The sequence below is a fragment of the Ochlerotatus camptorhynchus genome, unplaced genomic scaffold (genome assembly GCF_037179485.1).
Source record: "Ochlerotatus camptorhynchus isolate MF236.1 unplaced genomic scaffold, CSIRO-AGI_Acam_v1.1 ptg000242l, whole genome shotgun sequence".
Lineage (NCBI taxonomy): Eukaryota > Metazoa > Arthropoda > Insecta > Diptera > Culicidae > Ochlerotatus > Ochlerotatus camptorhynchus.
The window spans coordinates 53,040-197,218 of NW_027040732.1; the positions used below are offsets into that span (position 1 = coordinate 53,040).

The 144,179-nt window shown below is 39.2% G+C and overlaps 1 protein-coding gene and 1 pseudogene across 1 annotated transcript; both read right to left on the reverse strand.

Annotated features, from left to right (window-relative positions):
• Positions 1-3,275: 3,275 nt before the first annotated feature.
• LOC135704499 (SOX domain-containing protein dichaete-like) lies at positions 3,276-112,593 on the reverse strand. Its single transcript, XM_065225984.1, has 4 exons — positions 111,876-112,593; positions 24,913-25,300; positions 3,933-4,081; positions 3,276-3,295 (listed from the first exon to the last, which is right to left on the reverse strand). Exons 2-4 carry the CDS (start codon positions 25,182-25,184, stop codon positions 3,276-3,278), a joined length of 441 nt encoding a protein of 146 aa, XP_065082056.1. The 5' UTR covers positions 25,185-25,300; positions 111,876-112,593.
• Positions 112,594-126,169: 13,576 nt separating this feature from the next.
• On the reverse strand, positions 126,170-127,222 carry LOC135704500 (uncharacterized; annotated as a pseudogene).
• Between the last annotated feature and the right edge of the window lie 16,957 nt (positions 127,223-144,179).

Genomic DNA, 144,179 nt, shown 5'->3' on the forward strand with positions numbered 1-144,179 from the left:
GAAAGTTCAACAACGCAAGCAGGTCAGGGGCATCAGTTTCAACATTCAACAGCTTAGCAATAAGCAACGATTGCTGTACTTTCCGTCGTTGTTTGTTGTCACTCCACGGCTAGTTTCTCAGTGTCAGACGAATGAACCGTTTCTGAACCCGTTCGATCCTTAGGCACCACGTGAAATGGTGAGGATGTCAAACGACGGACACATTTTCCAAAATTGGATGGACAAGTGCACAGTACAATGACTTCCAGCAATGTGGATCCGAAAAATACTTCGCAACTTTGGAAATAAAGCCCAACTGTCGCGTTGATTTCGATATGATCGCTGAACGGTGTAAATCAAAAGTCATTTTTGTGTCTAGTAGATCAGTCAAACTGGTAACTCTGGTAAGAGTCGCTAGTAGTCAGTTTGTTTCTCTGGCACCAATCGGCAAACAAAGTCAGCGAGTTTTGCAGAAGCCAACAATCTTCTTGTGTGCGCACCACAATGTACAGCTTTAATCATCTGCATAGACCAGTTTGAATCCTTCACCCAGAACCAAAGCAGCATCGTTGAAGAACAGAATAAACAGCAACGGTCCGAGATTACTTCCTTGTGGAACTCCAGACTTGTTTGAAAACGGCGAAGATACACAACCCTCAACCTTCACTCGAAGTACACACTCTGTAAGGTAGGATTCCAACCAAAAACCCAATTGCAGAGAAACTCCAAGACGAGATAACTTGTGTAGCAGTATGTTATGATCAATTTTATCGAAAGCCGCCTTCAGGTCGGTATAAATTACATCGAGGTCGGTAAGTTGTTTAGTGGGGAGAGCGAGACCCTGAAGGAGGAAGTGAAGGGAACATTGAAGACGTTGGTAGATCAACTTTAGGTGGGGAGATTCGTGATGGAGCTGAAATCACAGCCAAAGGAGGTTAAGTGAAATTGTAAGATGTTGATTGGTCAGTTGTTGGGCTTGAAGGTGAGCTCCTGAAAGTCAGCATTGGAATTAGTTGAAGGATAGGTTTAGCTCTCAGACACGACCCTGGTAACCCAGCGCTTGAAATAGAATTTTCATATGCTTGGCGGAGAAGAAGTCCCGGTAGTAGTAGTTTTATCAGTGGTCTTTTACCATGTTTGATTCCGTAACGTTTCACCACTTCGTTGATCAGCCAACCGACATTCACTTCCTTGATTCGTTCTTCATCGTAACTGATATCGATAAATTCGCCTTCGATGATCACTCGGACCATGTTCGGAGGTAGAATCTTCACCGGTATTTGCTTTCCTACCATCTACATCGCCCCAGCTTTTACAGGTGTTCTCTGGTCTGCACTGTTTTTCGCCAGAGACATCATACTTCTCTCCATATTAAACCCCACCTCCACCAGGGATGTCTGATTTCGGTTAAAACTCCCACTAGAACGCTAGCGACGCATCTTTGACTGAGAAACTCTTCCCGGAAGCGTTCATCAGAATCTGAAGAGCATTTTCGACCAGTTTTCTCTGATGATGCACGATAGCTTCTTCTACCTACCATCGTCACCTGTGGTTCATCCAAGTCCTCATCATGCTCCAATCCAGTAGAAGTTATTGTCCTATCGGAAAATGGAAATGCCACCCCCGGATAATGTTCTCGCTTGATGCTTTGATTCGGTAGCGGAGGCCGTTGCTTATAAGGTTCAGTGTAGTCCTACGTGTAGCAACGAACCAAGAGTCACGACAGTGAGGATCTGGGATACGATTCCACTGCTTCTTGTTTTGGTTCTTCAAAACAAAACATGTGAACTGTCAAATTAACCAGTTTGCCAAACATACCATTGTTCAAACAAAAACTTCAGTCTGATGACACTCTCGGCACTGCCGGCACAGCTGCGGCACACTGAGAAAACAAATAATTTTCGGCGATCACCTGTGAGCTCAAATAAACGAACTCGTTGACCACCTCGACTTCGTCACCTTAAATCTGAACTCGGGGTGGAAGGCGACGATCCCCTGCCGTAATGCGTCTTTAATTTCTCTGCTGGAAGCATTTTTGACGAACACCAGTGAGCCCACATACACGAACTCACACGAACTTGACCACCTCAATTTCGACACCGTCAACCTTAACTAGATGTAGGAGGCTAACATGGTCTTCTCTAGAACCTCTTCCTCTCATGTATTTCGTCTTCAAGGCGTTGATGGCAAGTCCAATCCGTCTAGCATTAACCTTCAGTCTGATGTACGTTTCCGCCATCGTCCCAAAGTTCCGTGCCATAATGTCGATGTCATCAACGAAGCCAAGAAGCTGGATGGACTTGCTGAAGATCGTGCCACTCGTGTCTATCCCAGCTCTTGTGATCTGGAAATAGCAGACACGAAAGTCCATCACCTTGCCGTAACCACGTTCGATATTCAAAGGGACTCGAGAGTGTCGCCGATACTCGAACAACGCACATCACTCGATCCACCGTCGCCTTGACCAATCGCGTCAGTTTATTGGACCAGTGGCCAGAAGTGACGCTCGACTCGACTTACATAATAAGGCATGGCAAGATCAAGAAAACAAAGTTTCCATGCAAGGCTGCATTAAGCAACATTTATTTCAACATTCATGAGTGGGTAAAATCTGCCAATATCAAGTTCTTCACTTGCCTCTCTTGACGTCCTTCAAAATATCCTGAAAGTGCATCTTGATCCGATCCCAACGTTCGGTCACAACCTTCTGCGCCGTCGCTAGTTCTTCAAACTCTTTGGCCAGCTTCTCGATGGTTTCCGATGGTGCATCCGATGGTTCCTGTATGGTCACTTCATCTCCGGTAGCTTCAGAAGTGGCAGTAACCTCTGCCAATTCAACTTTGGAACAGATGGTAGGAAATTTCGTCATCTCAAGATGTTCATACCGTTGACGGCAGTCTTCTTTCTGGCCGGAACATCCCGGGCAAGCCAGCTCGGTTTTACACCAATCCTTGATACACTGCTCGTGGAAGCGACCGTTGCAGGGGGTCTCCAGAATCATGTTGTTCGCCGCAGACAGGATCCGATCGCAAATGTCACACAGGGAAGCCATTTTGCTTTATGGGTGTTGACGAGGTGACGGTTTGCTTGAAAATGGTTGCAATCGATTGATGGTTGGAAAAATAGCCTGCCAAGTTCAAAACTTTCGATGATTTTCAAATGTTGGCTGCTGTTTTATGATTGAAGCATGTGCATGACCGTCAACTTTAATCCCAGCGATAGAATCCGACAGCTAAACATCGAATAAATCACGCCTCTATCGATTTTCGTCCCCCGAGTTTTACCGCTGCTGAGCCTTAAATTCGATTGTTATTCCCTGTCGAACGCATAAATTTTACAAACTCCCGCAAACAACAACAGTCGAACGAACAACTTTTGCCTCTGCATTGTAACCAACATATATTTACATCGTCATCATCAATGTTGTATGTTTTCACCTTCCGAATGGATTATGTACATTCAATTTTTTGTCGTCATCATTACCATTCCATGCTGTCGGCATTGGTCCTTGGGACCGTCCGACCGTCGTCGCCGTCGTTGTCGTTGTCGTCGTTGGGTGTATTGAAATGACAGCCCATTGTGTGAACCAAACAAATAATTGAACCATTCGGGTGGTGGGCGAAATCGAGAGTGAACGAACTCATCCCACCCCATTCCAGAGAAAATTGACGAGGGAAAATCCAATTCTTTTCATATCGGGGAATCGAATTTTCCCGATTTTCCTCGGTGCTTGAAAAAAAGTTAAATCGGGACGTAAGCACCGGGATAAAAATGCAAAATTTTACCTTTTCGTAATTCTTTTCCCGGAGCCCAACGACCGACAATGGATTAGAAGCCAAATCGAAGAAAAATATTGTAACCAAATCCCATTGTGGTGCGAAGGAGGAATACAAAATCGATTCTTCAACAGGTTCTTAAAGGGGAAAACGGTGAGTGAGTGAGTGGGTACTTACCGAGCCGTTTCGAGATCTCCGAGTTGTGCATTTTTGGGTTGTCCTGGGCGATCTTCCGTCGCTGCAGCCGGGACCACACCATGAAGGCATTCATCGGACGTTTGATGTGCTCTTCGGCGGGTTTCTTCATCATCGTCTGCCCCAGCAGGCTGTAATAATAGGGAGAACTTTGGACTGTTAGTTGAAGCTGCCGGTTCTTCGGTGGGCTGGATGCGAAGGGGTGGTAGATATGGATTTTTTCAATGTATGGCAATATTTTCGCAAATTTTGAGTGAAACGCAAAGTAGTAAATTTAGTATTCTCTTTAATATGGCGATTTTTTTTAACAATGAACCAAATCAGCTGAATTTGTGCACATAACATAAGTGGAACTCGATCATCAAAAATCGACCCCATTTCAGTGATTTCAAGTGGTATAGTAGGACATCGATCTGTCAAATTGGTTATGCCAGCTGTAAATTGAGTAAGAAGATCAAGGGGGTAGTCAATTAAAATATTTCCAATGTGGTTTATAATTCGATATCTTCTTAGGACTCGTGAACTCATGTCTTTGTATTGCCATAATAATTTACGTTCTTTATTTTTAATTTTATAGCTTAATTTAAAATTTTAAATTATCATTTACATAAAAAAGAAGACGTATTAAATGATGACTTGCCACCTAAAAAACGTAATTTAAAGCTGCCATGGGTTAACTGCTTTCAATTAAATTTTAAAAGCGATGCGTATTGCTTTTCTGTACAATTATTACCAAAAATTTGAGAAACTCCAAGCGAGTACTTGTTTATTTCTTTAAATTTGCATGGGTAATTTTTTTTCAATTTTCTTTTTTCTATGATAAATTTAGATAATAAATGTATGACCAACTTTTTTAATCATTAACATTTTTTGTTGGAACCAATTGCATCAAACTTTCATTTCATTTCATAATGTATGAGGGAAAAAAAGAACGCCCAAATTTGGAATTTGATGCATACAGTTTAAAGCAACATCATTTTGCAACAAGTGTCCTGGTTCATATATAAGTATTCAGCAAATCTTAAGAAGCTGTCAAAGTTCTACCGCCAGTATAAAAAAGAGCTGAATATTGAAAAAAAAAAAATCATAGTGTGCCTTGAGAAATTGAAGTATATTTGCTGGCGATTCTTTGAAGCCTTGTTCATTTGATAGCTGTAGCGTAACTTCTTCTTCTATGTATTAAAACGTCAAACAGACATATGCTGTGTTTTGAGCTAACCTTGCATCTTTTCATTCACAAGAATTTTGCAAGAAGGATGCCAAATTAAATCGAGCGCTTATCGATACCTGTAATACCCAAGGTTTCAAGCCTCTCTATGTTTCTCAATAGCGTAAAATTGAATGTTTCTGCTCAAATCCCAACACAAAGAACTAGTGACTGGTTAAAAATGCGCTTGATTGATGAATCTACGCGAAACTGCACCAGTGCATGCGACACCTAGGTTTGAAATCCAAAACCACAAAAGTGATGATGTACTAAAAAATATTCCATACGATTTGACAGCTAGCAAAACGTCATTATCATTTTCACATAATTTCCATCTGCTGGCCGACCGTAACGTAGATTCATCAATTGACTTCTGACCGACTTGAAAACACGCGTTAATAAATCCTATGATAGGCCCCCTGTGCCCCAGAGCTAGTGTAAAAAAGAATGGCCGCATTACCTTGACAGTTAGCTTTTTCGGTCACTCTGTAATAGGGTGACCATATTAAAAACTTGAAAAAGAAGACATTTCATTTGAGGTTTGGAGATTAAGGCGGACAATGATTCCCTTTGTTAACATTAAAGGAGGACAATGAGTTTTTATCAAACGTTTTAATAACATGTGCGCTATCACAAAGTTCATGATTTGCAAAGGTTCAATTGAGATTGTTCATAACTTGTAGTTGTTACCAATTCAATTCATCTTCTCGTTATACTTCTGAAAATGCATCAAACTAGCCTTCATAATTCATTTTTGATACTTGGAAATGATTTAATCTAGCTGATTTGCATGAAAACCACAGCTTTACAGCCTTAAAACCATCCCAAATTTAATCATGTTCAAAAATCAGGATACATGTCATCGCTGATTGAAACCAACATGAAACATCTAAGCAACCTGTTAATTTTACCATTGATTCAGCATAGGACTCTAATGTCGTTTTCGTTTTTGCTACACTACACCGGTGTAGTGTAAGCAGCAATAAGCTGGAGTCATTGAAAGCTCATCATCATTTGTTTGTAAACAAAGGTGCAACCGATAGCTACACCCTGAATTTTTAGGTGTTCGCCGATAGCATGTAGCACCGGTGTAGCGAAAACGACATGACCCATGGAACAATTTGGGTTTTATGAGGGTTCTGAAGACCATTATTTAAACTTGTAGAATGCTATAAAACCACGATAAAACTTGCAATGCTACTTGCGAAGGCCGCTGCCATAGTGGGAGCGAAGAGGCGCGCATAACGTTCTATGCAAAAGAATTCCTTTTATTGATATTATTCCTTACATTCGATTTCACGATTCGCGTGCCTCTTCGCTCTCAGTATGGTAGCGGTCTAAACAAAAAATACCTAAAATCCCATAGAACCAGAACGCCAACGTCGAACACATGTTGGATTCAATCTGTGTGGCTGTGTTGCATTTGGTGAATTATAACTTAAATTTCACAGATGGAAAATTTTCAAATAAACCTGCTATTGTACCAGACTTATTTATTTTTTTTTCCTTTGGTTTGTTTTTTCCGTCGATCTTGTTTTCCGTGCTGAGCACCAATGCTACCGACGTGCCAGGAAGGCAGCTCCCACACCTGGACCCTACCTATCGACCCATCAACTCATGAACCGGGGACCAACGGCTTTACTTCCCCTCCGAAGGAAGGCGTGATCAGAGATGTTATGCCTCAGAACATCCCGGCGGCGCCGACTGGGATTGAGCCCAGGCCTGCTGGAGTGAGAGGTAATTACGCTTACCACTACACCATCGGCGCCGTTGAGACTTATTTCTTTCAGACCAGGAATAAATTTGAACAAACACCTCGAAAATCATATGATCAACAACAGAGAGATTTTCCAACATTATAATTTCTTTTCGAAATGTCAAATTTATGTAAAAATTCAGAAAAATGGAACACAACTAAGACTATTTTCATTTGATGAATTTTCACTGACGCTTCGAAAATAAATTGCAAAGTTCGAAAATCCCTATGTTGTTGATCGTCCGATTTTCGAGAAATTGTTTGTTGGTTTGTCTGAAATATGTCTGGTAGAATAGCAGGATAATTTGAAAATTTTCCATCTGTCAAATATAAGTTAAAATTCACCAAATGGATCGCAGCCTAAATGTAGGGAGTTGACAACTGTAGTATACTCCTAGTCCCACCATCGAATAACATTTGCTAGATAAGATGAGGTTGCGACGTAATTAACCAAATAAGGTCTGCCAACAACGCTCTTTGAAAACAATATTATGAATATGTTACTGGAAAAAAAAATGCCAGAAGGACATTTTCGGGCAAGAGGAGGATGAAGAAAAATTATTGAAAAAGGAGGACATGTCCTCCTTTAGGATACCATATGGTAACCCTACTCTGTAACCCTTTACTCCTATGGTAAAATCACATAAGCAAACGTCACTCTGTGCGAGAAACTTGTCAGACATTACCTTACTCTTTCACTCCAGTAAAAAATCTCATAAGATCCTGTTAATCTTTGCATGAAGAAACGGTGGCTCGCTGGTACCATGGTGGAGTGAAGGGATAAGACAAAATCCGCTAGCCTTCGGAATTTTACCATAGAGATTGCTGACGTTTATCGTACGCACACAACGTCACGTATAGGTATACGCAAAATGTTTTCATCAGAAAAAAAAAACTTCATAGCGGAAATTTTTCCCGATGAAAACAAATCACTGACACAATCACACTTTAGCAATATCTATAGGAGTAAAGAGCTAGAAAGCCACCGTCAACCAATGACGTTTATATAAGGTCTGGGCCAAAGGGCTTATTGGTGTTAGTGAAATGTGCAAATGGTTAGTGGTGTTCGTATTATATTGCAATGTTTATCTTTTTACACGAAACAGCTGTTGGCAGTGACGTATTTCTATCTGTTCTCAGTATGTTGGCAGTGACGTATATCTATCTGTTCGCAGATGTTCAGCAATGTTTACAACATTTTTGCTTCTAACACCAGCAAGCTGCCTGTTGGCCCAGCCCTTATATAAATGTCATTGACCGTCAACGGCAATACTTACACGTTATTTCAAAACTACTCCAATTTGGGTAGAATCCTCCCGGATCGGTCACAACTGAACCTATTCAAAAATGGATAAACTATGTTGGAAATGACAAGCTGACACATGAGCAACATTGGCATGGATCCAACCGACGTTGTTCAATTGTTAACCTGTCACTCCCAACATAGTTTACCCATTTTTTGATAGATTCAGTTTTGACCGATCAGGGTGGATTTTACTCACATTTGGGTAGTTTTAAAATAGCGTGTACTGAGCATGTAACCAAATATCTGATTTTCTTTCATAAGGACCAAAGTCACAGACTTTTCCACGAATTTCTTGAGAATGAAAACTCGCTCAAGTAAGCCACCACAATGTTTGTGTATTGAGAAAGTCCCCATAGCTGATAGAATTGCTGGGTTACATGGATTGACTTTGAATCACAAGATATTTACGAAAGAAGCCATTGCTTACGTTTCCGACATTGGCCCAGACTCAGTGTCGAATCACGAAAATTTAATTTTGACAGGTCGATGTCCAACTATACCAGTTATACCACAGAGGAAACATAAAAAAGGGGTCAACTTTTAGTCAGCAGTTTTGCATGAAGTTCCACATATGTTATGTGATTTGTGTCCATTTACATTAATTACTATATTATAGCATAGAGCACATCGCTTCCATAAAATGTTAATAAATGTTCATGTTGAACACGGACCGTCTTCCGGTCTTCGACAAAGTTTTTGAGCATATAATTTCCTATTATGGTATTGGGTTTGGTGATATTTGAGACGTTTGCAACGGCACCTAGCGACAAAAATTTAAAAATCGTTTTTCTTTATACTTTTTAAACTTCAACTCGAAAAACGATTTGGCTCAAAATTCGAATAAAGCCAATAAATTGCCCAGAAAAAAAAGTAATGTAAGTGGCGTTAAGGGAGGATCATGCTTTAAAGGGTTGCCACACTATGAAATTGCTCTAACTTTTTAACCGTTGGGTAGAATTTAATGAAAATTTGGGTGGATTTAGTTCATAGTGCATTATTTACATCCTGCAAGTTTTAAAGTCCTGTGATCAAAACTCGCGGAAATGGAGTCGAAAGAACAGCTCGTGCGTGATAAAATCTTGCGCATTCATCACGAGAACAAGGATCTCTCGCATCGTTCCATCGCTAAAACGTTGGGAATCGCGAATTCCACGGTGTCGCGAGTGATTAAGCGGTTCGAGGAACGGTTGACCACCGATCGGAAGCCAAGAAGTGAAAGAAAAAGTATTCCGTACAACAGCAAAAATCTCAACCGCGTAGTTGGGGCCTTCAACCGAAATCCGAACGCCTCCGTTAGGGATGTGGCTAAGAAGCTGCACCTAAGCCGAAGTTTTGTCCAGAAGGCCAAAACTAAGGCTGGGCTTCGAACGTTCAAGGTACAAAAGGCCCCTAATCGCGACGAGAAGCAGAACAAGTCCGCCAAAACTCGTGCCAGGAAGTTGTACCTCAACATGCTGACGAAAGTTGAATGCTGCATCATGGACGACGAAACATATGTGAAGGCCGACTTCAAACAGATCCCCGGCAACCTGTTTTTCACGGCCAAGGATAAGTTCAGCGTTCCGGAGCATGTCCGCACTCAGAAGATGTCCAAATTTGCGAAGAAATTCCTGGTTTGGCAAGCCATCTGCACGTGCGAGAAGCGGAGTGCACCTTTCGTGACCCAGGACACGATGAACGGACAGGTGTACATAAAAGAGTGCCTCCAGAAGCGACTGCTTCCTCTCCTGAAGGCCCACAACGTCCCAACAATCTTCTGGCCGGATTTGGCCTCATGCCACTACTCCAAGGACGTGCTGAAGTGGTATGCGGACAATAAGGTCAATTTCGTGCCGAAAATGTTCAACCCTCCCAACACTCCGGAGCTCCGCCCCATCGAGAAGTACTGGGCGATTATGAAGCAGCACCTTCTTAAACGACCTAAGGTAGTGAAGACAGTCGAGGAACTGAAGAAAGTATGGGTTTACATGCAAAAAACGGTTGATTCAAAGGGTGTGCAGAATCTTATGGCCGGGGTTAAGGCCAAGGTGCGGGAATTTGCGTATGGACTGTAAATAAAATACGAGTAAAATGGTAAAATGAAGTTTAATAGTTATTTCTCAATCCCTGAAAATTTGATGGCAATCGGATGAAAACTCGAATTTTGCGAATCAATTTTGTGTGTGGCAATTTCATCGTGGACACCCTTAAGCCACCTTAATGGCGTCTGAAGTTAAAAAACGATGCGATTATTTTTGTATAAAAATCAAATTTAATAAAATAAATCTCAACGTATTTCAGTACAATAACCATAGATTTGTTTATACAGTCAACTCATTCAAGTTGAAAGTTAAAGTATGATGGATCTATAGAATAAAAATTTTTATGAGCATCTATAATTTCAAAAATAAAACCGAATTGCTCCATTTACTGTAACTTATTTAACGGTTTATTTACTCACACGTATTCGATAAAAAAGAAGGTTCAAGGATCCATTTATGGAAGTTCTAAGTAGTAAATTTATAATATTAAGCCAATAAACTCGAAACACACAATAGGGCTGCCAACACTTGAGTTTTAATTTGTCTGGATATCAAAGGTTCTGGCTATTTATGGATCCGATACTATTGCCCTGAGGGTGTCCGGTCATTAGGCCGAATGGTCATTAGGCTGAATGGTCATTAGGCTGAATGGTCAGTAGGCCGAATGGTCAGTAGGCCAAATGGTCATTAGCTTAGACTTAAATAAATTTTGGCAAGCTTCCTTACACAGTAGTTATATTTTTAAGATTTTAAACACTTCGATATATATTCTGACAATTCAGCCGTTTCATAATTAAGAAAGTTTCTCCATGTCCTGAATATTTTAAAATAAACTACCTGAATGTTCAAGATTTTCCTTAATCTTGGATCATAAAATTTTCCAAACAATAAATCTCAAAATTCATGAATTTATTAAATTTACAGAACCTGGATCTTGATTCTTTCTTTTTGTCCAATATCTAAAAAAATAATAAATCTATATTCGAATCATCCTGATACCCTTGAAAATCGTTACAGGATTTCTTCAGTATTTTCTGAAGAATTTACTTGAATCATCTCAGAATACCCTCAGAGATCAACTTAGACCTCTTTCTGGTATTTTATTATTATTGTCTCCATAATTCTCTTGAAAATCCAAGCAAGGCCATGCTGGAAGTGGCTGGGTTTGATTACCGGGCTGGTCTAGAAATTGTTTTGACTTCTCTGGGTATAGAGAGTGATTGTACTCAATTATACTAAGTCAAAGGTGGTACAGGCATCGAAAGCTATGAATTAATAACTGTGTAAGTGCTCCTCGAACACTAAGTTGCGAGCACGCAATAATCTAATATGCGATAAGCAATAAGTTTGAATTACGAAGAAGAAGAAAAAGAAGCAGACTCATGAACATAATCTGCAGAACACTTTTTGAATTCAATCTGAAATTCTCATCACATTATTAATAATTTATGCAGTATTACCTAGGAAATCTCTGGAAATTTCTCCGGAAAATTCATTTGTAGTTCTCTTCAGCATTCAATTTGTATTCTCCAGAAATTCCTATAGGTTTGTCTAGGAATTCCATTTTAGTTTTGCTCCGGTCATCCCTACATTCTTTGAAATGCTCCTCACAATTTCCTTGGAAATCTACTTTAAAATCTGAGAAAAATGTCACCGTTGGAATCATCCTCAGAGTCCGAATTCGATTCCCATTGAATTTTCCAAGGAATTACCACAGACAAACAGACGTAACTCTTCATTGTGTATCTTCGTTCATGCATTTAACGGTTGATTTGAATATTATCAGTTCCGTGAACTACTCGCCACAGCGCTGGCATCGGATCACTTTGACGTTTCTATATATTCTATAGAACTTTTATGCAATATTGTTTACGAGTTAGCGAGCAAGCTTGTTTTCCGCGAGAAGCCAGAGAGATGTCGTTACTGAGGTTATATGTTTTGAGATACTATGTTTTCAAGAAGAAGTTTTTCAAAGAGTTACGTCTGTTTGTCTGTGGAATTACCTTGAAATGTCCCTCAGTAAGAAACCCTAATAAAAAATAACCATAAACGAACGATAACCCAAATCATTGAACTATTCCACAAATGGTTTGGATGATACCCAGAACACGTCGTTAAGCAAATTAACCATACAATTTTTATTAGGGAATCCTTTGGGATCATTCTCAGAATTTTCAATGAATTAATTTCAGAATTGTCATTGAATTTAACTTCTTTCCTTGAAATCCTACTTACTTTGAAAGATTCCTAACAATTCGCTTGCAGTGAAGTAACAAATTTGTATCGTTGTATTGAACCCTAGTATTTTTCTATTAATGTTTACCCGTTCATTAGTACTACCCATTCAAGTAAAAATAAATTTCATGAAAGCTTTGGATGTCCATACATTTTCAGAGCATGCTGTCAGCTTGTATGCTATCTTAGACATCCACCGTTTGTAGATGCCACATTATTTTTGACACGGCAGTTAAGATACCAATTTTAAAATTCAAAAGCATTGCGTCGTAGAGAATTCAATAGATTTTGGCTAAGGCCTGTACTCGAAAAAAATGCACCAGACAAAAGTGTTCGCCAAACTATTATTTTAAGTCGGATTTTCTTGACACTTTCAGGGAATGAACTAGGGGAATTTACGTATTCTCGGCAACCTAAGCAGCGTCCTTTTTTTCTATAGCCCTTTTTCTCTAAGGAACGCACACATATGCAGTATTGGTTTGTTTACAATCAATTGCTACCAGCTGCTCTAACAATTTCAGTCGAAAGAATTGTCAAAAACTGTTTTGAAACGCTTTTACAAAGCTCCAATCTTCTCTAGTGAGAGCGAGTATTGTCGGCAACCAGTTTTTATTCGGCAACCGTTCCATTTGAACTGCATGTAAATCTGCTGTTCTATTATCGGCAACTCGGAATCAGCTACAATTTGTAGTGCGTGTGTTTCATTTCAAGAAAACCTTGCTAGATTGCTTTTTTTCAGTGGTAAAAATATAGTCAAATTGAAGCTGAAAGCATAAAGAATCGTTTGCATGCATTCAGCGAAGTGTTTTCGTAAGAAAATCCAGTGAAAATAGTGTTTCAATTTGGGTTGCCGAAAATAGTCTGGCATGCCGAAGCCGTCATTTCCCCTAATACATATGGATTATGTTTCGGCATAATTACTTTATTCAATTTACTTTCCATCGCTGAAAGCCCACACCTTTCCCTTAAGACCCCTCATTACATTTTGTGCAATGGTGGAGCCGACCTTTTTGATCACTTTCATCCATTCTTTCTTCAACTCCAGCTCGTTCTTAAACACCTTGGACGATTTTCGAACTTTGGCCTTCAAGATGGCCCAACATCTTTCCACCGGACGAATCTCTGGTGAATTTGGGGGGTTGGTGGTTTTTGGTACAAAAACAACGTTATTGTCTCTGTACCAATCCAACGTCGATCGCGCGTAATGGCATGATGCCAGGTCCGGCCAAAATAATGTCTCGTCTCCGTGGGACCACAGGAAGGGCAACAGACGCTTCTGAAGGCACTGGGTGCGGTAAATTTCGCTGTTGATGGTACCCATTGTGATGTACGGTTTACTCAGTTTACCGCATTGGCATATGGCCTGCCAGAGCAAGTATTTTTTGGCGAATTTGTCCACTTTCTTCTTCCTTATGTCTTTCGGAACATCAAACCGTGATTTGACAACGTAGAACTCCAGCCCCGGTATCTGCTTTGCGTCTGCCATAACCACACACATCGGTTTCGTTAACCACTTTCGATACAGCTTCCTTGCGCGGGATTTGGCCGCCGTGTTTTGTTGATCACGCCGGTTCGGTGACTTCCGGACCTCGTTTCATGGTTTGCTGAACGAACCAGGCGTTCCGCCTTCAGAGCCGCATCGCGAATCGAAAGGTTCGGATTACGCTTGAAATAATCCAACACCTTCCGGGCCTTCACAGGGTCAGCTGTCTTCGATTTTCTTCCACTTCCAGCCCACCGCTCTGTCGTCTGAGACTTCTTAAACGATTTTACCACCCGAGACACAGTTGTATGGGTGATTCCCAGTTGTCTTCCGATCCATCTCATGGTCGCAGTCGGATTTTCCATGACGTTTGCGCGCCGTTCTGTTCTCCGGCGATTTTCTACTTGTCTCGATGACATCTCAATAACCACTGAACCGATTGTTATGAAATTTTGACCATGTAAACAATTCACTCCACACTAGTTATACCCAGATTTTCATCAATTTTTACCCACGGATAAAAAAGTTTCACACGGATAAAAATGGTGCATTTTTTTCGAGTACACGCCTTATTGTGCTTGACACCTTGTACGGCTTCGTTTATTCTCTCGAATCTGCCAATAGGAAGAAATTACGCAGTAGTTTCTAGGCACAACCCAAGCTACTTCGCGTCTATCGAATCATTTGAGTGGAGTGCTTTGAAGTTGTCAGAAGTTGTTAAATGCTGATTCAAGTTAAAGACAATAGATTTAAATTAACTGCGCAACATCTAAACTCGAAGTAAGTTCGGGCGGTTTAGTGAATTTGATTTAAATCCATTTAAATAATTTTCCACAGTTTTTTTTTTCAATTTGTCGAGTGCAGGATCATATTTTGATCAAAATAGAATATTGAATATATATTGTGAAATTTGTGAAATTGGAAATTCAGGCAAGCCTGATTAGTTAGTAGTAAATTGGTGAGCAAATTATGTAAGATTTCCCCGTTAACAGGCCCTCCTTTCCCAGACAATGCGGGCGGCTTATATCGGCTTGTATTGGCTTGTGCTAGAATCGGCAAATATCGTCGAAACTGGAGTGGACTGTTTAAAGCAACTAGGACATCCACCGTCTTATGCTGGCTGTTGGTCAGACGGCAATTACGCCCACTGTTACTGCTACTGCGTATTTTTTCGTAGCACAACCGTTCGGCCACGACGCATTACCACTGCTACTGCGCAATTGGTAGCCTTTGTTAGATCGACTCATCTCGCCAAGTCGTGCGGCGTGAGCTGCGTACCGCTACTACAGCTCATTACTCCACTACGCTTGGGGACGCCTATACCGCTTATTTGCCCACGTGCGAGTCATCTTGGCGCGTAAGCTTGCGGTACTAGAACGTCACGGGACATCCGACGAGGGACCGAACCAGGTCAGATCTGTCCGAAAACTGCTCACATTTGTTTGATTTGATATCGAATGGCTATGCTAACACACATGAACTCGAAACGTGACGTCACAGTAGGAAACTGTTGCCTTAATTCAATAAATTTATATTTCCTTTGATTTTTTAATTAATAAATTGCTTACTCGATAAATTTAAGTTTAGTATATTCGGGTTTCATCCAATTGAATCAAATTCAATAAAAATTACTTCTAGTTGAGACTAGTTACTCCACACATCTTTTGCGTCACGTTATTTGAATTTGTTTATATTTGTTAAATTGGTTTGGGCTTAAATAACTATTGCGTATTTCCCCTTGGTTGATTTGAAAGAATTATTTCATTTTCGCAGTTTGAATTGGTTTTCTTGAATTTGAGTATACTAATCTGCCATGAAAAGGGAAGTTTCTTGCCGGGTAATTAAGAACGAGTTGACGGTCCATCTTTGGAAGACGGCTCTTAAGCCGTCAGCTTAGCGTAACACGGAGAACGTTATTAATCCAATAGATTTCTGATTGCAAATTATTTGGCATTCAAGTCAGAAGCCTCCTGTAATTCTTTTGCTAGTTCCTTTGAAGTTTACGTGGAATTACTTTCAGATTTAATTGTAATCCTCCGTTCAGCATACTCCAGAAGTATTCTCCGAAAATTCATATGGAATCATGCTCCGCATTATTTTTCTCCCTGAAACTTCTTGTTATTATCCACAGAATTCCTTCTTCGAATATGCTTGGAGCAGTGTTGGAAAAATATCAAAAAATCAAATCTCACCAATTCCCAAGATCACGCTTGATTTTGGTAGACAAAAATCAACAAATAAACATCTGCGGTTGATTTTGCAAGCTCTGATATCGCCGCTCGGAATATCAAGCTAAAAAAAACTCACCAACTGCAAATCTCAGCAAACTGTGGTGAGATTGAGTTTAATGATTTTTGCTTTACACCCGAATGGAACCGAAACTTCCATAACGGCTGGCAGCAGTCTCTTTGTGTCTGCCATCGGTGAAGATTAAAAAGAGATAGCAAACTATACGTTCTCTTTTTAAGAAAACGATGTGGAACATGATTTCATTTGTGTCGAGTCAGTTCTCAGCTTGATTTTTGCGCGTTGTGAATAGTCTCGCAATATCAAAGGAGCTTGTAAAATCAATATCAAGCATGATATTTTGTTCCAATACCACGCGTGATATTGAGAGCGTATGAGAGCGGAAAAATAATTGTTCCCAGAACTTCCTGGGAAATTATCATCCATTTTTATGAGTATTGGAAGTTATGTTAAGGTCCTTGATCTCGATGTTTGGAAAATACATAAGAAATAGGTCCTTGAGCAATTCTTCAAGTATCCTAATTTTACGTAAGGACTGTTCAAGTTATAAAACGGACACACCCTTTCAGTCCCAACTTTTTAATTTGACTACTTAGCTCAATGCTTTCGTGGGCTAGCATTAGGCTCTACTTATAAGCAATTTAGGAAAAATAATAAACAACCTATTTGAAGCAGTATGTAATTTTTATAAAATTTTAAATCACATGTGCTTTAAAATGATGCAATTTTTATACTCTTGGCAAAATAGCTTGAACACCACGATATATTTTGCAATTCTGTCAAGCCAGGTGTTTTTTGAAAGACAATACACACCAAGTTAAATATAAATTAATTTCGTTGAATAAAGTGTACGTACGATTACAATAATATCTCAAAAATTCTGATTCTTCCTAATACCGTAGGTTGAAACTATTCAGTGACAGTTTTCATTTAATTTGAATTTAATATACAAATTTGAAATGCAACATAAATGTCGTTCTGGCTTTTGACTTATAACTAATGATCTGACAAATGTAAAGGATTCAATTTTGTAAGTAATGGCTTCTAGCGAAAAAGGTTGTGAAAAAATGTTTGTGGAACATTTTCCAGTTTCCTTTTTTCGCAGTTTACAGTTCATGTGAAACGAAATCGATCAGTTTACACCTCCGGTGAAGTGAAAATCTGACAGATACGCTCTTCCGAAACGTCAACTTTGCGCTTAGCTGCTGCTCTTTTCGCGAGCGCTGCATGCGCGAAAAAAAAAAGTTAGGGGAAAAAGATGCGATCCACAACATTAGATTTCGCTGGATCGTATCTGTTTACAGTTCAAAGCGAAGAGAAATATTTGCTAATTGCGTTTTCCACGCAGGTGAAAAATGTAGTATTTTTTATGAGATTTTCGCTTCGCTTCGATCTCTATACAGGCCTTAAGTGTTTAAAGAGGATTCCATAGCTGTGATAATATTTCTCCATGAACATTTCAAATGGTCCTATCTGCTTCGATCGATTCTCTTCATCGACTTTTTCTTGTAATAATAACTGCTATGCAAACAGATTTCACGCTAAATTTACCACATATTTTGATAAAGGAGGTTCTTATCTAGTGTCCAAAACTGAGTTACTGAGTTATTAACGAAAGAGAAAGTCGATGAAGAGAAGCGATCAATGCAGATAGAACCTTTTGAAATGTTTATCACCGATCATGAATATTGCACGCCACGCTCTCAAGCGTATACATATTAGCATTGGGCGATCTTGAGGCAAGAATTGATCTTAGTGAATCGATTCATTTTTTTTTGAATCGATTCACCGATTTAATCAATCATCAAAATGGCACAAAAATGTTTCCAATATAATGGATCATAGGAAAGTTGGTGCAGATTAACGGCAAGTTCAGTCTAAAGTTGATATTACGTTACATAAGCTATCTTGTTATGACATTTCACTTATAATAGCCATTTAATGTGATTTTTTTTTTTTTTTTTCCTTTGGTTTGTTTTTACGTCGATCTTGTTTTCCGTGCTGAGCACCAATGCTACCGACGTGCCAGGAAGGCAGCTCCCACACCTGGACCCTACCTATCGACCCATCAACTCATGAACCGGGGACCAACGGCTTTACTTCCCATCCGAAGGAAGGCGTGATCAGAGATGTTATGCCTCAGAACATCCCGGCGGCGCCGACTGGGATTGAACCCAGGCCTGCTGGGGTGAGAGGTAATCACGCTTACCACTACACCACCGGCACCGTTCATTTAATGTGATGATTGATATAATTTAAAAATAATTTGATGGGGGCGACCCCGGTGAAGGGGTTAACATCCATACCTCTCACGAGTTCAAATCTCACCCCCGGACAAGTCACGAATGACCCAAGTGTGTTAAAGTGACCAAGGTGACCAAGGTTGCTGATCCTCACAGCGAAGCAAAATTCGTTATATATTCCTCTCGCTGTTGCTGAAGTAGTGCTGCAGTAGAGCGGCTCTCTTTTCGTGCACGAGAATATATCTCCCACGAATGATGTTAAATAATTCGGTTTTGCGCTTCTTTTACATTCTCTCGTCGTCCGCTGAGTTACGGCTTTAGGCAAAACAACAATCGTCACTCATCCGCTTGTTCGCTGCTGGACGAGTCTAGCGGGGTCCATTCAATTCGATTACTTTTCGTTTCTGGGTAATCTTCACAAAGTATGCAAGATTCCACTCGCCACGAGCGTTCACGGCGATGCAATGTACTGAGCTGGACGCTCGAGTGGTAGCTTGACGCTGCGCTGGAGTGAATCGTTTTTATCATTCAGCAATCGCACTACTGTGGGTACAGATCAGGTGTATGCGCGAGAACATAAGTACGTCATTAGCCTTTTCTCCTACAGTTCCGGTTTCAAAACATTGGGTGCCGTTGACCAACATCTATAACGCGTTTGGCAAAATTAAATATGCGGTTACAATGTGTAGTATTTAATGAAAGGTGTTGGTTCATTACCTAAATTGGTAACAGCGTGACACTAAACAGTCGGTAACGTCGGTAACGTTATAACATGTTATAGCACTATCTTGATGGTGGTTTCTGTGTTCCAATTATTTGACAACCGTTATAACATGTTATAACTGCTCAGTCTGCACAGCGCTTTAAAGGCAGTACGTGAAACACATTTTGATGCGTTTAATTTTGAAAAAATCGTAAGCATAACCGCATGTGGTCGAAAGTGTAGAAGAGATCTTCCAACGAACTCACTATGGTGATTTCTGCTAAACTGTATGTATAGGACAGGAGTTATGAACTGCGAAGTCACATATACCGGTTACAGAAATGACCAGCATTTGTCAACCTCTGCACGCATCGGTAAATTTTTTTAAATTGGTAAATCATTTTAATTTTAGCCGTAATTCCACATTTTTCACATGCCTTTCTCTCTGTGCAATAAGCCCACTGAAAAGAGCATGGGTTTCAAATATATTCTAAAATATTTTCAGAAACGGAGCCAGGTTCATTACTGCATTACTAATCCAGGGAAATTTGGCAGTGCATTTGCAATGTAAATTGTTCTCTGAATGTACATGGAGAGTAAATAAATAAAATGTCTTAGGTAACAAGCTTCACAAAATAAGAAATTGAGGGGGGATCCCATAGTGAGATTCATGACTCTCGAACTAAAGTCACAAATTAAAATCTCACAAAATTACGATTGATCCAAGACTGTTAAATTGACTATAATAAAATAAAAAGTGAGTTCTTTTCACAGGTTCTATATCCATTTGTCGATAAAAAAAAAATCAATTAGCTTGATTCGCTTTCACGATGGATGTACAAAACAGTATCTTCCTGTTTTTGGTAACGCATAATTTTCGATTTTTTACTTTTTAGAAAATTCATCCTATGTTAAATTTTCATTCTGATTTCACTAGACCATTCTTTGTGGATCCTCTCTACTTGGAATTTTATGATAAATTGCCCAGAAAGTACCAGCACAAATATGAGAAAAAATTTAGATTATGAGGTGTTACCAAAAACGGAAAGGCACTGCACTGTATTGCTACACGGTGTATAACTTAAAAAAAAATCAGCGTTAGGAATTAACCTGGTAGACTCACCATCAATAGGAATACTTGACGTGCAAGCCAAGTCCAACATATGGGAATCTGTGGTGTCTGGGCTGAAATGTCTCCGAATTTATGCAAACATTACCGCATATATGCAAATCATTACTTGACCGTACCGAACATGGTTAAAAATTGTTTATAATCCCTACTAAACTTCAACTGAAATGGTTATGGAACTTTACATGAACGTTTGTGTGATAAAGTTTTAACCTTATATATTATGGTTTTTTGGAAGTGAACCTTACAAATAATGGGTTGTTAAGAACCAGTTCTATTAGAAGGTTTTGTATTATCGGTCAACTTAACGCGGAATATATCGCGAATTGGGTTCTTTAAGGGTATTGAGGTAAATGCATATTCGTAATCTGCATTAGAAATGGAACCCAAAGCCAAAATTTCATCAATTTTGGTACACTGGAACTATTATAAATAAGAACGATTACATTTGCAAAAATCACCTTATTAGCGCCCCTGGGTGTCACTTTGTATGGGTGCGATCTTTCAGTTTGTCAGTTTAGTGTCAGTTTGCTGTCAGTTTGCTTTAAATCTTGATTTAAAAATCGAGATGAAAGTGTGTGGGTTCGAAAAAAATATAGCTGTGCTCAAAAAACGAAGCTCTTTCAGATAATATATAAAAACCGATATATTTTTCAAAATTAAAGAACCCAATTGGTAATCGCTAATTTACAGACAACCAATTTGCGATATATTCTACATAAAGTTGATCAATATTAAAAAACCATCCATGGACCTTACTGACTACCATAAACATTACCATTAAAGTTCTTAAACCGCACACACTTAAATTTTTTCGCCGAGATTCCAACAGCTGAGTAGTTCTGCAATTTATTTTGCTGAGATTCAGTAAAACAATTGCCGAGACTCAGCTAACAAATAACTATTTGCAGAAATATCAGCTAACAAACAGACATTTTGCAGAGATATCAGCAAAAGTAAATGCCAAGGTAATCGGCTGTTGGAGATTTTACCGAGCTAGATTAAGTTTGTAAGTAAAAAGGTTCTAATATAGTCCTCTCTCCGAAAATGTATGGAGAAAACAACTGTTTAGAATGGTAATGGTTCTTAACAACCCATTATTTGTAAGGGTCACTTCCAAAAAAACCATAAAACATAAGGTTCAAACTTTATCACATTACTGGCGACAACGCTCTGATGAGACAACGAAACCTTACCCTCAAGCTCCTCCCCTGATCCTATCCTTCGACAATGTACCCCTCTAACCTCGAGTAAGCGAGTATTTGGCCCAACTCCTACTAGACATGGAATTAAGTGAATTTTGTTACAAACAAAGAACAATGAACTATCGGCTCCGTAAAGCTAACGTGATTGAGCCTACCAAATAAACGAACTAGTTAAAAAAAAAACTTTATCACACAAACATTCATGTAAAGTTTCATAACCATTTCAGTTAAAGTTTGGCAGGGATTATAAACAATTTTAAACCATTTTCGGTAAGGTAGGATAGGAAAAAAGCAAGAAAAATTTGGAAAATCCATAGTCAGAGTGATGAAAATTTGTCAAATGATTTTTGTCATGAAGAACTTCTTACCTTTCAATGGTGAAAATTTCAAAGTTGTGTTTTTGACTGGCCATTAGTTTTTCGGTAATCCTCGCGATAATCACTAAAAAACTTCATCAACTTTTAGGCAAATTACCTTCTGCCAAAATTGTGCGGATGCAATTTGCCGCATTATTTCAACGCCTCTGTGAATTAACGGAGGCAGAGTATTCCGGGAGATTTTCAGACCGCACGCCTTCCACAGGGGCTCCAAAAGCAAATTGGAACCATCCCATTATAGATACCTTATGGGAAGGTTGTGCTTTGTTACCATTTGCAACGTACCCAGGAACACATCACCCCTAGTGGTGTCCGGCGTCACTTATCTTCCTTTTGAAATTTACATGATTCGTCTTGCTCATATCGGCAACTCGTAGTACTCGCCGCGAGTATTATAGCGAATTCGTTTATTATTCAGTTCCAACCTGGATCGGGTATCAAGATTGGGTCTGCTTGTGTTCTGACAAACGTCAGTTTGCTCGTTTGTTTTTAAAACCTAGCTCAGGTTGAGGTTCGCACTGACAAAAAGTTCGGTTTCGCACTGGGTTGGAACTGGTACCAACCCCGATAATAAACGAATTCGCTATTAAACTGACTCGTCGTGAACGTTCATTGAGGCCTGCACTCTTATCCGATCACACCAGTTCGTAAATAACGATGAGAATAGAACGAGAATGAATGGAAGGCAGCACGAATAAGGGAGAACAGCCCATAATGCACCCCTGGGGTAAAATGCCCACTTATAGAAAAACAGCGATAACTTTTCCTCAGATGCATTTTCCGGGTAACGGATTGTGTTTGTTTTCAACTAGAGGTTTCACAATTGATTCTTGATCATAAAATCATATTTTGACCTACTGATTCCCTTAGAAAATAGCATTTTGTGCAAAATATGATACAGTTGTTAAAATCGTCGACTTCAAATTAAGCTTTTAACAGCATATATCGCAAAAAATTGAACTAATTCACTTTTCGTATATTTTTTTAAATGTTTTACTTAATGAATCACAGCTTAACACTCTATTGCGACCTTATTTCTGATGTAACATAAAGGAATAATCATCAGGCGTCAGATCACCATGAATCAGGCGTTTTGCCCCGCTATCATATTGGAACCAATTTATAAAATACCTTGAAAATCATGAAAATGCATCGTTCTATAGTTCTAAATCACTTGATCTTCGCAGAAAACATGGTAATGAACCAAACACCATTACTTTCTTCTTGATTTTAGCTTCCATACGCCAGCAATTGACGATTTTGCTTAAACGGTGCGTTTTGCACCATCCTACCCTACTCTTCGCACACAAGTCACTCACGGAGACTCACGTTAATGGCACCGTTCGGTTCGTTCAGAATGTAAGCTTTGCTTCCGTTATTCCAAACGCGTTCGGAGACGGTAAGCGCTTTTGAGTCGTACGATGCGAGTATCAGTAACCTTGTGTGTCACTATAGGAAATCATCATCGTTGCAAATATAAAGAAATTAAACATAACCCTTTGCTTCAGTACCGCCAACCTCCATGTCCATGGGGAGGGTGCAGAACTTTGGGTAAATTAGTGTACGAAAACCATTGAATCTACGCAAAGTTCTGCACAAATACTTGTGCAATTCACAAACGGTAGAGAAATCTATAGTACTGAATATTTCACTTTTCGGTATTGTCGATTTGTTGTTCTGGCAACTCTGTTTAAAACTTTCAGCATAAATGATACGAGTGGATTTGTCTAAAACTAACAGACATTATATATATTTTCCGTGTAAAAAGCTTTCCCGCTACCGCCAGGCGTCGCTACTGTTCGTGAAAGTAGGAAGAACTGGTTTTCTACACGAGAACCACTTCTTTTCTTTGACCAACACCAAAGCTTACGTCCCTTATACAGGTTCGTTTGAAAGATAAAGTATTAGGATCAACACCCAAAATTCTGTAGGGGAAATTACGTATTCTCGTCAATCTAAGCAGCGTCCGCCCTTCTATTAGCATTTCGTCAGCATTTGACGTGTTTCTTTGCTTAGATTTATCTGCTGCTTTCTTATCTATCCGTTCTTATTGACAGAATTGTTCAAAACTGTTTGAAAACGTGTTTCCAACTTCTCAGGTTAGTGTGACTATTGTCGACAGCCTCGTTTTCTTCGGCAACATCGTTTTCTTCGGCAGTCTTTCCATTTGTACTGCGTGTTAACCAGCTCCTCTATTAACAGCAACTCGAAATAAGCCGCATTTTGTTGTTAATTTATTTTATTTAAAGAAAAATATGGCATAACGGTATTGTTAAGTCGTAAAACTGTAATCCAATTAAAACTGAAAGATTAAGGAATCGTGTGAATACATTCAGCGAAGTTTTTTATGGGAAAATACAGTGAAATTAACGTTTACATTTTGGTTGCCGAAGCCAACATTTACCCTGATTAAATTAAATTATGAAGTAGTAAAATAAGGGTGTCTCAACGACTGGTCAAATGTATTCATACCAATTAAAAAGTACGAATAATGCATTACAATAATCACTAATGATTTTAAACATCCTCAACAAAGAAATCCTAAACAACACGGGTCTGAGGAAAAGCAGCAAGAGCAAAGTCGATCGTTTGACTTGATACTGATCAGTTCCTAACTTGATAACCATTTAAAAGCCTATTCCGAACAGTACAAAATATTGGCTCCATCAAGCAATTGCAATCAAATAATGAGAAAGTAACGAACAAGTTCTCATGTTTGCTCTGGAGAAAAGGCGCCAAATTGTGAGTGATGTGGAGAGAATGTAAACAAAGGCAAGAAAATTAATACTTTTCAAATAAAATAACTTGAAAATTGAAAGTGATCGACTTAGCATCACACAGATAATGGAAATTATTGAACCCCCTATTTTCACACCCTGACCCCATTTTTTAAAAATGTGTTTAAGGATGAAGTCTTCAAAGCCATTATTCCAGACATATTATGTCCCTGTGACGTGATGAGGAGTGCTTTGAATTTGCTCAAAATATGCCATTTTTATCCATAGTCCACACTCCCAATCCCAAGACGCATATTGAGGAATTCAACTCACCCATTCCCGTTCGCGTTCCCATTGAGCAGCCCGCCGACGTTCTGGTGCAGGTTGGCAGCGGCGGCCACCGCCGCCTGGGCCGTCGTCGATCCGCCCTGGGAACCGTGCAGCGCATTGACAGATGCCGCCGAATGCAAATTCTGGGTGTGCAGATTAAGCGAGTTGAGCGCGGCGTGTGATGATTGATTCGAGAGGTTCTGCGACGTCGGTATCGACAGTGGATGCGACAGCGATAAGCCCGGTATCGACAGTGACGGTATCCGATCCATCATTTTGCTCGCTTCCTATATTGGGTAGGTTGGTATGTAGCTCGGTGGGCTTCGGAATTCGAATTCACGATTCGAGCCGCCAGGCGAACAGAACGGAACAGACGGTGGTTTTGGGTTTTCTGAAATGAAGCAAAGAAAGCAAGAATGAGAGAAAGGGCATTTTTCACATTGGATTTGAACTCAATTGTACGGAACAGCTGGATTGATAGATTTTTAAGACCCGTCCGGTGCCGAGAACGGTGGGCATGTGAGGGGGAAAATAGAATCGCCTCCGACAGTGGCCACAAAATGAGCAATTATACCGAACAGCATGGCGATACAAAACGTTGATTATCTCGACGGCTACTCCTGCTGCTGTTGATGATCTATTGCGCGTTTGCCTGGTGGCTTTTGATTTGCACCGAAAATGGGGTTTTAAATTGTTCCCGACGGGGAGTCTTTCATACTCGTTGCTACTTGTGTTTCGGCTGGGTTCTGTGATTCGATGAGGTGAGTTTTGCGTTTAGTGAATGTGGACGGTCATTGGAATAGGCTATTGTCAATATTATGAACTTGGATAGAATAGAGAAATTCTCGGCTGTTTACTGAGAAAAAAAAAACTTTTCATTTAAACCGCATGTAGAGTTTGACTTATTTAAGGTTCATTCAGCTCATCGCTTGGTCATCAAAGTATTGAATAAGGAAGTTTGTGACGACGGACGTCATCGAAATGAACAGGTTTCAATCCTAAATATATCATAATGCTATCAATTCTACTGATTCAATCGGCTGGCTAACAATGCCATAGATTTCCACCCACGTGCCTTCCAAGTACCGGATACATTCCTTACAGCTTCCCGTGGTGGCTTTAGAATCGCCGCCGGTCCCGTCGGTCGCAATCGTGTAGACACTCCAGTCAGGTGAATCAATCGAAAAGTCCCTCATCCACCGACCAGTAGAACCTGTGATGTGTGATGTTGGAATGATAATTTCCAAATCTTCACAGGCGGTCCCCTTCTGATTGCTTTTCATTGCGGATGCCGCGTCGGTGGCTGGCAAGGGGTGATCACTTCAAAAACACATTGGAAGATGATTATGCACTAGCTCTGTGACAGGAAAAGATTTGCTTAAACATTTCAGGCAGCCCTAAGTTCGACCGATTCGGTTACCATAGTAGCATCATCTTAATAATAAACGGGACGCGCACCCCCAAAAACATGACGCTCGGTCAAACAGCGACAAAACAAAGCAGAAGATCACAGCTTCCCGACATACAACCAGTCTCCCTGCTGCTCGTCGTCGCACCGCGCCTTCACCGAGCCGGAAAGTAGCAGTTTTGATTTGAATATTTTTCGGAAAACAAAAGCCGCATACGACCGAAAATCACAACCAACCGGCATCGGAGCATTTGCTGCTGAATTTGTGATCCTCGCCTCCTCCTCCCTCCTCTTTGCTTTTTGACGATCTCCGTCAGCGGGGGGTACCGAAATTAGGAACCGAATTTATCATTCGCTGATTATAAATTCATAAGAATTCTCTCCGCGTCCCTCGTTCGGCTCCGGCTGAAAACTATTCATAATAAGAGCCATTCCGGGGGCGCGAAACTGATCAATCGACGAATGTGCTTCAGGATGCTACAAGCAGTGGCGAGGAGTGGGGTCATAATCCTACTGTTTTTTTTTTTTCGTTTCTTAAAGGTGAGAAAGAAGCAAAATCATTTTATATGCAGATGAGGCAGTTAAAAATTGGTTTTCCAACACATTTTTATTGTCTTCTGGAATTTCTGTAATTAAACGAGGAATTATGGAAAATAGCAACTGCGAGAGCTTTTTAAGGAGAAAAGAATACGACAACGCCCGGAAGCCGTGCAGAAGAAATTTGAATGATTTATGGAGTTGGATAGGAAATTGGCAATTTTATGGAGAAGGTTTGCATGGAGGATTGGGAAAATTGACCGAATTTCTGTCTGATGAAAGTTCATGTCTTCGCAATGATTTTTCTAGCGCTATATTTTTTTATATGATAGGTTTAACAGAGGAGTTTGGTTAAGGAGATGATTATCCCGATTCGTGACTTCCTCAAAATTGACCTTTGCTCGCTTTCTACTCTCTACACAGGGTCCGCAAATTATCCGTACAGACTTTGACAAGCATGCCTTTATACAACCAAACGGATTAAACTAAGCATCCCAAGTAACATTTTAAGTTTTATAAAATACTACAAAGCAACTATAAAACAACATTCATAAAACTCTGGTCAAGGCTATTTTGTCATTAATGCATCCACCAAAACCTCATTAAGACTAGAATATGTCTAGTTGGCCCACCCTGGAGAAGGTTCTGAAGGGTGTATTCTCGAGGCTCTTCAATGTTGATTTATTGCAAAAGGTTGTATTACGAACGCATTGAGAACCATTTGAAACCTACAACAAAAGCTATGTAGCAACAATAAAAACCATTTCCGAGCCATTTCTCCTAACCTAAATCCACTAGGAAAGCATTAATCAAGATAGAAATGGATTTATGAATCCGATCTTTCAAAATAATTAAAATAGAAATTGATGGTATAAAAATCTTGTTGAATATTTAAATTTATTACAATAGTTCTCATTAAGTGGCCTGGTTTTAAGAAAAAAATACGTCCGCCATCGTAAAACGTCGATTTGACTAATTCTTTTACGTTGAAAAATAAAAAATATTCTTCAGATCGAGGTAGGCGGAGATTTTTTTTATAAACAAGCAAACTAATTGTAACATGGCGGAGGCATAAAAGTTGATTTTCATGGGTCATTTGTGAAAAAGTTGATTTGCTTTCAAGAAATTCTTAACTAATTCATAAGGTTTTAATATGACTTTTATGAAGAAAACTTGCAGGCTGAATTGTATTTATCTAAAGCCATTTTGCTTGATCCTAACCCGTTCAGATTTATGGCAGCATTTATGGAGGCAAAGTTGCCTGTAAAAAGTTAAACGTCGAAGTTTGTTTATATTTCGATAATAAGTTGCGCTGTGCGATCCAAGGTTTTTCCAGGCAGTTTTCTCCCAATGGATTGGGAGCAGTTACTCAGATAGTTTGCGATACTGTTTTGCAACATTTCGCATTTCGAACCGAAAAAGATCCCCTTCTTCCGGATGTTTACAGAAGTGCACCATCCAACGATGCAGGGTGTACGCTTGAATGAAATGTTCAAAGAGTTGATTCTTTCGCCGAATTAAATCGCTGCTATGGATCGGAAACCAGCTAATCTCCGCTAACTAACAGTTTCAGTGGTTTGCTGTCGGTTGTTATTTCGATTGTCATCTATTCGCAAGATCTGAAGAAGGCAGGTATCTAGTCTAGTCTAGTCTAGTCTACACATACACAGCAAGTACTTGAAAGAATCCTGGAAAATGATAGAAATACATTTATCATTTTTCTTGTCATTATTAATGCCTGCTGCACATCAACGATGTGAAACAAACAATAAAGCGGCCAGGCCTACTGTGTAGCGTTTAGTTAATTTTTGTGGAAGTGAATGTTTACCATGTCTACTTAATAAGTATAGACAGTGGTTAACATTTAATCCACAGGTAATCAAAGAGCGGGGACATACCGTACCAACCGCTCCGTATGCAGGATTTGAAAATAGGCTATATAAATCGTTGGGAGTGACAGAGCTAAGAAAGTTAATGTACACTCCTTGGTTTTCCGATCTCCTGGGATGGAACACAGGTATTTACCCCTTGTTTTCGAGCGTACAGTCCTCCCTCCGTACAACCGTGGACGGCACCGCCAACCCACTGTCATCCCTCAATCGATCCAGCCGACCTCAGTCGAAGGACAACAGAGAGCGGTGTGCGGACGTAACCTATACGGAGGGAATGCTGTATTCGCCTAGGTTATGCGCCCTTGCTCGCTACCATTTTCTTCTAGCGGTTGGGACCTGAGCACTAACTCTTGTCCTAGCCCTATATGGCATATGGTTATAGCGCCATTACTCGCTTTCTGAAAAGAGAAGAATGGAAGGGAAGGAGAGGAAAAGGACTTGGGAAAAGGAAATGCGGAATTCCTTTCCTCATTAGTATTTGTATCGTCAACTTTTATGAAAACTATATAAATCATTTTTCCTTGGTCAGAGGTATTATTACGACATTTGAATAAGATTGTCTTATCATTTGTTATTCAAAATTTAATGTTATAATGATCAACATAGCTTTGGATTATCCAATATAAATCGGTAACACTGTCCTGCAACCGATGATTTTTCTAATCCGAAAACTAAAAGTTACGAAAAAGCACTGATGCCTTCATTAAGTTCCACTTTCACGCGACGTTCAATGGTTAAACAAGTAAACAAGTTATTAAAATGAAATCACGTTCCCGAAAGCCGTCAACAATGTATCTTAAACCGGATCAAGCGTGCGCCCTATTTTTCTAAACATTCCGACGCGTTCCGCCTGAAACTAAAGAATAAAATAATTGGCCACGTGTCTGGAATAATATCAACTTAAAGAACCTGAACTCAAATGAAAAATCTATTCTTTATTTACTTTATAATACGAAAATTGATCACAGAGCTCATTTGTATCGCATAGGTATTGCTGGCAAGATCTGAAGAAGGCAGGTATGTTTTTCAACTTTCGACAATGTTTTATGAATTCGAGGGCCCGCTCACTTTACTCTTCACCGCCAGATGGTCAGTCGTTGATGATGTGCTGGTTCTTCTAAAGAAGTAAATTTTGCTGAAATCGACTTGAATTTTTCATCCTTCTTCATCTATCCTTCGATATTTCCTTGTCATAAACTTGGCTTTTATTAACTATGAGGAACCATCTTCTAAGCTCAATTTGTAAACAGTAATTGGGGAGTTTATGATGCACTTTAAAAAGCGTAAAAAGTAACAATAAATGCTTTTTGTTCTAATGCAAAACCTAATGGTTTTACGGTTGCTTTTATAATGATAGAACACGTTTATAAAGTATTTTATCAAGACATTAATAAACAATTGCTAATGACATTTATGCTTGAATTACAGAGCAATTTTAAGGAGGGATTGAGAACTGTTTTAAATTTATTTTTAAAACAAGACAGTTTTTTACTTTTTTGCCAGACTATAAAAGGTTTTTAAAACAGCAAAAAGCTGAATCACTAAGCAGGAATGTTTTACACTTTGAAATGCTGTATTTATACTAAATGGTTTGTTCATTGCCTTTAGAAAACCATTATAAATCAGAGTGCATGCCAAATGATTGCTGAATTGTTACTTGGGATACCTCCTACGATGGAAATATAATATTGGTTTAAAATACTTAAAAATACTTAAGAATATTTACAGCGGATTTACAAAATATTTAATCGATATAAGGTCTAAAGTTAAAAGTGGGATGCTCCTAGTTTCTTTCCAAACCTTTAGAAGAGATGCTTTCAAATGTTCCGGTGATTTATGCGGGGTTCTGCACGCTCTTGACACCAAGATGGACCATACCAAAAAGCAGCGTCTGATTTTATCGTTTACCATCACAAGCAAGGAGTAGCGCTTCAACCCAGTGTAGATGAATTGCGTTTGTTTTGATTATCCAACCCAAAATTGTCAAAATCAGAAGCGATCATCAAAAGCAAAATAATCAAATTCATTTTGAATAATTTTGAATATTGTCGACCCCAGAACCTATAGCCTAAATATTATCATCAATTCAGCATGAGGTAATAATTAGCCATCGATGTGCATGTAAAAACCAACACGACACGTTCTGGAGCGCAATATTTGTGACAAATAAAAATAATCATTTTTGCATTTGATCCTCAAAATCATCCCCAACAAAATGAAGACGAATATAAATATTGACAACACAGAGGCGATAATGAACATCCAGCCACTTCGGTACTCAGAGGTTGCCTTGATCAAGAGAATGCTGTTCTGTCAAGATTCAAATTCATGCAGGTAGTTGGTCTTTCTGTTAAGGTTGTCTTCATTTTCGGCTAAGTTGAGTTTAGAAGAAATGATTTTTATCAGCACTGCAATATAGTCCATTGGGTTCAAATCCGGTGAGTTGGAAGGCCATTCCTTTTTCGTCAAAAAGCTCGGAAAAGGCGTTTGCCGAAACTAATAGTCTTTTTTGCCCCATCAGCCGGTGCCCAGTCTTGTTGAAAAATCCAATCGTTCTTGCCGAAATGCTGTGATGCCCAGGGAGCTACTGAGTCAGTCAAGAGCTTCTGATACACTGCTTGGTTCACTTTTACCCCTTTGTCTATGAAGATCAACGGGGTTTTGCCGGTGTGAGTTATTCCAGCCCAAACCATGACGGAAGCGGGATGATGACTCCTTGGAATACTTCCTCGATTTTTAGAACTAACAGGAAGCAACTGCCGATCATTCTGATGGTTGTGATGCTGCTCGATAGTGAATTTTTTCATCGGTGAACAGCACTGACTGATGGCGGCCCTCGGACAACCGGTTCAGAAGAACCTTAATTTTTCTGAAACGAATTTTGCTTCAAGCCATATTGAATTATGGCAGCAGCGAAAGATTTCGTCATTCCAGTGATTTAGCCAACTTTCTGATGGAAATTGTTGAATTTCGCTTGAATAGTCGCCGGATTGTCTCGCGCATTTGTGAAGTCCTAATGGTGCGTTTTTTTTTTCTCCCTCCGACGCGGTCCTCTAGCGTTCCAAGCTCCTGGAATCGTTTTATTGAGTCACTCACAGTAGATTTCGCCATATTCAGTGTCTTTGCCATCTCTGACACAGTTTTTCTTTGACAAAATAGTTCAACAACATCTCCGCGCTTCATTTTGCAAGAATTTGAAATCACAACTTTACCAAACTTACTGCGTATAAAGACAATACGTCAAGATGTTAAACCATATAGGGTAGATGAACCAGTTATAGCTATAATACCAATCCAATTATGGCTATAGTGAAGTCATTTTATAAATTATCTGAAAAAAAAAACTTCACATGATCATTCGACTAATGCTTACCAGCGTACTTTCAGACATGCCTGTACACTTTAAATATATAAAAATATACGTTCAGAACATAACAACCCGATATAAACGAGTTTGAAAATATGCATGCTTGCAAAAGTAATTTTTGTTATCCGATGGAAACGAAACAAGCAAATGGAATATTGATTTTTTTTTCTAAAACTAAAGGGTGATACGGTCAAAATTTGGTCAATATCAACTTGACGTATTTCTTTCAATTTTGCATTTAAAAAACCTGAACACCCCTCATTTTGAAGGTGTGTGTGTGTAGAATGTTGCTCCTATTTTGATTTTGGAATTCACTCTTCAGTTGTCAAAATGCCGTCCAAGCAAGAAGAGCAGCGTATCAAAATTTTGCTCGCGCATCGCGAAAATCCGAGCTACTCGCACGCAAAGTTGGCAAAATCGCTAAAAGTTGCCAAATCAACCGTTATAAATGTAATTAAAGTGTTTGGGGAACGTTTGTCGACAGCCAGGAAGTCTGGATCGGGGGGAAATCGAAAACCGGAAGCCGCTGAGACGACAAAGAGAGTTGCCGGTAGTTTCAAGCGAAACCCTAACCTCTCTCTCCGAGATGCCGCAAATAAGCTGGGTGTATCGTCTACAACCGTGCATCGAGCCAAAAAACGAGCCGGACTATCGACTTACAAGAAAGTAGTGACTCCAAATCGCGATGATAAACAAAATACGACGGCCAAAGCGCGATCCCGGAGGCTGTACACGACGATGCTGACGAAGTTTGACTGCGTGGTAATGGACGACGAAACCTACGTCAAAGCCGACTACAAGCAGCTTCCGGGACAGGAGTTTTATACGGCAAAAGGAAGCGGAAAGGTAGCAGATGTTTTCAAGCACATGAAACTGTCAAAGTTCGCAAAGAAATATCTGGTTTGGCAAGCCATCTGTACCTGTGGCTTGAAAAGCAGCATTTTCATAGCTTCCGGGACTGTCAACCAAGAAATTTACGTGAAAGAGTGTTTGAATAAACGTCTGCTGCCTTTCCTGAAGAAACACGGTTGTTCCGTACTGTTTTGGCCGGATTTGGCATCTTGCCATTACGGTAAAAAGGCCATGGAGTGGTACGCCGCCAACAACGTGCAGGTGGTTCCCAAGGACAAGAACCCTCCCAACACGCCAGAGCTCCGCCCAATTGAGAAATACTGGGCTATTGTCAAGCGGAACCTAAAGAAGACCAAAAAAACTGCTAAGGGCGAGCAGCAGTTCAAGGCAAACTGGCTTTCTGCGGCGAAGAAGGTGGACAAGGTGGCTGTACAAAATCTGATGACAGGGGTCAAGCGTAAGGCCCGGCAATTCGGATTTGGAAAAGCGGAAGCCTAACTGAATATTTTTCCTGAATTTTATACTAATTGAACTTGAAAAAGAAATTTAATTTGATTTTTTAAATAAACGATTTCACCGATTTACACGCGTTTTCCCTTGACCAAATTTTGACCGTATCACCCTTTATAGCCTTTTTTAACCATTTTACTAGCGTAGAATTTTTATGCACATGCTCGTTGTTTATGTTAGCAGCTGAAACATTTGAAATAGGGGAAATGTCGGCTTCAACAATACCTTAACCTATTATCGTCAGAAGGATAAACAAAGTCCAAGAGCTCTCAAATTTGGTCAATAGATGCTCTGAAACACAATGTATCCACATGCCTAAATTGAGCTCTCAAGGACGTTGTTTACCCCCTGATGATAATAGAATAAGGTTTTGCCGAAGCCGTCATTTACCCTATGTCGAAAAAATATAATTTTCGAGTATCACCATAGTAGGTACATTTTTCATTCGGTATACCCATTATCTCTACAAGCGAAAGTACCTACTGCGATCTGTCACTTTTAGCCATACATCCATGTTTACATGAGCGTTGTACTTGGAAAAGCATGTGTTTAGTTGATTTTTCAGTGATTTCTACTTTTTGCACAGAACTTCTCATCTCAGTTATGAATAAACATTGATTTTACACAGTAATAAGCATAATTATTTTTTTTTCCTTTGTTCGGGACCTAACACTACTGCGACCAGTAAATTGATTTATTGTAGTATATCCCGTGCTCTTAGTTTAGTGCATGTCGTATTACTCCATCACTATTGAGAAATGATGAAGTATTCGATTTTTTTACAGTTGCCACTCTTGCATTTATCGCAAGGATCCGACTCTAATTGAAAGGTCCCGCTATTTATACCCTTCGGAGTGTTGAAACAACCTTCAAAAGCCGGGCCCCTTTGTCAGTCAAAATTGGATTCCTTAACAACAAAAACAAGCTATGACACCGATAATGACCATGCATCAGAACCCTAGTCTTAACCACTTCAAACTAGGGAACAACGAAGAGAAGATTAGGAATCACATAGATGAAGACAAATAAAAAACTCATTTTTTTGCCTTGTTTCAAGATCATCCTCGGTAGACAAAGCCGAGTCTTATCACTATCAACAAGGCATAAAAAGTAACAAGGACTAAGATGTGTTCCTTTGATTACTAAAAAATCCTGTTCCCCTAGTTTGAAGTAGTCAGGACTAGGAATCAGTGGTAGATCTTACATCCCGTAACGTACCACGAAAAGGTGATCTACCCACGTTACGGGGCAAGCATAATTATAGACGATTGTACTTCATGTAGAATAACGAAAAGACAATACTCCGAAAAGACAATACTCCGAAGAGGCTATCACATCATGCATCCGAAGCATAAAAGCTGGAAAATCAGTTTATGCCGGATGCAAAGTACCCATCTCCACCATTCGATACAGACTAAGTTGCCAATGGCAACAAAAATTCAAGCCTGGATCACACTCGGTGCTATCAACAGAAGAAGGAAATAAAGTTGTCACCTGGCTTTGTGGGATGCAGGACCGCGGATTTCCTGTTACAACGTGAAGCGCTGATCTTCAAAATAGCAGCGTTTCTTTCAGCGAATTCACGGGTGAACCCCTTTAAGAACAATCGACCAGGTATATTTTTATCTTTTCATTAGAAATTAGACCAGTGAATACCAAAATAAATAAAACAGCAAAAAAAGGTTATCTTCCATTTAATTCCACTTAATAAATTTTGGTATCCATGACAGATGCGTATTTTGACTACAATGTGCAGTCTTCATCAGTGTCATTCCCACTAAAGAACTTATCAAAATCTAACCCCGTTAAGTACTCATCTCTACTGCACATTGTAGTCGAAATACGTATCTGTCCTGGATACCAAAATTTATTAAGTGGAATTAAATGGAAGATAACCTTTTTTTGCTGTTTTATTAAAGCATTCCGCTAACAACCCAATTTCATTACTTCATTTAATTGTTGTAGGACGAAAATGGTTCAAGGCTTTTTTGCGACGTAATCTAGGATTTTCTCTCCGAACACCGGAACAAGTGTCAACCGCAAGTGGGCGAGTCACCGAAAATGATATTCGGGATTGGTTTGAGACAGTGGACAACTGGTTGATAAAGAATGAATTCCGTGAAGTATTGGAGGATCCGACACGAGTGTTCAATGGGGATGAAACATCGTTTTACCTTTACCCCAGTACAAAGGAGGTTATTGCGCGGACAAGATCCCGCAATGTTTATGAAATTGAACAAACAGCTGGAAAGCAAAATGTCACTGTGATGTTTTCCTCCGGAGCATCTGGAGTTGTCGTGAGTCCTCATGTCATTATTCCGGGAAAGCACATCCGAAAAGAAGTGGCACAAGGTTTTCCATCCGATTGGGGCCTGGGTCAGAGTGAACGTGGATGGATGGTCATGCACAACTTCCGTGAATACATCCTAAGAAATTTCCATCCATTCATCGTGAGACAAGGTGTGAAGGTTCCAATAATTTACTTCGTCGATGGTCATTCTTCACACAAAGCGGTAGAAGTAGCGGATATATGTCAGTCCTTAGGAATCGTGCTTATTTCTCTTTATCCAAACACGACGCATATTACGCAACCAGCTGATGTTGCCGTTTTTAAACCACTGAAAAACGAATGGAGAAAAGTGGTTGCAGAATGGAGATTGAAACACCAGGGTGAGCCACTTACATTGCTGGACTTCGGTGGGGTTCTGAATACAACAGTTGAAAGGGCAATCAAAAGCACTACAATTCAGAATGGCTTTCGAGCATGTGGTCTGCAGCCTTTTAATGCAAATTCAGTTGACTATACCAAGTGCATAGCGAAAACCCCGGCTTCACCCAATGGATTGTTATCGATTTCTCTTCAAGAACCTGTTTTACCAAAAGTTGCACAAGCAACAAACGAACCGCTCTTATCAGAATCAGAACACCTATCGAATCAAATGCGAAGTCTAAAACCATTGCCGATTTTGGCTGAAGCTATAAATCAATTTGCATTATCTTCTGACTATGTGCGCATCCACATTGATAAAATTATTGATGCTTACGACTTGATTGGTAGCGAAACTATGGGAAAATTGAAGGCGATGTTAATAGACTCACACGAGAAGAACGCGTTATTCGTTTTTTCTATCGAGAATTTGTTCGGCCTTATACCCCGTACAGACTATGGCTTATATCATGTAATATAAGCTGTCTTGCAATGAGCACTCATACATAGGATTTCCAGTGAAAACTAGACGTATGAGTGCTCATTGCAAGACAGCCTATATTACATGATATAAGCCATAGTCTGTGCGGGGTATTACGGTAAATTCGATAACTTATCCACTTTGCAAGGAAATCGTAACTCGTCTTCGATGCAGCTTGATCTTGATGGGACACAAAATATCAAGTTACTTCAAGATCCTAGTTTTTCACCTTCAATACCTGCAGATACTGGTTCTAACGAATGTCAGATTATAAACATTGATTATTTGGACTGGGATTGATTGAGTTTAGTAATAGAAAACTTTGAGAAGCTACTTGACAGAAATCCTCAAACAAGATTCATGAGTCTCAAATTGTCGATTTTTCATGGGTTTACCTTCACCCACACTGACGAAACTACCCATGCAGCATCAATCATAGTAACCCATGAGTCAGCAGACAAATTTGACAGCTCTATAAGTCGAACTCTAACCCTGACCGTGATGGCAAAAACATTCAGAAGTGTGCGCGTTCAAAGAACGGCACCCCGCCGCGTCGAAAACGGACATCGTGCGACACTTTGTGGGCGCCGGATACGCCCGTTCCGGCATCTACAACATCTTGGCACTATTAGACAACAATCAGAGCATCGAAAGAAAGCCCGGTTCCGGACGGCCGACGACCCTGTGCGACAAGAAGCTCCAAAGGATGTTGAAGATGAAGACCGAGGGAAAAGTGGCTACATCGCTGCGTGTGCTTGGCCGGAGGGTCGGTGCAACCGGCCAAACAGTGAAAAAGTACCTGGCGAACATGAACATACATGTCAGGATGCGGAAGTCACGTCCACTGGTTTCGGAGCTGCAGGCAATGACGCAGCGGCAGCGGCTGAATAAGATGGTCAACTCGTTTTTCCCGGCGGATCGCGACGTGGCGGTGGTGATGGACGACGAGACCTATCTCACCCTGGATGGCAACGACTGGCAGGGCACTTCGTATTTTACTTCCCCCAGGAAGTGAGCTCCGAGGTGAAGTTCATTTCACACACCAAGTTCCCCAAGAAGATGCTGCTGTGGCTGACAATTGCTCCGGACTGGCCGTGAACGGGGAAATTTATAAAACGAAATGCCTGCCGGAAGTTGCTTCGTTCATCAAGAAATACCATAAGGGCGAAGACGCGGTGTTCTGGCCGGATCTGGCGTCAGCCCACTATTCGAAGCGATCGTTGGAGGAGATGGAGCGGCTGAATATCGATGTGGTACCCAAGTCGGCGAACCCGCCCAACGTCCCCCAGCTGCGTCCAATCGAGAATTTCTGGGCCAACCTGAAGCGTAAGATCTACTCCAACAGTTTTGTCGCGAAAACTGAGGAGGAATTGATTAATAAAACGAAGAAAGAACTCAAAAACATGCCTACACGCATGTTTTCGTCCGCCATGGCGAAATCCGTGGAATACCTGATCACCATCGGTCGATGGTTGATCCCTTAATTTTTGCAAACAAGTACCACCATGTCAGTAACAATAAGAGTTTTTCCACAAATGGGTCAACTATAAACGCTTCCACTGGATTTGGAGTATTCAACGAAATTCATAGCGCCTCATATCAAATGAAAAAACTCTGTTCCGTATACGTTGCGGAACTAGCAGCCATATTCTACGCAGTAGATCAAATTGCCTCACTACCTTCTGACCATTATTTCATTTTACGGATAGTCTAAGCTCATTGGAGGCTATTCGTTCAATGAGGCCGATGAAGCACCCCTCGTATTTCCTGACCGAAATCCGAGCTAAATTGAGTACTTTATCTAACTGCTCCTATACCATCACTTTAGTCTGGGAATTTTTCTCAATTACCCGTCAGCAAATCCTCACCAACTGGCAACTAAAATGGAATGAGAGTGATCTGTGAAGATGGTTACATTCTATTCTGCGACAGGTGTCGATCAAGCCGTGGGTGAGCTGTGACTTCATCGTGTCATGTCAAGGCTCATGTCCAATCACCACTCGTTAGACTCGCATTTCTTCCGAATCGGGCTCGCAGGCAGCAATTTGTGCGCTTGTGGTAGTGGCTATCACAAGATCGACCACGTGCTTTGGGCATGCACCCTCCATTGTGTTGCTAGATCCGAGTTATCCGAATCCCTCAGGGCCCGAGGAAAACAACCTTTGCGGCCCGTTGCAATTTAATTTATGTGTTTTTAAAACGGATAGATCTGAGGATTTAGTAGTTAGTGTCATCTTGTGTTCCCCCAAGTTGTTAGCTGCCCATCGGTGTACCACCATGTTTTTCTTTTTCATCAGTATGTCGCTTAGTTCGAGATCAAGAGCATACTGCTCTCCAAACCTTGTGTTCTCAATCCCTACCCTGCCATTCATTTGTTACAATTTGTTACCCCTAACCTCGAGATAGCCGCGAGTAATCGTCCCTCGCTTTACTGACGTTAGTTTTAAGAAATTTTGTAATCTAAACAATGAATATCGGCTCCGCAAAGCTAAGGCAAATGAGCCTTGAAAAATAAACGCATTATAAAAAAAAGAAGGAGTCTAAAACGAAGAAAGCAATTCGGAAAACTAAAAATTGATGTTCCTGTTGTTGAAATGGTTAATTAATTACAACCATACATATACTATATAAACCAAAATAATGATTTTTTATCAGGCTCAATCTAATGAACTTTACAGTGCCGAGTTTTCTTGATTGTTATATAATACAATAAATCTTAAAATTACAGTCAAGAAAAACAAGACAATAAACACATTTTCTTCCGCTATGCAATAAGCATCCTCCATTAGATTTGGATTCACTTTCAGTGATTCCAAATTATGGCTTTGTCACCAAAGGGGAGGTATCGCACTTCTATCGAAAAAAAGGACGCAGATCATTGTCTTCACTTGTCCATTCATAATATAATCAACTGAATTCCATTTTTTTCATAATTCAGCATAGTTTATTTTTCAGTATGATTTATTTCAATGATAAACCTGAGTATAACCATAATAGGAAGTTCTATTAGAAACATACATATGACGAAGAAAAGTGACCATATGGCCATAAAGGGTGCTCTGGATAAGCATCATTATCTTAATTATAATTAAGTTTTATCCATCAATCCTTTACATTTGATAGGTTTATCTTAATAATTAGACTTTAAGCTTTACTATTTGGTATAATATAAGGAGTCATATGAATTCATGTAAACAATTGAACTAAATAATTGATTTCGGCTGACAAACTATAGCCATAATTGGTACATCTACCCTAGTAACACTTGTTTGTCATGTCGGGCTTGTAGTGTAGTTGTTTTTTGTTGACTTGTTGTATGCTAGATCGAGCCGTTCGTAATGTATTTTTACAAATTCATATGATTTTTTTGTTAATGGGTAAGTATTTTTATTAATGGGTAAGTATTTTTATTATGTCTAGAAATATAATAGCTTAATTTATATTTTTAGCGATTCATAATGTAGATGTGAGGAATTAAAAACGTGTTGCAGAATCATCCGAAGGAATTCAAGCTGACCAAGCAAAGTCTTCGTGGAGAAAGCGCTGCTAACTCGGCAGGAGTGCGAAAACGTCTGTTAGAAAGAAGGAAGAAAGTTCGACGTTCGTCCGGGTGTCTCTATTGACGGAAATGTTCCATTAATATTATAATAAATAACTTAAAGCAATGTATTCCTTTTTTGAATTCTATGTAGGAAAAACAATAAGTAAATCCAATTATTCGAATCATTCCCATAATAGTTTAATGTTATCGTTTGACCATACCGCTACCGTTGTTTCGAATTACCCAATTAACAATTTTAGCTGCAGATTAGATTATACAGCCAAAAATTGGCTTATACAGCAAATTGTTGCCTGTATAAGCTAGTCTGCAGCCAAAATTGTTTGTTGGGTAGTCAAGCATTATATCATACCGTATTGTCAATAAGTCGAAATTCTACTACTACACAATGTTTGTTTTGATTCGGTATGAAAGTTTGACAGATAAAATGAGGGGTTCTTGGATTTTCCTATGTTTCGAGGGGTGAATCGATTAGCTTGGGACCAAAGAGAGTACCAGCACTGAGCCAAAAAGTTGAGCACGTTATTTCGGGACCTTCTAGTCTTAGAGTTACCTCTATGGTTATAGTACCATTACTCACTTTTGTGTGAATTCCGGTCAACAGTACCGTAAACATGGTGTTTGCCTTAAGGACAGGATTGATAGCATCCACAAATGACGACTATCATGGCTGATTTTACAAGACAAATCAGCCCCGAAAACGGCCATTTGGGAAGTCTATCAACCTTGTTCTTATACGACCTGATGGACGTTGTACCAGGAAGGTAAGTTAAGGATAGTCATTTTGAGCACTAATTATCAAAACTCATCATGTTACACAAATGGAACTGTGGAGCTGTTGAAACTTTGAAAATGTCACCTCATCTTTCAAATTTTCAAAATATTGAGTGCAATCCCAACAAATCTTTTTCTCAAAAAGCTCCCATCATTAGCCAGAATATCGACCATGAAAACGATAAAAAAAAACAAATCGGTCAAACAATCCCCCCGCAAATCAAGCATGAAAACATGGCCCTATAAACTCCAAGAAACAGCAACAGCAGCAGCAGAAAGAAGCCCCGGTAACTATACCATAAATAATAATTTCATTTTATTAATGAACGAGAACCAGAAGGAACAGCCGAAAATAATCTCCAAACTCAAAGCATATTAATTTTAATCCCTCCAAAAATAAAAGATGAATTTACGCTCACCTCACCGCGGTTACCCTCCTGGTTGTTCCCACCAACCAGGACCAGCGCTCTGCGTTGGCGTTGATGGGGGAAGCTCGTGAAAACACGTTTAAAGTGTGAAAATGATAAAAATTTCACGCTGCGTTCGAATCATTCGTTAATTTTCTTCTTCACAAATGCTTTGGTGGTACTCTCCAGAGAATTCGATTTGGAGAGGCACAAAACAAAAGCCAACCGGAGGACCGACCATCCGAGACGGTCTGTTCTGGTTGTGAGTTCTGTATGTGTGTTTTTTTTTTTGTTCCATCCTCTGTCCGATCCAGCGGGGTAAGAAATTGAAGAAATGCTCCAGCTGCGTGCGAGGTGTTTAAATCTGTCACTTTGGAATGCGATCGGCATTCCTTTGGAATGTTTTTTTTTTAGATCGGCGTGAGCAGTGGAGTCCAGCACGGCGATGTGACCTGGGGTGCGGTTGAGAAGGGCTTTCGAAGCTGTAGGGTGCGAGTAACTCCCAGACGATTCGGCGTCTGTCAATGCGCCTGGAAGGTCGATTCATGAAGGTCTGGGGGGTTCGAGGTAAATAGAAAGGGAATTTGGCGTAGGAAATTTCCTTGATACAACTACGGATAGATTCTACAATTAGTTTAGGATACACATTAAAATTAAAAAAAAAAGACACGTGGACAGCTTTAGCATTGGCGAGTGTCAACGGTTCATACAAAAATACAAAATTTGTCAACGCAGTGGGAGGTTAAGGAATTCTTAAATTATATGTATAATACTTTGATAGAAGTGAGTCAGATTTGTAAAAAGAAACTAATTTCTAAATTCTTTAATTTAAGGAAATTCAATCACGTGTCGATCTGTCTCTGCTCAACATTTCCTATATTAAAGAAAATACAAGGTTGAACTGTTAATCCATGGTATTTTGATTCATAGCCAATCTTGGGCTCAAGATTTTTAAGTTAATTCTTAAAAACGTTGATTAAAAATTTAGTAGATTAGAATTGAGCATGAAATCGTTATGAACACTGTAAACTGTATGATCTGTTTATTTTAATCTAGCCAGCTGGATACCGGGACGCACTCTTGTCGCTCGCCTTGAAGAAGCCCTTTTTCCACTCTCCGCATTCGAACCCTTCCCGCCAGCGACCAGCAGACATTCCGGTCCTGCGCTTGAGTCGAGAAACGGGGTTTTCCGAAATTGTTTGCCCGACAACGGACCTATTTGCACACCGTTCTTACGAAACGCTACCTCTACTGCTTATGGACCACCACTATCAGCACCGACACGCATCGTGGATAGTACTGTGGAAGCCCCCGATTTCTCTGCCTCAGTCGCGCTTACTTCAGCTAGCGCTCAGCATAGTCGTCTCGGCTCTGAGTGTAGATGTAGGTTGGGGGTCTTCCAACCAGCTATTACTGGCAAGTATATTGACGATTCAGCCTCTCATTTACCTGATACCACTTCAACTTCTAACTGAGTTTCCGGTTCTGCAGCCTCCGCACTAACCACACCATGTCCATGCATCCGTCCTGCCAACTGCCAGCATGAGATATCCGACCAGATACCAGAACGTGATGTCGATGTGATGTCGACGATTTTCGCGTAGCTACCTCGGATCTTTTCTACGACATCATTGTTCTCACGGATACATGGTTGGGCGGTGAGGCTTACGAAGTTTTCCGTTGCAATAAGAATGCTGCTAATAGCCGGAAAGCTAAAGGTGGAGGTGTTTTAGTGGCTGTAAATTCTAGGTTTAGAGCGAGGTTACTAATGCTTGCATATGCTTAGAGCAGGTGTGTACGTCGATTAAACTGGGCGATCGCACCTTGTTTCTCTGGGCTGTGTACTTTGACTTCAATCTCCCGGGGATATTATGGAAAAAGTAAGAAGTTGTTTCCAAGTAGGATTACGTGCTCGGTATCAATATTCGGCGACTGTGTTAGGGAAATCATTTTTTTTTTCAGGCACTCGGTGATATTTTCAGGGTGGCAAGTGAACCGGGAAAACCAGGAAAACCGGGAAAAAGTCGGGAATTTACTTTCACCAGGAAAAACCGGGACAAACCAGGAATTTCATAAGTTCACCAGGAAAATAATCTTATTTGTTTAATCATAATAAGATTTAAATTGTATGTATGTCAAAGTTTCTTTTTATAATCAGGTTAAAACTAACCATTTTGTTCAAGCAAAATTTTTCACACAACTAAACATTGATGATCAAAATTTACCCTGAGAAATCATTGAATATATTTTGCATTTATTTTTAATTTAATTTTTTTTTCGAATCAATTGCGTGTATGATTTGTGCTTAATTGATAACAGACTTAAACAGTGCCGACGCGTAATTGCTTTGAAGTACCTGTTCAACATGTTCAATAAAAAAGTTCTGTTTCTCAAAACTTCAGATAAGGCCTTCGAACTTCATGCAAGTTCTACAAAATTGGGGAAAGTCTTACAAGTTTTAGGAAAATCCTGTGAACTACTGTGATGACCTACGATGGTCAGGAAATCTCTCCGAACTTTCAGAGAAGTTCTACAAATTTCAGAGAAGTCTTACGAACTTCAGGGAAGTCCTTTAATCTTCAGGGAATAACTACGAATTTTACAGAATTTTCTACAGATTTAATGTAACTTCTACGACATTTAGGCATTGCTTAAAACTTAACGATAATCCTATGACACTTATGGATTTTTCCATGCTTCAGAGAAGTCTTCAATACTATTGGGAAGTCCTCTGAACTTAACAAAGTTCTCCAAGCTCAAAAAAGTTCCTAGAACTTCCGAGAAGTCGATTGAACTACAGGTAGTCCTACGAAATTCATGGGAGCTCTCCAAACTTCAGGGAATATCCAAGAAATTATGGAAAGACCCACAAACTATTGGAAAACTCTTCGATTTTTAAATCCTTATGAACTTCAGGGAAGCTCTTCTAAATTGAGGGTCCTCATATATTCAGTCCAGTCCTTCAAACTTCAGGAAAGTCCTCAGATCTTCGAGAAGTTCTTCGAACTTGAAGGAATTCTTACAAACTTCTGAGAATTTCTACGAACTTCGTGGTACTTCTACGATATTTAAGAAATTCCTATGAATTTCAAAAAACTCCGAACTTCAGGGAAGTCCTAAGATTCTAAAAAAAGTCCTTCGAACTTCGGGGAAGTCCCATGAAATTCAGGCAATACAAACTTCAATGAACCCTTCAGGAAAGACTTTAACGCTTCAGGGAAGCTCTACGAACTTTAGGGAGTTTCTTTGAACTTCAGCAGTCAGTCTGTTTAATAATAAGAGTTATTAAACCAGCGTTGTTTATGAAATCTTTTAACCAAATAATTTTGAAATCATGTTATAATCAAAATTTCACTAAATAAGATCCTTAATCGTTGACAATTTGCGGAAAATTGAAAAAACTGGAAATCCGTAAAATTGTTAGAAGCAAAGGTTTGTTTAAGGTTCAATTTACTTTGATGCATTTTCAAAAAAATCGGAAGCAGTTTTTTTCGACGCATCATTTCAGATTGCAAAAAGCTCGCGTCATTTTCTGTAAAATAGCAAAGGGAAAAGAATGACGCGAGCTTTTTGCAATCTAAAGTGATGCATCGAAAAAACTGCTTTTGAATTTTTCGAAAATGCATCAAAGTAAATTGAACCTTAAATAGTCCTCATTCATATCACGCTTCGAAATTTCACATTGAGATAAACTAGCCCATTGGCTAAAAATCTCAATAATAAAGTTAAAAAAATCGCAGTTTCAAAAACAGAAACCTCAAGATTTAGGGGCTCATAGATCTCTAAATTGCAGACATTAGATAGGGCTCCGCGCTAGTCCGCCGTATCTCAGCTTTTCTTCGTCATACACCCCTAAAATCACTCATTTTACGGGTTATCGCAAATGTTTCAGTGTCAATCGTAATTAATCTTGTAAGGAAATAGGCGCCATGATACGACGAAGTAGCGTGGCTCCCTACTAGCTTCTTTACAGCAAACAATCAGATAAAGATTTCACGGGCATTCACAAGAACCTTTATACCTATTTTGGTATGTGAAATTCCGCATTGCGCGAAGAATGATGGTACAAGGATTCACTTTATTTTTTAAATACATGGTTTTTAAAACCAGGAAATTTTTAAATTATTGACCAGGAAAACCAGGAAAAAACCAGGAATTTAAAAATGGAAATTCACTTGCCACCCTGTATTTTTGAACACCATTGCAACAGTTGGTCATTCGTGTAATTTTCAACAGTGACCTATTGAAAATTGATAAAGTTTTCATTTTAGATTCGTAGAAAAATGTCCAATCGATTGGTTTGTTTAAAATTAAAATCCATCCGCTATTGACAGAGTTATAAGTGGTCAAAACCTGAACACTTTTCGTAACGCGGTCGATTTTTTTTAATTGCACCCCCAATATGTAGCCGAAAGACGTAATCCTACTTAAAAAAAATTTGCAATGGCTTCCTCTATCGTGATATGGATCACTCTGTCATCTATTCCAACGCTTCGCTCCTTCTGGACAATTACAGCTCAGCGACTCTTTCTCAAATCAATCATGGTATTAACCTGAACAACCGCAGTTTGGATCTTTTCCAAGTAACCTCTGATAAAGGCTATTTGTGGCTTAAGCAGCTTGGTTGAAGGTGGTCGATTGAATTCTAAGCAGCCTCATTTTTAAGTCGTTATAATAACTTGAAAGTTCCGGTATCATAATTGAAGAGTATTCTAAGCAGTGTCTGGCGGAACTTGAATGGAACTTTTAGAAAATAAGTTAAAAGATGGTTTTTGTCCTCTACACCAATTCTATATTTAGTTCGCACTTTTATTTAAGTTAATTCTTAAGTCAGTTCTTTATGAATGTTATTTCTAAAGGCAGGTATTCATGTGTATTGATTGATTATCAGCATTAGCAGTAGAATTGGAGCTACTGGGTTTGAAGAATTAAACCCAGTGAGTTGTTTTCCCGCCTACTGTTGGAGTTTTCAGTGCCAGCTGACTGACTTGAATACGAAACACAACACCTTGATGAATTTTAAATTGATGTTTGCCCGCATGGTATTCCAACACAGTTGTGGCGCAGTGGTTAACGTTCGTAGATCGCTTTTAAGAAACTTTTAAGTTGCCAAGAAGTTCCGCAGGGAATTTTGAAAATACTTTAAAGTTGCTAAAAAGTTCCGCTAGAACTTGTTCGGAACTTTGATGTGGCCATGTTTTCAGCCTTGCCTGAAGTTCCTAAGAAGTTCTTAGGGATGCTATTGGAAAGTTGCTAGGAGGACGCATCGGAACTTCTTGGAGCCTGAAGTTCCTCGTGTGCTTTCTACAGCTTTTAAAGTAGCCAGAATGTTGTGTTGGAATTTTATTTGAACTTAGTTCCATAAAATGAAGTGAGTTTTATCATTGAATGTGGAACTTTAAGTTGCTTGCGAAGAAAGTTCTGCCGGAACTTCATTTGAATTTTATGGAACTTGAAAGTTCTGTCGGAACTTTATTTGAACTTTATGGATCTTGAAAGTTCTGTCGGAACTTTATGGAATTGAAGGTTCTGTCAGAACTTTATTTGAACTTTATGGAACATGGAAGTAAGCTTTATAGTTGAATGCGGAACTTTTGTTTGCTTGGCAAATAAATTCTGTCGGAACTTTATTTGAATTTTATGGAACCTGAAAGTTCTGTCGGAACTTTATGGAACTTGAAAGTTCTGTCGGAACTTTATTTGAACTTTATGGAACTTGAAGGTTGTGTCGGAACTTTATTTGAACATTATGGAACTTGAAAGTTCTGTCGGAACTTTATGGAACTTTAAAGTTTGGTCAGAACTTTATTCGAACTTTATGGAACTTGGAAGTGAGTTTAATAATTGAATGTGGAACTTTTGGTTCCTTCGGAAGAAAGTTCTATCGGAACCTTATTTGAACTTTATGGAACTTGAAAGTTCTGTCTGAACTTTATTCGAACTTTATGGAACTTGAAGGTTGTTTCGGAACTTTATTTGAACATTATGAAACTTGAAAGTTCTGTCGGAACTTTATGGAACTTGAAAATGCTGTCAGAACTTTATTCGAACTTAATGGAACTTGAAAGTTCTGTTGGAACTTTATGGAACTTGGAAGTGAGTTTTATCGGTGAATGTGGAACTTTTGATTGCTTGGAAGAAAGTTCTGTTGGAACTTTATTTAAATTTGATGGAACTTGAAAGTTCTGCCGGAATTTTATTTGAACTTTATGGAACTTGAAAGCTCTGTCGGAACTTTATTTGAACTTTATGGAATTGAAGGTTCTGTTGGAACTTTATTTGAACTTTATGGAACTTGGAAGTAAGCTTTATAGTTGAATGCGGAACTTTTGTTTGCTTGGCAAATAAATTCTGTCGGAACTTTATTTGAATTTTATGGAACCTGAAAGTTCTGTCGGAACTTTATGGAACTTGAAAGTTCTGTCGGAACTTTATTTGAACTTTATGGAACTTGAAGGTTGTGTCGGAACTTTATTTGAACATTATGGAACTTGAAAGTTCTGTCGGAACTTTATGGAACTTTAAAGTTTGGTCAGAACTTTATTCGAACTTTATGGAACTTGGAAGTGAGTTTAATAATTGAATGTGGAACTTTTGGTTCCTTCGGAAGAAAGTTCTATCGGAACCTTATTTGAACTTTATGGAACTTGAAAGTTCTGTCTGAACTTTATTCGAACTTTATGGAACTTGAAGGTTGTTTCGGAACTTTATTTGAACATAATGAAACTTGAAAGTTCTGTCGGAACTTTATGGATCTTGAAAATGCTGTCAGAACTTTATTCGAACTTAATGGAACTTGAAAGTTCTGTCGGAACTTTATGGAACTTGAAAGTTCTGTCGGAACTTTATGGAACTTGAAAGTTCTGTCGGAACTTTATTTGAACTTTATGGAACTTGAAGGTTGTGTCGGAACTTTATTTGAACATTATGGAACTTGAAAGTTCTGTCGGAACTTTATGGAACTTTAAAGTTTGGTCAGAACTTTATTCGAACTTTATGGAACTTGGAAGTGAGTTTAATAATTGAATGTGGAACTTTTGGTTCCTTCGGAAGAAAGTTCTATCGGAACCTTATTTGAACTTTATGGAACTTGAAAGTTCTGTCTGAACTTTATTCGAACTTTATGGAACTTGAAGGTTGTTTCGGAACTTTATTTGAACATTATGAAACTTGAAAGTTCTGTCGGAACTTTATGGAACTTGAAAATGCTGTCAGAACTTTATTCGAACTTAATGGAACTTGAAAGTTCTGTTGGAACTTTATGGAACTTGGAAGTGAGTTTTATCGGTGAATGTGGAACTTTTGATTGCTTGGAAGAAAGTTCTGTTGGAACTTTATTTAAATTTGATGGAACTTGAAAGTTCTGCCGGAATTTTATTTGAACTTTATGGAACTTGAAAGCTCTGTCGGAACTTTATTTGAACTTTATGGAATTGAAGGTTCTGTTGGAACTTTATTTGAACTTTATGGAACTTGGAAGTAAGCTTTATAGTTGAATGCGGAACTTTTGTTTGCTTGGCAAATAAATTCTGTCGGAACTTTATTTGAATTTTATGGAACCTGAAAGTTCTGTCGGAACTTTATGGAACTTGAAAGTTCTGTCGGAACTTTATTTGAACTTTATGGAACTTGAAGGTTGTGTCGGAACTTTATTTGAACATTATGGAACTTGAAAGTTCTGTCGGAACTTTATGGAACTTTAAAGTTTGGTCAGAACTTTATTCGAACTTTATGGAACTTGGAAGTGAGTTTAATAATTGAATGTGGAACTTTTGGTTCCTTCGGAAGAAAGTTCTATCGGAACCTTATTTGAACTTTATGGAACTTGAAAGTTCTGTCTGAACTTTATTCGAACTTTATGGAACTTGAAGGTTGTTTCGGAACTTTATTTGAACATAATGAAACTTGAAAGTTCTGTCGGAACTTTATGGATCTTGAAAATGCTGTCAGAACTTTATTCGAACTTAATGGAACTTGAAAGTTCTGTCGGAACTTTATGGAACTTGAAAGTTCTGTCGGAACTTTATTTGAACTTTATGGAACTTGAAGGTTGTGTCGGAACTTTATTTGAACATTATGGAACTTGAAAGTTCTGTCGGAACTTTATGGAACTTTAAAGTTTGGTCAGAACTTTATTCGAACTTTATGGAACTTGGAAGTGAGTTTAATAATTGAATGTGGAACTTTTGGTTCCTTCGGAAGAAAGTTCTATCGGAACCTTATTTGAACTTTATGGAACTTGAAAGTTCTGTCTGAACTTTATTCGAACTTTATGGAACTTGAAGGTTGTTTCGGAACTTTATTTGAACATTATGAAACTTGAAAGTTCTGTCGGAACTTTATGGAACTTGAAAATGCTGTCAGAATTTTATTCGAACTTAATGGAACTTGAAAGTTCTGTCGGAACTTTAAGGAACTTGAAAGTTCTGTCGGAACTTTATTTGAACTTTATGGAACTTGAAGGTTGTGTCGGAACTTTATTTGAACATTATGGAACTTGAAAGTTCTGTCGGAACTTTATGGAACTTTAAAGTTTGGTCAGAACTTTATTCGAACTTTATGGAACTTGGAAGTGAGTTTAATAATTGAATGTGGAACTTTTGGATCCTTCGGAAGAAAGTTCTATCGGAACCTTATTTGAACTTTATGGAACTTGAAAGTTCTGTCTGAACTTTATTCGAACTTTATGGAACTTGAAGGTTGTTCCGGAACTTTATTTGAACATTATGAAACTTGAAAGTTCTGTCGGAACTTTATGGAACTTGAAAATGCTGTCAGAACTTTATTCGAACTTAATGGAACTTGAAAGTTCTGTTGGAACTTTATGGAACTTGGAAGTGAGTTTTATCGGTGAATGTGGAACTTTTGATTGCTTGGAAGAAAGTTCTGTTGGAACTTTATTTAAATTTGATGGAACTTGAAAGTTCTGCCGGAATTTTATTTGAACTTTATGGAACTTGAAAGCTCTGTCGGAACTTTATTTGAACTTTATGGAATTGAAGGTTCTGTTGGAACTTTATTTGAACTTTATGGAACTTGGAAGTAAGCTTTATAGTTGAATGCGGAACTTTTGTTTGCTTGGCAAGAAAGTTCTGTCGGAACTTTATTTGAATTTTATGGAACCTGAAAGTTCTGTCGGGACTTTATGGAACTTGAAAGTTCTGTTGGAACCTTATTTGAAATTTATGGAACTTGAAAGTTCTGTCAGAACTTTATTCGAACTTTATGGAACTTGAAGGTTGTGTCGGAACTTTATTTGAACATTATGGAACTTGAAAGTTCTGTCGGAACTTTATGGAACTTACTGTCAGAACTTTATTCGAACTTTATGGAACTTGGACGTGAGTTTAATCATTGAATGTGGAACTTTTGATTCCTTGGGAAGAAAGTTCTGTCGGAACCTTATTTGAACTTTATGGAACTTGAAAGTTCTGTCAAAACTTTATTCGAACTTTATGGAACTTGAAGGTTGTGTCGGAACTTTAATTGAACATAATAGAACTTGAAAGTTCTGTCGGAACTTTATGGAACTTTAAAGTTCTGTCAGAACTTTATTCGAACTTTATGGAACTTGGATGTAAGTTTAATCATTGAATGTGGAACTTTTGGTTCCTTGTAAAGAATGTACTGTCGAAACCTTATTTAAACTTTATGGAACTTGAAAGTTCTGTCGGAATTTTATTTGAACTTTATGGAACTTGTAAGTTTTGTCGGAACTTTATTTGAACATTATGGAACTTGAAAGTTCTGTCGGAGCTTTATGGAACTTTAAAGTTCTGTCAGAAGTTTATTCGTACTTAATGGAACTTGGAAGTTAGTTGAATGTGGAACTTTTGGTTCCTTGGGAAGAAAGTTCTGTCGGAACCTTATTTGAACTTTATGGAACTTGAAGGTTCTGTCGGAGCTTTATATGAACTTTATGGAACTTGGCAGTGAGTTTAATCATTGAATGTAGAACTGTTGGTTGCTGGGAAGAAAGTTCTGTCGGAACCTTATTTGAACTTTATGGAACTTGGAAATAAGCTTTATAGTTGAATGCGGAACTTTTGGTTGCTTGGCAAGAAAGTTCTGTCGGAACTTTATTTGAATTTTATGGAAACTGAAAGTTCTGACAGAACTTTATGGAACTGGAAAGTTCTGTCGGAACTTTATTTGAACTTTATGGAACTACTATGTTTTGCCGAAACTTTATTTGAACTTTATGGAATTTGAAAGTTGTCGGAACTTTATTTAAAGTTTATGAAACTTGAAAGTTCTGTCGGAACTTTATTTAAACTTTTTGGGACTTGAAAGTTCTGTCAGAACTTTTAGCGAAATTTATGGAACTTTAAGGTTCTGTCCGAACTTTATTTGAACTTTATGGAACTTGGAAGTGAGTTTAATCATTGAATGTGGTACTTTTAGTTGCTTGTGAAGAATGTTCTATCGGAACTTTATTTGAACTTTATGAAACTTGAAAATTCTGTTGGAACTTTATTCGAACTTTATGGAACTTCATCTGAACTTTATTGAACTTGAAAGTGAGTTTAATCATTGAATGTGGAACTTTTGGTTGCTTGGGAAGAAAGTTCTGTCGGAACTTTATTTGAATTTTATGGAACTTGAAAGTTCTGTCGGAACTTAATTTGAACTTTAAGAAACGTGAAAGTTCTGTCGGAACTCTATTTGAACTTTATGGATCTTGGAAGTGAATTTAATCGTTGAATGTGAAACTTTTGGTTACTTGGGTTGTTTTGTAAGTTCCCAGGTCAAAGCTCCTTTCTTATGCTAAATTCGCACCCACTCCTCTGGTGAGACTGGATCGGCACCACCCGCCGCTACCGGTGACGTTAAGTGCCGTTACCTACGAATTTCGCAACGCCGACCATGGTAGTATCGCCGGGTTACTCTCCAGTTTAGATTGGGACAACTTATTGGACACCGTTGACATTGAGTCCGCCGCTCAAACTATTTCCAATGTCATTGACAGACACGTTCCGGAAAAGATTCATCATCATACGACACATCCACTATGGCATTTGAACGAATTTCGTCGACTGAAATCCAGAAAATGAGCCGCTCTTAGGAAATTCACCAAGCACCGCACACTATCCCTTCAACGTGACTATGTCAGGATCAATCACGAATACAAACGAGTTGCGAAACGGTGCTTTCTTCAGTATCGACGTGGATTGCAGAGGAAGCTTAAGTCACGTCCCAAGCAGTTTTGGAAGTTTGTCAACGAACAATGTCATGAAGCTGGTCGTTTGCAACTGATTCATCTGGAGCCCCTGTCGGTCCGAAGAGATACATCATGGGCATTGCTTATTGCGGATATTTTGCAAGGAAGCACAGATTGCCCTAATTTCCTTAAGCAAGTTGACATCAATGTTCAATCTCGAGCGCTACAGAATAGTTCAATGCTGCGCCTGTCCAAACAGCGAACTAATTATAGCATGTTCGGTGCAATCGGTGGTTTAGAGAGACTCTTCAATAGGGTCTCCGTTCTGTTTGACTTTGACCTGACTCGCCAGCTGCCTCGCCGGAGGTTTTGTAATTTTTTTTTCTAGGTCCGTTCAGTTTGTCTTAATTAATTCAATTCCAACAAATCTACTTCTCCATAATTATTCCATTAAGAAACCGTCACCCACTCGGTGTTCAAAGTTTCCGAGAGGTTCATTAAATGTAAAAGCAAAATTAAAATACACCCTTCCCAGCCTTCCTTGAACGGCGTCCTTACATCCATCCATTGAATCCCCTTCTCCTTCTTCCCATCATTTCGAACGACAACCTGAACCGGAAAACCCAGCCTTGTCCCTTGTCACATTACCTTACCCGGTTTGTCAACTACACTTTATTATTTCATTTCAATTTTCCAATGGAGTAGAACGAACGGAAGAAAAAGAACTCGTCTACTCAAAGAACAAAAAAAAAACTCAACATCAACGAACCATAATCCGAACTGAGTCAAAACAATTCCGCACTCATTATTGCTGTCCCTTCGTTCGTTCGCCACCCATACTCCCACAGGAATTGATGAAAATGGATTGCTACCCACATTGCTCGCCCCCACTCATGCTTCCATTTTCCCCGTTTTCCACCTTATTTCCGGTACTCTCACCCGCATTACTCCAACCTTGGTACCTACGTCAGCGGCAATGTTGGTTCGTGTGTAATTATTTAAAGTGGAAATGAAGAGACACTAGCCAACCCCCGCACGGTCCGGATGACAATGGTAAACACACACACACATACACACAAATACATAGAAAAACGAACCTGTTGAAGGCTCTGTCATTGGATGCGACTGCACTCACCGACTAGCGAACAGAGATAGCGAAATGGCGAAAAAACTTTCCAGTGATGCTGTCCTTTGCTTTTCGCTCCTACAAAGCCATCTCAATACCGGAGTGAGAGATGACGGATGTCACTCGTCGATTGGCAGCATTCGAATCCTGACTGACTGACATTGGAACTGGTGAAAACTACTGCTGTGGAAAACCCAGTTTATGTAAATCGATTTTCCATCGCCAGAATGCTGCTCCTATTTTTGAATTATTGAATTTTTGATCAAATTCTCATTGACTTCTATTTTTATTAAGTCGATTCTGCTGGAATGACAGACGCAAAAAAAAACAAACGACACACAACACAATGGCCATATAAACTTCACCATGAAAAGGCAACAGATGGAGCAACAGACACAAATCCTCACGCCTCGATTGGACAACGAACGACAACGCACTCAAAAAGAGACGGACACATTGAAGATAAAAAAAAAAGAATGATGAATGATATCGATATCTTGTTGGCTTTTCGTGGTTAAATATAACCTTAATTGACACATTGCTCACCACGGCAACAAAAGGCCGCACCGCCGGCCATTGCGTTGGTGGACTCGATATGGATGGCTTCGGAATCACATCGGGGGGAGATTGGTCCGAACAAAGGGCGAATGAATGTGCGGTCAGCTTCTTTTGATGATTTGTATCACATATTCAGCAGATTGGCAGCACGGTGTCCGTTGCCATATTCAGCTGGTGGAGACCCGGAGAATAGTTACCCCAATTGGGTATTGAACCATTCAACGCAACGGTTTGTAACAAGTAACTTTGTGATTCATAATGCCTCCCGGCTGATTGTCATTATCATAGGTTGATTTGTGTTGTGTGTCATATTTTACTCTACTTATGTGTTATTTGGAGAAGCGCTGTGATCAGCAGTGATGCCATCACTCCGGGACGCACCTTCTAAGACAGCAATACGGAAGCCCCCGATCCTTTCGTGACAGTCGAGCACTTCTAGCCAGCGTTCAGAGTCTGGAGAGGGGGTCTTCCGATCCCCTATCGCAGGCAAGTGTGATCAGTCAATGTCCTCTTTCTAGCCTGAAAATGCATTAACTTCCAGCACTGTTGCGTGATCTTCGAACTTCGATGGGTATGGGAACTTCGATGGGTAAACTATCCCTCAAATGGTTTAGATGATAACCCGAACACGTCGTTAGGCTCTCTTTAATGGTTATTTTTATTAGAGCGACGCTTTCGTTCTCGCAGTAGCAGATTCGGAGTGTGATGTTATGGTTTTCACAAAGACGTGGCTTGATTCTTGCATCTTATCACCCTTGCTGTTTGGAGGTGTTTACACAGCCTTTCGGACTGATCGCAATCCACTGAACAGTCGGAAGCTACGCGGCGGAGGAGTTTTGAGAGCGGTTGAAGTTATGCTGTTGTGTGACGCCGATTCCAGTGAGTGATGCTCTGGAACAGCTATGGGTACGAACTAAATTGGAAGCATTTTCAGTGAGCATCGGTGCAATATATTTGCCACCTGATCGTAAAGATGATTTGTCTCTCATCCAGCTTTATTTTGAATCTATAAGCTCTGTTTTATCGAACCATAAAACTCAAGATTTTGCACTCCAGTTCGGTGGTTATAATCACCCAAATATCAATTGGATTCTATCCGAGGATAGAGGACTAACTGTTGACTCCAGATCATCGCTTTTCTCTTCCTCGGATTGTGCTTTGAATGTCGCTTTTTTTTTCAATTGCCACAAATCAACCCTGTGGACTTGATCTGATGCTGTTCTACCTAACTGCTTAGAATCTGAAGCGATGGAAGCATTTGAAAAAGTTGACCCTGCGCATCCTGCTCTCGATGTAGCTGTTACTATTGCTGATCAGTACCTACTGATTATAATAAAAACTATGTTTGTAAATATTGTAAATACCTAATCCTAATCATAAGTATAAAACTAAAACTAAATCCTTAAGATTCCACAGGAGCACGAAAACCGATTTTCGGGAGTCTTTCGGTTCTCGGCTTCCGTTCTCTAAAACGTTTAAAGTTAGCACTTTGGTACTTTCTGACCTCTTAGTCAGATCCTAAACCAACATTTTGGAATTTATTTTCAAAGGATTTATTGTGTATTTTGTGAGAACTATGAATAAGAAGAATTCCACTGGACTTTGTACTAGGTTTTCGGGTATCTTTCGATTATCATTTTCCGATCTCTACAACGGTAAAAGTTAGCGCCTTGATACTTGATCATCGCCAAACCAGATTCCAAATGAACCCTTTGCCATGTATTTTCGGAGAATCTTATGTCTCCTCAGTGAGATAAATGAAGAAGAAATCCGATCATCGGAGCAAAAATAATTACACCCAAAATCATCGTTTTCATCGCCTAACTGGCAGCCTTGACTCAATTCATTTTCTTTTCACAAGCTAGTACAGAATATGGTCTGGTATTGTAACCATGGCTACTATGGAGTGAATACTGCGTGAACACTCAGCAATCATAGACGTTGAAAAGTTTGTTGATTGTAATGCATGCTTGCAATAAATTTTCTACAGATGTATATGGCTCGCTGCGATAATGCTGCGACTTAGCGATCAGAAAGGTTGAAGTTCGAATCTCAATATCTTACTATTTTTTTTCAGTTCTTGTGTCCTTCTGAGTAACTGACATTGAAAGCCCTGAACTATGTCAGAAGGCCAGAATATTACTGAGTATTCAGAGAGACTACGTGGAAACAAGAAACATTCAGCATACAATTAATAAAAAATTACCCTTTTCAGTGGCGCAGTAGTGTGCGTTATTTCATCTTGTGAGTGTAGGCGAGAGTTTGGAAGCACTACAGGCGTTGATCTACGCTACTATTGCGTGTGACCGAAAACATGCGGTGCGGGCTGTGTCATTGTTGACGGTTTTGGCTGGCGAAGGTGGCAGTTATTTATCAACCCCATAAACAATCCAGCAAACGCTAGTTCAATTGGCCAACAGGTGTCCACAATCGTTGGTGAAATTGGCAGGGTCCAGGATACCAGGATAACCATGCCAAGAAAGGTCGCTTCTTGACAGTTTAGGCAAATAACATATGGGAATAGTTCTTTGAATTTCTTTCATTTGCTATTAGGCTTGCTAGCCATCTTGACTTCAAAGCCGACTCGTCTGAGACTTCATATCTTTGATAATAAGTGTTTGGAAAATCATTCTCAAAATCTCATTTATTGAGCTGAAAGAATAAACTTGTGCACAAAATTACAAGCCGAAACTCACACTTGAGAATCTTATGCATCTCCAATTTTCACGTATTGAAACTCACATCAGCAAAAGTACAGTCCAAGGAAAAACTCGTAAAAACACCTCAATTGTCAATTGATAGCGTGGACATGAAGATTTCTTCAATTTTCCATCTAATAATTATAATGCAACAAGAAAAACTGAGAACAATGAAAAATAAAAAAAAATAACCCAACACCGCATCACTAATTATTGCAAGACAAAACTGCATGAAATTAGAATTTTGAGTTTCATGAATATTTCCGAAGTTTCAAGAAATCTTCCGAACTTATTTAAAAATCCCTGAAGTTCTCCGTGCCAAACAATACAATTCGTAGCCTTCTCGGAATAAAATCACGTCTCTCAAATATTCTCTAACGAGAGCAAGTATCTTAAAAACAAATCCAAACACCTTCATCAAAGATCTCTTTTATCTCTTTTTCTTTTATCTTTTTTTTTAAGAATGCGTGTTGACTTGGTACTTTTCTAAAGATCTTGAACTATTAAACAATTCAAATAATGTTTCTCAATTATTCTAAGAAGACAGCAGGTGGGTCAGCAATAATTCAAAAGATGTTAAAATATCTTCATAAAGTCCTCTTCAAAGTTTTCAATATTTCTGGGTGACCAAATGTCCAAGAATTCTATCCACGCAAATATTGCATCAATTATTCTACAATATCTGGAACACTGCTACTTTTCCTGCTAACTTGTTGCACACCATCTTAGTGAAGGTCCTGATAACCGGGATCTGGTAGGGGAAACAGCCCTCCAATACACAACAATAGGCTTCCAACGCTGCTATCGTACCGCAACAATAGGGCTGTTTCCCCCACTGTGTGACAATTGGTGATGTGTCATGTACAAATTTATTGTGAATTGAATTTATAACGCAACTCAGGATTCAAGATTATGGGCGTATCGTATTATTACGCTTCGTATCATCCTAATTTATGATATTCATTGACTAAGATGAAGCTTTCGATCGACTCAATCAACAAAAATCAATGAAAATTCAGAATAATAGTGCTGGATATTGATTTATTATGTATCAAAACTTTTAGTAATTATTTTTCTTGTCTAGAAGACGTTTGTTAGCCAAAAGATAATTGTAATTATAGAATAAGTCCAATCAATGCAGCCGCCTAGCGCGTGACTTCGCTTGTGTAGAAGATCGAAACGTGATGTGTATCAGCGGTCCAACCTCGGATAGTTTCATCAACATAATAAACCACTTTCACTAAAATGGGTTCTTATCACAATGAACCAATGATTAAAATGTTCAAAATATCTGTATGAATTCCGAATCTAAAATATAAAACAGATGCAGTTGTGTTTTAAAAACAATTGATTTTTTATTAATATTAGATGACTTGTATTCAAAATAAGTTGATCGAAAACATAAAAAAACCTCTAAATTACACAGCATTGAACTCGTGACTTGTTTATTAATATACCATCGCCCATCCATCTGAGCTATCAGGAACATGTACTGACACTCTGCTCCAATGCATTCAAGAGTTATTCATTAAACTTTTTCAAAAGCCTACTACTGTGCCTACTGTGGAGAGATAAAAGTCATTTCTCATACCGGTGTTATTCATTTCTTCATTCTGTTGGTCATGAATTACATACATTTATTTTTACTGCACATGCGCTACCGCCAGCATCGTTTCAAACGTATCGATAAATGGTGTTCATGAACACGATGTTTGGTGAAGCATGATGTGCTGCTTGCGATGCGCACATGCGGAGAGCATACATTTGATAATTCAGTTTCCACTCCATATCTGATCTAAATCAATGCAAAACTAACAACTCCATAAATGTGAACCAGTCTAATGAAGATGATCGCCAATTCTCACGAGAGAGAATAATCTCATTCCAATGGTCAATTATTGCACTTGACCAAACAAAACGAATTGTACACACATTGTAAATCAGTAGCAAATAGATACCCCAAGCGTGCGCAACCACATCTATTGTCGGTGTTCTTCAATTTCTATTCCTCGATCGTCAACCATCCGTCGGTTGCAATAAATTAAAGGAAAGTGAAGTGGAAATCGAAATTTTGCTTGTGGTCCGAAATCGATGTTATCGCGTCAGTGTGATCAGGTTTTGATCAATCGTGTGTCCGTGCGTAATTAACGTGAAAATCGCGGACTCCAACGTTAGTGGAAAGTGACTGACTGGCTAACTCACATCTTCTACTGGGAAGGTGGAGTAGCAGCAATACTTTTCGGGTGCTAAAGTGCTCCTCTGGTTTCTGTGCGCCGTTCGCGGTACGAACGGGAAGAAAAACCTCCGAATCCCGGCAAATACAGAGCCCACGGCTCGAACAATTGCTTTACCCGTTAGATTTGAGTAGCCTAACGAAAACCCACGGTTCGATTTCCATCGCGCTGATTATGACTTACTTAATCAAATTCTCTCCACGATTGATTGGCATTTTTTGGATAGAGATCAAGATCTGGATGACACCGTTGAGTCTTTCAACTCCGAGATTCTTCGTGTCCCCCCCCCCAGATGGACGATAGAGCAGTTCCATGAGAGGCTGGATAGACTTACCGAAGAGCTGATCGGACGTCATCGGAGGAGACTTCAATGCTTGGACAGTGGAGTGGGGAAGCAGATACACCGACAAACCGACATGAATGACCAAAGCAAAAACAATAAAATTTCTGATCAAAGCACACTACTGACATCTGGTTCCGTGTTCGCGGGAAATATTTCACTAAGCCATGAACCCGCATGCAAAAGTTATGAATTGGTTCGTGTCTGATCTATTGTGGACAAATTATTTTTATCTTGATCAAAAAATCCTATGGTTTTGACAGTTTGGATCACTGCATATTTAAATCGGCCGTTCACGATATTCGGACATAAGTCAGAATTAAGTGTCATGTCGGTTTGTCGGTGGCAGATATACCAACGCAAGAGGGCACATTCTGCTGGAAGCTCTGGCAAAGCTGGAAATTAGGCTGTCCTATGAAGGTACCACCCGCACTTTTCGGGAATCCATCAACGACATCATTTTCTGCAGTCCGTTGATAGTGGCAAACATGAATTGAAGAGTGTGCGAAAAATATAGTGACCATCAAGCAATCCGATATGGCATCGGCCATCGGAATTCTGTGGCTGTACGGAGGACGAGAACTAGCGGCCTGAAGTATAAGACGAGTTGACAGAAACTTTAGTGAGAGCATGTGACACGACCATGCCGAAGAAACTGGAAACAAATATCAGAAGCCGTCCAGCTTACGGAGGAAGTGGAACAAGGCAATTAGCACCCTCCGCGCCAGTTATCTCAGAGCCAGAAACCAGAACGTAGAGGAATGTTCCGAGCGACCAGGGATAGAGCAGAGCAAGTCAAACTGTTTCCATGAGCTGTGTCGAGACGCTGTTGCCAATCTCTGGGACGACTCATACCGTGTGGTGATGGCGAAGATCAGACGTCAAGCGATGCCCGCTGAAATGTACCCAGAGAACCTGAAAGTCATCGGAAGGACTTTTCCCGAAGCACGATTCAACGACCTGGTCACCTACACCGTACGGAGACGGAGAGTAAGATAACGACGAAGTCACCAACGAGGAACTCGTAGCAGTGCCTGCTGGATGCACTCGGAAAGCTCTTGGAGAGCACGGATTGTCGGAGAGGCAGTTTGGATTCCAAAAAGGAAGAGCAACGATGGATGAAATTCTGACAGTGGTCGAGAGAGTCGAGAAGGCGTCGAAAACAGAAGCCGAGAGGAGATCGATATTACCCCGTGATAACGATCGACGTCAAGAATGCGTTCAACAGGAGGTCATCACCGAAAAGCTGCATAGAATGAAGGTTCCTGACGACCTGTGTAGGATTCTATGGAGCTACTTCCAGAACCGTGTTCTGGTTTACGAGACAGAGATCGATTAGTATCACGGTGGAAATTCCACAAGGTTCCATCCTTGGTCCAACGCTCTGGAACGGAATGTACAACGGCCTGCTAACGCTGCAGCTGCCCAAACGAGTTGAGATCGTTGGCTTTGCGGACGACGACGTCTTGACGGTAACAGGAAAGACGCTGAAAGAGAAAGGTAATATTGGCGACCGAGGCGATCGAAATGATTAGAAATGAAGCGGTGCAGCTGACAGAAATCACCGTTCGGGGAGCACGCCATAACCTCGAAGCGCGTGTCGAAATACCTTGGAGTGATGATCGACGACCGCATGGCTTCATGGCCACGTCGAATACGCTTGCGAGAAGGCGACGACGGCCATCAACGCGGTAGTGACTAGTGTATCTACGTTGATACTGAGATACAAAGGTCCAGTCTGGGTTGCAGCGCTGGAAACCAAGCAGTATTTAAAGAAACTGAACAGTACGTACCAGCTCATCAAACCGTACGAGAAAAGTTTTGCCTTTTCAAGACGTTTGGAGTACCCTTTTTTTCCTTAATTTGTTTTCCGTCGATCTTGTTTTCCGTGCTGAGCACCAATTATACCGACGCCAGGAAGGCAGCTCCCACACCTGGACCCTTCCTATCGACCCATCAACTCATGAACCGGGGACCAACGGCTTTACTTCCCCCGAAGGAACATCCCGGCGGCGCCGCTGGAGTACCCTTTGTTATAAGAATAGTAAACATTTACCAGTAAGTCCATTGATAGTGGATACATAATGGTTAATCTTGATTTAAAGAAAAATAAAATTGGTGGGGTTATGTACAAGACACGAACGCATGGTTGTCGTAGACGGGTGCACGACGTTAGGCATACGGTCGTTAGGCATACGGACGTAAGGCATACGTACGTCAGGCATACGGACGTTAGGCATAATGTACGATAGGCATTATGGACGTTGGGCATAAAGGACGTTAGGCATAATGGACGTTAGGCATAATCTACCGGATGAATTCCAGAAGGATGATAATGGAGACCGTCTATTGATTGCTGACTTCGGTGACAATAATGAAAGAGCCTTAATTTTTGGAACTCATGAACGACGTCTTGGACAGGCAAAGTATTGGGTTACAGATGGTACGTTTGCCACAGTTCTTTGTTTGTTTCGGCAACTCGTCACTGTTCATGGAAGTATCGCTCCCTCACATCAGCAGACGGTTCCACTAGTTTTCATTCTGATGACAACAAAATCAGAATCGTTGTATCGAAAAGTATGGCAGGAAATCCTGGAAGCAGCAGGTATGTTTTTTCGTTATTGAATGAAAAACCACAGAATTAACCATTCTTGATTACATGAGCTGTTCTTTGGCATCATATTTTATTCAACCTTGACTGTTTTTTTGTTATTGAATGAAAAATCACAGAATTCACTATTCTTTATTTCATGAGCTGTTCTTTGAGGAAAACCTTTCTTCTTTGACTTTTGCAATATGTGTGTAAGAATATATTACAACAAATGTGTGATTTTTTTATTCCTAGATGCGATTGATTTCAATATATAGTTCAAAACTAAGCTGAGTTTTCATTGTAAGATTACTTAACCACTATCGCTACTAATCATGGATCTAAGTAAATATGTAGATACGTCACTTATGATATGATAAATAATGAATTCCAAACTGTGTTTATTAAATAAACTATGTTTGTTTAACTTGTATCATTTTTTATTCAACGCTAAGCCTAATTTAAGCATTGTTTACAGGTTTACAGGTTGAGCAGGTTTCTAGAGTTGCACAGCAGCAAGGTATTTTATGCCTAACGTCCATTATGCCTAACGTCCATTATGCCTAACGTATATTATGCCTAACGTCCATTATGCCTAATGACTTTATGCCTAACGTCCATTATGCCTAACGTCCGTATGCCTAACGTCCGTATGCCTAACGTCCGTATGCCTAACGTCCGTATGCCTAACGTCCGTATGCCTAACGTATTTATGCCTAATGGGGTACACTCGACGTAGACTACGTTAAGCTGTGTAGTGAAATGCTCGTGCATTTTTCTAGATATTGATTTAAAATACAGTAGAAGTAACCTATGATTTCGGTCCTATGTACATATTTTGGATGTCATACTTAGTAAAACTTGGTTAAATTCAGGACCTCGTAAGAATGCGAATGTATATTCTATTACATTCCGTTTCTAAAATACAGATATGAGTAAGGCATTCTCCAGGTGATTCATTGCAGCATCCCACAATGACTTCAAGATTTCTAGGGCTCAAATCTTGGACGGTTGTGACATCACTCATGAAATTTGAACTTTTTGTGTACTGCACTGCACAGTGGTCCAGAATGTAGATTTAGGTGGAATGATATATTTTGAGCCTGAAACTGAAACTTTAGACTTAAAGTCTCTTCTACAAAGTTGTTCCTTATAGTTAGGCCCTCATTTTTATGACAATGAATTCTAGGGTGGTTCCTATTATCATTAAAATCAAAAATCTAACTTTTTTGTTTGAATAAATTAAGGTATACATTCTTGAGCAAAGTTATAGCTGAGCTAATTTCAAGCAACTTTATTCAAGATAACTTTTTTGTATCTCTTAAATTGGCCGATTTAGAGCTATTTTCTTAAATTGAGTTAGGGTGGCTCTTGAAAAAACAGTTTTTTTGCTCTAGTTTTCTTATTTCAAATTGCTCAGCAAAGGTGTCTTGAGATAACTTTTAGATCTTAAGAAGGTGCAAGTTTTTGCTGCACAAAGCTTGTCAATATCTTTCGCCGATCAAGAGTTATTGCCGTTTTTATGCTAAAAATATGCACTTTTTAAATGTTAATATCTCTGGTTGGGGCAAACAAAAAAAAAGTTTTTTTACGGCATTTGAAAGGGCGTATGTAATTCTCAATATTATGACAAAATTGGAGGTATGTTATTTTTTAAACTTGTATAAAATCAATTTGAATTTAGTCATATTTTTTATTATATTTGGGTATATCTTTTTTATTAGAAGAGATACCGGCAACAAATTAAGGTATAAAACATTCGTCTAAAAGAGTTTAAAAATTCTCTAGAAGATAACTTTCATGAGAAATTTCAAATAAAAAAGTTATTGCTAAAAAACTATTTTTTCCAGGAACACCCTAAGTCAACTCCGAAAAAATACTCTAAAATGAGAACGTTAAGAGATAGAATTTTTTTTTCTTCGACATAGTTGCTTGCAATTAATTTAGCTACAACTTTTTCAAACATCACATGTTTTTATTTTGTAAAACCCAAAAGTTTGTTTTAAAAATTCCCTAATTTGAGGACCACCCTGACGTTTGTAAACACCAAAAGAAGGGAATTTTTAAGAACAAAAACTTCTTCGAAGACACTAAATGTCCAAATATTGAAACAAATGTACTAGCACATTTTATATAAATTTGTCATTAGAGTGGTCCTATGAAATCCATTTTTTGCAAATAACTTTTTTTTTTGAAATTTCTCATGAAAGTTATCTTCCAGAGAATTTTAAAACTCTTTTAGACGAATGTTTTATACCTGAATTTGTTGCCTGTATCTCTTCTAATAAAAAAGATATACCCAAATATAATAAAAAATATGACTAAATTCAAATTGATTTTATACGAGTTTAAAAAATAACATACCTCCAATTTTGTCATAACATTGAGAATTACATACGCCCTTTCAAATGCCGTAAAAAAACTTTTTTTTTGTTTGCCCCAACCAGAGATATTAACATTTAAAACGTGCATATTTTTAGCATAAAAACGGCAATAACTCTTGATCGGTGAAAGATATTGACAAGCTTTGTGCAGCAAAAACTTGCACCTTCTTAAGATCTAAAAGTTATCTCAAGACACCTTTGCTGAGAAATTTGAAATAAGAAAACTAGAGCAAAAAAACTGTTTTTTCAAGAGCCACCCTAACTGAATTCAAGAAAATAGCTCTAAATCGGCCAATTCAAGAGATACAAAAAAGTTATCTTCAATAAAGTTGCTTGAAATTAGCTCAGCTATAACTTTGCCGAGAAATGTATACCTTAATTTATTCAAACAAAAAAGTTAGATTTTTGATTTTAATGATAATAGGAACCACCCTAGGATTCATTGTCATAAAAATGAGGGCCTAACTATAAGGAACAACTTTGTAGAAGAGACTTTTAGTCTAAAGTTTCAATTTCATGCTCAAAATATATCATTCCACCTAAATCTGCATTCTGGACCACTGTGCACTGCAGCAAACGTGAAGTTCCCGCCGACCGAAGCAAAAATGTGTTGAGGCACAAAAGCATCGCTGTTTTATAACTTTTCATATTCTAGTAGCACGATGTGCAACAAAATGGTGCTCGATTATGACGACTGGGTTTGGGGAGAATGTTTATTTCATGAAAACAGTGCAAAAATCATCACTTTTTATGATAATTGAAAAAAACATTTATTGTAACAGATTATGAGAGTTACTTTCTATCGATTGGTGTATTTGGATTTTAATTTCATCTATAATTGACAAAGGTATAAGCGTTTAAAACCTTACACATTTTCGTGACGCTTGCAATTTTAGATTTTCGATTTACCCCCAGTACCCAGTGCGTAAGACGTAGTCTACGCAAAAAAATAACAAACTCTCGATTTTGTCAGCTTCCCGTTTTTGTCAGCCTAAAATTTCAGATGGGGCTGACAAAAACGGGAAAGTACTGTACAGCATTTCCTCTCAACTCTGAAAATCGTAAACTTCACGTATGAAACAACAAAACACTTCAATTGAGTGAATAAAAAAGAATGTAAACAGTGCAAGGAATGCTAATTTTTGTCTCGACTAAATCAAAATACTGCTATTTTTTTTGGCCCAACGTTTCGGTCCGTTTGGGACCTTCTTCAGGGACTCCTAAATTGTTTAGTAACATTTTAATTGTTGAAAAATGTGTTTGTGATATATTTTTTTTACCAATAATAACATATTAATTAATTATTAAACAATAATAATTCATATAAAATATTAATTTCAACAATAATAATCGTCTAGTGTGGTTCTGTGGAACCAGAAAATGTTCCGAGTTCAGAGTTTCTGTTTTAAAATCCACCCACGCTGAAATTTTTCGTGTACCTAACTCCTCAAATGACCAATGCGCGTGTGTGTGTGTGTGTGTGTGTGTGTGTGTGTGTGTGTGTGTGTGTGTGTGTGTGTGTGTGTGTGTGTGTGTGTGTGTGTGTGTGTGTGTGTGTGTGTGTGTGTGTGTGTGTGTGTGTGTGTGTGTTTGTTTTTTTTTTATAGTAAGGAAAGCTTTAAAAGCTCGCCCAACTAACAATTTTAGCTGCAGATTAGCTTATACAGCCAAAAATTGGCTTATACAGTTAATTTTTGCCTGTATAAGCTAGTCTGCAACTAAAATTGTTTGTTGGGCGGCCTGTCACTGTGTTGCGTGTTTGTTCTCCTTCTGGCACAGTGTGGGACTCTTAACCACTAAAACCTTACTCGCCTCTAGCCACTATCCCCCTAGAGTATTTCGTCGGGGGGGGGGGGGGGGGTGGCTGTGCTCAAGCACTTCTCTTTAGCTCAGCTAGCCGGCGTTGCTAACTCGCTGATCCACGCTCCACGTCCTCTCATCCCGGCACATTTCACTGTCGACATTTCTCGCGCTAAGGGCCGGCATCTCCACTCGCACTGCCTCAAATCTTGGGTAGTAGAAAACCACGTGCTCCGGCGTTTCGTCTACGTTGCCATACTCCGGACAGAGGGGTGACGTTGTGTGTCCAAAGCGATGCAGGTACTTCCTGAAGCATCCATGACCAGACAGGAACTGCGTCAAGTGGAAGTTGACTTCTCCATGCTTCCTGTTCACTCAGGTCGAAAGAATCGGTATTAGCCTGTGTGTCCATCTACCGTTCTCCGCTGCGTCCCACTGCGTGGTTCTTCTTCGTTTTCAGCGCTGCATCCCAGGCTGGACCTCCATACCTCAGTATCGACGACGATACACTAGCCAGAAGACGCCTCTTGCTGCTGCTTGGTCCAGAATTATTAGGCATGATTCTGGCTATCGCATTGAGTTGCATGCGTAGTCGACGTGGCTATTGAAGTTTAGCCGGTCATCGATCATCACTCCAAGATACTTCAGCACGCACTTTGATGCTATGGCGTTCTCCCTGACGGTAATTTCTGCTCGCTGAACAGCTTTGCAGTTACTGACAAATAGCACTTCCGTTTTGTGGTGGGCTATCTGCAGCTTCGCTCCTTGCATCCAGTTGGAAACCGTGTCGATCGCCTCGGTTGCCAGCATTTCTACCTCTTCTAACGTCTCGCCTACTACCGCCAACACGACGTCGTCCGCAAATCCTACGATCTCAACTGCTTTGTGCAACTTCAGCGTTAGCACGCCGTTGTACATCACGTTCCAGAGCGTTGGGCCAAGGATGGAGCCTTGTGGCACAACCGCCGTGATCCGGATTGATTTCTCTCCCATGTCCGTCTCGTAGACTAGAACCCGGTTCTGGAAGTAACTCCTTATAATGTTACACAGGTAATCAGGAACCCTCATTCCATGCAGTGCTTCGGCGATGGCCTCCCAGCTGGCGCTGTTGAATGCGTTCTTCACGTCGATCGTTATCACGGCGCAATATCGATCTCCTCTCCGCTTCTGTTTAGACGCTTTCTCGGCACTCTCGACCACTGTCCGAATTGCATCCACCGTTGATCTCCCTTTCCGGAATCCGAACTGCCTCACCGACAATCCATGCTCACTCTCCGTGAATTTCGTTAGCCTGTTGAGGATGATCTTCTCCAATAGCTTTCCGACTGTATCCAGCAAGCATATAGGCCTATACGATGCTGGATCCCCCGGCGGTTTTCCGGGTTTCGGCAGCAGCACTAGCTTCTGTATCTTCCATCGGTCCGGGAAGTGACCTTCATCCAGACACTTCTGCAGCACTATCCTGAACATGTCCGGGAACGCCTGGATCGCCGCCTTCAACGCCACGTTGCGGATTCCATCCGGACCGGGAGCTTTCTTCGTCTTCAGTCCTTTCGCCACTGCTACGAGTTCCTCGTTGGAGACTTGTCTACCTTCGGTGTTGTCTGCCTCTGTCTCGCCGTACGGTGTAGGTGGCCAGGTCATTTGGTCGTGCTTCGATGACGATGACTTTCAGCTTGTCTGGGCACATTTCAACGGGCATCGTTGGACCTCTAATCTTCACCATCGCGACTCGGTATGCGTCACCCCAGGGGTTGGCATCAGCGTCTCGACACAGCTCCTTGAAGCAGTTTGACTTGCTCAGCTTTATCTCCTGTTTTAGAGCAGCCTTGGCTGCTCGAAACACCACCCTTTGCTCTGCTCTGTCTGCATCAGTAAGCTGGGCGCCGTCTGTTCCTTGGTTCCGATTTCCTCGGCATGGTTGTGTCGCATGCCCTCGCTAACGATTCGGTCAACTCGTCCACGCTTTGGTCTGGGACGCTGCTGTCTACCCGGAGAGCTTCTACAAAGAGATCCTTGTCGAATGCCTTCGTCTTCCACCTCCGCTCGCTTACTTTCGTTTTCCACATTGCCATAGGTATCCGTTGGCCAAAGCTGTACCTAATCGCCTGATGGTGAGTGTACTCCTCACACACTTTCCAGTTCATACTTGTCACTAACGACGGACTGCAGAAAGTGACGTCGATAATGGATTCCCTACCATCTTTGCGGAAGGTGCTGATAGTTCCTTCGTTAGCCAGACTGACGTCCAACTTTGCCAGAGCTTCCAGCAGGCTATACCCTCTTGCGTTGGTACATCTGCTTCCCCAGTCCACTGCCCAAGCATTGAAATCTCCTCCAATGACGATTGGTCTCCGTCCGGTGAGCTCCCCGGTGAGTCCATCTAGCATCTGGTGAAACTGCTCCATTGTCCATCTCGGGGGTGCATAGCAGCTACATACGAAGGTTCCATTAATTTTGGCGATCACAAAACCTTCGTAAGACCTCGTCACCACTTCTTGTATGGGATACCTGCCCATAACTTGTATTGCCGCCATCCCTGCTCTATCGGCCACCCAGTTATCGTTATCGGGAAGGACTCGATACGGCTCCGCAATCATTGCAACGTCGCACTTTGTTTTCGTTGTCGACTGCCACAACAGTTGCTGTGCTGTGTTACAATGATTGAGATTTATTTGGGTTATCTCCATTACTATTGACCCGCTATCGCCTTTTTGTAAGCTGGGCACCTGAAACTTCCCGTCATATGACCGTTTCCGTCCTCCTTTCTGCATAGCATGCACCTCGGTTGCTTCATACAGTCTTTAGCAACGTGCCCCTTCTCTCCGCATTTCCTGCACATATTCGATCTATCAGGGCCTTTACAGTTTCTCGCCTGGTGACCAAAGTTCATGCACTTAAAGCATCTCTCCATTTGCTTGGTATCCCGAGGGATAGCTTTCAGGGGGCATACTGACCACCCAACCTTGACTCGTCCTGTCTTCAGCAACTCGTTAGCTGCGTCCGTCGCAAGTCGTATCGACGCCGTTTGTGTACCACCGTACGCCTTCCTCAACCGGATTGTCATAGGCACATCTCCCAGATTGCCTTGCACCTTTCAGCGCACATCGTACCTCGTCTTCCGTTGTGATCTCATCCAGATCCTTGCACTCGACAACTGACTCCTGTGATAAGGCTCCTTTTCCTTTTCCTCCTTCTTCTTCTGTTCCTGTGTGTGTGTGTGTGTGTGTGTGTGTGTGTGTGCGCGTGCGTGTGTGTGTGTGTGTGTGTGTGTGTGTGTGTGTGTGTGTGTGTGTGTGTGTGTGTGTGTGTGTGTGTGTGTGTGTGTGTGTGTGTGTGTGCGTGTTTATGTGTGTGCGTGTGCGTGTGTGTGTGTGTGTGTGTGTGTGTGTGTGTGTGTGTGTGTGTGTGTGTGTGTGTGTATGTGCTTGTGTGTGTGTGTGTGTGTGAGTGTGTGTGTGTGTGTGTGTGTGTGTGTGTGTGTGTGTGTGTGTGTGTGTGTGTGTGTGTGTGTGTGTGTGTGTGTGTGTGTGCGTGTGTGCGTGTGTGTGTCTGTGTGTGTGTGTGTGTGTGTGTGTGTGTGTGTGTGTGTGTGTGTGTGTGTGTGTGTGTGTGTGTGTGTGTGTGTGTGCGTGTGTGTGTGTGTCTGTGTGTGTGTGTGTGTGTGTTTTATATACTTGTCTGTACATTGCGTATGTTTGCGTGCATTTGGGGTTTTCAACGGATAAATTAATCTGAACCGTTTGCGTTTGAGCGGGAGTATGAACACGATCAAATTCAGCGTGGATGGATACCAACTACTTGAGTTTTTCTGAACCACACTAGACGAGAAAAATGTTTAAAAAAACAATTTTAGAGTCCCTGAAGAAGGTCCGAAAAGGACCGAAACGTTAGACAAAAAAAACCATAATTTTAATTTTGTTTAAACTGAAAAGCCATTCACAACACACATAAATTCCAAGTTGAACCGCACCAAATAAATAGTTAAAAAAGGGACAAAAAGTCAAAGAGAAACATAAGGTCGAATGGCCCAAAGAGGGACAAAAAGTCGAATAGACTAAACGCTGAATGGTGACAAAAAACCAAATTATCCAAAGAACGACAACAGGTCGAATGGACAAAAAGTCCAATCATTAGAAGGGAAACAAAAAGTCGAATGTACAAAAGATCGGATGGTCCAAAAAGGGACAAAAGGTCAAATGGCTCAAAGAGCGAATGCAATATAATTGATTGATTTATTTAACTTTATCAGGGAGGCTTTCAGCCTGAGGCTGGTTCGCCTCCAGCAATGCAATATAATAATTCACACAGATATCATAATAAAATAGAAGAATATAATATTTCTTACAAACAAGCACAGTCCTTTTGAATAATATTGTTGCTATCTGCCCATTAACGAAGAAACAGCTATTATGGCAAACAGGTTAACGTGAATTGGGAAGTCAATTAAGTATGGCGCCTCTTCGAATCAGTAAAGAAGAAGAAGAAGAAGCCATCAAAGTGTGTGTGAAAAATCACCAATTAGTCAAAAACTGAATATGTGCACAATATGTCTTATTTTTCTGGGAAATATTGCATGACAACATACTAGACACTTAATTACACATATTCCAGCTAAGAAAAGTCACTAAAAAACATGTAGCATTGCTATTTTTATCACACGAATCAATGTTCCGATTCTGCTTCTTCTTGATACACTTGTTGTTGTATCCCTGTTCACTTTTTCCACAAAATTTGTTTCATTCCGTTTTCAAATATCCACTTATAAAACAACTGCTGTACTGCATCACAGCACTTCTGTAACAACTAATTACCTGGTCTGATGTTTATTGTAGCCAAAACTGCACCAATTTCACTTATTTTTACAAAAAAATATTGATTCATGAATCAAACACAAAAAATTCGATTCGTGTTTACTATACACTCTGCATGCAACAATGTGCGTAAGCAATCATCAATCATCACGTCCAGTGATCTCAATTTGCTTTCCAAGAAAATTATATTGAAAATGCGTTTTTGCTTTGAAAATTAAAAAAAAAATGTTTTAATAGTCAACTGTTATCACAACATAATGTTTTTTTTTATTTTGAATTCATTTTTTGTAATTAGTATTAAAAAAAAAATAAACAATTTCTTAATCAAATTTGCACTGACCATCTGGCCACACTGCCGTCTGACCGTCCAGCTGATTTTGACAGCTTTCAAAATCTAAATATAAACAGTGCGAAATCAACATGCCGCAAGTTTCGAAAAAACGTAAAGCAGCGTTTTTACGATGGATCTCCCGGAAAAAGCAAACGAACCAGGCTACCGTTCGTTCCGGAGATCCCCCTACAGATCCTGATATAGACGAAGTAGATTACGTGGAGCTGGAAGGCGTAACTGATGAAGGTAATATTGCTTTTAATACGTTTAGTTTCACTTCGTGATAACTTTTTTTTTTAGAACATCCAGAACATCATACTCTGCGATCAGCGGATACCTATTCAGCAAGCGATCTACAGGAAATTCCAATGTCGTATCACGAAAACCTTTCCATGCTACCGGATCCTGACGAAACCGCTTTACTGAAGATGGATGGGAGGCAATTGCAATCTCCGTTTCCGTTAGATGGAACAGAATCCTTTTGGTGCTACCAACCCGAAGCGGATATCGAACATCTCCTGTCCACAAGCCCGACAAGAATCAGAGATGATTTTCCCATCGATCTTGAGCCAGGTACGCCGCTCCTTGCAAATGACGGAGGAGATCATTCTTTGGTCCGGAAAACCTGTTGATGCTGCATACGGGTCCTGGCGAAATTGCCTTACCGGCGATGGTTGAAATTGAATTACTCCCTCCGTCACACGAGACTGAATTCTTCTGGTCACATCAAGCCGAAGTGAATAGCGAACGCCTCCTGGATACTGATGAGCTAACATCAGGACATGTAGATGAATGTCCTATTGACCTCGAACTAGGTTCACCATCTCTTGCGAGGGACGAAACAGGCCTACGTATAGTTGGGGGAGATTCAATGATGCGCACCGGCAAGTATATGTGGTTGATAATTTCGAGAACTGCACTGATTTGAATACTGTTTTCAGGCGGTCGATTTGAAGAAAGCTTCACCGCAACGAAACCGAAGAAAGCAGTTTCTTTGACTCGCTCCGAAACCGTGATTATGAGCATTCCAGGAGGTCCTCCAATGAAATCCGCTGAATTAGATCCGTTGGCGGTTTGTAACTGCCCTGCCTGTAAGAAGACTGTCGAGTTCAACCAACGCAGCCAACAGGCACCGACTTGCAAACCATACAATTCCGATTTCGAGCCCCGAAATGACAAATCCATCGAAAAAGTAATGCTGAAAATATACGCCAACTTTGATGCATTAACATTGCCAACTGGAATGGCTAGTCGTAAATCAGCAATAAGGTATGCAATAAAGGAATGTGCCGTGGGGTGTGGGTGGTGCTGCTCATTTAATTGAGGAATACCCTATAAATAGCGGTGGATATACGGCACCACCCTCCACGTTTTTAGGGGGATTTGAAATATGTCTCTTACTTGCCAAGAAAAAAATATTCAAAATGACGTTTTTTTTTGGCCTTGCAGGTAGGCGTCACCCCTTAACCGCGCTATAGGAATCTTAACTGTTAATGTTTTCTTTCTAACCCTGTAGGGTGAATTACTATATCACGAAATGGAGGTTATGTTGACAAAGAAAAATTGCAGCTTCGATGATTCCAGAGTAAACAAACAATTTCATCTCACACACACAGTGACGTGGTCAATGATTATTATCGCACAAATACATAACCGTGGTGATTAATCAAGTGATCCCCCAATTCACCTTAAATCACTTATTAATGACACTCGACCGATTAGTAATCTTTACTACTAGACATTATATTATTACATTATTTACAATTATTAAAACATCTTTTATGGATGGCAGATCTTATTAACGCAGCATAAGTTAAGGAACTATTTTAAGACTACATAAATTAGTAATTGATTTGTTTCTCACTTTCCAGTTCCAGTTTTTACGTAAAATCTATAATTTCGTTTCTGCATATAGTCAACATTATTTTTAAACATTTTTGGAGTAATTTTCGCTATTCATCTGCTATAGATACTTTTGGTGCACCAACTGTTCACTATTCCCTGCTGCCTACCCTATAGTAGCACACTTGTCACAAACTTGCACACTGTTTGCACTTTGTTTCCGTGTTCGGCAAATTTTACCGAAATCAGAACAGCTGAACGTTCGGTAAAACTTTGACCTTCATTTTAATGGCTATTGAATTTGAAAATAATTTCAAAACATGTTCAACCTTGTTTAAATGATCAAATCTTGTCATTTTAGAGGAGATTTAGTTTCAAAGAAGCAATTGAATTGAATTGCATAAATTTTACCGAAAAGTTCAGCTTTTCAGATTTCGGTAAAAATCACCGAAGTCAGCGATAATTGCTAAGTGTGTGTGTGTGTGTGTTATGATATTGAGCCTCAGCTCCGCAAGAAATGTCTCCCGGATGACACACGTTTGACTTATCCATATTCGCATCATTTGATCCCAAATACCAACCTGAAACGCAAAACAGTTTTTCATGATTTGCTTTAAAAATATGATCTGTTCCTCTGTCTCTAATCCGCATCCCAGTGAAACTCAGGTGTCAAAGTGGGTTCCACCAGCAGCGGACCCTTCGAGTGCAAATGCAAAAGCCGCTTTATGCCTTACTACACCGTTCTCAGGAGGAGTGCGAAACATAAAAGTAAAATGCCTCAACATCACAGCAAAAGGTGTTATGATTGATGCAATAAAGCCGTCTTTTGAAGAGCACCCGTTTTCCACCAGTTTCACCGTCCCACACGGTCTTTACATTTGTATGGTGTGCGGGGACCCTTGTTAAGGCCCGTCGTCGTCGTCGTCGTCGTCGTCGTCGTTTGTATTCTTTTAATCTGGTACGCGCGGTTTCCTTTGGAAGGCATATTCTCAAGGCAGCAGTGAATGATCTTTTTTCCCCGGGCCGGGATAGTTAAGGCATGCGTTCCAATTCAAAAGATGACTTTCATTGGACCTCGAGAGGTTTGGGGTAGATTCGGAGCCGAGGGGTGATGAACAAAAAGAAAACAAACATCGGTTCTAACGGCGGACGTACACGCTTGCAACCATTATGAAGGAGTGTGGTTCCCAATAGCTCGAGGGTCTCAAACAGAAATGTTGCACGGATACAAAGATCAATTGGCTGTGAAAGTGTTTCAACGGTGCTCAAATAGGCGGTCTGAAATAGGTTCAAACGAAGCACATTTTTCACTCAAATCTCAAGGTGCAAGCTCCGCCGGGTGACGGTGGAATCTTGATTACTCGAATCATGCAAACATCGTCAAAAGCCGTGCCGCTTGCGGCTTTGTTCTGCTCTCTGGCACAATCGACCCTACCTACGGCGCGCGGTCCAGATGTCTGAACCGACTAAACGATGAAAAGAAAAGATATTAATCACCGGTGGGTGCCACAAGGCAGAAATCAAGAAAGACCTTAAGCCGACCGAGGCCACCCAAATCTCGCGTCAGTCTCCGCCGGGATGGATGCTAAATGGATTCGAATCGCAATGAGAGACTCGCAGGCACCTTTCTCGGAGTGTTGCGTTGGTGTCAATCTTCGGAGTAATGGGATTCTCCGATAGCGATCTTAATCAGGCCAGACAGAGTGGCAGCAACACTTTGAGAAGGACGCAAATGCAGGAATAGGCTATTTGCGGTTGAAGATCGCTTCTAATGAGTTCTTCCACGATGTGTTTGGACATGTTGATCAAATCCTTCTAGATGAGTTTGCTTGGACTCGTGCTTCCGTCATCGGTAAAGAATTCCAAAAATTCCAAACCAAAGTGCCTTCCTTCGTTCGTCTTCTCCCCCTATCACAGACACAGCCTCATTAAAATATGATTCTGTAGCTTGTTTCCCCCACTCGAATTCGATACGCCACTCTGATCGCACGGAAAGCGGAGTTTCCCCTCTTTCAGAGGCAGCAAAAGAAAGAACTTCACATACATTCCGATAACGCAGAGCACCAGTCAGCATTAATGGTATTTATTGGAAGCCAACAAACGACGGAGAAGACAAAGATAATTGGGGAATTATAGGTGTCATAAGTTGCTGCTCTGTTCCGGCACCTACCGGGTGATAGTCCCCCTGTGTGGAGCTGGGAAATGCGTCTTTAAGAAGCTTACCCTGGCAGACCGGGGGGGCACTACACAAACACACATACACTTGAAGGGCTGAAATAAGCTGGCGGGGGGGAAGGAGACACCAGACGATTGAGAAGAAAGCAAAGTGCCTCAATCCGATTCATTTGGCAGGTCTAAGAGTGGCTTGTTGGGGCTTTGTTTGGCTGTCATCCCACCATTTAGCGATGGGGTCTTAGTTTGCGCGGAGCCTATTGATACGAGGTGTTTGTGTTGTTTGCTGGGATTTGAGATGATTGTCTTTGGCGCGAGCTGATGCCAATACGGGCAGGTTGGGGCTTTAGTGCTTCATTTGTTCGCTTGGATGAGTAAGAAAGACGTGATTGGATCGTTTATTTTAAGAAAGAAATGAAGGAAAAAAAATACTTCCCAATGCAATCGGCCTCCGTTGTGATTCCTTTAAGAGATCGTCCAGAGACAATGACCTTTAGAACTGTAGTGAAATAATATAATGGAATAGTATTCGTTGAGCATTGTCAAAGTTAGTTATAATTTCGTAAAAAAAAATTAATGAAAGGTAGTTCAGAGATGTTCATTGGATCGATTTCAACGAAATTTTTAATTTTATTATACGCAAACTTGAGTTTATGAAACTCATATGTTTTTTTTTGCTTGATTTGTTTTCCGTCAATCTTGTTTTCCGGTACTGAGCACCAATGCTACCGACGCCAGGGTGGCAGCTCCCACACCTGGGCCCTATCTATCTATCAACCCATCAACTCATGAACCGGAGACCAACGGTTTTACTTCCCTGGTTTGGATGATCAGAGATGTTATGCCTCAGAACATCCCAGCGGTGCCGACTGGGATTGAACCCAGGTCTGCTGGGGTGAGAGGTAATCACGCTTACCACTACACCACCGGCGCCGCTAAACTCACATTGTTTCTTGAAGAATATTAACCGTAGATTGCAGTTTTGTTAACCTTTTTCTTAAGAGTAGTTTGTGTGTTTTTCAATATGTTTGTTTATGTAATAATTGTATAACTACACAATTCGAATATACTGACAAAAAAAACTAGCTTATATACCAAAATCGTGCGTTTGATTCACGTTGTTTTCTACTGCAAAATAGATTCTATTTTGTAGAAATTGCCATAGTGATTTTCGTTTGTTTTGATAACGAATGTTTCATAAAATAAATACGAATTATTCGTGTAAATTGAAAACAGAACGGAACATTCGTATACCTATAAATCAATTTGCATACATTGTACGAAAAACAAGCCTTTATGACTATCGTTGTATGTGCGAAAACAATTCGTACAATCGTGCGTTCAAGAAATCAATTCGTTCAATTAATATTTTTGTTCAAATTGACAAAGAAAACCAGACTGTATGATGAATGTTTAGGAAACCGCGAGAAGGGACGTAGAAAGAAGATGGAGATGATGTAGATACAAAAAATATATATTGAATGAAATTAAAATAAGATATCGAAACAGCTGTGTATTTGAATGAGTTCTCGCAGTGGCAGCACAAATCTCCGGTGAAAGAGGGGATCTAGATGACGTTGACTAGCGTATGCAATTTAACTGGATTTATCAGTGAAAATTGCCACTTTCTCCTAGGAAGCATAATCTTAGAATATAAGATAACAAGCGAAAGACAATCTCCCGTTTTTTGTTAGCTCTTTAGTTGTTCTAAATTCAAAATAAATTAAATTTCATTTTAACCTAGGTGCTCCAGCTACTACAGAAACATACGTGCATGTCAGTATAACAATTCTAGATAGAGCTGGAATAAGGGCAAATGTCGCAAGTGTAAACAAACTGAGGTTAATACGTCATGTTATACTACTATTAAAATGCTACAAAACGATACTAAAAATTTTTGGACAAAATTTGTACTTTCTTAAAAAACGCAAAAAACATAAGGGCGAAACCAACTTTTCTTTTATTACAAATTGAGTTGGATCTTACGGCCGCTTCATCCCATATACATAGATGGGGCGAAACAGACATATTTTCTTCATACAAGGCGAAAGATATAATTTGAATCTTTTCACTACTCCTTGCAATTACCGGTTGGTAATCAAAAGAAAACATTGTAAATCTGATTGAAATAAGCGAAAACACCCCAACACATGAATTTATCTAGAATCCAACAAACTGCAATAGGTCGATAGTAACAAACCATCAGGAAAAAGAACGTAAACATTGAGGCGAAACAGACAATGTCAAAAACTAGCAGGCGAAACATAGGGGCGAAATAACTTCTGTGAACGCAGCCGGACGAATAACCTCAGGGCGATACAAGTACTATAAATCAAAAGGGCGCATGCAACATTTTCATTTTTTTCGAGCTGTAAATAAAAATAATAATATTTTTATTTATCTCACCATAATGCTAACCAATAATGTTATAATAAGGAACAGTTCATTTCTAGGAATAGGTTTATAGTTTAAATTATATTTAATAATTTTTGTTCAAAACTTCAGATTCATTTTTCTCAGTTCAAGCCCTAATTCCAGCTCTATCTAGAATTGACAACTTTAAATTAAAAACTAAAACTAAATCTTATCTACATATGAATATAATTAATTGTTGCAATTGAGAATTGGATCCATTTTTGCCTGAAATTATTAATTATGTTGTTGAACATTTGTTCTAAAGCCTCAACATTCGAAGTTCAATGTACCTCGGTAGTACTGTACTAGAGAGAAAACTTCAAAATCAGCTTCAAAACTTTGTTCTGAATCCTTTGAAGTGCAACTAGACCATATTGACACAGCGTAAAGCATGGTCAGTATAAAACTTGTTTAAATATTAGAAGTTTACTCGTCAGGCAAAGTTTGGATTTCCTGTTTATAAGAGGATAAAAAAAAATTTATATATGGGTCATTTCAGCTCAAGTGGGTACACCACCGCTTATTTTGGCATTCTGAACAAAAGCCTTTTTTGATTTTGCTCTAAAGTGCCTAGGTCCTTTTGAGCTACAACCCTGTATTTTCGAGATTTTTAAAAATTTAAACCTTTAGAAGAGATTACTCCACAACCAAATAAGTTATTCGTGATCTTAGAACGTCGATTTGAAGATTTTTTAATGTAAATTATTATAGGTGTACCTAAATTTCGTTTTTGTTTTAGTAACTGCAGTAAACAGGCTGATTACCGGCAGGTATTAAAATTGTCAAAAAATGGCCTATTTTCACCATGGGCGGGATTTTGGGCTCAAATTATCACCACACTTAGGAAAACTCTTGTACTTGATGTGTTTCCAAGGGCAAATTATTTGGACAAATAGTTTTTGAGATATGACTAGATGAGTGAGAGGTAGTTTTAAGCTTTTCTGGTGAAAAATCAATGCTATGCTATTTAATATATTTTTATTTGCCTTCATGCTGATGGCACAATAATATTGTTATGTTATTTTTCACATGTTCTGGGCTGGATTTTCGTTATATGAAATCATAACTACCTCATTTATTTACTTCTGTCCATAATTTAATTATGATCCTAAAAGTGAAAAATACATTCCTATGGGATACAGCCAAAACGTGCCTAAGAAGTACGATGAAATCAGATAGATTAGCAGGTATGCAAAATTTCAGTTGTGGATGACAGTTGCTACTTGAATAATACCGAATACATCATATCAAGAAGACTGGCAACTTTTCCAGAATCCAAGCGACAGATATAATAGCGCTGCGCTTGAGTGAAGGTGGAAGCAACGCATAGAAAAATTAGCAAATACACAAACCTTTCTTCTGAGGATGTAATCTTTGCTATCAAATTCGTTCGAAGCATTTACCTTTGAGCGGCAGATGACGCGATTGTACCTGTCTCGTAGCGTTCGTATGGGAAAATGGAAGAGTTGCCAGTCTTCTTGATTTGTTGTCTTCGATAATACCCTTATTTGAGTTATTAATTTTTTTAGATGCAATCTCACGAGCAAGAATGCCTTTTTTTTATTATAGTTATAAAGAAAAATAAACGTTGAACCTTTATTTTAAATATTTTGTAAACACACTATCCATTCATGACCGTAACTGTCATGTTCTTCTTCTATGCATTTGAAGCTTATTGCTAATCGCATATTAGCTTATTGCGTGCTCCCAACTTAGTGTTCTAAATGCACTTCCACAGTTATTCACCCATATTCTTGTTTTCGTTCGAACCGTATTTTCCATACAAAAAAAATTGTATGGAAAATATGGTTTGAACGAAAACAAGAAAATGGGTGATTAATTGATAGCTTTCGATGCCAAAATCAACTGTTAACGTAACTTTCATGTATCGTCAGCAAACCCATAGTTCAAAATCAGTTTGTAAACTATTATGTACCATATTTTTACTGCACCGCCCACTGTTATTTCTGTCTTTAGGAAAATCTAACTATTTTGTTTACTACACAGAAAAAAAAAGTTGTTGAATATTACATCCAAACAGCTGCACAGAGGTCATTCCGCCGGTTGTGTAATATCAACAATCAATACAAAACTAACGATTTTAAATTGGCTCACCACTTTAGTAGCCTATTGGTCCCAAGCAAACGATTAACGGACCCTATTCTAGTTGAAATTCTATTACTACACTATGTTTGTTTTGATTCGCTATGAAAGTTTGACAGATAACATCAGGGGTGTGTGGATTCATGCAGAACATGCAGGGGTGAGTGAAATAGCTTGGGACTGCTTGGGACCGTTGTTCTGGTACTGAGTGAGCCAAAATTAATAATGATTTTCTTCGGGACCCAGTGGTCTTAGAGTTACCTCTATGGTAATATTACGATGCACGATGTACATCGATTTTGCGAACAAAATTACATCTATCGATATAATATTGTATCTGTTTTTTGCTATTACATTTTATGTAATACAGCTTCTGAAAGTTTAAATTTTTAAAAATCTCGAAAATACAGGGTTGTAGCCGAGAAGGATCTTGGCACTTTAGAGCAAAATCAAAAAAGGCGTTTGTTCAGAATGCCAAAATTAGCGTTTTGGCCAAGTTTGGCTCAAATTGGTGACCACAACTTTTTTTAAATTCTGTACACACTTGAGCTTGAATTACCCATATTTGTTTCGTTTGGCTTGAATGCCCTCAATGGGATTTTTTAAAGTAAATGTTTGGTCAAGTACTAATTCAAGATATTTCACTTGACTTGATCAAGAAATTGCATCTTCCTTCATAGTGACTATGTGACTACTACTAGGTTTCAAAAAGGAAGCTCTAGGCTTATGTGGAAATATTATAAGTTGCGTTTTGGAGGATGTGGGAGAAATTTTCCCCCTGCGAGATTCTTCAATGTTCCGTAGATGCGTATAGGTGACTTTGCCTATCGATCTACCCAATCCGTTTTTGGCCCTTCATACAGTGACATGTTGAGGACAATCAGAGGTAATTAAGCTTGATCAAGACAAACAGAGAAGAGAGCTGTTGGACTTAGTTTCCATGCTACAATGGGTGGTAAATGACTATCATCATATCATCATCATTATGTGGGAGAAATTTTCCATTTTTGTAAATAAGTAGATAAAATATCTTAACTTCACACGAAGACTTCTTCCTTTAGCGGAAATGCCTGTGTCACCAGCGAACAAAGATTTGTGGCAACCCTGAGGCAAATTAGGGAGGTCCGAAGTGAAAATGTTATACAATATAGGCCCAAGAATGATACCCTGAGGAACTCCTGCTCTAACAGGTAGTCGATTAGATTTGTAATTTTGTTAATTCACCTGTAGAGTTCTGTCAGTTAAATAATTTTGAACTAATTTCATAATGTAAAGTGGAAAATTAAACTTTTTCAATTTAGCAATCAAAACTTCATGTCAAACACTGTCGAATGCTTTTTCTATGCCTAGAAGAGCAACTCCAGTTGAGTGGCCTTCAGATGTGTTTGAACGAATTAAATTGGTAACTCTTAAGAGTTGATGAGTAGTTGAATGCCCATGGCGAAATCCAAACTGCTCATCTGCAAAAATTGAGTTCGTATTGATGTGAAGCATCATTCTATTCAAAATTATCTTTTCAAAAAGTTTACTTATTGAAGAAAGCAAACTTATTGGACGGTAGCTAGAAGCTTCAGCTGGATTTTTATCCGGCTTCAAAATTGGAACAACTTTTGCATTTTTCCATTTATCAGGAAAGTATGCCAAATGGAAACATCTGTTAAATAATTTTACCAAGAAAGACAAGGTACTCTCTGGGAGTTTTTTGATGAGGATATAGAAAATTCCATCATCACCTGGAGCTTTCATATTTTGAAACTTTTTAGTTATAGACCTTACTTCGTCCAAATGAGTCCCCCAGGAATCATCAAAAATATTTTCCCGAAAGAAAATATTCAGATAATCCCGAGCAACCTGATTCTCAATAGGACTAGTAAGACTCAAACTGAAATTATGGGAACTCTCAAATTTCTTAGCAAGTTTCTGAGCTTTTTCCAAATTTGTGATCATAATTTTACCACCTTCTTTAAGCGCTGGAATAGGCTTTTGAGGTTTTTTCAAAATTTTTGTGAGTTTCCAAAAGGGTTTGGAACTCGGGTCTAATTTAGAAACATTATTTTCAAAAACTTTGGTTTCAAATGAAGAAAGAATTTTATGTTTGATTCGTCTATGAACAATGATGGCAACGCCACCACAGGGTCCATCAAGACGATCATTTCTATAAATCAAATAATTTGCGTCCTTCTTAACCTTATGGTCAGGTTTAAGGAACGTTTCAGTTATAACGGCAATATGCACGTTATGAACTCTCAAAAAGTTAAATAGCTCGTCTTCATTACCTTTAAGAGATCGAGCATTCCAATTTAAAATATTTAAAGCTTTAAAATCCATTACTGAATTTCAAAGTCATGACAATATTATAAGCAAATTTTACTCCAGTTTGAATAGCATCAAACATGGAGTTAGATTTAAGCATATCAGAAATCATGTCAATTAATGAATTCTGTAAAAATTCCATTTTAGGGGCAGTAATGCTTCCTAAGTCAAAATTGTCAAAATTTCCGTTAGAACGTTGGTTAGTATTTTGATTTCTACCCGTTGCAATAGCAGCATAGGTAGCTCCATTAACTCGCTGAATATTGTTAGCAGTGCGGGGAGTAGGTACAAATGAAACATTTGAAGCAGGGGTGATATTTGTATCTACGGGTACGAATGTAGAATTTGTTCCTCGCTGACCGTTGTTAACAGCAGAGGAATTTGTACCTGGTCGGAAACGTGGAGCGTTTCCTACCTGTCGCTTAGAACGAGATTGTAGGATCGCTTTGCGAGTCTTACATTCCCAAAAATTGGATTTGTGGTTTTCCCCACAATTTGAACATTTAAATTTCTTAGGATCTTCCTTCACAGGACAGTCGTCCTTTGCGTGAGAGGAATCACCACAATTCATGCATTTAGCTGGCATGTAGCAATTTTTAGTTCCGTGACCCCATCCCTGGCACTTACGGCACTGAGTGAGGTTTTGGAAATTTCCTCCAGTCTTCCTGAAGTGTTCCCACTTCACTCGGACATGGAACATAAGGCTAGCTTTTTCTAAGGCCTTAAGGTTGTTTAGTTCACTAGACTTGAAGTGAACTAAATAAAAATCATTAGAAATCCCGTTGCGCGAATCGCCAGGACGGGATTTCATTTTCATTTTGATTACTTGGAGTGGCACAACTCCAAGTAATTTTGCCAGTTCATCTTTGATCTGATCCAGCGATTCACCACTGGGCAGTCCTTTCATGACAACATTGAACACACGTTCAGGTTTGGTGTCGTAAGTAAAAAAAATATGCTGCTTCTCAGTAAGATACTTGAGAAGACATTTAAATCCGCCAAGGTTTCAGCCAATACACGGTATTCACCCCGACGTCCAATTTGTAGTGAAAACTTAACTTTCACGAAATTCAAAAGTTCCATGCGAAGAGCATGGAAATCGGTAGTGGTTATCACAATAGGGGGAATCTTTTCCTTCTTGGCATTAAGCCGGGAAAGTTAACTAGAATTTTTCTTGGATGATGGATCATTCTCATCATCCGTGAGCAAATCAAATTGATTACTCAAATTAATTTCATCATAAGGGGGATCAAGAGTTTGCCCCTTTCTTTTGCGTTAAGGCGCCATGGTGGCAGTAAATTTTTTATCGAAATTGACTTCCAAGCCGATTACTATAAGAATCTGAAGGATCGAAGAGGAATTTTCCAAATCGATATCCAAGAAGTGTTACCTCGGGTAGGGTCCAAACAAGGATCGAAGAGGAATAAGAGTTGAACAAGGTAGAAATTATTTTACATGTTGAGCACTGAAAAGTGCTGTTTAAATTTGTTGTAGCTTTAGGTAGTAGTAACACTTCCTTAAGCAAAAAGCAAGTTGATCCGCACGGCAAGAGAGCACGATGTGGACTGAAGGTTATTTGTGGTGATTCCTTCGACATACGGCCACATTGGCATCGGTTCCGGGATTCCGGAAATCGATTTGATAGATTCCTCAGGCTTTAGGCCATAATCATATTTGAGGCAACTGTATCATACTGCATATCAAATCATAGGATATGGTCAGCATATGGTATTAGACGATAATAACAGCTGAACATGTTTTTGAAGCTGAGTTGTTAACAAAAAAGAGAGTCGATGAAGAGAATCGATTAATGTAGATTGGTCTTTTTGAAAGTTAACGCGAGAAGTGTCGAGAAAATACTCTTTAACAAATTTATGGTGGTCCTGAAAAGGACCGTTTTGACAATGGTTGAGTAATGCTGAGCAATTAAGGTGTTTTACACAAATAAGGCTGACGAGCAACTGAAATCCGATCAGTAGCGGTGCAACTTCTTCCTCCTTCTTCGGCGAATGGACCGCCTTTCGTCGTGTACTGGATTTTTATCTACAACGCCACGCGCCGAAAGCACTGCTTCAGCTGCTGATGATGACCACTGGAGCGCAGCGATTGCATAAACACCGTTCGGTGAGAACGGAGTGAATTCGATTATGAAATCTGTGTTAGGGAAAGCGCTGTTCGCAGCCAATCGATGATAATATTCATTCTCCTAGCAACAGTAGCACATTCATGTAATTTTCAATAGTGACCTTTTAAAAATTGATAAAGTGTTCATTTTAGCAGATTTGTAGATGACATTCCAACCAATTGGCTTGTTTAGAAAAAAACATCCATCCGTTATTTACAGAGTTACAAGTTTTCAAAACTTGACCACTTTTCGTAACGCGGTCGATTCTGGTTTTTTGAAATTGCACCCCCAATACAGTACTGGACAAAATAAATCATACACCCATATAATTTTTCTTTGGAGCTCGATATATCAGGTAGATTCAAACATACAAAAATGGTTTGTTCTGCAATACTTCTGTATGTTTTTCGCTAAAACTGTGCAGGTATAGAATATTCAATATATTGTTTGACTTTCTCAATCATCATTTATATGTTGTAAAAGGAAAATTTCGAGTTGGACAAAATAAATCATACGCCTGATTTCTTATTGAAAATTCTTGTTTAATTCAACTTTCAACATACATTTTAAAACTCTCTGTATTTGCTTTGACCACCTTTTGCTTTCAACACTGCTTCCAACCGTCTTGGCATACTTTCGACGAGGTTTTGTAGATATCCTGAATCGATATTCTCCCACGCTACTTAAAGTGCTTCAAAATAAACGTTTTTGTTGGAAACCGATGCTTTATCCACTTTGTTGTCCAAGTAAGACCACACATTCTCAATTGGGTTGAGATCGGGAGATTGGAGAGGCCATTACAGCGTTTTGTTCCGATTTTATTTGAAAAATGCCGTTGTTTTCTTCGCTGTGTGCTTTGGGTCATTATCTTGTTGGAAAATGTAATTGGATTCCAGGCCAGTTTTCAGAAGCGAAACTTCCAGATTTTCACTTAACAAGTCAATGTACACATCTGCAGTCATTATTCCCTTTATATGAGCCAATATTCCAACACCAGACCACGCAAATGCTCCCCATACCATAATATTTCCGCCTCCGTGTTACGGTTACTTTTGAATGTATGGTTCCTTAAGAGCGTCACCGGAACCTCGCCAAACTCTTGATCGCCTTTTCTGTCCAAATAACTCAAATTTGCTCTCATCCGTCCACAGAACTCGTTTCCAGAAGTCCACAGTCATTCCGACGTACTTTTTAGCAAATTCCAGTCGCTTCCGTTGGTTCTGCTTTTTGTTAAAAAGACGCTTCGATGTCAAACAGCTTTTCAAACTGCTCTCATTAAGTCGCCGGCGAACAGTACGTCGACTTACATTGAGATCCATCGATTCCACAATATGCCTCGACGAATACTTCGGATTCTGCTTAGCCATTCGAACAATTCTGATGTCATCACGATTACTTGTCGCACGATGACGTCTTTGTTCGGATAAATTCCTCACAATTCCCCGTGTTTCGTACTTTTTCCATATGTGCTGAACAACTCCAACTGAGATCGAGTACTTTTTGGCAATTTTCCGAAAAGAAACTCCTTTTTCACGATCGCGAATCACCAAATTTCTAACATCGAGCGAAATCTGCTATCCCGACATTTTTTCACTTTTCAAATGACGCAAACAAAACACAATGGTGCGATGCGCACGCTTCCCGGAACAAGAACTGTCAAATATGACGCCGTGATGCCAAATCTTCAGATTTTGTTTTTATTCGATGGCTAAAAAATAAAATCTTAGGAGTGTATGATTTATTTTGTCCAAGCACAAAAGTGAGCATATATTTATTTGAATTTGTAAAAAAAAGTAGCAGAATATTATAACAATTTTCATTCAGCTAATTGAATGCACCATGAGAAACACTTGAACTTTTCTGAATATACTGCTGAAATTGCGTGCAAAATAACAAAAATATGATTTAATGTACTTTTTTGGGTTGAGTGTATGATTTATTTTGTCCAGTACTGTATGTTGCCAAAAACCGTAATCCCACGTCAAAAATGGCTTCACATCCGGTATGTAACAATTACAGCTTTCGAACTTTTTTGGATTGAAAAATACACGTTTGAACATCTTTCTCTTCTTCTAAGCTTTTTAAGCTTCTGCAGCGAACGTTTTGCCGGCTCTCAACTTAGTGTTCTACATGCATTTCAACAGTTATTAATTGAGAGTTTCCTATGCCAACCAATGCATGCAATTTCTATATAGGAAATCGAGAAAATTTCATACCTCAAAGATTTCCTCGACCTGACCGGGTATCGAGCCCACCGCATCCGGCTTGGTTATAGACATACCATTTATATTTAGTGAATACTGTATGTTTTAGATCGTCCCAAACTCCTCGAAGACAAAACCATATTGGCGATCAATTTGATATAACTGTTAGGTATGCCTGCAATTAATGACTAACATCAGATATCTTCAATGCTACCCAGCACCTCCTTGATCTCCAGAGAATATCGAGCATCCACCCCCTCCGGAGTCTGTATGATGAACACACCCATCACGCAACACCACACCGTCATTCACAATTGCCCCATCATTAAAATCACCTCACATCACCAGTCAGCCATCATCGGCTCGTATCGAAGACCTACAAGGCGGCATGTTTTCTTTCGACTCGTTCATTTATTTATTTATTTCACTCCATTCTTCTTCGCAACTCATCAACTCTGATTTTTCAATCATCATCATTATCGACCCTCACCCACCGTTGTTGGTCGATCGGTCGGTCGTGGAGAGCGTTCAATCGAGCGATTATGAACCCAAAGCCAGCCGTGTGGGAAGGGGAGGGGGTACCTTCCATCAAGTACCAACATTGTATTGCATTGGCTTGTGGCGTGGAACTGTGCTCCAAGCGCTACATCGGGGACACCATACGTCCGCAGAATAGGTACGACATTGACGACACCGTGGAGCATTAATCGACCTCATTACGCGAGAGAATTTCCACCCCACCACTCGTGTGAGTAGAGTGAGGAAAGCCATAATTACGTGCCTTATTTTGAAAAATTGTTTAAAAATTAATTATGATGAAATTAATTAATTTTTTCACCTCTTTGGTCGACGTGTGATTGACTGCCTGGTTGCTGCTGGAAGTGATGCTCGTTTGAGTGGTAGGCACATTATGAATTTGCGGAAAACGGTTTTTGATGCTCATTAAACCCCCCGAGAGGAGTTGCACATAATTATCGCCTGCTCGTCGTTGTTGGCTGAGGTGTGATGACGATTATCGCATCTGCCGTGCGTCAACAAGTGGCTTCAAGGTTTCAATAATTTGCTATTATTTTGGCTTCAGACTCACTCGTCAGTGAGTGCTTGCTGGATAATTGCAATAACTGTTTTTATTAATTGGAAGGCTGACATGTTGATTGGAAAACCTACCTCGTCGAACGTAATTTTCTCCATTTCTCTGCCGACACACATGCGAGCAATATCTCAAATTGGTGTATCTTTATTGGGAACACAAAATGAAGACATCAAGTGATGCTTTCAAGAGCGCCAATCGGAATTTCGAGCCAAAATTGATTGATTGATGCATCTCTAAACAGATTCGACCAAATTGAGACAACAACTTCAAACTATGGACGAATAGAGATACAACTCTTGCATTTAAAAGGCCTGACCATGCTCTTCCACTCGTCCACCGTCACTCGATCAAGCTGTAAGGGGAGTTGAAGAGAATTTGAGCGCTCGCTCGATCTTCCGGTGGGCACTCGTCCAATTGTCAGCGGTTATTTATTTTTCTTTCATCAGCCTTATCAACACGCGCTTTCGACAGATCGGATGAGTGTGCTCTCCTTGTATTCAGGCGCACAGTGCCTTGCATTCTATGCCTTTGCGACATTATTGACTGGACACTAGGAAGAGATATCTTCTCGTTTACTGGGTTTTTTGTCTCTCTTGTGCACCAAGGTGTACTGGGAAGTGTAAAGGGAATGATCTGTCCAATGTGTTACTTGAATGAGAGCAAAGTTTGTGACTTTCACAGTTAGTTTTTTGGTATGCATAAACAGCAAATGGTTCGAGTTCAATCGTTTCCATGATTAACACTACAAAATTCAGAAACCGGAATTTGACCGACTCCCTGACAGAAAACTCTTTTCCCGATTGGACGTTCAAGGCCGAGACTTAGTCCACACAGGCACACTGTTACTCAAGAGACTGTACCCAGCCTGTTGCCAAGAGTCTACTCCAATATCCTAAAGAAGATCTAGGACATTTGGCACTCGATCAACGGAGCTCCATTGGCTGACGATACATTTTTACTCAATATCTAAAATATGTAACTTCTACCGTATGCGTGATAATGTTTGCACCATTGATCAATGTCAAAATTGAAAAAAATTCTCAAAAATTTCGTTTTCGAGTTTTTTTTTTATTTATTCAAAGGGGGAATGTTTCTCAGAGTCTTAAACTACGTTAATCATGGATCAAGTTTCCAATTGCTGCAATTACGGCCTCCACATATCCTTTGCCCAGAACGGAAGATGTTTCTGCAAGCACTTCTGAGTGCGGTTCGAGGTGTGGCACGGAGCCCCATTTTGTTGAAATACAACATATGGCTTCGGACCGTACTGTTCTTTGATCCACGGAAGAACATACTTACTTAAAATCCCGATGTAGACCTCCGTGTTTACCTTGTCGCCTTCTGTAATGAAAACCGGGTCCATTATTTTGCCATCGGAAGCCACCAATTCAAACACCATAACCCTAGCAGGATGCTTGGTCAGATGCATGTTCTTGTGCTCGTCGTCCACGTCTTTTACCGGAAGAGAACTAATATACCGGTCGGTTCTGGAATTTGATACGGGATCGACGGTAAACATGCACTCGTCGGTGAACAGGATTACCGGATTTTTTCGCTTGAGGAAGTTCAAGGATTTTCTTGCATCGTTCGACTCGTAGCTCCCGGATGCGGTTGGTAATCATGTGAGTTTTTGTTTCGTGCCCTCGACTTCGCCCCCAATCTTCCTTTACGATCTTCCGTGCCGTAAAGTCACTGATCCCGTGTTCCTTTGCCATTTTCCTTATTGAACGCACTGGATTCACCCGAATCTTCCTTTTGATAGCAGCGATAACCCTCGGAACCCGACCTGACCTCGGACGACCTGTGGCCACCTTCGCGGATTGTTGTCCTTTCTTTTCTCGGTCCAAAACCCTTTTGACGGTCCACCGGGACACTCCCATGGCGATTGAAATGTCTTTTTGCGACATTTGCGCGTGGGACAAATCACAAATACGCTGCCACTTCGTCATGGTGCAACTGTCAAACTAAGTAAATCTTCACAGTAAATCACGGTATAGGGCGGTTACTAGCGAGGGGTAAATTTATATCGAAGTTCACAACCCTCTGTTTTCCACTGCCTTGAGATCCCCAACGAATGCGCCAAATTGTAACAGATTGCGATCTGGATTTGAAATGACAAGCAGAAATTAAGCTTCAGTCCCAACAGTGGACCTGCAATCAGTGCTGTCAAACCTCGACCGTTCACGACGATATCGACAAAACAGCTTTCGTCACTATCACGAAATGAACATGATCTTCAAAGACGCAATGTAATTTATCAGTGACAATTTACAGTGATCCAGGAATGAAAATTGAGAGGAAACCGAGAGGAGCGACACATCTAAATCTCAAATCTAGATGCTCAAAAAATCTCACACTAGCGAATCAATCTTCGAAAAATCATCTTTCATTTCTCGCATCTACTTGCATCGTGCTTCATCTTTTTACAGGAAATCTTCAAAATTGACATAAATTTTCCTTCTATCTACTCAGCGTGCGTACAGCTAGCCACAGCAAAACACAATCTTTTCTGCATCGTAGATAGAGTCGTCCCCTTCGGAGGAAACATACATTTTGACCCACAAATCAGAACTTTGCCTGCATAGTGTCTTGGGTGAAGTTGTTGCTTATAATAAGGCATTTATATTTTGAATTTCCAGTCCGCATCGTGCCCTCTTACCGCACGGATCTATTGGTTTTTTGCTGAAGGAAGTGTTACTGCTATCTAAAGGTACAACAAATTTAAACAGAACTACTTAGTGCTAAACATTACTTGCAATTTTTACCTTGTTCGATTCTTATTCCTCTGCGATCCTTGTTTGGACCCTACCCGAGATAATCCAGCTTGGATATCAATTTGTGAAATTCCTATACGATCCTTCGACATCTTATAGTAATGTGCTTGAAAGTCGATTTGGAGAAACTTCCTTCTGCCGTCATGGCGCCTAAACGCAAAAGAAAAGGACAATCTCTTGATCCCCCTTCTGCTGATATTCAATTGAGCAATCAATTCGATATGCTCACGGATGAGAATAATCCATCATCCAGGCAAAATTCCATTAAACATTCCCGACTTAATGTTAAGAAGGAAAAGGTCCCCCCTATTGTGATAACCACTTCCGATTTCCATGCTCTTCGCGCGGTACTTTTGAACTTTGTTAAATTCAAGTTTTCACTTCAAATTGCCCGTCGGGGTAAATGCCGTGTATTGGCTGAAACCTTTTTTTTCCTTTGGTTTGTTTTTTTCCGTTGGTCTTGTTTTCCGTGCTGAGCACCAATGCTACCAACGTGCCAGGAAGGTAGCTCCCACACCTGGACCCTACCTATCGACCCATCAACTCATGAACCGGGGACCAACGGGTTTACTTCCCTTCCGAAGGAAGACGTGATCAGAGATGTTATGCCTCAGAACTTCCCGGCGGCGCTGACTGGGATTGAACCCAGGCCTGCTGGGGTGAGAGGTAATCACGCTTACCACTACACCACCGGCGCCGTTATGGCTGAAACCTTGGACGGATTCAAACGTCTTCTCAAGTTCCTTACTGAGAAGCAACACACATTTTTTACTTATGACACCAAAACTGAACGTCTGTTGAAGGTTGTCTTGAAAGGACTGGCCAGTGGTGAATTGCTGGATCAGACCATAAAAGAATTAATAAAATTACTTAGAGTTGAGCCAGTGTAAGTAATCAAAATGAACCTAAAATCCCGTTTAGGCGAATTTATATAAGTGATGAAGATTTCAAAAAATTTCACGAAAAGGTGTATGGGAGTGCATCCTTAAAATGCTTTTAGTTTGCTCATGAAGCAAGAAAAGTTGTTATCTTAGTACATAACTTAAAATCTGTAAAGAAATTAAATTATATATATGTTGTGTCTATGGAGTATTCCTGAATTTTTTACTAAAAATATCCAGATTTTATTAAAATAATGTGTTAGCAAAACAAATACATTTTAAGATTGCTCTCTTATACCTCCCAGTGAATTTTTTTGAAATGCAGATGGTTTTTCAAGACACTTTTGACATCTCCTTCTGTTGGACAGTTATATATGATTTTTTTAGAAACACTTGTTAGTTCCAAATGTTGATATCTCAAAAAACAAGGAAGTCAATTTTTTGGTCAAACTGGTTAAAAAAGTACAATAAACACAGACATATTTGCATCTTCCAAGAACGAGGAGGGTTTCAAAGGGGCGGTACCTACGACAGTAGTTAGTTCAACTATTCCACTTGAATAAAAACCAAAGTTTATGAAAATCGGAAGCAGCATTGCTGAGAACGAGTTTGTTGAAAAAAATTCGTTCGTCCTGGTACTTTACGGGTTAAGCAATTTTTATTTTGAAAATTTTGGCTCTGTGTGCAAAAATTGTTTTTACATATCTAGATAGAGCTGGAATTAGGGCGTAACCGCTTTTGTAAACAATGACTTCTATCGATGATTTCTAGGAATTCAAGCCACGTCCACGAAGACCAACCTAACCATCGGATAAGGGAAGTCTTTCCCAACCCGATGAGGATCACCGCAATCATCAAGAGAAGTCATTGTTTACAAAAGCTGTTAGGCCCTAATTCCAGATCTTTTTTTGATGATTTTGAGGTTATATTCGACGTTGTTCTTCAAGAAAGTTCGGATTTATGAAAGTAACTTCCTCACAGCAGTCTTGTTTTGGATAGCTTGAAGCTAAAATAGGTTTTATTATATGCTTTAAGATTGGTTTAGATTTAATATTAGTTTAATAAAACTTATCACAACTTCAAGCTGTCCAAAACGAGACTGCTCTGAGGAAGTTGCTTTCATTAATCCGAACATGGCTATATTTTTAAGTGCGCAAACTGAGTATACCCCATTAGGCATAAATACGTTAGCCATACGGACGTTAGGCATAATGGACGTTAGGCATAAAGTCATTAGGCATAATGGATGTTAGGCATAATATACGTTAGGCATAATGGACGTTAGGCATAAAATATCTTGCAGCTGTGCAACTCTAGAAACCTGTTTCGAGCATGGTAAACAATGCTTAAATTAGGCTAAGCGTTGAATAAAAAATGATGCAAGTTAAACGAACATAGTTTATTTAATAAACACAGTTTGGAATCCATTATTTCAAGCACAACAATTGAAAAGGCCTCAACTCCATTTTGTAAACAAACCTTGTAGGGCCATTTTCTCGCGAACCGAAGTCTGCAAAGACAAACCAACATAATGAACAGATAGGGGAAATTCTCATCTATTGTGGCTTAGGTTTGCGAATGTAGGTTTCAGATCGCGAGAAAATGGCCTTACAAGGTTTGTTTACAAAATTGAGTTAAGGCCATTTCAATTGTTGGTCTGATTTATCATATCATAAGTGACGTAGCTACATGTTTACTTAGATCCAAGATTAGTAGCAATAGCGATTAAGTAATCTGGCAATGAAAACTCAGCATAGTTTTGAACTATAGCTAGAAATCAATCGCATCTAGAAATAAAAAAAATCACACTTTCGTTGTAATATATTCTTACACACATATTGCAATTGTCAAAGAAGAAAAGGTTTTCCTCAAAGAACAGCTCATGAAATCAAGAATGGTGAATTCTGTGATTTTTCATTCAATAGCAAAAAAAAACAAACCTGCTGCTTCCAGGATTTCCTGCCATACTTTTCGATACAACGATTCTGTTTTTGTTGTCATCAGAATGAAAACTAGCAGAACTGTCTGCTGATGTGAGAGAGCGATACTTTCATGAACAGTAACGAGTTGCCGAAACAAACAAGGATCTGTGGTAAACGTACAATCTGTAATCCAATACTTTGCCTGTCCAAGGCGTCGCAAGTTTTCATGAGTTCCACAAATAAAGGCTCTTTCATTATTGTCGCCGAAGTCAGCAATCAATAGACGGTCCACTTTATCATCCTTCTGGAATACATCGGGTAGATTATGCCTAACGTCCATTATGTCTAACGTCCTTTATGCCCAACGTCCATTATGCCTATCGTACATTATGCCTAACGCCCGTATGCCTAACATCCGTATGCCTAACGTCCGTATGCTTAACGTCGTGTACCCGCGCAAACTTGATTTTCTATGGATCACTTTCTTTAGTTTAAGGTTCACTGCTGTATGTGTTATGGATCAATTGCAATATGTTTATGAGTAATTCTTACAATTTTAATGTTCATTCTTTAGAAATTTAGCGGTACATTTTTACAATTGTGTTGCTAAATTTTACATAAAATATGGATCATATTGATATTTTTTTATGGATCATTCATACTTTTTAAAGGATTTTCTCCGATGTTTTATGGATCATTTGGATGTTTTTATGGAACGTTTTCCTATATTTATGGATCATGTATTGGTTTTTATATTCAAAAATATGTTTGCCAGATAGAGGTGGGTTTTCTTCTTAACAGTAGTTTGGAGCTCGTACCACCTATGCTATGCTAGTATGGTCTTGAGGCTTGAGATAACTTAATCAGCTAAGACACGGTGTAATGAAGCCGGAGAAGGTGGATTCGATTACCTGTTCGGTCTAGAATATCTTTCTGGTTAGAAATGTTCTCGACTTCGCTGGGCATAGAGAATTATTGTGCCTACCACTCAATATACAGATTAGTGACGTTTAACGGACGCACACTAGCGGGGGCAACGCCGTGTAAAGTTTCTTATTATTTTCCTCTGGCTAACCTAAAAAATGTATGAAAATAGATCTGTCAAAATGAGTTTGACATCGATTTGTTATGTATTTTCCTCGGATATTCACTAACACGCTCTTACATATCGCACCAATACAACCGGACGTGAAAATCTCTATACCAATTCAAGCATTGTTTGGTTTAGAAAGCTCTCAGTCAATAACTGTAGAAGTGCTTCAAAGATCAAAGCCAGTAAAAAGACGAAGATGGCTGGGTTCAATCCCAGACGACGCCTGCCGGCATGTTCTGAGGCATAACATCTCTGATCACGCCTTTCTTCGGGGGAAGTAAAGCCGTTGGTCCCCGGTTCATGAGTTGATCGGTCGATAGGTAGGGTCCAGGTGTGGGAGTTGCCTCCCTGGCGTCGGTAGCATTCATAAGCAAACGTCGGTAGCATTGGTGCTCAGCACGGAAAACAAGATCGACGGAAAATAAATCAAGGAAAAAATGTCTTATAAAGCTCTTTAAGACCGTGATAAAACTTTAATTTTGATTAGGGAATGGTATTGTTTTGTTACAACATGAACTCAAACAATTGGCATCATAAAGCTCGTGAAGGCACACGAGCTTTAACAAATAAACCAGATTAAAAACCAACAATCTCGTTTTCCTTGGACGGGGTCTCCAGTTATCTAGTTCTTTAACCTTTGCTCACGAGACACAACACAGAAGGGTAAGAATAAGCTACAGTCCCATTCGACTCTTAAACGAAAAGCACACATGAACCCAAACAGAGATATCATCCTTCACTTCCTCAACACACCATTTAAATCGCTTTGATTGATAAGAATAACAAAACCTGCAACCAAGGAGTAGGTACCTCATCTTGAGAGCTGCTCGTACGTCGATGCTTGTCGTAAGTGGAGAAAACTATTTCAAGTGTGATATGCATGACTCTTGACTCAGAGATGTTATTCCTATGGGGGACCGCCTTGGTTGCCGGACACGAGCCCCCAGCCATGTTGGATTGCAGGGGAAATTAAGATATAACTTGTCTGGCCAACCATCACTGCTCGGTTCCATAATCAGACTATCACTTCGTTGATCTGGGATAATCATCTGTTCCAGAGTGGGTTGTTGAAGAGAGCAGTGCTTGGCCTGTGTACAAATGTATTCAGCGTGAGTAAACAAATGCAAACGCCACTTAATTATATAACCCCATTGTGATAATTAGTGGAAACAAACTTTTCCACAACTTGAAATGTCACAACCTTTTCTAAAATGGTTTCTTTTCATTTGGCAGCTCGGCTGCCGCAACTCAGTGAAAAGTTTTCGAGTGACCTTTTCTATCGCTCATTGAGTCGGGAGCGAAGTTGACCGAACAGAAAAAGTCTTGGGCTTTTGTTCTCGTTGCATAATTCTGGAAGGAGCGTCGAGCGGCGGCGGCGGCGGCGATGAGGGGCGTATTATAATTAATTTAAAATTCAAATCATTAGTCACCCAAGTCGGGCGTGACGGGGTTTATGTGAATGCTTAAGAGAGTGACGATGGTTGACGAGTGATGCAAAAAGTGTGGTCAAAACGGAAAGTGAGGTGGATCAAATTTTAAAATATGCTTGAAACTTACGACACGTGGCACATCAAGCGAGCTGAATGGACAATCTTTGCAAGTGATTTCTTCTGTGACGACTCAGTCATAAATATTAAATCATAACTGTTAAATGTGTACATCGCGAACGAACATATGGTGCCCCAGTGGATGATCTTTGAACACACATTGACTGACATTTATAAACACATATAACTAACTCTAATAAATGAAAAGTCACATTCACCTCAAGTGGCCTTTTAGCACGTTTCATTCGTTTGGATTTTCATTCGCATTCATACTTTTCGAACGCTTTGCACACGTTTTTCCACAAATTCAGACCAACGCGTCCTTCAAAACTTGACTGAGCCTCATTATGCTCGACTTTTTATCCCCTCAAAAGCCACACTCGCTCGATGAGAACACCACAAAATGTAGCAACAACCACTTGAGATTTGTTTTTTTTTGTTCAGATTTGATGGTTCTCATTATGCGCAGTTTTTTTTTTCTTTTCGTATAAACCGAATGAAATGAGCATTGAATGAGTGCGGTCCAGTAGGCGGCGGGTGCGGGCGCGTGTGTACCTACTCGCATTGAAATAATTATGAGTTACCATTTGTGTTGCCTCACGGCTGGTTCGAGAATTCAAGGGACTGGATGTGATGTTGTGCCGTTGATAACAAGTTTTCTTTTTCCATTGTTATTATTATTATTATTTTGTTCAATTTCCCTTTCCACCTACGATCAAGCGAGGATACAGGTACCTACCAACCAAGCTAGGCTGGAGTGCTTATAGTTTGCGTGATTGTCGTGCGTTTTTTTTTTCGAGTGCTTTTTTGAGGCTGTTGTACCCACGTTAGAACTTGTTTGGGGACACTCAGGCTTCACCAAATGGGACGGAACATAATAGCGCTATGAAAGCCGCGCAATGAACTGCGGAGCAATTAATGAGCTGAAATAACGATGACGGGCGAGGGAAAACAAGTGAGTAAAGTTTGGAATTTATGAGGGTCGGTATTGATTTTTTTCTTATTTCGTTTTTGTTTGAAAATTGTTGACTACAGTTGGGAAAATATGGTTTCTTTGACGTTGGGTTGAATTGCTAGATGGTGAATTTATTGCTGTATATATATTCAGAATTACTCAGTTCGTGAAACAACCACAATAATTTATAATCATTCCTCAAGTTCAGAACAGAAATCACGTGTTGCCAAAAATGGGAAGGAACCGCATTTTGACGTATTTCAAGAAGGGTGCCAATCCAGGGAAATGCAACGAGAATTGGTCAGACTTTAAATGCCAATAACTTGGTTAATAATCAATGGATTTTGATGATTGCTATGTCGATCGATTCGGCAGTTTAATAAAATTGGTGTAGTATGTCGCACATTATAAATGGTCGATATTTAAGTAGCTAAAAATTAAGAAATATGGAAACATTCAAATTTCTCATACATTTTTTTCGACCGCAAGGTGCTCACCCCTAACACAGCCATAAGAAAGTTGGTCCCTAACAACACAAGCCGAAGCCGCCTAATCATTCAGCGTTGCACATTGGACGGGTCAACCTCAAACTTGTTCGCTGCAGCGTGGGCATCGTAGCATTTTTTTCTGTTATTAACCTACATCAGCTTAATACAGAAAAAATGAGAGGCATAGAATGATAATCCAAATGCTTAAGTAAGCTAAACGTAGAAAGTTTGACTGCAGTCAACGTTTGGCTGCCGTTTGAAAAACAGGGGTGTTCGTTGCGTTGCACACTGAAAACGAAACTAACTCAGAGAGTTTACTCATTTGTATGATTTTTTTTCTTAAAGCGTAGGATATTCAACGCATGAGTAACATACGATGTGAAAAAATTCTGCATGCGGCCAGAAAGCAGGTTTCTGTATTCAGTGAAGTTATTGGGATGGACAATACCAATCGCATGATTGGCCTCTTAGTAAAGAATTCACTCACCATGCAGCGCTAGTAACATTTGATTCAAATGGCTTGCTTAAGCAGTCTGCATTCACTGAAAACGAAACTTATTCAGAGAGTGAGTCACTTTTACGTAGGTTACTCATGTGCTGAGTGACCAACGCTTTTAGAAATGTATCCTTACCAATGAGCAAAAGTTACTCACTCTCAAAGTTAGTTTCGTTTTCTGTGTTTCGACTAGATAGGAAATTGCTATCTCTAGTATTGTTATTCAGATGGATAAGACTTATTGTATACTGGACACAGGGTGACCAGTGAACCGGGAAATCGAAAAAAGTAGGGAGAAGTCCGTGAATTTCGACGATGAAACGGGAAAACATATACTTTGTCCTCTCTTTGGAAAATAATAATCTTCGAAACTACTAAATTTTTCGGACACAATCAATTCGATAATTTTGATGAAAAAACCAAAGAAATTTAGAGGAAATTTTAGAATGAATTCTAGATATCATAAGATCGGTAAGCTACAAATTCCAATGGAGTTTTTGGAAGTATTTTTATAGAGTGTTGACTACAACGCCAAGTCAATTGCTAAGTTCAACGTAGAACTTTTAGGTGGTTCTGTGGGAAATTATATGACAATTGTAAGGAGGATTCCTGGTTAATTTCTTATGAATATTCTAAATAAATTCAGAGAAGAATATAAAGAAAGTTCTTATGACAACTTTAAAGAAATTCCGAGAGTTTTAATTCTGAGGGAATTACCCAAGTTACCAGGGTGGCAAGTGAACCAGAAAAACCAGGAAAACCGGGAAAAATCCGAGAATTTATTTTTACCAGGAAAAACCGTGAGAAAACCAGGAATTTCATAAGTCCACCAGGAAAATAATCTTGCTTGTATAATTTAAATAGGTTTTAAATTTTATGTATGTCAAAGTTTCTTTTTATAATCAGGTCAAAACTAACCATTTTGTTCAAGCTAAATCTTTCACACAACTAAACATTGATGAACAAAATTTACCCTGAGAATTTAGTAAATATATTTTCTATTTATTTTTAATTTAATTTTTTCCCGAATCAATTGTTTGTATGATTTGTGCTTGGTTAAAAGCAGACTTAAGCAGTGCCGACGCGTAACTACTTTGAAGTACCTGTTCAACATGTTCAATAAAAAAGTTCTATTTCTAAAAACTTCAGATAAGGCCTTCGAACTTCATGCAAGTTCTACAAAATTCGGGAAAGTCTTACAAGTTTCAGGAAAATCCTGTGAACTACTTTGATGACCTACGACGGTCAGGAAATCTCTCCGAACCTTCAGAGAAGTTCTACAAATTTCAGAGAAATCATACGAACTTCAGGGAAGTCCTTTAATCTTTGGGGAATAACTACAAATTTTAAAGAATTTTCTACAGATTAAATATAACTTCTACGAAATTTAGGCATTGCTTAAAACTTAAGGATAATCCTATGACACTTATGGTTTTTTCCGAGCTTGCGAGAAGTCTTCAATACTCTTGGGAAGTCCTCTGAACCCAACATAGTTCTCCAAGCTCAAAAAAGTTCCTAGAACTTCCGAGAAGTCGATTGAACTACAGGTAGTCCTACGAAATTCATGGGAGCTCGCCAAACTTCAGGGAATTTCCAAGAAATTATGGAAATACCCACAAACTTTTGGAAAACCCATCGATATTTAAACCCTTATGAACTTCAGGGAAGCTCTTCTAAATTTAGGGTCCTCATATATTCAGGGAAGTTCTCAGATCTTCGAAAAAGTTCTTCGAAGAACTTCTGAGAATTTCTACGGACTTCGTGGTACTTCTACGATATTTAAGAAATTCCTATGAATTTAAAAAAAAAACTTCGAAATCAGGGAAGTCCTAAGATCTTAAAAAAGTCCTTTGAACTTCGGGGAAGTCCCATGCAATTCAGGCAATACAAACTTCAATGAACCCTTCAAGAAAGACCTTAACGCTCAGTCTTTTTAAAAATAAGAGTTATTAAACCAGTGTTGTTTATGAAATCTTTTAGTCATATGATTTTGAAATCAAGTTGTAATCGAAATTCCGCCAAATAAGATCCTTAATCGTTGACAATTTGCGGAAAATTTAAACAAACTCCGTAAAATAGTAAGAAGCAAAGGTTTGTTTGAAGAGTCCTCATTCATATAACACTCCGTAATTTCACCTTGAGATAAACTAGCTAAACTGGCTAAAAATCTCAATATTAAAGTTAAAAAAATCGTAGTTTCAAAAACAGATATCTCCAGATTTAGGGGTTTATAGATCTCTAAATTTCAAAAATTAGATAGGGCTCCGCGCTAGTCCGTCGTATCTCAGCTTTTCTTCGATATACACCCCTAAAATCGCTCATTTTACAAGCTATCGCAAATGTTTCAGTGTCAATCGTAATTAATCTTGTAAGCAAAGATGATTTTGCAAAAACCTGAGTGAAAACGCTTTGCTATTATAGTTTTAGCACATAGAACGGGAATAGGCGCCATGATACGACGAATTAGCACGGCTCCCTACTAGCTTCTTTACAGCAAACAATCAGATAAAGATTTCACGGACATTCACAAGAACCTTAATAACTATTTTGGTTTGTGAAATTCCGTATTGCGTAAAGAATGATGGTACAAGGATTTACTTTATTTTTTTTTTAATAAAATTGTTTTTTAAATACATGGTTTTTAAAACCAGAAATTTTTTAAATTATTGTCCAGGAAAACCAGGAAACAACCAGAAATTTCAAAATTGATATTCACTTGTCACCCTGAGTAACCAACAAGCCTAACATAGGACATGCTAAACTTTATATCAGCCTTATGTTGTAGGTTACTTGGGTAGAAGATGTAGTTTTACGGAACTCTGTTGATGAAAAAAGTTAGAGGCAAATGACTATACCCTGTTAAAACAGGAAAAAGGTTATCTTCCATTTAATTCCACTTAATTAATTTTGGTATCCATGACAGATACGCATTTCGACTACAATGTGCAGTCTTCATCAGTGTCATTCCCACTAAAGAACTTATCAAAATCTAACCCCCTTAAGTACTCATCCCCTAGGTAAAAAAGTCAAGATCATAGGTATAAAAATGAAACTACAATGTGTTGAATCGGAACCTACCTAACTAATAAAAACCAAAGATTTAAGTAAGCTAAAGGAGAAACATCTGTACAACTCTCTAATAAGGAAAATCCCCAAAGGCTTGGTAGCCATCATAATGAAGTAATGAAAAATTCCATCGCTGTTCTGTCTCAACATGGTTGTTCTACGTGGCCAGATACTTCTTAAGCCAAAACCCTTATGCGTCACATCAAGTCACAGGCCAATTGGTGAGAGTTTTCCATTAAGTTATCGGAACTTCTCTAGAGTTCCCAAAATCTTCCAGATGTGATCGAACTAAAAGATCCCTAATTTCACGTAACTTCTGTAAAGTTTTCTAAACTTTTATGATTTTCAATCGGGTTTTCAATGCTCGCTGGATTTCCCTGAAATTCACTCAACTTCCATGAAGTTCTCTGGAATTCCCAGAAATTCTATGGACTTTCAGAAATTCCCTGGACTTCTGTAAATCCCGCATAACTTTCTAGAAGTTCCCACATTTTTCGTGAGTTAAACTGTCTTAGAGTTCTTTGCTCTTCCCTGAAGTATGCTAACGAAATCGCCCTTAAAATCTCCAAACTTTTAAAATATATTTTCGGAATTTCATTTTGGCTACCACGTAAATCCCGTAATTTAACTGGAATTCTCGGAACTCCTGTGAAGTTTGCTGGACTTTTGTGAAGTTTCATATTTTCTTTACTTCTTTGGAGTTCCTTGAACTTCCCTGAAATTATCAAGACTTCTCTATGGTCAATTTTCCTGTAATTCTTGATTCAAATAATTTACATGATTCCAAAATTGTCACATGACAAAAACAGTTTTTTTTTTTCAATATTAAACCTTATTTGAGTTTCTGAGTCATCATATAAATGTCACTATTGGTTACTTATTTACGATTTAAATGTCACTATTTCCGTAATTTCAGTCACTAAAGTCACTACTATTATATAGCATCAGCACTACTAGCCCTAAAAGCTCTTAATTAAAAACTGCGGAAGTGCATCTAGAACAATAAGCTAAAATGCGAAAAGTATTAACACTCCGAATACGGTAGGTAAAATACTTTACGCCGACTACGAAGCCTCCGAAAAACGTGTAACAGCAAGTTTGCAATGCCATAACTTAGCCATTTCTTGATGAATTTTAAAAATTGTGATACCTCTAGAATTCCTAGGCTCTGATTGTTTTAAATGCCGAAATATTGAAAATAGGGTCGTCTACTTTTTTCACAAGCCAAACGAGTCGTTACACGTTTTTTTAATGTGTGTTTATGGGTTTTGCAAGTGGCCTAATATCCACAATTTAGATTAATGGCTACAAATGTTCATAATTAGCCAGAATACAGTCATGGTTCCTATATATGGAATCTGGAGATAACGGAACGGTCCTCGAAAGATCCGGAACGTCCGTAAAAGTGGTCTATCCATAAACCCCTGATCCTAGAACTCCGTGGTACCGCATGTACCTAGAAGGCCATGGGACCGTCCTCCGGAAGACCTGGAACATCCTTAAAAATTGTCAACTCATGAAACTGATCCTAGAACTCCGCGGTTTTTTTTCGAAAGCATTAGGAACTGTAATTTTTTTTTCCTTGTATTTGTTTTTCCGTCGTTCTTGTTTTCCGTGCTGAGCACCAATGCTACCGACGCCAGGAAGGCAGCTCCCACACCTCGACCCTACCTATCGACCCATCAACTCATGAACCGGGGACCAACGGCTTTACTTCCCTTCCGAAGGAAGGCGTGATCAGAGATGTTATGCCTCAGAACATCCCGACGGCGCCGACTGGGATTGAACCCAGGCCTGCTGGGGTGAGAGGTAATCACGCTTACCACTACACCACCGGCGCCGCTAGGAACTGTGATATAATAAAGAATTTGAGGGTCATGACATCAACGAACTTTTCAGTCTCGAAGCACTTAATATTACATCACATGTTTGTTTACGTCTCATCTTTTATGTCAAAGATGGATTCCGTCACTTGTAAAATTAAAATTATTGTAGTTAGTTATCTTTATTAAGGAGACTTTCAGCCAAACGCTGGTTCGTCTCCGCACTGTGATATAAAAATTTGGGGTTCTGGCATAAACATGGCCATGGGATCGTCGTCTGGAAATCTGGAACATCCGTAAAATGACCAATCCATAAAACTGATCCATGAGTTCAACGGTTTTTTTTTTCTAATATAAGAAGTAATTTGGGGTCTTAACATAAACATAAACCCGAATGACCATGAAAGCGTTTTCCGGAAGATCCGTTAAAGTGGTGCATCGATGATACTGATTCTAGAACTACGCGGTTCTCTCGAGAACACTTCGAACTGAGAAGTTTTCGAAAAAAAATCATGTTTTTTTCACAATTTCATGTATGAAACACTTTTACTGATGTTCCGGATCTTCCGAATGACGGTCCAATGGCCATACAGGTTCATGTTTATGTCAAGAACCCAAATTCATTCTTATAACACAGTTCCTAATATTTTTTTGAAATAAACTGTGGAGCTCTAGGATCAGTTTCATGGATTTACCAATTTTAAGGATGTTCCAGATCTTTCAGAGTACGGTTTCATGCCCATACAGGTCCATGTTTACGTCCTGACCTATTTTTTCTTATATCACAGTTCCAAGGGATTAAAGAAACTGCTGAGCTCTAGAATCAGTTTCATGGATTTACCAATTTTACCGATGCTCCGAATCTTTCGAAGGACGGTTCCATAGCCATCCGGGTCCATTTTTATGTCACGATTCACAGTTTCAAGTGTTTTCGAAAAAATCGTGGAGCTCTAGGATCAGTTTCATGAACGGATCACTTTTACGGATGTTTTGGATCTTCCTGAGCACGTCCCATGGCCATCCGGGTCCGTGTTTATGTCATGAACCCAAATTCTTTCTTATATCACAGTTCCTAATGTTTTCGAAAAAAAAACCGCGGAGCTCTAGGATCAGTTTCGTGGATTGACCAATTTTACGGATGTTCCGAATCTTCCGGAGGACCGTTCCGTTGTCTCCATGATCCATATATAGGAACCATGTCTGTATTCTGGCTAACTATGAACATTTGTGCCCATTAATCTAATTTACGGATCTTAGCCCACTTTGCAAAACCCATAAACACTCCTTTAAAAAAAGTTTAACGACTCTTTTTGGTTTTGAATAAAATAGACGACCCTATTTTTAATCTTTTTACAGTCAAATTAATTGACAGACCTTAGGAATTCTAGAATTACCACAGTTTTTGAAATTCATCAAGAAATGGCTAAGTTATGCTATTGCAAACTTGCCGTTACACGTTTTTCGGAGGCATCGTATTCAGAGTGTTAAGCATCAAATGCGAAGAAGAAGAAGAAGAAGAAGAAGAAGAAGAAGAAGAAGAAGAAGCTGTAACAAAATGCACGAGATCTAAAAAATTAATATTTAGTAAAATGTTTTCACTCAATCTGTAGATAAAATATGTAGGGTAGCACAGGGCCCAAGTAACAATTTGGGTTTTATGAGGGTACTGTAAACCATGATTTAGACTTGTAGAGTGCTTTAAAACCTCAATAAAACTTATAATGTTACTTGGGGGACAAATGCACCCCGAGTAAAACACCCGATGTGGCATTTCATAGCTATTTCACTCTACATCCTGGGATGTTTGTACAGAAATGCTAGCTGAACTAAAACCGGGATTTCTTTGAAAAACGGCCTAGAGCGTTTTGCATCGGGGTGCATTTTGGACTGTATTCCCCTACCTAGAATTTATTGGAGGGATTGCAAGCTAAAATGTTCTCATCGCGAGATATTCGTGATCAATTAGGAAATTTCGCTTTCATACAGGTCTTACTGTTGTTATCTACTAAATTTTGTGTGTAGCTTGTTGAAAAAATTATCTAAATTGTAATAATAGTAACAAACTTGTCTGAATTACAGATCCTAGCAACAGCGAGCTGGTTCGGTCGACAGCATTAGTGCCTAATCATTTGGGACGCATTTTAAAACTGCAACAATCCATTAGAGGGATACTACACACTTAGTTTTTTCTACCGAGCTCTGCTGTGCAAATCTCGGCAAAACAAAAATTTTACTGAGATCTCAGCAAACATTTCATTTGTTTGCTGAGATTCAGCTTAGCATTATCCAAGACTCAGATTTTTAAGAGGGTTCTGATGACTGTGGACGTCATAGTGGAAAACCTGTATAAGGAGAGAGAGGGAAGGATTAGTAGTTTCCATTTAATTCCACTACCTTATTTGCTTATCCTTGACAGATACGCATATTTCGTCTATAGTAGTACAAGACATTGAAGGAGTCAGCACATTGTAGACGAAATACGCGTATCTGTCAAGGATAAGTAAATATGGTAGTAGAATTAAATGGAAATTACTAATACTTCTCTCTCTTTCTCTCTCTCTCTTTTATATTAAATGAACACCCATTTGTGTTGATTTTGTGTAGTGACAAGTAAGACGATTCATCCAATAGTTGTGAAGTTCAATTAGCGTTGTCCAATTTTTACATTATTTGAAATTACCGATTATTGTCCAGACTAGACTCTTTCGAAAAAAAAAAAAATGATGTGTACATTTTTACGATCGATCGTAAAATCGAAATAACTCCCTTTAGCACAACAACAAAATAGACGAAATGGCTCCAATGTTGGCCAATGGATCTAATATTGGGCCCATCACTAAAAATCTGCTTTTTATTAATTAACATGTCATCGTCACGGTAATAATGGATATTTTTGGTAACTATTGAAAATTTAGTCGATTGCTGAATTTGTGTATGGGCCCAAATTAGGGGCATTTAGGCCGACATTACATCCATTTCCCCTATAATACAAAAAATAAAGTAAGGGTTTCCCGCTTTTTGCTTTGCCCCGTCCCTCTCAAATTTGGGTATATTGAGTATATTTAGTGGCAACTCAATCATACTCTAAGCACGCAGAAATTATTGTCCTCTACGGCATTTTTTTTTTCCGAAATCACAACAGCTGAACATTCATTGAAACCTCAAACTTTATTTTGTATTTCTTCAAAACTAGTTTCAAAACCCATTCAACGTTATTAAAATGATCGAACCTTGTCATTGTTGTGGAGTTTTAGTTTTGTGTAAAATTTTGCCGAACAGTTCAGCTGTTGAGATTTCGGTCAAAATTACCGAATTCGGAGTTGATTTTTAAATGTGTATGCCCAGCTTTAAGGAGGGAGGGGGAGTTTATAATTTTGAGACAAGCAATGCATTGGGTATAGGAAAAACGTCACGAAAGGAGGGAGGGAGGTTAATTTTTCCTCACACAGTTCGAAAAAGTAGTGTAAATTTCTGTTCAATATGATTCACAAAAATGGAGCGTCACATATCATATACGTTTACATCATATATCATATCATATTGTGTACAAAAGCCCATCTTTGTAAAAAACATTGTTTGCAATTTGCTCGGTGGCGTGAAACGAAATTCAAGTCTACGTGAATGAATGTTCACATCACAATTAAAACTCAGAATTTTTATCTGTGCGGTTTACACCTGGGGGCAAGACAGCTATCGATCATGAGTAAAACTGAAGTTAATTTTGAGTAACTCTGAGTAACTCACGCTGCTCAATGTCTTATATACACATAGCAACCTGATTGGTATATAGAGTTTAGTGACGTTTAACGCACGCACACTAACGGGAGCAACACCGTGTAAAGTTGTTTATTATTTTCCTCTGGCTAACCTAAAAAATGTATGAAAGTAGATCTGTCAAAATGAGTTTGACATCGATTTGTTATGTATTTTCCTCGGATATTCACTAACACACTCTCACATATCGCACCAATACAACCGAACGTGAAAATCTCTATTGAAAATAATGTTTAAACCGATGCTGTCAAGCAAAGGAAGTTGGCGTGTTTTCTTGGAATTTCTGTATAGGGACTTTTGGGTTGATTCGATAGGTTCGAATTAGACTAAAATAATTCAATAAATTCAATTCTTAGAGCAATACAGTTTGTAGCACTGCTGCCATCTCTCCTGTCAGTGTTGAAATCAATCTTCTGTAATTTTTTTTAATTGGACCGCTAAAATGCCTTAAATAGTCGTTTTTCTATTTATTCAGTTTCTGATATTTATTCACCATTAAATACATCCAGTTTAACTTCACAATTGCTTGTTTTAATAAACTTTAATTAATTGCTAGAGGCAATACATCTGGCAACGCTTTTTCAATGATACATTTACGATTGCTGGCAAAGCGCTAAAGTTGAAGTGGTTTTCTTTCGCTGGCGAAGCTGGCCAAATCTGGCCTAGAATCAGCAGCTACATAATATGCCACAATCAGCAGTCAAGGACCAATTCTATTAACCACGAAGGAAGCTTAAATCTCAGGTTGTACTTCAGGTAACCAAAAAGGAGCATTCTCCTTTTGGAACGGGTAACTCCCGTCACTCCTGTATCGTCCTAGGCCGTGTCAATCCTCACCAATGAGGGAAGGCGCCTGAATGGCATCCAAGCCACACACGAACGACAAGCCCCGTAAAACCGACGTGTAGTCAAACCACCACAGTAGCATTTCGTTTGTCCGCAATTCGATTTCTAAACGCACGATTCGATCTGTCAAATGAGCAAACAGATGCTGCAAACGAAATATGCTGTCAGACGATATTTCTTTGATCAGAAAATCGAGACTACTTTGATAATTTTTGAGTAAATATGAGTAACTCAAATTTACTCGCTGCAAATATATTTACTCTGAGTGCAGCTGTCTTGCCCCCAGGTTTACACTTATGGTGGCTCCCTAGGCTGATTATTTTCAAAAATCACCTTCAGCATGAAGTACCGTATGCGTGATAATGTTTTTCTTTGCATGCACCTGTAGCCTATAGCTCATACCGTAGTAGGCTGTGTATAAAAGAAAATGATTTATTTAGTTTGACAGTTGCACCATGACGAAGTGGCAGCGTATTCGTGATTTGTCCCACGTGCAAATGTCGCAAAAAGACATTTCAATCGCCGTAGGAGTGTCCCGGTGAACTGTCAAAAGGGTTTTAAAGGGTGTCCACGATGAAATTGCCACACTATGAGATTGCTCTAACTTTTTAACCGTTGGGTAGAATTTAATGAAAATTTGGGTGGATTTAGTTCATAGTGCATTATTTACATCCTGCAAGTTTTAAAGTCCTGTGATCAAAACTCGCGGAAATGGAGTCGAAAGAACAGTTCGTGCGTGATAAAATCTTGCGCATTCATCACGAGAACAAGGATCTCTCGCATCGTTCCATCGCTAAAACGTTGGGAATCGCGAATTCCACGGTGTCGCGAGTGATTAAGCGGTTCGAGGAACGGTTGACCACCGATCGGAAGCCCAGAAGTGAAGGAAAAAGTATTCCGTACAACACCAAAAATCACAACCGCGTAGTTGGGGCCTTCAACCGAAATCCGAACGCCTCCGTTAGGGATGTGGCTAAAAAGCTGCACCTAAGCCGAAGTTTTGTCCAGAAGGCCAAAACTAAGGCTGGGCTTCGAACGTTCAAGGTACAAAAGGCCCCTAATCGCGACGAGAAGCAGAACAAGTCCACCAAAACCCGTGCCAGGAAGTTGTACCTCAACATGCTGACGAAAGTTGAATGCTGCATCATGGACGACGAAACATATGTGAAGGCCGACTTCAAACAGATCCCCGGCAACCTGTTTTTCACGGCCAAGGATAAGTTCAGTGTTCCGGAGCATGTCCGCACTCAGAAGATGTCCAAATTTGCGAAGAAATTCCTGGTTTGGCAAGCCATCTGCACGTGCGGGAAGCGGAGTGCACCTTTCGTGACCCAGGACACGATGAACGGACAGGTGTACATAAAAGAGTGCCTCCAGAAGCGGCTGCTTCCTCTCCTGAAGGCCCACAACGTCCCAACAATCTTCTGGCCGGATTTGGCCTCATGCCACTACTCCAAGGACGTGCTGAAGTGGTATGCGGACAATAAGGTCAATTTCGTGCCGAAAATGTTCAACCCTCCCAACACTCCGGAGCTCCGCCCCATCGAGAAGTACTGGGCGATTATGAAGCAGCACCTTCTTAAACGACCTAAGGTAGTGAAGACAGTCGAGGAACTGAAGAAAATATGGGTTTACATGCAAAAAACGGTTGATTCACAGGTTGTGCAGAATCTTATGGCCGGGGTTAAGGCCAAGGTGCGGGCATTTGCGTATGGACTGTAAATAAAATACGAGTAAAATGGTAAAATGAAGTTTAATAGTTATTTCTCAATCCCTGAAAATTTGATGGCAATCGGATGAAAACTCGAATTTTGCGAATCAATTTTGTGTGTGGCAATTTCATCGTGGACACCCTTTAGACCGAGAAAAGAAAGGACAACTATCCGCGAAGGTGGCCACAGGTCGTCCGAGGTCAGCTCGGGTTCCGAGTGTTATCGCTGCTATCAAAAGGAAGATTCGGTGAATCCAGTGCGTTCAATAAGGAAAATGGCAAATGAACACGGGATCAGTGACTTTACGGCACGGAAGATCGTAAAAGAATATTGCGGGGCGAAGTCGAGGGCACGAAAAAAAAACTCACATGATTACCAACCGCATCCGGGAGCTACTAGTCGAGCGATGCAAGAAAATCTTGAACTTCCTTAAGCGAAAAAATCCAGTAATCCTGTTCACTGACGAGAGCATGTTTACCGTCGATCCCGTATCAAATTCCAGAACCGACCGGTACAAGAACGTGTCGGAGCATCCTGCTAGCGTTATGGTGTTTGGATTGGTGGCTTCCGATGGCAAAAAAAATGGACCCGGTGTTCATTCCAGAAGGCGACAAGGTCAACACGGAGGTAATTTTTAAGTATGTATGTTCTTCCGTGGAACAGTACGGTCCGAAGCCATATGTTGTATTTCATAATTGCATACAATTGCATACAATATATGGAATATTGCATGACATGTCTCATAAATTTACACGATTTATAATGTAAATTTGTATGATTTATGACGCTCGATTTATGTGCATCATAGTAACGGAAATTTACACTCCTTTTTTTTAGCTGTGTACGTATATATCGCCGCCTGTGCTATGCACCAAGCGAGGCACAAAGCCCATTATTGTTCGGAAAAGGGATGGAAGCTCTTATACTTGGACAGCCGAACTACTAGTCATAGCCGCGAATCCTGGCAGCTAGTCAATGGACGTGTGTGTGCTTTCCCTGCGAAAAAAAAATAAAACTCTATTGATCCATCCACACCAAGAAGAAGGGACCGAAGGAGTACTCCATTTGAAGCTCGGAAAAGCTGATGATCGCACTCAAGCAGACCAGTTTTGGTGAGATCATTCCATTTTTAAACATAAATTAGGAATTTGATGTACATTTGGTGAGATCCTTCAATTATACTACATTATATAAACCATTCATTATATCACATATGTTTGTTAAATTCACTCTTACATACACACTTAGAAATACCTAATCTTACACGAGACGGAATCCATCTTTGACATGAAGGATGAGACGTAAACATGTAAAATTAAGTGCTCCGAGACTGAAAAGTTCAAAAGTACGTTTGATTGCGCTGAATTGCGCGTCTATTATGACTCAATTTTATTTCAAAATTGACGCTCGTATATGTCAGTCTCAGAGTACCTAAATTTACGTCAATTGTCTAAGTGTGTAGCTCGGAGTGTTTAGTACGGTATGTCCACGTATCCTTCCACCCCTGTAGGTTCACGAAATGCATAGCTGATTAAATATATTTATTTAAACTCGAATCATTTCACATCTTTGCCGCAAATGCAACGCCGTGGGCCTATCATATGTCAGATATGCTGTAAACACCAATGTTGACAAAAAAATTAGGCGTTATCTAACCTAATCATTTTCCAGGATGCTTTCTCGTACTGGCTGCATTTTTAGATTAGATGGCCGTGGGCCTGTGTCAGATATGCTGTAAACACCAATGTTGACAAAAAAATTAGGCGTTATCTAACCTAATCATTTTCCAGGATGCTTTCTCGTACTGGCTGCATTTTTAGATTAGATTAGATTAGATTAGATTAGTTGGAAATGCTATCTAACATGAAGCTTTAGCGTGATAATCTATTAGCTAGAGAAAGGTCTGAAGAGGGTAGGTAGATAGTTCCGCTAGAGTACGACAGTATGAAAATTGAATGGAAGTTGAAATGAGCGAAGCGCCATTAATGCGACAGTACTAGTCAAACCCACACATCTTTACCTAACTCATTGAATGGACGAGGAGATTTGAAGTATTTCTTCAATCTACAGGCGTTTGACCTGTGCCTCTTCAGACCTTTATCTAGCTAATAAATTATCACACTAAAGCTTCATGTTAGAGAGCATTTCCAACCAATTCTGAAAATCGTAACCTTCACGAATGAAGTAACATAAAAACACCCTGAATGAAGTTAGTGGGCACTTGAAACTGGAGTGCTGATAAAAATCAGTAGCTGAAAACTGATGATGTCCATTTATGCTAGCAGCTAGCAGACATTACTGACTGAGCGAAGGCGGGCCCCCCTAAAGACGGTAGCAACTGCGATGAATATTTTGACAGTAATCAAATCCTGAAACAATCATACGAACTCAAACCTTTTCGCAAACTGCTTCCTAATCCACCGTCACTGCGTCGGCATTTGCTCTTTTATCATCCCAGCGGCAGCTGTTTTGATAAGAAATTTCCTATGCAAATGGCATCCCTCGCACCGCCTTAAAATCGTCAAATAAACATTTGACAATCCAGAGAATCAACTGTTTATTTTAACAATTCAGGCAAACATCTTAAAAAGCCGTCCCCAAACATTGGAAACAGCAGCACATAGAATATGAATGGTGAAATGGAGAAAAACGACGACGACGACGACGACAGTAAACGAAAATATGCAAATTAGCATAATAATCAAACCCGCAGCCTGGTCGGGCGACAGGCGAACGTCATCGGCAGCTACAGCATATGGCTTTTTTCAAAGATGTTTAAAAAGTTGCCTACATTTCTTAGTGGTGGTCGTTGTTGTTGTTATTGTTGTCCTCCACTGCTCCCGTATCTATCTGACGCTTCACTGCTTCTGATCCGTTTTGACAGTGGGTGTGATATTTATAAACACATTATTCTGCAGTTGGTGTCACTTGAGTATGCACTTTTGTACGGCTATTCTTCTTTTTCTTCTTTGAAACTTTTGCCTTCTTCCTTAACACTTGGTGCTTTTACATGCTTTTCACTATCACATAACACTTCGTTGGCACGTTTGTAGTTTTCAGCATAATTTGAAATTCTCGATCAGGGCTGGAGATTTTCCTCTTCCTTGAATTTTCCACCGACACAAAACTGAGCGACGGCACCCGCGGTTGAAATATTCACGCGGTTAACCCACAGCAGCCACCCGTCACACGCTAACTGTCACAATAATGGGCCCAACGACGCTTGGTGCGACATTTTTCCGCGACAAAACCGACGGCGCGACCGACAAATGCCAGAATGCTAATTAAGTGATTTATTTATTCTTATTCTGCCAATACACCATCCAACCGAGTTTAAAAATCCCTCTTGACGCGCTAGCAAACGCAACTCTTCCTATATGTGTTGTTTGTATAATTGATAATAAAACATCCAAACTTGCAAAAACCTTCGACGTAACTGACATTTAACGATACTTGTTTACAGCAGCAGCAGCAGCAGCAGCAACAACAACAGCAACCAATGATCCCGGGGGTCGCGCAAAGTTCGTGGGAGCCGCGCCCGTGAGCGGGGGGCCGATGATGTTTTCGAGGATTCAGAGCGATGAGAGAACCTGTTCCGAGCACCCATGGCTCGTACCTGCAGACGGGTGGACATTAGAGAGCGGAGAGTGAACGGCAGTGGTGAGATAGAGCGAACACTCTCCCGGAGGATATTCGCAACCCCCCTTGGCGATGCAAAGAAGAAGAGAATTGCAAGAGAGCATGGTTTGGGGCTTGCTGAGCATGCGCTGCCGCCCTCGGAGTCGTCCCTAGTAGGCTCTGCAGTGTTTCCAAGAGGCGTTGGCCTTTGAAGCAAAGAGCGTAGGAGAGCCTTCAATGGCTGCTTGCGAGCGTACGAAGAAGCGGGACAACCCTAGATAGCGCCGGGTTAAGACTCTATTCCAAGATTGGAACAAGTGCTTTGACTGGTGTGCGTGCCGTCTGAAGCAACATAACAGCAGAGGGAGGGGAAATTCGAATCGGAAAACGCATGGAAAACGTGGCAACAGTGCTTCGGGCAGGGCAGGGTTGCCTATCATATGTTTTCCTTTGTTGGCATTGTTCCTCTTGTTCCAAAGTCTATTCCATCTCACTTCCCCCTTAGACGACGGCCAGGCGACGACGCTAGGGCCCGGCTCCGGCAGTCGACGTTGTTACGCCTGAAGGCCGGAGTGGCGCGGCGTGGCCTTTTCTGGCTGTGTCAGTGTAACAAACGATGAATTCTAATTGGATAAAAGGAAATAGCTACATTTTACAAGTTCGACTGTGCCAAGGCTCTCCGGGCTTTGTGCGAGCGTCTCTCTGTGTTCGTACCTGAATGGCATGGCAGTATTCTCTCTTTTCTTGTAAGGTATATGCTTTCTTTTCGTTTTCTTCCTTTCTTCCCCGTGAAAAGAGAAACATTTCAGCTTTTTTCTTCTCTTTTATCCTCTGTTATTCGCCTTTTGGCCTCTTTGTCAGAGTGAAAATGCGCTCGCTCGGTCTCTCGTTCTCTTTCTCTCTCACTCACTCCTTCGCCCATTCGTTGGACTGAATCGGGTGGGTGGCCTTTTGTTGTGTGTGAAACTCCGTAAAAGGATGTAGTATTCTCGGTGCTTTTCAGTTCCCTTTTCAGGAGTGTGTTATTTTGTAGTCGATCAATGTGCTACATACAACAACGGCACTGAAGAGTAGATAGGCACGAGGCGAGCGCGGAAGATCTCTGAATGGAACGCACTGTTTCCTCTGTTGGAAGCATATTCTGTGTAGGAGTAGTTCCTTTTCATGCGCTGCTCTAGAAAGGTAGCAAAATTTAGTTTTTTTTTTTTAAGAAACTGCCGCTTTTGGGATGATTGTTCCGAATAGTTTTCGGAATGAGGTGGAGTCTTATTGGAATTCGTTCAATGGCAACATAGTTCAGTTTTTGGGATCGCTTGACAGAAATATGTTGAACTTTAGGTGTTCAGAAATGGAGGGATTTTTTGAACGCCAGTCATTGCCATCTGCAGGACACATGAAAATGAACTTTCAACTTTCCACAACTCAATGTCGAGTTATAGAAGCATAGCAAAAATTAATGTCATAAAAGTAAGAAGCTGACTGTCGAGATTTTTCCCGATCGATTCTGTGACAGGTGCAAGACACTGTTCCTTGGGGGCTTTTGATCATACTTAAAATTTGAGCAGCTCGCGTTGCTCAACATCATCTACACATAGCAACCTAACCACAAGGCAATGGAAAGGCAATTGTACTTTCGTAAGGAACTACAAAATCGATGGAAGATTTAAATGGTAACTATACGGAACAGCCCTAGAGGTAAGACAGCTTTTGATTTTCGAGTAAATTTTGAGTAACTCTCAGTAACTCGTGCTGCTCACTGTTCAATACACGCAGCAACTCAGTAACCTGATTTGTGTGGTCTGTGTCTTGCAAACGAACTGTTAATACGAAAGAATAATTGAAATTCATCTGCACTTAAATTATATAAAGCATATCTTTTCAAAAGGACGTATGTAATATTGGATAGGAAATTACAAACAGTGGATAGCAATGTCCATATGTGATTATTAAATCCTATTTAAAAGTTAATGCTATTTTTAAATCTGTTTCTGCTATTAGTAGGATGAAGGGATTACGTTTAAGAGAAATGTGAAAAAATTGAGTTTTCGAAAACTCGGACAAGACTTTCTATAAACCAAAATGATACACTTTTTACTTGTGTACTACTCACATACACCTTGATTGATTAGAGATGAACCAGCCTAAGGCTGAAAGTGTCGTTAATAAAAGAAAAAAAAAAAAAAAACCTTGATTGATTCGTCGGTATCACACCTTGTTACATGCACCCTGCATGATTCGTCTTTTTGACAGAGCGGTTTTCACATACGTCAAATCAGATAAGCTCGGAAAGCATTGAGGAATTGTAGGTTGTTGGGTTTATTTGCATAGCTACCCAGAGTTGTGAAATAATCCATGTTAAAAGCGGAGATGAGAGAACTTCTTCTCCGACATTATCAACGTCCTCACGTAGGGTAGAGAACTACTTCGGCCTAATCACCAATTTTGGGCCTATCGAGCAGCAAACTTCAAATAAGTCCATGATTTCAGAGTAAACAAGTCAATTATGCGTTTGGTACGATACCGCGTGATATGAAGGTTTGCACACATTATTCTCAAAAACAAAAGAAGCGCTCCGACCGAATCATGTTTTATCTTCATCCGATAGGCCGAAGTGAATTCATTGGCGTTTCAATGGCGTGTCAATGCGTTAGGCCGAGTTTAGAATCCGTAGGCCGAGTTTGGCGTCAAGAAGCAGTGTTAGACTTTTGACAATATCTCAACGATTGGTTTCTCTTTATCAAATCTTACGGTGCGTACGGAAAGGTTAATAAATTTGGAAGTCATCAGTAATAATAACATTCCGTTTGGTGCTAAACTGCGCTAGATTAAGAGAGACTAAGAGCGGATTGTGCTTAGTAGGCCGGAAATGGGGTAGTTAACCCTACCGCAGTGCGAACATAGATTCGGATGGTGTTGCGTACCATCTACGCTGGAGTGCAGATGGATGACGAAAAGTAGAGGAGGCGAATGAACCACGAATTGCACCAGCTGCTGGGAGAACCATTCATCGTGAAAATTGCAAAAATTGGGCGACAACGGTGGACTGGGCACGTTGTAAGAATGCCGCACGACGATTCAGTGAAAATGTTTCTCGAAAGTGACCCAACAGGAACAAGAAGAAGAGGCGCGCATCGCTCAAGGTGGATCGACCAAGTAGAAGGCGACCCACGGACTCTTAGTCAAGCGTGATTGGTAACCCTAGCAGCACACTTGTCACTGAACAATTGTGGTTACTTGTGTCCAACTTATTCCAGTCACAATCAAGTTGCAACAACTCATTGTGGTGGAAGTGTGTTGCTTGGGAAGGTAAGTAAGAACGTTTAAGTTTTTTTATTAATTTTCCTTGATTTGTTTTCCGTCGATCTTGTTTTCCGTGCTGAGTACCAATGCTACTGACGCCAGAGAGGCAGCTCCCACACCTGGACCCTACCTATCAACCCATCAGCTCATAGACCAGGGACCAACGGCTTTACTTCCCTGGTTTGAATGATCAGAGATGATATGCCTCAGAATATCCCGGTGGCGCCGACTGGGATTGAACCCAGGCGTGCTGGGGTGAGAGGTTATCACGCTTACCAATGCACCACCGGCACCGCTTGCATTTAAATTTGATGAAAGATAAATAGAGTTTAAATAATGTCAAAGTTAAGTAAAACTTTTAATAAAGTTTAATGAAGGTCAAGATACAGTTTAGTTACATTTTAATTAAAGATATGTTATAGCTAAGCTAAAGTTAACATAAAGCTGAGTGATAGTTTAGTTGATGTTTAAATGAAGCTGAATCCGAACAGGAAGTCCGAAGCCGAATTCCAACAGCGAGTCCGAAGCTGGAACACGACAGGGAATCCGAAGCCGGATCTCTAAACATTAAGTTAAATTTAAGTTACTCTTTAGTTAAAGTTAAGCTAAAGTTAAGGTGCAAATCAGATTGGATTCACCCTTTGTATATATTAGTATGTTTTAGCGATTTGAGCTTATGTATTGGATATGGTGCAAGGATACTAACACATGTACTAAACTCGTGTTTATTTTCCTAAAGGTGGGAAGTATTGTAATCTCGCAGATTTAAATTTAACTATAAGATTATCTGAGGCCCCTAAATAATGGATATAAGCATATTGATACTAGTATAGACTAATACTAGCATACAAGGAAGATCAACAGCTGACCGAAGATACAATCGTTGCAACTGCATATGAGGGTCATGACCAGCAGAATCATCATTTCTGGCATCATCATTGCACATGCTGAATCATTTCTTCAGTTTCCTCGGTCATTTTATCACAATCAAAAATACTTCCTTCCGTTTCCATATTCTTAAATAAATCCATATTTTCAATTTACCCGAGTGAGAAACTCTGCAGTTAAAAGCATTAAAAGTCTCCCGTACACTTCCGGAACCAAGTATGTCTCATTGTCGATTCCGAACCTCTGGACTTCATTTGCATCTATGAGCTTATAATGGAACTCATAATCACTATCATCATTATTGACCGAATATTCTGAATCTGATTTCGAAATCACAGTGCGCCCAGGATACGCAGAAGTCACGCACAAATTGAACACAATTTTTGTATACATTAGTAAGCTGTCAGTGCTGCCAAAAGTTAATTTAGTATTGAGACATTATTTCTCTTATTACTCGATATAATCATGCTTGCAATAGGAATGCATTATTATGTATTATAAACATAAATTTGAAATAATGCTAGCAACCAACTGAAAGTAAACACACACACCGTCTGAGACTGTGCCAGCAAAACAGGACTGGTAGTGTGTTTTTTTGTCTCCTTCCACCATTCTCACCGTTGTTTGACAATGATGATGACGTCATATATTTTGCATCGTTCAAGAGAATACCACAACAGGAAAGTGATAGTACGGCGCCGGGGGGAAACGATTGACATTTCCGTATTTTCACGTAGCTCATTTGCATAGTTTTCACGATTTTGAGCTTACCGCCGCGGATTTTCTCGCGTTTAATTGATAGTTGGGTTATAGACCCAGCTCGTAAAGCAGTGTATAAGACAGGAAAGTGTTGGGAATCGTATTAAAATAGGCAATGAAGTTAAAATTACATTTTTGAAGTGTGTTTGTGTACTGTTTCGAGAAGGTGTGTGTTGATGACCCAAAACAAAGAATTGAGATGGGAAGTTTTTTATAATAATAATGTAAAATCCCAGATTTTTCTGAGCTGTATGGCAAGGTAAGTGCTTTATGATTTTGCTTATGGTATTTCCACCTTTCACTGAGAGTCGGAATAGTTGCAAAATTCGGTGATTACAGTAGTGATTCTCAAACACACAGACACTCGCAAAAATGAGCTTGTATGTAGTGGAATTTTTCAACTTGACTTCCACCTTAAGATAAAGTGAAGTTAAAATTATGTTAAATTAAATTAATGTTAAGTAAATGTTAAGATAAATTAGTTGCTTTGTACAAGTTTAGTAAAGTAAGTTAACATAAAATAAAGTTCAGTTAAAATTAGGGTAAAGTTAAGAGAAGTTTTATTAAAATTTATGATAAAGTTGAGTTAAAATTGTGTTTGTGTTCAGGAAAAGATAAGTTGATGTTAACATAAACTTATAGTTATGTCGAGTGAATGAGATAAATTTAAATTAATTTTTTTTATATCTTTATTATAAAAAAAAAAAAAAAAAAAAATAATTAAAGTTTAGCTAATGTTAAGTTAAAATTATGTTAAAGTTAAGTTAAAGTTAAGTTAAAGTTAAGTTAAAGTTAAGCTAAAGTTAAGTTAAAGTTAAGTTAAAGTTAAGTTAAAGTTAAGTTAAGGTTAAGTTAAAGTTAAGTTAAAGTTAAGTTTAATTAGTTAATAAGTAAAAGTAAAGTAAAAATTTAGTCATAGTTTTATTGAACATAAAATCAAATTAAGCAAAAAGTATTGTTAAAATTTATTGTATGTTCAAGTAAAGTAACAGATATCATAAAGTTAAGTTAAAGTATAGTAAAAGTAATGTTTAAGTTATTTCCGGAGAACTTCAAGGAAACCTCTTGGAAAAAATAAAAGTTTTTGGTTGTTTTTAGAACTCGTTGAAACTTGACACTTCTTGGAAGAACTAGTTAATTTAAAATTAATCCAATATTAAGTTAAATTTTAGTTAACGTTTAGTTAAAGTCAAGCTAAAGTAAAGATAAGTTATGTTAAAATTAAGTTGAAATTAAGTTAATGTTAAGTTAAATTAGTTGATTTTACAAGTTTTTTTTGTTGATTTTATCATAAAATAGTTAAGTTAGTTAAGATAAAATTAAATCAATGTTTAGTGAAGTTTTAGTAAAAGTTATGATAAAGTTTAATTAAAATTGGGTTAATGTTCAGGAAAAGATAAGTTGAAGTTAATATAAACTTAAAGTTATGTCAAGTCAAACAGATAAAGTTTAGTTTAAGTTAATCTAATGTTAACTTAACATTATGTTAAAGTTAAGTTAAAGTTATGTTAAATTAGATAATTATTAAAAGTTTAGTAAAAATTAAGTCAAGTTTATTAAAGATAAAATCAAGATAAGTTAAAAGCCAACAATAGTTGAAATTTTCAAACCTACGGCTGGATGCCTTCCTTCAAATAACAACCGTAGTGCGGTAAGAAATCGGTAGAACTGTTTCAAACACGCAGTTGGTACTTGAGCGGTCGGTTTTCATCCCTTTTTGCCAGTGGTGGCGGGGGGGGGGGGACACCCCTCACCATCCCTCTCCAAAGGGGGAGTTTGGTAAAGAGAGATGAAAAAACCGATTTGTACCTTCCTTAAAAGTTGTTCTAGCTCGCTATTCTAATTTCTATATGCAATCTTCACACTGCCGTACTCTAACGGAACTATCAACTCTATGCTTTCATCTACTCCATCTATCGTATAAAAAATACCACTACAGTCTGTTATTTGAAATTAGCATCTTCAACTATGTAAATCGTTGACTTCACGTAGAAGTAATACTAAAACATAAAGTCAAAGTTAAGTTAAAAGTTTTGTTAAAATTAATGATATGTTCAAGTTAAGTAAAAGTTATGATAAAGTACAATAAAAATTGTGTCAAAGATAAGTAATACTTAAAGCTATGTTACACACTTAGTTTTTTCTACCGAGCTCGGCTGAGCAAATTTCGGTAAAAATTAGTTTCACTGAGATCTCAGCAAAAGTAACATTTGATTGCTGAGTCTCGGATAATGCTTAACCGAATTTCAGCAAACAATTGAAATGTTTGCTGAGATCTCAGTAAATCTTTTCTTGCCAAGATTTGCACAGCCGAGCTCGGTAGAAAAAAAAACATAGTGTGTAAGTTTATAAGATAAAGTTTAGTTAAATTTAAGTTAAAGATATGTTAAAGTTAAGATAAATATATGTTGAAGTTAAGTTAAAGCATAGTAAAAGTTATGTTAAAGATATTTCCAGATTATTTCTTAGAAACCTCTTGGAGGCTCATACATATTCTTGAATTTTATAAAAAGTTTTTGGATGTTCTTGGAACTTCTTGAAACTTGAAACACTTCTTGGAAGTTCTTGTTAAGTTGAAATTTATCCAAAATTAAGTTAAGTTTTAGTTAACGTTTACTTTAAGCAATGTTTAGTTAAAGTTACAGCTAAGTTAATTAGTTAAAGCTAAAATCAAGTTAATTTAAAATGGAGTCAACGTTTAGTTAAAGTTAGGTTAAAGTTTAGTTAAGGTAAAGATAGTTAAATTTTTAAGTTAAGTTAAAGTTATGTTAATATTATGTTTAAGCTTAGAAAAAGTTAATTTAATGTTAACTTAAGTTAATCTGTTAAAGTTCTGTTAAAGTTTATTTCAAGTTCAGTAAAGTTAATTAGTAAAAGTTTAGCAACATTAGGTAAATTTATATTTGGAGATAAACTTAAGTTAAATACAAAATAAGACTTAATTAAGTAAAAGTTTATTTAATATTCAGTTAGAATTATGTTCAAGTTAAGTAAACGATACGTTAAATATATGTAAATGTTAAGATATAGTTATGTAAAACCTAAGATTAAGTTTGGTTTAAGTTATGTTAAATTTATTTCCAGCGAACTTCGGGGCAACTTCAATTCATGGCACTTTTTGGAAGTTATTGAAAGCGTTTGGAATTTATTGAATGTTTTTGAAATTTTTTAGAAGTTTTTGGTACTTCTTGAATCATATGAGAGTGTCAAGAAATTTGGAAGTTCTTGATATATTAAAATTAAGTTAAAATTATGCTAACGATAAGATGATGTTATAGCAAAGTACAGTATACATATGTTAAAGTTCAGTTAAAGTTAAGTTGATGTTTGGCTAAAGACCACATTCATCAATTGCGTCTGCGGGGGTTCCGTTGGCCAACTGGCGAATAGCTGCTGTGCATTTCTGGAGACAAAGCATTCCAGTTGAATCCGCTTGTTGGACGAAGTACACATTGGCAGCTTGAGTATTATTCACGATGCGCATGAATAGGTCTCGACTCTAGAGAGATTGGTCGTTTTTGTACGTCGGATTATGCGAGAAATAAAACGACTCCAGAAGTTCAGCTCCTTCCTGTGCCAATCTATCAGCGTTGCGTCGCCTACTACGATAGCCTGCGTCTGGAATAACAACCTGCTTACCAAGTCCAGATCGTCGTCACTGGAATCCGAAAGGCACAGCGAATAGTTCGAGGAATAGTTGTCCATTTTGTTTCGTTCGAATCGATGTTCAAACAGATGGTTGCGTTGTCAAATTGTTCACAACCGATACGGAATGCGAAAACTTGTTTGGTTACCGCGATAGCAACGACCGGTGTGCGTAGTTGAAATAGCTGCTCATAGGTTCATCGCAGAAGAAAAAAAAGGCCAACAAAGGGATGGATAAAGGACTTCATGGTTGCAGAACATACCTTTACAAAGGGGCACAATTTAAAAAAACGATAGTATTAATATCCTGCGGAGTGTATCTTTGCCTTGGAAACTAGACTTAGCGGAAAGCTTAGAAATATTTAAACATAATTCATCAATATTGTTTAAAAGAGCTCATGGAAACGGATACTCGAGATTCTTTAGCATGCTACCTAAAACCACACATCGTAGTATGCATCTACCTGTTGAAAACTGAATTTAGGTACCAACAAAACTGGTAAGGTAAATGTGATATGGCAGTTGGATTTATAGTACTTATTGATTAGTTTATACGACGAAGATAAAAGATAGATTCTTCAGAGATGTTTAGTTCTTGGCACTGATGAAATCTGCAAGTAGTAGACGAAACACGCGTATCTGTCAAAAGATAAGCAATTATAAAGGAATCAAAAGGATATAAATCAACACACTCAAAAAGCTCTTCAGAAGTATTTGCATGCCAGTTTTTATACAAATTCATGCAATGCGGACTATAGAAAAAAATATTAAAAATTGGCAAAAGTTCTTTCAAATTGGGCATTCAACGGCAGTCAATTTTAATCCTTTTTGTTCCTTAATTCCCCTTCAACTAATTTTACAATGTCAATTAATAGAATTACGCATACTGAACACCTTTGCCCAAAACCGCTTCATTTCGCAAAGATAGACTACAGCGCTATCTCTGCGGCACAGTCTGCAACTAATATGCTGATGTCAAATAATAGCATTTCTCATATTGAACAACTTTTCCGAAGACAGACTGCAACTCTCTAGTGCTCAATTTCACAGTAGTCAATCAGCGCCATCTCTGCGGCATGATCTCTACATCCAAACTGATAAGGTCAAATACCAGAATTTTACATGTGGAACAACTTTGTCGACGATCGATATATATTGCATTAAACAACACTTGAAATTGTATGCAATTATACAAATGCATGTGTTTTGATATGTTAATTTGTAATTGTCAATCGATTACCGTGTTGAGTATTTGTGATATGCCGAAGTTAATGTTTGTTGTTAAATCTATTACTTTTTGTTGAATGAATTACTGTGCTTAGAATGAAGATGTTCAGTAAGGCTATATAAAAGTTAGTTGAATTCGGAAAATAAACAATTAATAAATAACATGTTCCAGAAATTTTAGGGAAGTCCTTAGTTCTACCGATATATTTTATTAACTATAGACATATTTTGGTAACTTTACAGATGCCCAGAATTTAAAGATTTTTCAGACAGTTCCATTTATTTTAGGGCAGAACTTCCGAAGAACCGTGGAACTTAACGGTAACAACATCAGGGAAGATCAAGAACCTCAAGGCACGTTATTTAACCTCAAGGAAATTGAACTTTTCAAAAATCGAAAAAAAACTCAAGGAATTTTCGGAACATCAGCAAATTTCTGACGCTTCAGGAATGTCCACAGATCGTCAGAGAAGATTTTTAGATCCATTAGTTAATTGCAGGAACTTCCAAGAAGTTCAAAGAGTTATGAAACATTCTAAGAATTGCTTGAACTGTCCAAAAATTCTGGAATTTTTCAAGGTATTCAAGGATGTTCCATGAACATAAGGAAAATTATTGGAAGGTAATTGAAGCTCCTTGAACTTCTTGTAAATTTTTGGAACTTCAGGTAAGTTTAGAGATTTCAAAGAAAGATCCATGAGCCTCATGGAAGTGTCGAAAACTTCAGGAAAGTTGCGGGAGCTCTGGACATTCAGAGTTCTTTAGATCAGTTCCAATTACTTAAAGTAAGCACCGAAAACTTCAAAGAAGTCTAGATTTGCGGGGAAGTTTAAAGATCTTGGCTGATTAGTCATTTTCATTCAACTTTCAAGTCTTCAAGAAAAATTGTAGATTACACTTTTATCATTGTCAACTTTTTGATCCAGGGGATGGAATCTTCATCAGGGCTAGTGCTTCAGTTTTTGCCTAAATTGGTTTAATCCATTTTGAAATATTTTTTGCTGAGATAGGGGAAATGGCTCTAACGTTGGACTTTGGATCTAAGATTGGCCCATCGCTAAAAATCTGCTATTTATCAATTTTATCTAGATGAAAGCGTCATTGGGACGGTACTAATGGATATTTCTGATCGCTATTGAAAATTTAGTCGATTGTTGAATTTATGTGTGGGTCCAAATTAGGGGCATTTAGGCCAACATTACATCCATTTACCCTATATAAAATATAAAAACAAACGTCATTTTCTTACAGAAAAGGGCCGAAGAAGTGTGGATAAAAATCGAGTGTGAGTATTGCCCATTGAGATAAAAATCTAAATGCGAGCGCAACTGGTTTTAAATGACATTCCTCTTGCGCTGTTTTCAAAACACAAAAAATAATATAATCATAGTTGAAGATGCTAATTTCAAATAACAAACTGTAGTGGTAATTTTTATACGATAGATGGAGTAGATGAAAGCATAGAGTTGATAGTTCCGTTAGAGTACGGCAGTGTGAAGATTGTATATAGATATTAGACAAGCGAGCTAGGACAACTTTTAAGGAAGGTACAAATCGGTTTTTTCATCTCTCTTTACCAAACTCCCCCTTTGGAGAGGGATGGTGAGGGGTGCCCCCCCCCCCCCGCCACCACTGGCAAAAAGAGATGAAAGCCGACCCGCTCATGTACCAAGTTCATGAAACAGTTCTACCGATTTTTTACCGCACTTCAGTTGTTATTTGAAGGAAGGCATCCAGTCGTAGGTTTGGAAATTGCAACTATTGTTTACCCCTACCATTTATTTGAAGGATATGTGAATATGTGAAGGATATGGCCGTATGTGCTCCTGTCATGTCATTTGTACCTTCCTTAAAAGTTGTCCTAGCTCGATATTCTAATATCTATATGCAATCTTCACACTGCCGTACTCTAACGGAACTATCAACTCTATGCTTTCATCTACTCCATCTATCGTATAAAAATTACCACTACAGTCTGTTATTTGAAATTAGCATCTTCAACTATGTAAATCGTTGACTTCACGTAGAAGTAATACTAAAACATATAGTCAATATAATCATTATGGCAATTTTATTACTCGTTTATAAGCCAATTCATTTTAAGCATTTTTAATTAATTATTCTTAAGTACCTTTCTACTTTTTTCATCGTTCTGATGGAAAACTGGCATTTTATGTTAAAATAAGAAAAAAATCAACTCTTTTTGAGTTTTTTTTGCAATCATACAAAAAAAAAAAAAAAAAAAAACTCCTGCAATATTCTCAAAAATGGGTGGTCAATTTTTGCCGTGTTGTTTTTATTCGTTGTTGAGTTTATTTACATTTCGTGGGCTTGTTTACGTCCTGCTCGATAAAAAAAAATTGTCTTTTGCTGTACTGGTTGCTGTGATTGTAGAATGGATGGGTAATATTGAAATTTTGGTGTTAAAATATATAAAGACTAATAAAAAATCATTTTTTAGATCATACACAAACGAGGAATACTTGGACGAATGTTGCCCTGATCTTTTGGGTAATCTTTTGCTTGATCCTTAAGTGCTGGAAGACAGTCAGTCAATTCGATCAGAACCAAGGCCACATCGAGGAGAATGGAAATCACCCGGGAACGTCAGCAGCTGCCCAAACAGCGGACAAAGATACCGATGAAGAATCATTCATACAGGATGGTGTTCCAACCGACTACGTGTTTTGCATGAAGGGCACATATTGTCGAAAATTATTTCGGAGTCAGCTACGCCCCGGACAGATATGTACCAAAGATATCGTTGGTAATTCGGTAGAAGGTGTTCTTCGGTGCATATATTTTTGTTCATCAGCAAAACATAATGTCCATCGCAAAGTTGTCTTCAATGACGAAACACCAGTGTAGAGCGAAAAAGAGCAATCTGGGTTTGCAGACATCGACCAGTTTATAATGCTACACGATCAAACCAAGAAGAAGTTGTACTCGGTATTCAGTATCACCCTACGGGTGCTTGGAACATGCTACAACGTACCCTGATCTCCCCTCAAAATCCAGATCGCTCAGGAGCACATTCCACACGCGATGATTCAGCACTTGCTGAGGAATTACGCTCAACTCATCAAGACATCGAAGGGCACTACAGTTCCTGGCTGCTATGGGTGATTTTAATAAATTCTGCTCCAGCACACGAACAAGACCAGCTCAAACAAGCTAGTTTCCCTCCACTAGAGCTGGCAAAGTACTTCAGATGGGCCGCTGTCTCAGAGCCAGCAAGATTGCAAGCCTTGCATCGCGGAATGGTCGTGGCAAACGTAGTGAACGATGGGTGGACAAAGGAAACAGCAGAACTTGAAAGGGACGTTACACTTGCTCTAAATATTCTCCAAGGTGTTTCCAACAGGCTGAGCGCAATGAGAATGAGAGGAGCAGCTGGATCTGGATTATTCGATGTTGTGGAATCGGCTCTGCAACCAGAAGAAGCCGAACTGAGCCGCAATCTATCGTCTCGGGTGACTGATTGTGACGACGTAGACCATGCATAAGAATTCGATTTCATCACTGACAGAAATAACCTGTGAACTTGTTTTATTAAATGTTTTTACCTTGTTTATTTTTTTTATCAGCCATTTGAAAGTACAAAGAGAATAAAATACATTGATAATAAATCGATTCCAATGCACATCGTTAAACCGGACAAATATTGAAATCCATGGTCTTTGGGTCTTGGCTTAGACCTTTTTCATGAAGGAAGGTCCCTCCAGAAAAATATCCACAATGCTCAAAAATCTTTTTGGTTGGAAATCGTTTAAAATGATTAACGGTTGTACAAACGTCACTCAAAATTGGACCATTTTCCCTATGGCATCTTGTCAAGTACTTTTTCATCAAACCAAAAACAATTTCTATAGGGTTGAAAAAGGGGCAATAGGGAGGAAGGAAAATAGGGATAATTCCTATGAACCGGAGATACCGAATGATATAAGGATCACAATGGATTTTAGCTCCATGCATACAGAATGAAATCCTGCATACTGTTGTACTTGACGATTGTTTAAGGCAATTTTTTTGCAGCAATCAAAAAATTTAGCCCTATTGAAGGTCCCATCCGTCCAAAAGCTTTCAACTATACCGTTCAACCCCAAAAAGCAAAGAAAAGATACTCTTGGTCTCCGACAAAATTCTCCACGATAAATTACTTTTTTTTACGATGACTCCGTACCCTTTTTTTCTTAGCATGTCACGGTTATCGAACGCGACCTCATCTAAGAACACCAGATTGTAGACATCCCATGGTATTGTTAGCATTTCCTTACAAAAACGGATGATTTCATCGTTGCGTATCTGTATCGCTCGACGCTCTATGGTTTTCCATGAAAACCCTGCTTCGTGTAAAATGATACAGATAGATGAAACACTGATTGACTGATGAAAGTTGAGTTGGAACTTCTGCTTGGCTTCATCCAGAAACAGCACGGGATCTTTTCGGTATAAATCGATGATCCACTGTCGCATGCCTGATCCAAACTTCTTATATACTTGAGCACGTTGCTTCCGGGAGAAATATCCGTTTTTCTCGTACTTTGCAATCCACTCACAGATAGTAGATAGGGCCTTTCCATAAATAACAGATAAGTCCTTTCTCGATATTCCCAGGAAATGATATCCGTACAACGCGTGATAAACTGTGTTCGATGCTGCATGCTTTCGACGAACGTTGCAGTAGATTACGTTATTCATGTTTGTAAAGAAATGGTCAAAAACTCAAATATTTATAAATTTAAACAATCACAATTACGTTCAAGCGTTCAAACCGAACCAAACATTGACTTTGTTTAGTTGTTTTTCGATTCTCACCAGACAATCTGCACTGACAGTGAAACTGACAGTTGGTTCACAAGAAAACTTCGCATCGCTGGTCAAAGTCCCGACTACGGTTTAGTGGTGCGAACTCAATAGAAAACGTTAAAGGAAGGTCTCGAGTGGAAAGATTTTTCCTAAGTGGATCGCAATCGACGAAGGATTGTGAACCGCTGCTCTAAGGGAAATGACAGAACAAATTCTTCGATTGCAACGATTCCACCCCCTCATCGAAACCGGCATCCAAGACCAACTGAAGAAGCCATTCACCCGTTAGAACCCTCCCAAAAGCCAGCAATTCATCGTGCCTAATGCAGTGATGAAGAGAAAACAGCTTTCCCATTGAAGCGAATTATTTTATTTCGTCGCCATTAGAGTCGATTTTCTTCATTTCATTCGAGTCTGGTGATGGAGAATGTCGCGCAACGAATCGCTTTAGTTTGGCCACAAAAAGCCTGTTCCGAACAAACGAATGAAAGACGTCGGTGACGACGATGGCGGTGAAAAAGACACATGGTTCGAGAAAATGAACGACTGACTGACGACGACGACGACGACTTGTGACCGCCCGCCTGACTGACTGGTGTTTGAAGATTTTTCCTACCACCTGTCCCTTCTGTTTTACGACCCTCGCGCATCATCATCGGTTTAATTCGATTATTCACAACAGAAAGACAGAAAGAGAGACAGAGAGCGCGCGAAAGAAAAGAAGTTATAAGTCGCGACTTGGCAAAGAGTCACGCTGTATAATGAAAAGAAAACGAATAAAATGGTTTAAGAAACGAAAAGAATCAACCCAAAAACATTGGACAAACGCAATCAGCGACTTGTGAGAGAGGCTCTTTTTCTGGCCAATTGTTGTGCACTGCTGCTGGCTGCTTGGACAAAGAAACCATTTCTATGAAGACGAGGAAGAAATTAGATGGATTGTGTACAATAGTTGATTCGAATGGCATCGAAAAGATTTTCGCGTTCCGTTCATGGTTGATTTCCGACGAAAAGTTTCGTTACGAAACAATGGCCAGCAAATTGGGAAATGACGAACTGCTAACGGTACCGGAATGGGGAAGTGATTCGATGAATTCTTTGTATAGAGAAATATCAGCTGCAGCGCAATATGTTATTGATCAATAATGCCGGAGATTCTAAACTAATGCTAATTCATCCACAACCACCGTTTTTTTGGAAATTCAGAAACAGTCTAATATTTTTTGAAGATTAAATGCAGAAATTCTTACAGCGAACAGCGAGCAAAACCCTCATAAAGCCGCTGACCTCGCTGGATTCCCAAGCACTTCCAGTAACTACAACGACTCTCCTGAAAGTAGTGAACCCATCCATTTCCGTTTTAATTAAACAGCCCCATCGTTTGGAAATTTGCTCCATTATTCACAAACCTGGTCGTCGGGGGGAGGGCGGACAAAGCACCATTCCGTGCCACGATCGTTCATTATACTCCGCCTGCTGCTGCTGCTGATGACGATGATGATGATGATGATGATGATGTTGGTAGTATCCAGTACGGGTGCGCCTATTTTTGAAAAGCGCCGGGAAAATTGCGCCAGTGTAGCTGAAAATCGTGCTCTTTTCTATGTTTGCCATGGAACGAGGGGTGATGTGAAAGGCCCGGCCTTTCTGAATGCGGCAAAAAGTAGCATTCACTAAATATTGCGCGTTATCATCGCCGTCATTATTATCAGTTTTTGTTGGCATCACACAGTCGCACAAACAGAGCACAGTGAGGCATCCATCGTCCTCTCGTTGCCGCTGTCGTCACCCGGCGTAGAAAATGTAACGAGAATGGCTGTGGGGGGGCTGGAGAGGAAACGGGAATCTGTTTTTCATTTCCAGCTGGATGTGAGGGTGGGGGGGAGGCGGAGGCGCAGTTCGAGGAACACACTTTTCTCGCCGAAAACCAGTCAGCAGACATTGTGTGAGTGGTATTATTATATGCTTGAAAATAATGATATTGAAGTTTTTTCTTCCCTTCTGATTCGCTTTTTCCGTTCATGCCAAAAGAGGCAAATAATAATGGATGCCAGGAACAAGTGCGCTCCTGGTAGGGGGGGGGGGGGGGGGGTATGCCAGTCGGAGTTTGAAAGAGAAACGAGAAAATGGTTTTTCTTCTCGTGTGAAAAATTTGAGTTCCAAGCCGTCGTCGGTTGGACCAGGGGATAGATAGCAAAGAAGTGAATCCACGGAACCGGAGGACAAGGTTTGGCGGAACTGGTGGCAGGTTTCTACCTTCCAACTGGGTGCCAACAAAAGGCTAGAGAGGAATACTGAATGGGCGAAAAGAAAAATGAATCGAGTCTAGGAAAATGGAAAAGTTTTATTTGCAATTGTTGTGTTGTTGAGTGCTTGTGCTGTGATAATGGGAAAATGGAACAAAATGGAAACGAATAAAATGTTGAAAATGTGGAGGATGCTTTTTCAATTCGGGCGCTGGAGGATTCTTTTTCTTTTTCTGCTATTTTCGGGCGATAGGTTGGGGCGTCGGGAGGGTTACTTAAAAATGGAACGAATAAATTGATATATTTTTTGCGATTGGGAAACAACATACCCTGAACACATGTACGTTAGGAATAGGAAGGATACGTTGCTGTCAGTTCTTGCGATAAGGTTTGAAATTTCCTAACTGTCGTATTTTTTTCAGTTGGCTGTGATCGATGATATGTGGTGATAAAATTTAGACCGTGTACAAACGGGAACTGAGGAGCATTAGAGAAGTGGACATGGAGTCATGATTCGAATGTATATAGGATAAACACCAGTGCTATCATGTTAAATTTAGTGCTACTTGCTCACTAATTTTTAATTAACCTTTGTCAGATATTGGGGTCAATATCTCCCGAAGCTCAACATCAGAGTGCGATATCGTTTTTAATTTTTGAATAGATTGGGCTGAAATTTTCTATTCATTTATTTGTACAGGCTCAATCGAATAAACTTTACAGAGCCAAGTTATCATTTGCGTTGCGTTGTAATTAATGTCTTAAATTTAGAGTTAAAGGAATTGAACCGATTACTCGCGGTCGTCTCGAGGTTAGTAGAGATTTACAGTGTTATGGATGAGGAGAGGGAGAAGAAGGTTTAGGCTATGATTAACGATACAAATATTTCATTATTCCTAAACCATGAACTTATTCTTATTCAATTTTGTATCCGCAGTGTAATTATATAATTATTACAGAAACAAACATTAAAAAAAAACCCACACGAACAAAACGAAAACTAAACACAAGGTTAGTCAAACTTACAATCGAAGGTTAGTATTCTTAAAGAAAACATATATAAGTTTCATAAACTCCAGATCACGTCTACCCAAAATATCCCGAACTGGAACACTAGGTTGTCTACATCGAGCCCGAAGGGAATCGTACAGCTCAGATCTGACTCCGCGATGCTCAGCACCAGACCAAATAATGGGATTTGTTTCTAGGTAACCTTGTCCACATTCACAGAGATTGCTGTCCCCCAGCCCAACACGGAACAAGTGATCGTTTAGCGAATAGTGATTGGACATGAGGCGAGACATCATACGAATGAAGTCTCGACCCACATCCAACCCCTTGAACCATGGACTCTTCGACACCTTAGAGAAGATCGAGTATATCCATCGTCCCAAACTCCCTTCACTCCATTTATTTTGCCAGCTGGCGAGTGACTGTTGACGATAAATGAAGAAAAATTCATCGTAGGCGATTTGTCGATCGTAAATATCGCCTTCCATAGCGCTCACCTTAACAAGTGAGTCCGCCATCTCATTGCCCGGAATAGAGCAATGAGATGGGACCCATGCAAAGGTGATGACAAAAGATCTTAAAGATAAAGCACTTAGAAGCTCTCGTATTTTCATGAGAAGTGCTTTACCGGCCTCATGGAGCGAATAGCCTCGACAGAACTGAGACTATCCGTTAAAATAAAGTAGTGATCTGGTGGAAGAGAGGCGATCGTTTCTAGCGTATAGTATATTGCCGCCAGCTCAGCAATATACATGGAACAGGGAGCTTGAAGAATTCGAGAGGTGCTATGAAATTCGTTATAAATACCAAAACCAGCGGACGCCATCTGTGAAGAACGATCTAGCGGAATCAACTTGGCCAAACTTTGCAGTGTTTAATGAAGGACCAATCATGGAACGATGATGTTCTGGAATCCCACGAATCTTCCGCGTCATAGATAAAACAAAACTAACTGAATTGCCGAAGTCGTAGAGGCATACACGATGAGGATTGTGCTGTGACGAGCTGACATCGTGTGTTATGTACCCGTAGTACAATGACATAAAACGAGTTTGAAGGTTCAGCTCAAGAAGCTTTTCAAAGTTTTCGATTAACTTCATGAACCGTCTTGGATTGGAACTACAATGCAAAAATAGCACGAATGCTTCCTGTGGATTCATTTGGACTAACTTGGTGAGATCGTATCTGATTTGATCTATTTAAACTAAATTTACATGATTCTCTTGAATTTGGCAAATTCTTAATGGAGTTTTCTCCACACATTCCATTTTTCGTGTATTTGAAATCATCATTGAATGCCAAATGTCTGCACATTTTTGAACATGTGGTGGAACTTTACTGTAATTCATATATATTAAAACATACTATTATATCAAGAGCAAATTTTCATTATGTCGTAAGTAACATTCGCACCGATCCAAGAAAAATAAAGTTTTGTTTTGATGACCGAAAAGTTATTCCTATTTCCAATTAAACACATCTAATCTCATAGTGATAGCAATGTTTAACATATTTAGCCGGGTTTTAATCATACAAATGCAAATCGCTAGCTTTCATGCTAAGAAATACTGGTTTTTGAGTCAAAAGTTATCATACGTCGTTTGGTGCCCCTTATTGTTACTTAAGTCAAAGTGTATTTACCAGGATATTCGGGAGAATTATCAATTACGCCTCCTTACGTGCAGCCCATTCATCATTTTAGGACCACCGAAATCATCTTAGCAACAAACAGTTCGATTTATTCACTTTAATAATGAGAAAGCGAAACGACGAAAGTACACTTTTCACGGGTTTCTCAGTGCTGTTACTTAAGGCAAACGGCATCTCCATAGAAATCGGGTGACTTAAGTAACATCGAAAACTATTTTGATCGGAAGGTGATTACGTCAAAAAGCAATTCGGCTGGTAAATAAATTTAAAAATGGGATGTGATCCTATATTCGGACAGTATATAGTGTAATAGCAGGAGCATCGATTGACACTGATAGCTCGACTTTGTTTACCTTTGTTACATTCGACGTAATGAAAATTTGCTCTTGATATACTGGGATAGGGGAGAGGGGGAGTCAGCCTAAGGGAATCAAAAGATTTGTTGACTGGACGAGGGTTTGTGGATTTGCCAGTCCATTGTCACGTGATTACAGATGGCCATCTGGTCGTTTTGTCTTCCAAAGGTCTTCAATGAAGCTGATTCACCCTGCTGCAACAAACCATCAGGCAGAACTTTACAACCGGTAAAGTATCTGCAGACATTGGTAATCCTTGCACTTATGGTGGGTTCTATCGAAGACATCATATCAAGAAGACTGGCAACTTTGCCAGAATCGAAGCGACAGATACAATAACGCTGCGCTTGAGTGAAGGTGGAACCAACGCATAGAACAATGAGCAAATACACAAACCTTTCTTCTGAGGATGTAATCCTTGCTATCAAATTCGTTCGAAGCATTTACCTTCGAGCGGCATATGACGCGATTGTACCTGGCTCATAGCGTTTGTATGAGAAAATGAAAGAGTTATCAGTCTTCTTGATTTGTTGTCTTCGGTTCCATTCACGTCACATCACATCACCAGTGGGTTCATACATTCACAACGGGTGAGGAGCCTGAGGGACAACTCCGAAAACCGATCCGATAGTGGCAACATGCAGACCAACACTTCTAGACTCATCGTATGAGTCGAGTGCATGCATCCTAACGCGATACGAAGACAGCGATACTGGATCCGTTCCAGTTTGATGATGTGAGTTTTAGCCGCCGACTGGAAGCAAAAACTACCGTACTCTAAAACCGATAAAATCGTTGTCCGGTACAACGTTAGAAGATCTTGCGGATGGGCTCCCCACCACGTTCGGGTAATTGTTCGGAGAAAATTGATCCTTTGTTGGCATTTTCGTCTCAGATACTCAATGTGGGATCTCCAGGTGCATTTTGAATCGAACCAGACCCCAAGATATTTGAAGGACATAGAATGAGTGATCGGTTTACCCAAAAGTTGAAGCTTTGGTTGTGCTGGGCTATGCTTCCTAGAAAAAACGACCAACTCAGTTTTCTCCGTGGAGAATTCGATACCTAGCTGAATAGCCCAAGTAAACAAATTGTCTAAGGTATCCTGTAAGGGTCCTTGCAGGTCGACCCCTTTGGGTCCTGTCATTGACACTACGCCGTCATCTGCAAGTTGTCTCAACGTGCAGCTGTCACTTAGACAATTGTCAATTTCTCTGACGTAGAAATTATACAAAAGGGGGCTTAAACATGAGCCCTGGGGGAGACCCATGTAACTAAATCGAGAAGCTGAAGAGTTTCCATGAGAAAAGCTCATAGGTTTCTCTGACAGTAAATTGCACAAAAAGTTATTTATTAATGGAGAAACGTCACAAGCGTGGAGTTTGTTTGAAAGGACTTCAATCGATACTGAATCAAAAGCCCCCTAATATCCAAGGAGACAGAAGCCATTTGCTCTTTTTAAGCAAAATCCAACTGAATTTCTGTGGTAAGCAACGCGAGACAGTTGTTCGTTCCCTTGCCCCTACGGAATCCAAATTGAGTATCTGAGAGTAGGTTGTTCGTCTCATCCCATTTGTCCAAGCGAAAAAGGATCATTTTCTCCAACAATTTTCGAATGCACGATAACATCTCGATGGGACGATACGATTTATGATCTGACGCGGGTTTTCCTTTATATATTAATGGCTATAACTCTCACTTGCCTCCAATCATCCGGAACAATATTGAGCTCCAGGAACTGACAAAACAAGTTCAACATGCGTCTCTTAGCGACGTCTTGGAGGTTCTTCAACAAGTTGAACTTGATTCTATCAGCCCCCGGAGCCGAATTGCCGCACGAAAGGAGCGCGAGTGAGAGCTCCAGCATTGAAAAAGGCTGGCTGATCTCGTCTACCGAATTCGTCGTTTCGCGAGGAATCATCTGTGCCGGCACGGAATCAGGACATACTTTTCGCGCGAACTTGAGAATCCAACGATCTGAGTACTCCTCACTCTCGTTGTTCGAAGACCGGTTACGCATCCTTCGCGCCGCGTTCCAAAGCGTATTCATCGACGTTTCGCGCGATAATCCGTCCACGAATTGCGTTTCTTGGCTTTGATGAGGCTCTTGAGTTCGCGTTCAAGAGCCGAGTACGCTTCGAAATGCACGGCTGTTCCACGTTTCCGGAAAAGCTTAAACGCGTCGGACTTTTTACGATAAACCTCAGTGCATTGCTGGTCCCACCAACGGGAAGGAGGTTTCCTACGGAAAGACGTTCCAGGAACCGGCCGAGTTTGAGCTCGAAGCGCTGTCCAAGATCAGATTGGAGAGGAAGTTATATTCCTCCAACGGTGGAAGCCCTTCTACCGATGACACGATATTACGGGTGAGGTCGTTAACGGATTTCGACAGATTAAACCCACTCGCAATCGAAATTTTGATCGGCAAGTGATCACTACCGTGGGGATCCTGGATCACATTCCACGTGCAATTCCATTGTCTTTGAAGTTTGAAGTTAGAGCAAAGTGTAAGGTCTAATTTACTTCCATTGAAGGATGGACCAGCCATTCGAGTTACTTCCCCATTTATAAGAATTGTTATATTGAAGTTGTCACGAAGGTCATATATCATATTAGAACAATTGTCATCATACAGTTCCCCCAGCCTGTACCGTGATAATTAAAATCTCCCATAATCAACCGTGGGGTCGGTAGAACTGAACAGATATCTGAAAGTTGGTTTTGATCAATTGAAATTCGGGGAGGAATAAACACAGAAGCAATGCAAAGGCTGTTGATTCAATACCTGGGAATAGTGGAAGATTCACTCTTTAGAAGGAATGGCACTTTTTGATCCCCAAAAGTACCCCTCCTCCACGCGAATCCTCACGATCCAGTCGAATAATGTTAAAATCATAAAAAGGAAGATCTATATCTGAAGAGAGCCAAGTTTCACAATGAGAGGAGAGGAGAGAGAGGAGTCCCCACCGCTTTCCTGTCAGCATACGACCAAGGTCCCACCGGGGTTGGTTACCCAATCTTCCCTATGGTTACTCGTACCCCAGCCTTCACCACGGGGAGGTAAGGATAGGAGTTACTGGACAAGAGGCTAAGGACCGCTAGTGAGGTCTATTTTATACATGCAGATACGCGAAGTATCAATGGTATGCATTGTCCAACCGTCTACCAACCAAACTTCTTATTTCTTTGATTTAGCGCAGTAGCGAAAATAAATAAAAGTACTAATTTATCTGAACGGGCATACATAAGAGCCAGGAAGTGAAACAGGATCATAAATTCGCCGAAAAAAAGTGTTAAGCGTCTTTCTGCTAAAGGCTAAGATTTACTAACATGTTGAGAGAAGGAGTTTAACGAGAAAAACGAAAAAGGGGAGGAGCTTTAGCTGGGTGGACACGACCTCCTGATCAACTTTGCCGAAGAAATCATCCGTCTAAATAGTCAGGGTCTTGAGATGCAGCAGCACAAATATATTCACTTTCAATGCTCACTAGCGCCACCTAGTGGAGGAATTTTGGATTGTTCTGTCTATCATCCAACAGTCCTTGACCTCCTGATCAACTTTGCCGAAGACATCATCCGTCTAAATAGTCAGGATCTTGAGATACAGCAGCACACATTCAATAATCATTAGCGCCACCTAGTAGAGGAATTCCAGATTGTTATGTCTATCATCCAACAATCATTGACCCCCTGATCAACTTTGCCCTAGAAATCATCCGTCTATATAATCGGTATCTTGAGATACAGCATTCAAATCATGTAAAATAGGGGATTTTAGGGAAAATGTGAAAAACCCAGAGGTGTCGCGTGCCTCATTTGTTTACCTGTGCACCTAACTTTGTTCGCTATAGTTCACCACCACCATGAATTCGAGGGACATATTCTCAATTTATATATAAATGACTACCTAACGTAACATTTGAAGGGCCTATCATCTTGTGTAAACAAAACTTGTAAGGCCCTTTTCGCGCTAACCGAAGCAGGAAGAATTGCAAAACCTAACTAATTCTCGTTTTTGTCACAAGGCTAACTCTTTCGACTGAAGTGTAATGAAGAATATCCGTCAAACACTTCCGAAAACATTGTTTGATACAAAACAGTGTCAAAATCTAGAGAAAATTGATGTAGTCCCCTGGGTAGCAAACTTGAATTAATCAACTCTTTAGTCATCAAAACAACACTATCAGAATGAGCCAGAGGAAGCTCATAAGTTATGACAGGCGCACCGGCGCAACCATCGGTAATTGGATTTTTTAATTTTGAAAAATGTATTGTTTTTTATACATCATCCGATAGAGCTTCGTTTTCTGAGCACAGTGATATTTTTTTCGAACCCACACACTTTCATCTCGATTTTTAAATAAAAATTTAAAGCAAAATAACAACTTCACTGTTTGACACTAAACTAACAAACAAACTGACAGCTCGCTCCCATACAAAGTGACACCAAGGGGCGCTAATAAGATGATTTTTGCAAATGTAATCGAACTTATTTAAAATAGTTCCAGTGTACCCAAATTGATAAAATTTTGGGTTTGGGTTCCATTTTTTATGCAGATTACGAATATGTATTTACCTCAATACCCTTAAAGAACCCAATTGAGAGATTTTCAACTGTAAAGAGAGTGAAAGCGAGCTTTTGCGCTCTCTTTCTCCATTACTCTCTTTGCCTGCAATCAGATATCCAAGTGCACTGCGAGAAATGCACACTTTTGGCACCCATACATCACAAATCTTCTGATTTAAACTCACACATTCAAACCGGTCTGCAAGTATGATACACGTCCAAAGCGTACCAGACTACTGTTTCCGTGTTGCTACCGTTTGACGCGTGACTGTTGAAAATTTTAATTACAACTAGTGGTGCCAACCGCCATGTATTGTGGAAAATTTGTGGTATGTTTCAAGAGGTGATACAAGGTCTACTTGGCTTACATCAGGCATTTGACCATTCACAAACTTGCCACCCGCCACCCAAAAAAGATCACATTTAGGTGCACTATTTGACGAGCTTTGTCATGGTAGTAATATCGAAATGCTTAGAAATCAATGCATTAGGGATTAAGCAGATCATCCGAACTGAATTTAATCATTTTTGAAGCTATCCATGGTCGAAAATTTAATTGAACCCCACTATAAAATAGTGTATTCATGGTCAGTTGTGGTCTGAAGTTGAGAAGTACATACAGCTATAATGTGACCATCAAATCTATACAAATCTGAAGGCATTTTTTAAAATTATTTACACCTGTGTCGTGCACAGTTTGCACATGTGGACGCGACGCCACTGGAAAAACCCCAACTTACCCTATCGTGCCCAAGATGAAATCCACTCCAATCGATTCCTGAGACTTTTTTCTATAAGAATGACTATTTTTGACGGAATTTGAAGCGTCTGAGATCGAAGGCCCTCCGTAAATACTGTCGTACTCGTAACCCATTCACCAAACGATTATTTTTAACAGCGGCTTCAGCACCTAATCGATACTTTCGAAGAGTGGTGCTCAAGAAACTATCTCACGTTGAATGTACAAAAATGTAATATTATCTCATTTCATCGCAAGCTGAAACCAGTGGCATTCTACTATAGAGCGGTTCCACGAACAAGTGGGAAATTTTTCCAGTTTTTATTTTTTGTATTTTTTGATTTGCATGAAACCTTGCATACAAGTTTTTGGGGAAGAAAAACGCCGTTTTGCATACTTGGTTCGCCATTTTGAATCTAGCCTTACTTATGAGAAGGGCCTATGAAAAATGCACATGATATCTTCAAAAAATTGTATCTCGGAAACGGTTTGTCCGATTGGTTTGGTGTCTTGGGTGAAGTTTTAGACAATTGTTGGTGTTATATGGAAAAAATATGCACGGTTAAAAAAAAGTTTGGTATTTGTGTTTTGAACTAAAATATAAATTTTCCCTTTAAAGTGACATGTCAATAATTTTTTTATTATCCTTATGTTATAGCTGACTGAAAATGCTATCTAGTGCACAGTAGGTTGTTCTGGAGAAAAATAGGTTACAATGAAAAAAATTGTTTTTTAAAAAAATACAATTTTCAAAAAAGCTATTAAGAAAAGTCAAAAAAGTTTGTCACCCTAATTTTATGAAAGTACATCAAATTTGCAAACAAAAAGTACTGCAGTAACATTTTTCTAAGATGCACCGTTTAGAAGATATTACTGATTTAATATTGTTTTTTTTTATAACTTAATAAGTTTTGGCCCTTTTCGGATGTACTCCGTGTTTTTCCAGTTTCAAAACTATTTTTTTCGGAAAGATTAGAAAATTTTGAGTTAAAATGACACTGACATCTTAAAGATTCGAGTGAAATTCTCTGCCTTAAAAGTATTTTGAAAAACAAGTTACAAAATCCCACTATCAGGAACAATGATTTCTTCAAATGATTTTTGGTGCGTTGTGCTGAAAACGTGCTAACAAGTATTAGATACAGGTAATCAGATACCAGTTAACAACCATGGCCACGCTGGCCATAACGAGGCTAGCTCCGTCGTTGACCGTTCCTTAATAATAAATAAAAAGAACGCAGTAGTCACCTTCCATCAAACTAGAGGGCTGCCGACTGATACCTCAATCAACAACCGCCGCACTCTTTATTCATTCCAGGTATATACAATTTACAATCTTCTTCAATAACAATATACCTACGCCAGCAAATCTACCTCGCTCCAACTCTCCAAACTCGTACCTGAAGGTTCGACGATACCTGAGCGTTCAACTCTACCTATCTTCCAACAGTCTTTACCCAGCATTCTATGATTTCTACCCGTGAGCTGTATAATAATGTCTGACTCGGTTCTGAATTCATCCAGTATCTACTAGGGAAAACCAAACAGTAAATGCAGAAAGGTTGCTAGTAGCATAGTGATTATAGTAATTTCAGCTCATAATCCTGTGTTTTTGAACGAGATCCAGTGTTGTTTGATAACATAATAATTGTAAAGGAAAGTGTAACACGTTTTGGTGCAAAGGTAAGTTTTAAATACACATTTTAATTATATGTTTTGTGATATTTTCGTACAAAACTAACAATTGGAAAATATTTTCTATGTTACAGATTACAAAATGAGTAAAATAAGATGTATTCGCCCATTCAAAGACATTCAGTGTTCGAAAGAGCTGCGATATCTCACGGATGGTATCATCCAAAAACTAAAATCAATTGGATTTTCCAAGGTATCCACACTGAACACCAAGGATTTTCGTGTTTGTTCGTCTTGCCGTCTACATATTGATTCAAGAGCTCACCTCACCCAAAACTAGGAACAAAGCGTAGCCGGCGGCTCAAGGATGCCAACTGTTCAGACCATACCTGATGTACCTGATTCGCAAAGCTATGAAAGTTTGGTCACGATACCATCAGAGTCAACGCTAAGCACAATTAAATCAAATGAAGACTTCACGATGCCTGTAGACGTCGAAATATTCAACCGAGGAATAGCAGCTATTCGTGTTTCGCCTATAGATTTAGGTAAGGTTAAAAATGTTCACTATCCTGAAAAAAAAGTGCGCTGAAATCGTCGAAGGTGTACGAAGAAATCTTTTTAAATTAGACGCTAAAACAGAAAAAGCAAACGAGTTTGATGAAGTCATAGAAAATATGAAAATTAAATTTTTAAATTCAGCCACAAGGCAAGAAAAACTATCAATTTTATCATTGTTGCCAAAATCATGGTCAGTACAAAAAATTGTAGACGAATTTAAAACCAGTAGAAATATGGCATCAGATGCAAGAAAGGAAAGAGATAATGTATTTGATTCATCTCAAGGTTCAAGCTCTGGAAAAGCTTTGAGTAATGAAACAAAAGAACTGGTTTTGAATTTTTTTAAGGACGATGATATAAGCCGTGCAATGCCAGGCCAAAGAGATTTTGTTAGCGTAAAGACAGGAAATAAGAGATTAGCTGTTCAGAAAAGATTGTTAATGATGACATTGAGAGAAGCTTTTAATCGCTTTAATGAAATGTACGTCAATGTAAAAATAGGGTTTTCATCATTTGCAAGCCTCCGGCCAAGGCAATGTAAACTATTGACTATCACAGGAACACATAGACAGAAGACAGTTTATTGAAACAACTGGAAGAAAACTTTGTTGGAAAGCTTTCATTCGAACAATGGGTTACCACTGACAGATGTGATTTAGAAACTATTGTAAAGCAAACTGATGAGTTTGTTTCATTTTTCAGCTCAAAATTAGAAAGTTTGATTCCGCATGATTTTGTAAAAACCGAACAATCCAATTTTTTGAAAACTACAAAACAAAACTTGCAAGATGGTGAATTTTTAGCTATTTGTGACTTTTCTGAAAATTACACCATTGGAACGTGCAACAGGCCACAATCCATCCTTTCGTAATATATTATACTGAAAATATGCAAATTAAACATTTTAGCTTCATTATAATTTCTGAAGAACTAAGACATGATTCAGTCGCTGTCAATTTGTTTATTGATAAAATGATAAACTTTTTACAAATTGATCAAAATAAAAACATAAAAAAAATTTATTTTATGTCAGATGGTGCTGCTTCACAGTATAAAAACCGAAAAAACTTTTCTAGCCTTTGTAAATTTAAGTCAAAGTATGGTATTGACGCTGAATGGCATTTCTTCGCAACATCGCACGGAAAAGGTCCATGCGATGCTATTGGAGGTACGATAAAACGCATGGCTACCAGAGCAAGTTTAGCCAAAGAACGCGAACACCCGATAAAGACTGCAAGAGAGTTGTTTAATTGGGCAAACAAACGAAAAGAAGAAGAACTTACAAAGTTGTCATTTCGTTATTCTACTACAGAAGAATACGAAAATATGTCTTTGCAGCTAAATAATCAATATAATAATGCAAAAACAATTCAAGGAACTCTAAAATTCCACTCATTTCTTCCTCTATCAGAAAATACAATAAAGGCAAAGCTTTATTCAAACTGTCCTGACAATGATGCCAAAATATTCAATATTGTTAAGAAAGTTGTGTAAACAATAATTTTATAAAAATACAGGAATAAAAATAAACTGATGATATCCAACATATAATGTTATTTTTTATTGCGCACAATCACCATCCCTGAAAAATAAGCTTAATTCGCTCTTTTGAATCTTGCTAATTGAAGAGCTTACATTTGCAGTTCTCATAAAGGTGTATCTCGAAATCGAGTTGTCTCATCGGTTTGATGTCTGTGGCGATGTTCGGCAATAGAGAGAAAATATGCACAGTATAAACACATCCAGTTTAAATGGATTAAACTGTTAGGCGATATGCAAGAGTTGAATGCACATTTTCAGCACAACGCACCAAAAATCACTTGAAGAAATCATTGTTCCTGATAGTGGGATTTTGTAACTTGTTTTTCAAAATACTTTTAAGGCAGAGAATTTCACTCGAATCTTTAAGCTGTCAGTGTCATTTTAACTCAAAATTTTCCAATATTTCCGAAAAAAATACTTTTGAAACTGGAAAAACACGGAGTACATCCAAAAAGGGCCAAAACTTATTAAGTTATCAAAAAAAAAAACAATATTAAATCAGTAATATCTTCTAAACGGTGCATCTTGGAAAAATGTTACCGCAGTACTTTTTGTTTGCAAATTTGATGTACTTTCATAAAATTAGGGTGACAAACTTTTTTGACTTTTCTTAATAGCTTTTTTGAAAATTATATTTTTTTAAAAAACAATTTTTTTTCATTGTAACCTATTTTTCTCCAGAACAACCTACTGTGCACTAGATAGCATTTTCAGTCAGCTATAACATAAGGATAATAAAAAAATTATTGACATGTCACTTTAAAGGGAAAATTTATATTTTAGTTCAAAACACAAATACCAAACTTTTTTTTTAACCGTGCATATTTTCTCCATATAACACCAACAATTGTCTAAAACTTCGCCCAAGACACCAAACCAATCGGACAAACCGTTTCCGAGATACAATTTTTTGAAGATATCATGTGCATTTTTCATAGGCCCTTCTCATAAGTAAGGCTAGATTCAAAATGGCGAACCAAGTATGCAAAACGGCGTTTTTCTTCCCCAAAAACTTGTATGCAAGGTTTCATGCAAATCAAAAAAGATGAAAATTACTCGTTGCTTTAATGATATGGAACCGCTCTATACGATAAATCACCAACTTCTGCAACGTGTGGACAATGTTCGTGACCTAGGAATCACGCTGGACTGCGCCTTAACATTCAAGCTTCATTACTCGGGCATCGTTGCGAAAGCTAACAGGCAACTCGGGTTCATTTTCAAGATCGCTGACGGGTTTCGCGATCCTGCCTGTCTAAAAGCTCTATACTGCTCTCTAGTGCGATCGATCTTGGAATTCAGCTCGGTAGTATGGTGCCCGTATCAAGCAGTTTGGATAGCGAGGATTGAATCTGTTCAAAGGAAATTTGTTCGGTATGCCTTTCGTCACCTTCCTTGGAATGACCCTGTGAACCTTCCGCCGTACGAAGATCGTTGTAAACTCCTGGGTCTTGAAACACTAGAACATAGGCGGACGATTCGTTAGGCCGTGTTCGCAGCGAAGGTACTTATTGGTGATATCGGAATCTTGGCTGAAATCGAAATCTACGCAGCCAAGCGAGTTTTTCGGTCGAGGAGTTTCCTGCATCTTGGACCTCGTGCTTCGAACTACAGCTTGTTAGATGACCAGCTTAACTACAGCTTGCATGACCCAATACGGTTCATGTCTGGGCGTTTCAACGAGTTTTACGAGTTTTTCGACTTTAACTGTGCAGCGGAAACCTTTCGTCGCCGTATTCAACGCAGACTCCTGAGAAGGACGAGGACTTCTAGCTGATTCACGGACAACTCTATGTCATAGGAGGATAACTTTTTTATGTTCGTTGTAATTGTATTGTATTATTGTGATTCATGTATTTCGAAAAGATATGGGGTTTTTACGCCTTTTCTAGGCTTTTCCCCATCAGGATTCATTTAGACACGTTAAGTCCGATGAAGAAAAACAAAATAAATAAATAAATAAATAAATAAATTTTATAATACTACGTAGTCCTACGTCACCATTGCGCACAACCCCATAGGGCTGTCCCTTGTAGTTTTTTGACCGGTTGTATGATCCTGTTGTTGGAAGAAGATTCTCATTTATCTCGAGGATGCACGTGGGCAATGTTGCCCACAGATCTACCCAATTCGTTTTTGGCCATTCATACAACATTGACATTATACAATTAGAGGTTATTAAGCTTGTTTAAGTTGAACGGCAAGGATAGTCCACAGTCTACCGACAGCTAGCGGTAGTTGATCTTCACTGAAGTTCTCGAAATTTTCCTGAAATCGTTTGAAAGCTATCGGAACTTACTATAGCAGATCTTTAAGGTCTCGGAACTACCCTGTAGTTTTCGAAAGTCCGTTTAAATTCTTGTCATTTCCATGAAAATCTCAGAGCTTCTTGAAATTTCCCGAGATTTTTCAAATTCAAGACGCTATGCATATACTTCGTCTAAAAGCTTTGTCATATAGTCTAATGTCTGATTGCTTTTTTTAGCATGGTGCAATACATAGCGATTTGTAAACGAATAATGATGAATTCTTGTTTTGTTTT

Excerpts from the sequence above, each read along its gene's own strand:
- LOC135704499 (XM_065225984.1), bottom strand. The coding sequence starts at position 25,184 with ATGATGGATCGGATACCGTCACTGTCGATACCGGGCTTATCGCTGTCG. Across the intron at positions 4,082-24,912 it reads GGGAACGCGAACGGGAATGG|CCTGCTGGGGCAGACGATGA; the intron begins GTGAGTTGAATT and ends CTATTATTACAG. Across the intron at positions 3,296-3,932 it reads GGAGATCTCGAAACGGCTCG|GGAATAACAATCGAATTTAA; the intron begins GTAAGTACCCAC and ends TGCGTTCGACAG.